The sequence below is a fragment of the Nelumbo nucifera genome, chromosome 2 (genome assembly GCF_055504915.1).
Source record: "Nelumbo nucifera cultivar China Antique chromosome 2, China Antique-T2T, whole genome shotgun sequence".
Taxonomy (NCBI): domain Eukaryota; kingdom Viridiplantae; phylum Streptophyta; class Magnoliopsida; order Proteales; family Nelumbonaceae; genus Nelumbo; species Nelumbo nucifera.
In genome coordinates, this window is record NC_142650.1 from 24301865 (window position 1) to 24405266 (window position 103402).

General features: G+C 40.9%; 2 protein-coding genes across 6 annotated transcripts; both read right to left on the bottom strand.

Annotated features, from left to right (window-relative positions):
* Positions 1 to 32779: 32779 nt before the first annotated feature.
* On the bottom strand, positions 32780 to 36378 carry LOC104595275 (putative indole-3-pyruvate monooxygenase YUCCA4). 2 transcript variants are annotated; one of them, XM_010255945.3, is made up of 4 exons: positions 34873 to 36366; positions 34484 to 34732; positions 34240 to 34362; positions 32780 to 33480 (listed from the first exon to the last, which is right to left on the bottom strand). In XM_010255945.3, the coding sequence occupies exons 1-4, from the start codon at positions 35503 to 35505 to the stop codon at positions 33169 to 33171; spliced, it is 1317 nt and encodes a 438-aa protein (XP_010254247.1). In that variant the 5' UTR covers positions 35506 to 36366; the 3' UTR covers positions 32780 to 33168. The 2 variants fall into 2 exon arrangements, with proteins under 2 accessions (XP_010254247.1, XP_088754692.1); XM_088898566.1 differs by lacking the exon at positions 32780 to 33480 and adding an exon at positions 33510 to 34154 and having other exon boundaries at positions 34873 to 36378.
* A 14431-nt stretch (positions 36379 to 50809) lies between these two features.
* Positions 50810 to 102532, bottom strand: LOC104595276 (sodium/pyruvate cotransporter BASS2, chloroplastic-like). Of its 4 annotated transcripts, none has more exons than XM_010255947.3 (13): positions 102030 to 102532; positions 101729 to 101837; positions 101415 to 101538; positions 101230 to 101271; positions 100984 to 101097; positions 100797 to 100859; positions 77526 to 77653; positions 76995 to 77076; positions 76471 to 76522; positions 76247 to 76344; positions 75963 to 76121; positions 51279 to 51368; positions 50810 to 51161 (listed from the first exon to the last, which is right to left on the bottom strand). In XM_010255947.3, the coding sequence occupies exons 1-13, from the start codon at positions 102148 to 102150 to the stop codon at positions 51084 to 51086; spliced, it is 1260 nt and encodes a 419-aa protein (XP_010254249.1). In that variant the 5' UTR covers positions 102151 to 102532; the 3' UTR covers positions 50810 to 51083. The 4 variants fall into 4 exon arrangements, with proteins under 4 accessions (XP_010254249.1, XP_010254248.1, XP_088753458.1 ...); XM_010255946.3 differs by having other exon boundaries at positions 101729 to 101840; XM_088897332.1 differs by having other exon boundaries at positions 101415 to 101535; positions 102030 to 102526.
* Between the last annotated feature and the right edge of the window lie 870 nt (positions 102533 to 103402).

Here is a 103402-nt window from a genome sequence, read left to right on the forward strand (position 1 = left end):
TATAAGATAAATAGGAATTATAGATAATTTAGAAGATAAACAGGAATTATAGAAAATTTAGGAGAAAGTGGGGGAGGTAGTTTAGGATAAGAGATTATTTAGGTTATTGGGAACATGTGGGGGAGTATGTGAGTGTGTGTGTGTGAGAGAGAGAGAGAGAGAGAGTAGTGAGTGAGGAGTCTGGATCTCCTGCCCACGAGAGCTCTGCTCATGTTAATCACAGCCACACAAGAAGAACATCTCATCCTCTACATATTATTAAGCAGGGGGAGATGTTCCCAGATCACGTGGGGTCGTGTATTGTGGGTAGGTGTGGGTAGAGTTCCCGTGGGCAGGAGATCCGGAGTCGTGAGTGAGTGAGAGAATTTATGTCATTTTTTATAGGGAATGAGAGCATCTCATTGGTTGTTTAAAAAATGACATGGAATTAAAAAAAATAAAAAGAGAAAATTCCTAGACTTCCTTATTATATATATATATATACTAGCAAGGATCAGTGCAATGCACGGGATTTATTAAGTGAAAGCTAAACAATAGAAACACACTAGTGGGGACCCGTGCATGCACAGGCTTTATTAAGCGAAAGCTAAATAATAAAAGCACATAAGAGTATTGTTTTATATTTGAACCTTTTAAATAATTAATAATTAGTTATATTTTATATACTACTTTTAATAATTTTTTACAATACAAAAATAACAATAATTAATTTCAGCCAAGTTGTTCATCAAACCGATAAAATTGACCAATACAATCCAACTCGACTCGAGTTGATTGGTTTTATAGTATTTATGGTGGATTTCGCTTCAGCAATTTCCCAACCTAACCAGGTCGGGTTAATTTTTGTTTGGCCATTTGTAAATCGACCTGACCATATATATTTTAAATATATATTGTTCAATATGGAAAAAGTGGGAAAATTTCCATATTTCTTAGTCTAAAATATTTCATATTATAAATTTAAGTTTTTAATTTATTTTTAATAATACCACCATAATTTTTAAGTTTTAAATATTTTGAACCAACCAACCAAATAGAAAATTGACCCCGAGCAATATAACCCGAGTTGGTTGGTTTCACTAATAGTTGGTTGGTTTTGGGTGACCAACTCCCCAACCTAGCCAAGTCGATTTGGTTGGCCAAACAAACTACAACTGAAGTGAACCAACCCATGAACACTCCTAATTTTAGCTAAACCAATAGTTTAATCTCAAATAAATAAAAATAGTTTAATTTCCAATAATTATTGAAAATATATTTATAACACAAATACAAAATATATTACTAAAAATACAATAAACATAATTTTTAGTATATACAGAATATAATAAATATAGATTGAGATTTTAAATTTATAATTAATAGATATCATTTTTTCTGAAAGTCATTTTCTTAATTGATATAAGTGAAATAATGTTTTTATTATTAGTACATTAATAAATGCATTTTTTATTCTAATTTTTAATACATATTAAAAACTTTTTTTTTGAAAGTTATTATCTATTTTTGTTATTTGAAAGCTTCAATGCCTCTAAATTATTTAATCTAGTTTTCATTATTTCAATAATATTTAAAAATTTAAATTATTTATATATTATATTAAAATTATCAAATAATATTAAATCTATTATAATTGTTTTTATGTTTTTGATAAATTTTTTATGGCTATTCCATAATCTATTTATTTATTTTATTTTGTAATAATATTTAAAATATGATTTAGTTATTAATTTTTAATATCTAAAATATTTAAAATTGGTTATTTACAGTATTATTCATCTATTTAAATAATATCACTATTTAGTTATTTCAATATTACTTATTTATTGACTTTCATTATCCATAAAATTATAAGTTATACTATTATTACATAATTTTGTAAAATATAAAGTTATTATTAATTCAAATATTATGAAATCTATTATAACGATTTTATACTTTTAATAAAATTCTAAAGTTTATTACATAATTGTGTTATTTTAACTATTTAAGATTGATTTATGTTAAATATTTTGTTATTTAAATATCTAAATAAAATGTAAAATATTTAAAACTTTTCATTGTTTAATTTTTTTTTATTTTAAAGTTATTACATAATATTAAAGATGTTGTTATATAACATTTTTAATATTTGGTTATTTATAATATTTAGTTATTGAAATTTGTTAATAATAAATTTTAAATTTTAATTTTTATTATTCAAATAATATTTAAATTGAATATTTCATAAAATTATAATTTATATTGTTAGTACACAATTCCGTTATGAATTTCATAAAAGTATAAAATTAGTAATAATACGAATATTTTTATATCTATGATTTTTTTGTGTGTTTTTAATAAATATTTTAAAATTATTACATAATTTTATTGTAATATTTAAATAATTCTTAAATATTTTTAATTCAAACTTTCTTTTGATAGACTATAGATGAAAAGTGCGGGAGAGGATAAATAGGAATTAGAGATAATTTAGGATATAAAAACTCTATTAAATTATAGATAACTTAGGAGATAAATAGGAATTATAGATAATTTAGGAGAAAGTGGGGGATAGTGGTGCCACTTGGCTAGATTATATTAGATTTTGGTAGAGAGAGATTTTAAGATTAGTTTTAGGAAAGGATATCCAAATGGATAAACATAGAGGAAAGAGGGATGGGCTAAGTATGATGAGGTGCACAAGAGAGAAAAGGGAGTGATGAGGTGGCTTCATGAGAGAGCAAGGCTAAAATGAAGAGGGTTTAAGAGTTATGGGTTGGGGTAAGCCAGAAAGCTCTATTCATGTGATGTGGCATGTTTCTACTTTAGTATATATAGATAAGAGTATACATTTGTTTTATATTTTTAATTTGTTTAAATAATTAATAATTATTTATATTTTATATAATACTTTTATAATTTTTTACAATATAAAAATAACAATAATTAATTTCAGTTAGGTTGTTCGTCAAACTGTTAAAACTGACCAGCCCGATCAACCTGACCCAAGTTAGTCGGTTTTCTATTATTTTCAACTGGCTTTGGTTCAATAACTTTCCAACCTGACCAGGTTGGATTAGTTTCACTTTGGTCATTTGTAAACTGACCAAAATTGAATAACTTAACCATAGATATATATTAATATTTTTATATTTTAAATATAATCTTTTAAAACAAAAAGGTGGGAAATTTCACATATTTCATAGTCTAAAATATTTTATATCATAAATTTAAATTTTTAAGTTTAAATCTTTTGAACTGACTAACCAAACAAAAAATCTACCCAAATTGATACATCTCAAGTGGGCCGGTTTTCACAAATGGTTGGTCGATTTCGGATGACCTACTCCCCAACTTGATTAGGTCAATTTGGTTGGATAAATAACCTACAGTCGAATTGAACCAACCCGTGAACTCCTAATTTCAGCTAAATTAATAGTTTAATCTCTATTCTCTAATAAATAACAATAGTTTAAAATCTCCAATCATTATTAAAAATTTGTAGAAAAATACACAATTATTGAAAATATATTGATAATGAAAATACAATAAATAACTAATACAAATATAATGAATAGAATAATTACAAAAATACAATAAATACTAAAAAAATATATTAAATTAGTTGATAAATAGTATAATCTCAAATAATAATCTAATCTCTAATAAGTATTAATCAATAAAGTATAACAAAAATACAATAAATTAAATTTAAAAAGTTCAACAATAATAGTTTAATCTCCAATAATTATTGATTTTTTTGTTAAATAACAAAACAAAAAAAATTATACATAATTATTGAAAACTTATTTATCACAAAAAACAATAAATAATTAATAAAATGAAATAAATATTATTTTTAGTATAGATAATTAAATAATAAATACATATATTAAGAGCTAAAATTTACTATTTATAAATATTAATTTTTATAAAAGTTATTTTCTCAAATTATTAATTGATATAAGTGAAGTCAATTATTTACAATATGATTTATTTATTTTTAATAATATCATTATATTAATTACTTATTGAATTTATTAATCCATACAATTATTATTTATACTATTATTAAATAATTTTATTATTAATTTTGTAAAATATTAAATTATTCATAATTTCAATTTTATGTTATTATTATTTTTCTACTTTTAAGTTTTTTTTTTTAAATTTATTACATAATTTCATTATTTTAAATATTAATTTTGTTATATAATTATTTATCTATTTTTAATATTTTGTTTCATAAGATATTTAGTTATTGAAATATTTTATTTTTAATGTTAATATTTTATTATTTTAATAACATTTGAATTGAATAATCTAGTTAGTACATAATTTCATGTGATTTTTTTTAAATGTAAAATTATTAATAATATGAAAATTATTAAATCTATTATAATGATTTTTTTATGTTTTTAATAAGTATTTTAAAGTTATTATATAATTTTGTTGAAATATTTAAATAATTCTTAAAATTTTAATTCAAACTTTCTTTATATAGATATAGATAAAAAGTGAGGAAGAGTATAAATAGGAATTAGAGATAATTTAGGAGAAAGTGGGGGAGATAGTTTATGAGAGATGTATGTATGCCAGTGTTTCATACATTGACATGTGGGTTTCCTGTGTACAAAACACTAGCGTGTTCATTCATGATGGGTTATATAGCTCGTGAAACATAAAAATGTGAGAAGCAAGATTTGGATTACTTGTATGTGCCTTGCTCTATTCCTCTTTGGGGTCCCTACTAATATCTCATTTTTTCGTCTTTTCCCGTTTGGTTGGGAAAAGATCTAATCACTAAAAGACACAACCCCAAAACTATGTGGGAAGCCCATTTCAAGAAGCTCTAAATGGAGCTTTTCTGACTTATTTCATCTCATCTTCGCATGGAAAGATGTGCCTCAAACAAAACGAGTCATGGGCTGTCAAGATCTTTATGTAAAAGCCCATTACGTCTCTTGGGTGTCAAATTCCAAAAGATCTTTCAAAAAAGACTTGCCAAACAACACCAAAATAAAAGAAAAAGACCATGGTGACATGACAAAAAAATTGCCCCTTTTTGGTTTCTCTAAGGTATGTTAGGTTTATACAAAACAAGAGATAAACAAGAGTTAAGGAAAACTCTTAAGAAATTCCACAACATTCCTTAATGCTATGTTTGGTTTGAAAAAAAAAACATAAAAAATAAAAGGTAGATAAAGGAAGGGAAAGGTAGAGAAACCTATAGTTGTAAAGGTTTCCCTACCTTTTCCCCTTTCTTTTCCTACTTTTCCTTCAAACCAAACACAACCTAAGAGTTAAGAACTTTCACTCAAATTATCTTAGTTTCTACTAAACCAAACACATTGTCTCTATACCAAACAAGCCTCATTGGTGATGATCAAATGAGAATGCTCACTGATGGAGGGTGATTTGGCCCGACCTCGTAGCCCGAGTACACGTGTGCGTGACGTTGCTCAAACGATGACTCAGCGCGACAGCACAACAGGCGCAACTACAACTCGGAGGGAAGGTCCCACCGAGTTCATCCCGACAACTCGACGAATAGACTACTCGTCGGGAGCTGCCTGGCCTGCACCGCCACCCCGGGGGCTAAGGCACCCCGAGCTGCCTCCGAGCTCGGGGCCCCCTGACCTCTCCTAATATCCGAGCTCCTCCTAGTGGACCTCAGTCCATTCCCAAACAGGAACACACCGATTCGCCTATAGATACCCCGAGGTGAAGACACCTTGGGCCAGACAGCTCAGCTTAGCTTGCCACAGGTAGCTCGCCACTTGCGAGACAGCCCGGCACAGGGTAACTCGTGAAAGAGTAGTTCGGCATATCGCAGGAAGATCTCCTGCCCGACCACCGTACCCGACAAATCTGGGGACAGCAGTTGTGTCCCTCGTCAGGCAGCGTTGTGCCTGCCACCTTTAGAGGGTGCCTTACACCTGAAAGGCACGTACCCTGCAATGACGGCCCCGCACGTGCCACCTCAGCCCTGCCTGTAACGGCTGCGGCAGGCTGATAGTGGCGGTTATACCTGCCCTATCATAGGCCAATGGGCCTGATGCAACGGAATTCTGTTTTAAGGAGCTTATTCTCAATAAATGAGGATCATCTTCTATCACTCGCTCTATTTGCACTCTTAGCCTTCATCTTCTCCTTGCTTCTCCTACAGAATACTAACTTAAGCATCGGAGTGTTCCCGCCGGGCAAACTCCCGAGGATTCTTCTTCTTCTCCATCTCAGGTACCTTCCAGGAGCCACGTAAGTGCCAGCTAGGAGTGACCGGATTGCGCACCATCATTTGGCGCCGTCTGTGGGAATCGCTTCTAAAAGCCTTCCTCTAAACCCTCACAGTTCTTCCTTCTTTGAAAACTCGACACTCATGGCTTCCTCAAGCAACGTTGGACGAAGCATGGAGATGGGTAACTCCGGGGAACAACCCCAGGTTCCCACGGTCTGCATTGGGCAATTCACCTTTCCCCTCTTGGTGGACGGAGTCCCCAGCCTGAACATGCCGCGAGCAATGGCGCCTGTGGGTGTTCTCTTGCCTTCCTCGGTCGAAACGACCTTTGTTGAACCAACTGTCATCGCTCTGGCGACCAGCTAGAGCCAGCTCGACGATCTGATGCAATGCATGCGGGCCATGCAAGCCCAAGTGCAGCAGCTCCAGCAACATCAGATTTACCAGCAACAAGTGCTGCACCACGTCTCCCAGTACCACTACCAGCAGCAATTCCCTCAGTTGCCTCAACCTCAGCTTCAGCAGCCGCAACTCCCTCCTCGGCACCCGGCCTCACAAAGGGCTACATCTCACCGCTAGGACGAACGCCTTCTCACTAAGGAGAAGCCTCTCAAAACCCTCCTAAGAGCCAGACCTCCTCCCGCGACAGACAAGAAAGACCAGCCACCTCGGTCTCGCTGCGGGCGGTCAAGTCGGGAGGACCCCAGCTCGCCAGGTCTACATCACCCCGGCAGTCGAAGTTTGAAACCCCGCTCCTGGAGAACCGGTTCGAGATTCTGGCTGCAAACTCCAAGCAGGATCGCTCTGTCCGCAGCCATCACTAGCAGCCCGAGCTACTTCCTGCACAAACCATTCCTGACAGCACGGAAGTGAGCAGCACAAATGCGGAGCCCGCCAAGAAGCAGAGCCACCGCCGCCGAGCTCACCGATCTGCCACCCACAACCTTCCCGAGCTCGGAGGCAGAGAAGAGGTAAGCTCGGGCGAAGCTAAGGCTCCCCTCCTTATAGTTCCATCCCCCCTGTCTCTCGAGCTCCTGGCAGTTCCAATGCCTAAGGACTTCAAGTTCCCCCCTCTTGATAAGTATGACAGGTTGTTTGACCCAAATGACCACGTAGATGCCTTCCAGTCGCAGATGCACATGGCGAGAGCCAGTGAGTCATGCATGTGCGTGGCCTTCTCCACAACTTTCAGAGGAGTAGCCCGTACATGGTACCGGAACCTGGCACCTGGATCGATAAGAAGTTGGGTGCAGTTCGCGCAAGCCTTCATGTCCCACTTTGTCACCAGCAAGCGGTGCCCGCGAACTGAAGAAAGCCTCCTCAATATAGTGCAGAGAAAGGGAGAGTCCATCCGGGGCTATATCAAGCGGTTCAATGATGTGTGCATGCAGATGCCGCGCCTGGACCCCGCCGTGCGCCTCACAGCAGCCAAGAAAGGCGTGACGCATAAAGAGTTCAAATGGCACATGGTCGTCAACCAACCGACGACCATAACCGAATTTCTTAAGCTCACAGATAGGTTTATAGCCACGGAGGAAGAGATCAACCAGAAGGGCGAGGGTGCGCCCGATAAGAGGAAAAGGGAAGGAGAGCCTTCCAGCCAAGGGGATAGCCGAAAGAAAAAAGATGCAGTTCGGGGGGCAAAGCCGGGTCAGTCGTTCCGAGCTCCTGTAGCGGACGGAACTGATTACACCCCACAGTACGCGAAGCAGGCCGAAATCCTAATGGTGATCAAGGACGCCCCGTATGTGAAGTGGCCACCCCGTCTGAGGGGAAATCCCAACGAGAGAAATAAGAACTTGTACTGTAGTTTTCACAGAGACCATGGTCACAGTACCGAAAGTTGCAAGAACCTCCGCGACGAGATAGAGGAGCTCATCCATCGTGGATATTTAATGAACTTTGTACAAAATAATAATAATAAAACAGGTCGGCGAGGGGAGCACGGTAAGGACGCTCTCGAGTCCAGCAACAGGATGGCCGAACAGTCGCAGAAGCAGCCTTCGGAAGAGAGGCCAATTCGGGGCACCATCCACGTGATAGTGGGAGGCTCGATTGTTGCGGGTTGTACTTCAGCGGCAGCTCGGATGTAAGTTCATGAAGCTGCTCGAGAAGAACAGAACCCTTCGAAGCGGTCGAAGACAGAAGAGCCAATTTTCTTCAAAGAAGACGATGCGCGAGGGGTCCACTACCCTCACGACAGTGCGCTTGTGATAAAGTTGAGGATCAACGACTTCGAGGTCAGGCGCGTACTCGTTGACCCAGGCAACTCGACAAATAATCTCTTCAAAGCTGCATTCGACCAGCTTCAGTTGTAGGGAGTGACTTGAAGCCCGCGAACACTCCTTTAGTGGGCTTCAGTGGAGAAGAAGTCTGGCCCATTGGGAAAGTAACAGTACCTGTGGAAGTCGGCACATGGCCCTGCGTAGTCAGACTCAACCACGACTTCCTGATGGTCGCGACCCCCTCCCCATACAATGCCATAATAGGTCGGCCGATCACCCATGTCCTACGGGCGGTGGTCTCCACTTATCATTTGGCAATGAATTTCCCTACAGACTTCGATGTGGGGGTAGCGCAGGGCGACCAGCTCGAGTCCCACAAGTGCTATGTCGTCGCCCTAAAGGGAAAGACCAAGGTGGCCGACGACCTCGAACTGGAGTGGCCTACAGAGCATGGCGAAGAACGAGCTGCACCCACAAAAGAAACAGTCGCTGTTCCGACCTCAACCGTAGACCCAACTCAGACGCTTCATATCGGTGCTTCCGTCCAAGAACCTCTACGATCCGAACTGGTAAGTTTCTTACTCCAAAATTTAGATATTTTTGCATGGTCTGCGGCAGAGATGCCCAATATAGACCCTGACCATATAACTCACAAGCTCAATATTGATCCTGTAGTTAGGCCCGTTAGACAGAAGAAACACAACCTAGCTCTAGAGCAGTGGAAAGCAGTTGACGAGAGCTGGGTAGCCAACCCCGTTCTGGTAAGAAGGCTAATGGCAAGTGGCGCATGTGCGTCGACTACACCGACCTAAACCAAGCCTGCCTGAAAGACTGCTTCCTGCTCCCCATAATTGACCGCCTGGTGGACGCAACCTCAGGGCACGAGTTGTTGAGTTTCTTAGACGCCTATTAGGGCTATAACCAGATCAAGATAGACCCAACAGACGAAGAAAAGACTGCCTTCATCACGGAGTTCGGTCTATACTGTTACATGGTTATGCCCTTTCGGGTTGAAAAACGCAGGGGCAACTTTTCAAAGGCTTGTAAATAAATTGTTTGAGCCATTAATTGGCAGAAAAGTAGAATTCCATGTAGACGACATGGTCGTCAAAACCCAATTTTTGCATGAATTAATATAAGACTTGCATTCAGTTTTTGAAATTTTGCGTAAGTTTAATATGAAGTTGAATCCAAACAAGTGTGTCTTCGGTGTTACCTCGGGTAAATTCCTAGGGTACATCGCCAACCGGCGTGGCATTGAGGCCAACCCGGATAAGATTAAGGCCATCTTAGATATGAGACCACCCCGGAAGTTGAAGGAGGTTCAGAGGTTGAATGGCCGCTTCATGTCCAAGTCGGCGGACCGCTGTCTGCCATTCTTTAAGGCAATAAAGGGCAAAGGGTTCGAATGGACCCAAGACTGCCAGCTCGCGTTTGACGAGCACAAGAATTACCTCGCTAGCACACCGATCTTAACCCTGCCCGAGGAGGGTGATGTTTTAGAACTATACCTCTCGGCGAGCGATGAAGTGGTCAGTTCGGTACTAATAAAGGAAGTAGATCGGATCCAGCGACCCATCTATTATGTTAGTAAAGTATTGCAGGGAGCATAGACTTGATATCCGAAGATAGAGAAGCTAGCATACGCACTGGTAATTGCAGCTCGGAAGCTCTGCCCGTACTTCTAGGCTCACACTGTTATCGTCCTCACCGACAAACCTCTAAGGCAAGTCTTACTTAAGCCCGATGTCTCTAGTCGATTGACGAAGTGGGCCATTGAGTTCAGCGAGTACGACCTCCAGTACAAGCCATGAACTTCCATTAAGGCTCAAGCCTTAGCAGATTTCATTGCTGAATGCACATTCAATTCCGAAATTCCCAGGTCGGTTGAGCACGAGGTCCCCAATTTGGGTGAGCCCGAAGCTCCCAGGCCAGTTGAGTCTGAGCCCCGTGAGGTAGCACCAGTGTGACATCACTCCTAGTTCGACCAAGCGCGAGCTGGGATGAGGAACCCTGGATCCTTCACGTAGATGACTCCTCGAACCAACAGGGCAGCAGAGTCGGAATAGTCCTGCATGGCCCAAGTGGCGCAAAACTGGAGTATGCGCTACGCTTCGAGTTCGCGGCATCTAACAATGAAGCGGAGTACGAGGCATTGATAACTGGACTAGCCTTAGCCAGAAGAGTAAAAGCCAAGCACATCGTTATCTGCAGTGACTCCCATCTCGTGGTCAACTAGGTCACTGGCGAGTACGAAGCGCGTGAGCCGACCATGGTTGCCTACTTAGCCAAAGTCTGAGAGGCCCTGCTCAACTTCCCGTCACACTTCATCAGACAAATCCCTTGGTCGGAGAACGTTGAGGCCGACGCCCTGTCCAGGTTAGCCAGCACCAGCGACATCACCATGAGAACTGTGTACATAGACGACCTGCCTCGGCCTAACATTCTCGGGGGGGCAGAGGAGGTCGCTCCCGTCGTTCAAGTAGAGCCAAACTGGATTGACCCGCTTGCGAGCTTCTTACTACACGGGACCCTCCCTGTAGATCTCAATGTAGCCAGAAGGGTGCAGCGCCAGGCAGCCAAATACGTCATGATAGACGAACGACTATACCAGAGATCCTACGCGCTCCCCTACCTGCGTTGTTTGCAACCTACCAAAGCCGAGCTCGTACTCCGCAACACTCATGAGGGTCTGTGCGATGGACACTTGGGGGGCAGGGCCCTCGCCCAAGAGGCATTTTGGCAGGGGTATTATTGGCCAACAATAAAGGCAGATGCCATTGAACTCGTTAAAAAATGTGATAAATGCCAAAAGCACACCAATATCCACCACCAACCTGTTGTCGACCTCAAGTATCTCACCAGCCCGTGGCCCTTCGCACAATGAGGCATCGATCTACTCGAGCCATTCCCGCCAGCAACGGGTGGGAGGAAGTTCTTAGTAGTAACAGTGGATTATTTCACCAAGCGGGTAGAGGCTGAACCCTTTGTAATGATCACAACCTAGAACGTCCAAAACTTCTTTTGAAAGAACATCGTGTGCCGCTTCGGGTTACCTCGGGTACTGATTTCTAACAACGACAAGCAGTTTGAGGACATCGAATTCCAAGACTGGTGCCAAGACATGGGGATCTAACAGAACTTTACTTCAGTCGCACACCCTCAAGCAAATGGTCAGGCAGAAGTCATAAACAGAGCCATCCTTCGCGGACTGAAGGCACAGTTAGACCGAGCTAAAGGGTTGTGGGCAGATGAGCTACCCAGTGTTCTATGGGCCTACCGGAGCACGGAGAAGACTACCACGGGAGAAACCCCCTTCAACCTCACCTACGACACCGAAGCAGATATCCCCGCAGAGATCGAAGTACCTACGCTGCGACTAGAAGCATACAATGATCAGATGAATGAAGATGAGTTGCGTACCAACCTCGATCTACTCAACGAAGTAAGGGACCTCGTGTACATCAGGACCGCAACCTACCAGCAGAGAGTAGCTTGGTAGTATAATGCTAGGGTCAAGAAGTGAAACCTCCGCATTGGCGACTTGGTCCTTCATAAAGTTATGGTACCTGAGCCCGGCGCTGGCAAGCTCGGGTCCAACTGGGAAGGACCTTACCGAGTGAAACGAATGCTCGGGGAAGGAACGTACGAGCTCGAGACCCTCGAAGGAAAACAAGTACATCGGGCATGGAATATTGTCAACATAAGACAATACTATTTGTAACAACTGAGTAGGCCACGAGCCACTCCCTGAGCCTAAGGGCCAAAATACCGAGCTAACATGACCTCGGCGCAATAAGACCCAGTCACCTCTATGGCATGGGCAAATTCTAGGAGAACGGATTATAAGCCGCTCCTCCAGACTAAGGGCTAAGACGTCGAGCTAACGAAAGACCTCGACACCATACAGGACCTAGTTGCCTCGTCAGCATAGGCTAAGTACTGGCAATGCCTAAGGCACAGGCAGTTCGGGCGAGAACCTTGTGTCAAATAGCCCGCCCTGGCATGCAACAAGTTAAACCCGTAATGGACAACTGATGTCAACTTAACCCGGGTGTAGACAGGTCGGGCATGTACCCTACTATGTCACTCACCTCAGTGTACACAAGGCTACCCCTACTAAGTATTGGAATATAGTTCGGGACCACGACAGTTGAGGAATTCTCACTTCGGGTAATTAGCCTAGTAGCCTAACAGTTCAGAATAAGACAACCACTTCGGCAAGTAAAAGAAAATTGCAGAAGTGTTTGGCAAAGTGAAATTTTCATTATGAAGATTTTATTACAAGAAAAAAGAAAAAGAGAAGATTAATACAAGGACCGAACTATTTTGGAGGTTCGTTGTCTTTGCCAGGGACCTCCTCGGGGGCAGTAACTGGGCCAGCAGCCTCCGCTTGATTATCGGCACCTTCATCTTCAGAGTCTGGATCATCCGCCGACTGACGCACTATGTCATCAGTGATCCGGAGGAACTCCACCTTGATATCAGCTCAGAGGAACTCCACCTTTTGCTCTAACTTTCCCTTGGCCTCTTTAAGGCCCTGCACCTCAAGCTTCAGGGCGTCCCAGACTGCCCTAAGCTTATCCCGGTCTGCCCTAAGCTTATCCCGATCTGCCCTAAGTCTGTCCCGGTCTGCCTTGAGACTGTCTACCTCCAGCCTCAGTTCTTCTTGACCGACCTTGAAACCGTTTACTTCGGCCCTCAGCCTGTCCTTATCTCGGGCCAGCTTGTTCTTCTCCGCCAACAACACCTCAATGAATCTCTTCTGAGCTGAGGCATCATTCTGAAGGTGGTGGATTTGACCCCGAACTGCCCTCAGCTCGGTATGGGCTTCACGGGACGACCTCTCAGCATCCAGAGCCCGTCTCAAGTTCCAATCGGACTGAAAGGTCAAGGCACGCACGGCGGAGTTCACCTGCACAAAGGCAAGACCGGCCAATCAAAAAAAAAGGGAAAAGAAGAAAAGAAAGAAGTGAGGGAGAGGGGAAGAACCCTTTGCGATGAACTCACCACCATGGCATGCGCGGCAGCTTGGCCACCGAGCTGACCGGGAGTAAGATCATCCCATTCGATGACCTCCTCTGGATAAGCAGCCTCCTTGCTCTTCTGCAGGCTGCATCGAAGGTTCAGAATACTTTCACCCCCCGAGCTATCTGAGCTTGAGACTGTCACCTCCGCCGCATGAGCGGACTCCTCGAATGCTTCGACAGCAGTATTAGTAGGACAGGCCCTGGCAGTAGTCTCCGTAGGGCGTGCCCAGGGGAAGCTCCTGTGTCACTCCTGGAGATGGTCTCAGCAAGCTCCGTGGTGGGCTCTGCCGCCATCTTGGGGCCCTGGGGCACCATGCCCTCCTCCAAGTTGATGACGGGGTGAGGACGGGGGAGCTGAGGCTCCGGAGCTGGGGCTTGTGAAGGTTGAGCCTCGACGGAGGCCTGTGGAGATTCAACGCGAGCCTTCTTGGCCACGCGCTTCTTCCTCTTCATTTGACGGAAGAGTCTTTGACCGTCAATCTTCTCTGCCTCCATAGGACCTGCAGTGAAGCTCGGCGTTAGTAACTCCGGAGTAAATATATGAACAGAAAAGTCGAAGTGAAGAAAAAACTACCCGGGCTCAAGCTGGCCTGGATGAGCTTCTCCTCGGATGTGAAGTCTTTGTAATTCAACCTGAGCTAAGCTAGCGACTGGAGTGCCTTTTTGATCTTTCCGTCTAGGATGACACCGGGGTCTTGAACGGCCACTCTCCAGTCAGTGGGGAAGGGCCAACCCGTGCTGCTCCGAAATACGAAGTAGTCCCACTTCCAGGTCGGGACTTTACTCGGGAGCTGTGCATGAGTTTGAAACCCGGGCGGGGAGACAGGTAGTAAGACCGTCTGTGCCCGGGGAGAGTGCCCGAAGCACTCTTCTTTATGGCCAAGATTGTGCTATGGATGTCTAGGTCAATGTAGAGAGAACGGTCAAAACAAAGGGAGATGGACCCCTCCACATTCCGTATGGAGTTCGGGTGAAGCTGATCCAAGGTGATGTTAAAGTGCACCAGCACCTCAACAATCAAGGGGTGAAGAGGAAGTCGGAGTTCGACTACCAATTGCTCCCTAAAGACCACGATCTCATCAGGACCGTGCTCCCATGGGAAGTTGCCGGTAAGAAGGTTATATGAGTATTCCTTAGGGAGGTTGAACCTCTGTATGAGGTCCTGGAGCCTCTCCGAAGTCATTGTGGAAGGGCCGAACTGATCTGGCACCCGACCTCGGTTGGAGGTGGATGCCAAATGACCCGAAGCCGCACGTACATTTGACGGCTGGGCGGCAGGGGACCTCTGTATGAGGTCCTGGAGCCGCACGTACATTTCCCGGGATTCTTCTTTTTCTCTATCTCAGGTACCTTACAGGAGTCACGTAAGTGCCAACTAGGACTGACCGGATTGCGCACCATCACTCACAAATAAGAAAGAAACAAAAGTTGTGAGAAAAGTGTTTTTTTTTTTTTTAGAAAAAAAAGTTGAGGGAAAGTTCTTGTGAAATTATGAGGTTCCTTGAGAAATACTTTCCCAAAACTTCTCTTATCTTTTTACCTAACCAAACATATTGTCTCCACACCATACAATCCTGATCAAACGAGAATATGAACATCTCTTTATTTTCCAACTGACCAAACACATTGTCTCCATACCATACATGCCTCATTGGCAATCAAATAAGAATGTGAACTCTTATTTTCTACCTAACAACCAAACGCTCGTCCCCATGGCAGACAGACCTCATCGGTGATCAAAGGACAATGTGAACTCTTATTTTCTACATAACCAAATAAATTGTCTCCGTGCCAGACAAGTCTCATTGGCGATCAAATGAGAATGCTCACAAATAAGAGTGAAGTTCTTCTCATATTCTCTTATTTTTTACCTGTTGATGCTTAGGATGGGTCGAGGACAACACTATAATTTTACTACTAAGTCAAGGTGTCTGAGATCCAAGGTGATTGAGGTGTCCGAGGTCTGGGGTGACTGAGGGCTAGTGAACCGGTCCTGCGAAGAGGAGAATGTCGGAGCCCCCCGGGTGAGAACCCGAGGCGGAGACTCCAACGGTTAAGTTAGTATTCAGATGAGTAAAAGGTGGACGAGGTCTGGGAGGTGATCACCCAGACGAGGCCGCAAGAATTCTCAAGTATTAGCTATAGAGTCTTAGTTTCGATCCTTTACCTTGGGGGGTTCACCTCCTATTTATACTTGAAGCCGCCTGGAGGTAGGTGAGCTCAGACGGTTTGGATGTGGTCCGTACGCGGGGAGCACGACCATCCAAGACCGCCAAGTGACTCCGCAAAGCTCGCCGAGCTCTGTTGTGCACGTTTCCTAATATTCAAATAAGCACTTATTTGCATTTGGAACCCAACTTTTTCAGGTGCTTATTTTTTAAAATAAACACTTATTTTATATTGGGTGTTTGGTAGTCTTTTCCTCTAATAAGCATTGACTATTTTGTCCTTCATTTTCTTTCAAATTTTCAAAATATATCCTTTGAAAGCACTTTTAAGAAAGTACTTTTGAAAGCTTTTTTTACAAAACATCATTATATAAGTGCTTTCCTAAAAGTACTTTCATAAAAATGCTTTCATAAATGTACTTTTATAAAATTCAACTAGGGATAATTTTATAAGTGGTATTTTAAAATTCAACTAGGGATAATTTTGGAAGAAAAAAATTTAATAAGTGCTTAAAAATAAGCCCTTATTTTTAAAATAAGCATTTATTTCGGACTTATTTCCCAAATACTAATAAGTGCTTAATGACCCAAATAAGCACTTATTTTTAAGTACTCCCAAACATGGTCTAATTAAGGTTGTGTTTAGTATTATTGACATTTCTACTTGATATGCCTTGGATTGATCAATATAATTAATGGGCCTACAAGCTGTTATAATGGTGTTTGTAGTCGAAATGGGAATACCTTAAAAATGCGTGTAAAAGTCTATTTGTAAAAATATCAAATTGACATTTAAGGTGGAAACAACAATGATACTAATCATTTTATGGCAACACTTATCTCTCACCAATTTGTATTCATCAACCCAAAACGTTTCAGGTAGAAACAACGATGTTATCAAATACAACATAAATTTTTAGGTCAACACTTTCCAAATACAATAAGGTAAGCGCAGATCATCGAGTGAAATTTCCCTCACTAAATCATCATTATAATTATTTTTTCCCTGACATGAAATTATTTGTCTTTGTTTTGAAGAAAAAATCATGTATATTGGAGAGCATCCCTTTAGAAAAGATCAATTACATTACCAATGAAGGACAAACCTTTGGCTTTTCTTTTCTTTTTTTTTTCTTCACAAAATAGTCTCTATTTTCTCACGATTAAAAAGAAGTCACAAATTATTGGATATATACCATGTCAATACAAATAACCCTTTTCAGTACAAGCCTTTTTAATGCCCAAATATAAGAAAATAAAATGCTTTTTATTGAAAATTAAAAAAGCAGAAAGAAAATCATCATCAACATAACAACATTAAAATTAAATAAAATGCTTTTTAATGCCCAAACTTTTTGTAGGTGTAATGGGAAATAAGATTTACACCTACAAAAAGTACTATATTTGCATTTATTTCACTGTATTTCTGGACCCTTATAAGTAGGCCTTTTGTACAACATCACGAGCTCTTGTTCTCTCTTATCTCACAAGCAAAGCCAGACATTGCAAACTATATAGATAAGCCTTTATTAAAACTCTTTGAAATTTGAATCATCCAACAGAAATTAAAGTAAGACACATGGACCCCTCTAACATGTTGCAAAGTTTCTTCAATTCCTCTCTGTGATTAGACACATGGCTAAATGTTGTCTACAGTCTCTCTCTCTCTCCATGTGACATGTTAGTTAATACAGTCATGAATTCAGCACTGTTATTATTGGATTGAGTTAACACAGGCAATCGAACATGGATAGCCAGATAATACCTTTTCTTCTTCTTTTTCTTTTGGAGTACTTCATTTGGGATTCTCAGGCAATTTTAATGAACGCCTATATCATTATTAAGAAATGATATTGTGGCTTTTGAAGTTTGTCTACATAACTTAGCTTCTAATACACAAAATGATTTAATTAATGGAGGGTGTTTTGATAACTTCAGTAGAAAAGAGGAAATATTTTTCAACGTGCGATTGGATGTTATGTTGTCAAATATTCCCATTCTTGTATGCTTTTATGCTGTATACACGATTTTTGCTTTTAAGAGATCCCTTTTTCTTCCTTAGGATTAGGTTGGTGAATTTTGGACTTTGGGGATGGCTTACTTCTCTCTCTCTCTATATGGTATAGCCCATTACAAAAAACAAAAATCATGCAATTGTAAAAAAGAAAGAACTATAAATTTGTTCTTAAAATCATAATAATATAATGTTATGATGGATTTACCAGTCCGGTGAAGATGAAATTCAATTTTGTACTGTCAGTTTTGGTACATGGTTGTGTTTGGTTTGAAAGGAAAGGTAATGAAATATATACAATGTTTGTACAAGTTTATCCAAGTTTTGTACAGGTTTTACTACTTTTCCTTACTTTTCTTTCAAACCAAACATAGTAATGTAAGGGAGTGTTTGCTAATATGTATGATTTTGTTTTAAAAAGCAAAACCAACCACCATCACAACCAAAACAATATGATTTTATTGTATAATAATTATTTTTGCTTTGAAAAAATAAAAGAAAACATAGTGGAGAAGAACACCCCCCAAAAATGACAAAAGATTAATTTCTAGTTCAATAACATCTGATGCATTTATTTGCACATGGTTAACACATGAAATCAACGTTTTAAAAAATGATCTTGAAATGGAACTGTTCTAGCCACCGGTTTTCGGGTCGACGGTATGACTATCCAGTTCGAATGAACGGCCTGTTTTGATAGCAAAATTAAAAAAAAATAAAAAAAAACAGTTAAAAATCATTGAACGGATTAACGGGTCGACGTTTTGATCATCCGAATCAATGATTTATTGACTTTTTCAACGGCTTTTGACCAGATTCTGGGTTTGGAATAAAATGGAACCGATTGCCTGAACGATTCCCAAACCAAGCAGTCCAACCGTCCAAATCAACGGTGGTTCGAAAACGTTGCATGAAACAACATAGAAGGCATCCCAAAAAGGGTTCATGTCACCTCCAATCAAATGGCAAGAAATGAGAATCTTTTAAGGTAGAAAATTAATCTATACTTGATGGGAGAAGTGTAACTTTTAAATCATAGTGAAGCAAACAAATAAGGACAATAATTAGGGGGTTGATTAAATAGTCCCATATCAAATGGATAGTTTGGATATGCCAGTCTTCAAATTAGTAGAATGCAGATAATAAAAACATATGGTAAATTGATTCAGCCATATAGACCAAATAGTTAAATCTGGTTATGGGTTGGGTACCTCTGAAAGCCCTTGTTTTCTATTACAGTATCATTAATTATGCATTGAGTTAAAGACTCATGAAGCTATTTACATTAATAAATTGGTTTAGTGTGTTAAAACCATTATAGATTTTGAAGCACTGTATGGCCTTTTTTTACTAGTTTGGAGACAAGGCTAAATAATTACATTAAGTTATAAGGGTAGTTAAGACCAGAGATGGTTACTCAGCCATAGACTGTTGCTGGTGTAAGGCTCTCCAAATAAAGCCTTAGTACAATAGAAGGAAAAAAGATGGGAGAGGGAAATAACATGAGAGGAAGCTGTTTAGGTTCAATTATAATACCAGAAAGACATTATAACGGAAAAACTCATGGTTTTCAAAACTGGATCAGACCGAATGGTTGGACTGGAAAAATCGAAAACGGGTTAGGTGAGTGCCTGAGTGGTTCCATTTTATTCTAGAACTGTTATTTCGCTAAAAGCGGTTGATTTGATTAGTAAATCGCTGATTCGGGTGTTTGAATCATTCGAACACTCCAACAGTTTTGGTCGTTTATTATTATTATTATTATTATTATTATTATTATTTTTGTCAAAATGGATCATCCATTCAATTCGAATGATCAGACCATTCAACACGGGAACCAAACCCCTGACTGGTTCGTTATCCGTTCGATTTTAAAGACTTGAAAAAACTTGCAGCCAATCAATCGATATCATAAAATAGGTGACCAATCAGGTGGTATTCATCAAATTCACGACGATGCTTTGATTGGTCAAGTCTCTTCCGGTATCATATCTTTCTGATACATAGATTTTCTCATAACTTGTTAGTGCTAAATTTGTACCTCTTGGCAAGGTAAAGTTTTACCTCCAGCCCACAATTTGAACTGAAACAAAGAGAGGGTAATTAATGAAGAAGGAAAGAAAAAGAGGAAAAGAAAAAAAAAAGGAAGGAGATGACAAAGACATGTACCGGCTCTTTACAACCACTTTGAATAAGAATATTCTATTTCAAGGATTGATAATCAGAAAGATTCATGCTCAACTACTGTAGTTTGTATCCAAACAATGTTAGATTGGAATCTTTTATCTCATTGTGGATCTAAATGCAGTTTGCAATGAAAACTACTTACCATGACTTTTGAACAAACAAAATAGGAAATTAACCCTAAATACAATCTTAAATCTTAATCACACTAGTGATGGACTCTGATTGGTCCCCGGTTTTATGGTCTGACCGTCTGCTCCGGTCCACTTTTGAAGACCTGGCCTAGGCTATCCAATTAGCAATAATAGTTAGGGATGCAAACGGATCGGTTTGAATTCAAAACAAGGTATATTCGAATCTGATTTAACATTGTTTATGAAGGATCTGATCCGATCTATAGATATGATCGGATCTAATAGGACTCGGTTTGAATTCGAATCCTATCGGTAAATCAGATCTTTGGATCTAATCCGATTCGACTTGTTTTTTTTTTTTTAAATTAATAATTTTTTAAATAAAAAATAAAATATACTAATTTATTTGTTATCATCATCATATATATATATACACACATGTTTTTTATAAAAAATAAATAATATAACAAATTTATAAAAATATATTTATAAATAATAAATAACACATATATGTATTATATATAGTTATATTTATAAATATATAATATATCGGATCGAATCTTCTCAAATCAGATAGGGAATGATCCGAATTTGATCCAATTTTTGTTTGGAATCTTGGATCTGACCAGATCATGATCGATTGTATCGAGTGCTTAGATCCTTATTGTATCTAGTAGCAAGTACACACTTGGGTTTATTCCTTATTCTTTCCTGCTCCGAATGGATTAATGGATTACCATGAATCTGTACTTGTTACCATGATATCCCTAAATTCATGATTCAACTGATGTTAAGACAAAGGGGCCTCTTCTAGGATTTTGTAATTATTATTAATACTGTAATTGATAAAAATGTTGTTAATTAATAAAGGGGTCTCTTCCAGCATTTCGTAATTAACACAGGAGTATGTTAATTAATACAAATGTTGTTAATTATTAAAAATATTGTAATTATTATTAATATTGTAAATTTTAAAATATCATAATTATTATTACCATGGTTTTTGAATCATTGCTAATCAGACGGTCAGACCGTCCGGCCTAGGAATCGTTTAGGCAATCGGTTCCATTTTACCTCAAACTCGGTCCCTGGCCAAAATTGTTGAATCAGTTAATGATCCATGGGCAGTTGAACCATTGACCTGTTGACCTGTTCAATGGTTTTGACCTTTTTTATTTTTAATTATTTTTTTCTTTATTTGTTTTGTGAGCAAACCGTCCGTTCAAACTAGATAGTCAAAGTATCAACCTGGAAACCGGTGGCTAGAACAGTTCCATTTTTGGATCATTTTTTAAAATCAAGATTATTACTACTCCCTCCCTCCCTCCATTTTTATCTCTCTTAAATGTTTTTTTAAATGTAATAATAACATGTATTAAAATAAGAGGCCTTGCAAAACCCAAAAATCTCTTTCATTATAATAGTGTACAACTTTATTGATCTAATCAATATAGGCAATGATTATTTTTTTATATTTTAAAATAAAATAAAATAAAAACAATGTAAAAAATAAAAAATAAAAAACTTCTTTCATAAGATAAACATTATATATTATCCTTCCACATCTACAGGATAATGACGTAGAAGAATTGTTGATAGAATCCACCTTCCTACGTGGCTACAACTTGTATTCCGCAAGGTCATAAGGTGCAAAAGCAAGAGTTTGGATAGAAAGTCTAGATTGCCAAGTGGGCTATCTCAAAAGGTTAGGACCCACCCACCATTGAATGATTCCAAGTGGATTCTCCTAACACGTATTTATACTGCAGCAGTCTTGAGCACTTGTATTACACGTGTAATGGGCCATAGTTAGACACGTGGAAGTAGCGTGGAGAGTGATAGAGATGGAAAAATTGTTGGGCTGTTTTAGAATCCCACTGGGTTTATCAGAAAATAAGACATATAAGAGTGTGGTCTAAGAACTCCAACTTTGTAATTAATCGTTAAGGTGCAAAAGCAAGAGTTTGGATGTGAAGTGTAGATTTCCAAATGGACTATCTCAAAAGGTCAGGACCCAACACTGAATGATTCCAAGTGGACTATCCTACCATGTAATTATAAAATACAAATTTGCTCCTGAGATAGCACACCTCACACTAACCTCACAACATTTTCAGCCGTGCATTAAAAGCATCTCTCGTAATTGATTTTGTCATTCATGTGGGAAGATGTTTCCAATGCATTGTTGCATTATATTGTGAGATTGGTGTGAGGTGCAGTCTGTGAGAAATAAATTCGATTTCAAATTTAATTATACTATAGCAATCTTGGGCACTTGTATTACACATGTAATGGGCCTTGGTTAGCCACTGGAAATAGCATGGAGAGTGATAAAGATGGAAAAGTTGTTGGGCTGCACATGTCAGATTTTAGAAATCCACTGTGTTTATCATAAAATAAGACCATGATTGTTGTTTAGGTTGCATTTGGAAATGATGTAAGTAGAGTGTAAATCCCGGTTTAGGGTAAATTTGTACTGTTCACTTTTGTCTATATTTGGCAATATTATATTTATGCATTGACAAATGACAAATCAATGCATATTTACATTGATAATAAGATGTAAAACTACATCAGTAAAAAAAAGTAAATTTGCATTCAAGTGGTTTTTTAATAAAAAAAGCATATGTTTTAAATTTGCAAAACTAACCCAATTTTGCAATTTATATGAACCATTTTACACTTTACGTATTTGCATTTACACTTATTTGCATTGTTTCCAAACACAACATTAAAAACTTTCTCAGTTTTTCTCAACTTTTTATTTATCTCCAATTTTCTGATAAATTCACATGAAAATGTGTAAAAGAGAAAGTTGTTAATAAATTTCATAAAATGCCTTAACAGATTTTTTCCACAACTTTTGCTTAGCATTTTGTTGATGAAAACCAAACATGGCTGATTGGCCGTGGTGAAACGTATCCCATGGGGTATGGAGTGTTTGATCCTTTGGCGAGTTATAACTTATAAAAGTCTTCTTATTGGTTGTATAATACGGATCGTTCACTATTGACTATTGATTGGGTTATGTAGCATATTGTATGAGCAAATCTCAATTCGAGCCCTCTTGCCTCATACGCGACTTAATTATGTATGTGTTTGATTTCGCTTACATTTTTTCATTCAACGTTTGTGCTTTATTTGTTTGCAAAACCGAGAAAAGTAGTACTTATAACTGTTTATGACAATTAGGCATTACCAAGGTTCAAAATATTGATACGCCCGCATATCGGGCCATATTGGTACTTTTATTTTTTATTTTTTATTTTTTTCAAAACTGGTTCAGGGGGCTGGTTCAAGGCTCCTCCATCCCCTGAACCGGTCAGAACCTGAAACGATACATATCGATCGACCTTGGGCTCCACTACATTAGTGTAACAGTGAAAAAATACCTAACCGTTTGTGGAAGTTTAAAAAAAAATTTCCCAAATAATAGGCATGCACAAAAACTAAAGTCCACTTTTGCCATTCTTGATGCGTACAGAAGAGCATTAGAGGGGTACTGCTGAAGTGGTGCCTATATGGCAGCGTTTATTGAATAAATGCCCACGAAACCAAACACAGTCTATGTGTCTTGTACCAAATGGTAACATCTCCCTTGCATAATACCATGCAGAGGATGAGATGTTCTCCATATGTGGTTGCGATAAACATGGGCAGGAGATCCGGACTCGTCTTGTACAGCCTACCCGTGATATCCCTCATTAGTGTCCATTGCAAAATTTGCTACAGCCACGAACAATGCAAGTAAGATGTGAGTTAGCTTGAATGTGTTTGGGAAAAAAAGATGAATCACTGTTGTTGGACTTAGGGCCCGTTTGTTTTCTGGTAAATTGGGGGTGGGGGGAGTTGGTCGATATGGGTGTCGACTTTCTTTTCAAAGATAAGAAGGGCCCATGAAAAGTGAAACTTCTTTAATTTTTGGACAACTTTCTCAAATAAGTTTTAGACTTTTAGCCTTTACATATGGAGGATTTTTTTTCCCACAAAAATTATGATTCATTTGAAAAATTGTCTCATTTACCCAACTAACATTTTCCGGTAAAAAAACACAGATGGGTGCATTTTACATGGGTAAACAACTTCCGAACAAATGAATAAGGCCTTAGATGATCTGTTCCTTCGGCTAGTTTGGAAGTACAAATACAAATATATAGGTGCAAAACCTTATATTTTGTATGTATTTATACTTAGACATGTTCATGGGCCGGGCCTACCCAACTAACATTTTCCGGTAAAAAAACACAGATGGGTGCATTTTATATGGGTAAACAACTTCCGAAGAAATGAATAAGGCCTTAGATGATCTGTTCCTTCGGCTAGTTTGGAAGTACAAATACAAATATATAGGTGCAAAACCTTATATTTTGTATGTATTTATACTTAGACATGTTCATGGGCCGGGCCGGGTCGGGCTCGGGCCGGGCTTTTACTCTTCATTAATGGAAATTTGTTAGGCCCGAGCCTGAGCCTGGCCCGACCAACGGGCCTACAACTTGGGCCCAAGCCCGGTCCTGATAAAAAGCCCAAAGCCCGAGGATTCATCGTCGGTGATTGTGTTCGTCGGAGTTGAGTTCGCGATGACTGTGAACTGTGACCTGTGATTTTAACAGTGATAAATTCATGTCTGAGCAAGAGAGAGAGAGAACTCACCGCCGTCGCCGGTGTCTGAGATTTGAAAGAGAAGTGAGATTTGAGAAGAGGAACGAGAGAGAAAAAGAAAGAGAGAGGACTCACTGCTAGAGTTGTTGCGCCGGTGAACATTCATCACTTCGCTGGTTGTGTGGCTGCCTGAGAGTGTGAGGACTGAAAACTGTGGAGGATGTGGAGAAGAAATGTTCAACTGGAAATGGCAACCGTACCGTAGTAAACTGCGATAAATATGTTCCACTTAAACATGCAAAACTGCAAGTGCAACTCTAGCTAATGGGCAGTGTGTGGCTGGGCCTACTTTAAACAAAAAGAAAGCTTGGGCCCAATGTGGAATTTGATATTTGGGTTAATATGGTTCTGGTAGTCAGAATTTCGGATCATCTTGGCTCGTTTCTGGACACGGTTACAAGAATGTGTCTATACTTAGACATGTTCATGGGCCGGGCTGGGTCGGGCTCGGGCCGGGCTTTTACTCTTCATTAATGGAAATTTGTTAGGCCCGAGCCCGAGCTTGGCCCGACCAACGGGCCTACAACTTGGGCCCAAGCCCGGTCCTGATAAAAAGCCCAAAGCCCGAGGATTCATCGCCGGTGATTGTGTTCGTCGGAGTTGAGTTTGCGATGACTGTGAACTGTGACCTGTGATTTTAACAGTGATAAATTCACGTCTGAGCAAGAGAGAGAGAGAGAGAGAGAACTCACCGCCGTCGCCGGTGTCTGAGATTTGAAAGAGAAGTGAGATTTGAGAAGAGGAACGAGAGAGAAAAAGAAAGAGAGAGGACTCACTGCCAGAGTTGTTGCGCTGGTGAACATTCACCACTTCGCTGGTTGTGTGGCTGCCTGAGAGTGTGAGGACTGAAAACTGTGGAGGATGTGGAGAAGAAATGTTCAACTGGAAATGGCAACCGTACCGTAGTAAACTGCGATAAATATGTTCCACTTAAACATGCAAAACTGCAAGTGCAACTCTAGCTAATGGGCAGTGTGTGGCTGGGCCTACTTTAAACAAAAAGAAAGCTTGGGCCCAATGTGGAATTTGATGTTTGGGTTAATCTGGTTCTGGTAGTCAGAATTTCGGATCATCTTGGCTCGTTTCTGGACACGGTTACAAGAATGTGTCTGGTACCAAATCCTCCCTTGCAGTGGGTCACTCACTGGCCAGAGGTGCACTCAAACGCCGGCTCACTTTGGGTTGGGCCTCAATCGACTGTGGCAGACCACGGGCCTGATAGATGGATGATCCTAGTCGTGGGTTCTCTAGAAATAGCTCAGAACCGGACTGCATCACATGACCTAGGTAACTTAGTTGGTCCTGGGGATTAGGGAATTCTTAGCCACTTTAATCGGCCAGGTTAATATTGGGCTCAGCTCATCAAATCCGAGGATGCTTTGGGCTAAGTCTAGATCTCAGTCATAGATAGAATCAAGATTCCTTATATTTATAAATTTAGGAAGGGTTTTGTAAATTTTAGATTCTTTTCACCTTTTCAAACCTCCCAATTCATACCTTCTTCAAACTCTCAGTGAGTTGGATTTTCAGAATCCAAACTTTCTACTCTCCTTGCATTGCATTTGAGGCAGGGGTGAGTCCGGTCCAAAACCCACATCTTATTCCATGTTATATATAAACAAATAAATAAGCAAATTAATATGAACAAATATTAAAATTTTTAATTAGTTAATTAAAATATGTAAAAAAAATACATAAATAATTAATTATTCTTCACATAAGATTTAAAACATTATTAAATTCAATATATAATACATAATACATAGATCATATGCCTTACAACATTGATTTAATTATAAGAATCATGAGTGTTTTAGTAAATTCAACATATGGGTCGGATTTAACCTTATACCATATTTATATGGATTGTAAAATCCCAAAACTCATCCTCGCCCCAAAAATCCAAAAATTGGGAATGGATAGGGTGTAAATTGTCATCCCTAATTTGTTTCAGATTATGCGCTGAATACTTAACAAGAGATCCTTTTTTGGTAGGTGTAGGTCATGTCTGAAATTATCCTGTTCATATTTTGGATCCCATCTCCATGCATATAATGGGGTTTGGGTCAATGCTTTGAAACCGGATAGGCTGATTATTGAACTATGAAAACTGGAAAGTAGACCCAAACCGGTTGGATGCTAGTTGAGAAATGGAGGTTTTGGATGCCAGGGACCATCCAAAATGGTGGTCCGTCCTCAAGATAACCAGCCTAGCTTGACTCACCGTATATATAATTGTAATGGTAAAGAGGGAAAGAGGGAGAGCAATATTATTGATTTATTTCCTTGTTTTTATGACATTTACCCTCTGACATCTGTTCTCATTCTCAGTCAGCAGTTCAGCATTCATGCTTTGGATTATATAAAAAAAGAAAACAGAAAACATTCATGCTTAGGTTTTGGATTATATAGGATAAGGATGGGGAAAGAGAGAAAAGGAGTTTATTTTTCTTCCTTCGATCAGTTGAACATTCAGGGATTTAGGTGGCAGATAAAGATGAAGAAGTGTCAAGTGGGGCTTAGCTAGCTTAGTTAGTTGGCCCCCCAGCAGTACTGGTGACTGGTGTGACTCTAATTAAATTAAGATGGGAATCTGTTTGGGTGTCAGTTTCGATTCTCGAAGCATGTTTTAGTTGCTGTAGATGGTAGCAGGGGGCTGGCCAAATTAGTAAGATGCTCTGTCCTTGGAAGTACTTTACCGTTTCGAATGGAAGGAGGAAGGAGAAAAACTTGGAAGTGGAGCCTGCGGCAGAGAAGGAGCAGAAGAAGAAGAACCGAAACCAAAACAGAATTCCGGGACCCCGGACTGATCTTATCGTAAGTTCCAAAAGACAAAACAGTAGAAAATCCATAAGCCACACAGAGCTCACAGTAAATGACAAAGAATTAATGGGAGAAGGTAGCTAGATGAGTGTTCATGGTGGGCCTTATTACTTACTACCAGGCAAAAAGGATATACCTCTCTCTCTCTCTCTCTCTCTAGATCTCTGTGTGTGTATATATCTCTTATCTTTCTGTGGCTGATGGGCTGATGAAGCATGCATGCAATAGCAGCAATACGAGCAGCAGAAGGATCAAGGATGTATCAGAGAAACTGATCAGAAGATGCCACTGAAACAGGGTGGCTGGTCATCATCAGCGAAGGTACTAGCTAGTTTGCGCCATGAACCCATGACATTAACTTATCATGCCAATTCCGATACCACAGGCGCAGGGCGCAGGGCTGAGGGCTCAGTCTCAGGCCGCTCAGCTGGGCGGCAGCACTGGGCTATTATTGGGGAGGGGGTTGGGGGTTTGCAATAGTGAATGCATGGCGAAGTGGGGATGACATGAGTCTATCAAACACGCTTTCCCTCCTCATAAAACATGCAATCTGATACTCTACTGTCACTCAGCTCTCTCTCTCTCTCTCCCTCCAGTTTCCTGTATTCCTTTACGTCATCTTACCGTAACGCGTGCTTTGGAAGCGTGTGATGAGGATTTCGCATTAAATGCTCATTTAACTCATCTATCGGACTTTCAGGCAGAAAGAGAGAGAGAGAGAGGGAGAGAGGGCTGATTGCATCATCTCTGAGGACTGGAGGCTTGGAGCCTCCAAAGTCCAAATTCCCAGTGGTTGTCAATTCCTTCTCAGAAAAGCGTACGAATCCTCTATGGAAATCCGCCAGAGCCCCATCATTGTCTCAATAATCAGTGATGTAGAGAGAGAGAGAGAGGCAATGCAGAGTGGAATGGTGGCCTAGGCTATATGGAGTGAGGAGTGACCAGTGAAGTGGTTAACTTAGAATTTGGTACGCCCCAGTCCACAAGGGAAAGTTCTAGGGCGATGGCAAGGACAATCGATTTAGGCCGGTCCCTGGCGTAGTAGACAGCCCATAAGGCCATATCAAGAACATGCCTTGGAATTGGGATATGGAGCTGGCTAGCTCACATGTCCAACAGTCCAAGGCACCCTTAGCTTTTGTGACTTATGAATCAGGCCAATGTAGTTCTCTCTTGTCTCTGCAGAGTGTAGGACTGTAGGGGACCTTCTTCCCATTATAGCTATTTCCTCCACATGAAGGAATCATGTGCACCCATTTGTATGGTCCAACAGATAGGACCGGGGGACCCTCTACATGGCTAATATGTGTCACTTTACCATGTCCACATCAGGCTGAAATTTACCTTCAAAGAAAGGCTTCTTTTGGACATGTATCAAAGGTTTTAAAACCGATCCAGACCACGAATCAGACAGCCCATTTTAACAAAAAAAAAAAGGTTAAAACCATCAAACGGTTCAACCGCCCGGGTCAGCAGTTTGCTGACCAAATCAACATTTTTTTTTGACAAAAATCCGGTTTTGGGGAAACCAGAATCAGTCACCTGACCGGTTCCCAGTTTTTCCGGTCCGACCATCCGATCTAATCCAATTTTTAAAACCACATTTTTTGGGCAACGGCTGGGAATTTACCCTACTGTAATTTATGAAGAAGGTGATGGAATTCTTATTAGCTTCTTGAATGATCTTGATAGTGCAAAGCAGTTTTATATGGGAACTTCTGATGTTAACATGGTAGCCATTCCCTGAATGCCAAGCAGAAGCCATGGTGAATTGGTCATTGTTAGTGGGGGTGACCCTTTTTCTAATGCAATAGCTTCCCAAATCTCATTCAATAAGCTGAGCCACAAGGACCTTGGGGCTGAGGTTATTTCTGTATTGGAAGACCCATATGTAATGCTTCATTACATTCATGTTAGAAGCTGAATCCATCATATTACATTCATGTTAGAACCTGAATCCACCAGCACATATCAATTGGTCATTTTCTTTTGTTTGTTTGTCAAATACTATTTACTTTTGTTTGTCTGCTTGCACTCCATGATAACACCATTGATTGCAGTTATATTTATGTTGTATAACAATACAAGTGTTGAATATGCCTAATAGTTCTCTTCTATTTGCATATGATACGACTAGTACTTGTTAGAACACTTTCTTTATTGTTCCGGCCTTTGCATTGGTTTGGACCTATCATCTACAATGTTGGCCTTATGGAATCTAGCTAGAAACCCTCTAAACTTAATTTGGTAAATGACCAAGCCCTTATCTAGGGTTTGTTTTCTGATTGGCTATCAAAGAAACACAAGGAATTAATATATTAGACATACCAAGGAATAACAGAGAGAAAGAAACAAGGAAACAAAATGGTGAAATTTCTTCCTTCATCAGCACAAGGTTTAGGGTTGGAATGGTGACAATGTGTGGCACCACTCACATCAACATCATCGATTACGAGGATAGTGAGGTACAAAGCACATGGGTGCAGCTAATACAGCTGCAGATGTCCATGAAGTATGAATGTGTGAATCAATGGCCTAATATCTTTATTTGAGTATGTGGTAGAAAGGTGGCCAACCATCCAAAACATCGTTAGTGTCAAATTCCTTGAAATTTAAAATCAATCAATTTCTCAGTCATTGATAAACAATTTATATCCAAAACATATACAATCAACCTTTTTTGTGATCTTGTTTTGAACGGCAAAAATAGATTGGTTTTGTTTTAAAAAATAATACATGTTTTTGAAACCATCAAAATAATAATTTTTAAAATGAAACAAATTTTTAGTGTAGAAATTATATAATTATATGATTTATAAAAATATGATATTAACCAGATGAAAATATGTTCTTTTAAAATCGGAGATTCAAGAACATGATTTTGGTTTCAGTTTTGGAAACACACACACACACAACCAAGAACATTTTGATTTGTTTATAAAACTGACAATAAGAAAATTATTCATATTGCAGAATATCCTCTTAGTGATTATTACTCGTTCATTCTATATGAGAATTTAATAACATTCATTTTTTTTAATATAAAATAAAAAATGTTATTAGAAGAATAATTCGTCCCATACTACTAGTAATTGATTACGGTGGTTACCAAAAAGAATAAAAAGCATAAATAATTTAGTTAAAATATTTGTGTACATATGGCTCTTTACATTCATGGGTTCAAAATCTTTCTTTTGTCCATTTTTTCCGCTTTTAAATTCAAATATATGAACATTGATAACTCCCTCTCTCAGTCTGAATCGTCTTTAACTAACCCCAGATGGTGGGGCTCTGTCCTCCTGCGGGCAACAAATATCAGCTAGGTTTTAAAAAACTGAAACTTTTGGTGATCTTGGTTCCTTGGGCTGCAATACCATTAAGAAATATTTTTGATGCTATTAAACTATTAAAAAGTGAATTTTGACTCTGAAATTTAAGTTAAAACATAATGAAATATTTCAAAATTTCTGATATTTTGACGACGAAACCTTGAGCTTAGCGTAAAACCATTGCATAGCGTAAAATGTTATCCTAATGATAAATCATTAACAGAACCGAAGACATTAATAGATTGGTTTTTGACAATCCCTATCTCATTTTATTTATAGTGATGAGCTAAGGGGGTTTTTGACAATATGATTGGTTTTGTTCTTGAAAACAAAAAACAACTATTACATTAGTAACTCTCCTAATGTATTGTTTTTGTCAACATAGCAGTTGTTTTTGCTTCCAAAAACAAAATCATGTTATCGAACACCCCCTAAGTAACTCTCCTACTCAGTCATATCTCGATCAAGGAGCAACATCAAAAAATTGTTTTGGCTGGTAAAATTCTTCTAGCTTGCCATTTTTGAGGATGTTTTGGCACTGTAGTATTTCACAAGTGTTCCTTATTTACAAGCAATTAGATACGCATGTTTGCTGCATGCTTAAAGTGTTTTAATTTATTATTATAATATATTTATAATGACAACTATATGACATCTCAAAAAAGGTGATGTCTTCGTTTTTAAATTTTATTGTACCACATCACCTTGGTGATTCAAGAAACATCAATTTCGATGATTTAAGAAATGATTCCTTTCCCTGAATCTTCAATTTAATCATTTTAGCAATTTTTTTTTCTTTGAAAAATAAGGCACCAAACCTGTATTTTTTAGCATTTCTATTTGTTTTTAATTTCCTGATGCGGCAAGGTTGTGAAATGTAACTAATGAAACGCTACAGTGCCAAATATCCAGTTTGATGGTGTTTGATATCATTGTCCACTTCTTGCTAATGTGTCACCTAGTGTATGTCAAAAGAGTGCACATAATCTAGAGTAATTTAATGTTTTTCAAGAAGCTTTCATTGAATGAGAAAATGGCAATGGGTATTAAACAAGCTCTTCATGGGTTGAATAAGCCCGAAAATCAAGAATTAATGTAAATCTTTGAACTGTACGTTTGGGTCCGGATCCCTTATGCTATTTCCTTCCTTTTTTTTTTTTTTTATCATATCCACCTAGTCTTAGTTTCAGTCTGTGACAGGTGAAATTGCACCCAGGCTGGAGATAAATTGGATTCAACATCTTTTAATTTTTGTTGTTTTTTTATGCATGTATATATCTACATGCATGCATTTATAGTGATGGATCTATTAATGGATGATTCATTAATAGATATAGAGTTAAAAGATATAGAAAACAAAAATGATATTGAATACACATGCATAAAAAATGCACCCAGGCTGCATTTCTTAGGTTTTTTTATAATAAAAATAAGGGTTCGACTATGATACCGGAGATATATTAGATGGAAAAACCTACAGCAAATCAACCAGTATCATAAAAGAGGTGACCAATCAAGTACGATTCATAAAAAATCATGGGGGTGTTGATTGGTAATATATTAAGCTTTTAATATGTAATATTAGTTACGAAAAAATTTATATCTGAACCATATGTGCTCTATATTTGTATAACTTCTCTAAGTTCTAATATCTAATAGCATAGCTAAGATTTCGTAAACATCAACCACTAATATTAAATCCACATATTAATCGATAATTTTTATTGATCTATATTTTACAAAGTATTCGTTCACATTTTACAATGTTTGTTTACTATTTGTTGCAAGGTGCATCGGATGCACGATAGATTTTGCCAAGCTATGAACATAATGAGACTCCAACCCTGGAATCCCAATTAGAGAAATCATTTTACTTTCATTATATCATAAAATTCATATCCATCATTAATGAGACTGACTGAATGGCTACTGATAGTGATAGACACTGGAAAGTCCGGGCCTTGACCATCTATCTTACTATGAATGGGCCTTTATGGGCTCAGAATTAAGAATTTCATCATGAGATTTGTTCATTTGCTGCACTTGCAGAGCTGAGATACACATGCATCCATGAAACAGCCCAATTTACAGTTGCGTGAGCCTTCATAACTGTTTTAACTGATTCCCATATTAACAAAACCAACCCTCTTAGGGCGATTACCCATTTTAGCCAACTTCCCTCCCTCCTCTGTTGTAGCAAAATCGAGGACACTATTGTCATTTTCGTTCCTCCTCCTCCTCCTCCTCCTCTGTCCCATACGTCCCAAGTCCCAACAAAAAGCATAACGTTGACCAGATAAACAACATTCCACGTCACATCAAATATACACCACTACACTTTTCCTCGCGAAGAATTGGAAATAGGAAGACCGATCCCTCTTACCCACGGGACACTACAGCCGTGCATCGGGAACATCTCCCAATGCATGAAGACACACAATTACAGGAGGAGATGCTCCCGATGTGCGGCTGCGATGTCTTGTGGGTAGGAGTGGGTATGGTTCTCGTGGGCAGGAGATCCTTAATGTGTATCCACTGCGCAGCTATGTCTCTAGCGATATTAACAGCGTCTGAGGACATTCCCAAGATGCCTCTCCTCGTAAATCCCACGCTATACATCCCGTTCTCTCCTCTCCAACCGTTGGGGAATGGCGTTTTCGGCATCCCTTCTTCCGTGAAGAAATCGCAACTCTGTCAAACAACAAATCAACAGAAAACCGATCAGACCCAACTCAGTCTTGCTTTCATTCTGATTTGCAGATACACTCACGTAACCGTCTTCTAAGTTCTAAACTAACCTTGTATATTCAAATTTCTAAAGAGATCCTCCTCAAAAAACCCAAAAGTTTCAAAAGAACAAAAAAAAAACTTTTCCAGGTGAAAACTACAAACCCAACCCGTATTATTTGTTTCATCTTTTGTAACAACATAGAAGGGAAAGGAAAAAGAAGCCTTTTGATATTCAAATAAATCTCCATGGAAGAATCTCACAGTAACCAAAACTCCATGATAGCAACACATCAAAGACCAAAGATTACTGGTTCTGGGTACAAACTGCAAACCCATTTTGCCATTTTTTTATTCCTGTGAAAGAGAAAAGAGACACTTTGTAGCTAGCACTTCCAGTGAAATACCGAGAAAATCCCAATACAAATGTTTTTAGATATGATGATACAAACGAGGTTTTGCAAAGAAAGTTGCCTCAACGTCCAAAATCTTTCATGAAAGTAACTCAACAGAACAGCCTAAGAAATTTCTGTTTGTAGGACAAACGTCACGAAACCCAGTAAAAGGATCCGGAGAATCCATTTGATTTTTTCTGGAAGATAGGAAAGAGACGCTTTGCTAGTCTTGGCCGTGTGTGTCTGTAGGTGTGAAAGCGATAGAAGAGTGATAATAGGATTTGCAGAAAGAAAAAATAACAGAAATGGTGAAGCCAGCCATTCTAACCTTGAGCCAACAAGGGACATTGCTCTTGTAACCAGTTGCTAGGATTATAGCATCGAACTCCTTCTCTTGTCCATCAACGAACCTGGCTCCTGTTCTCGTTATCTCTCTCACACCCTCCATCACCTGCAGTACAAAAAAAAAAAAAAAAAATCAGACACACCGAGCACATACTCGTTTAGATAAAGCTAGACGAATATAAACATGAAACTTGACGTCACCCCATTTAAGATTTCAGTCGGTTTACCTTGATTTTGCCTGCTTTAATCTGTGATAAAGCTCCGACGTCAAGTACTGGAGTTTTCCCGGTCGCGTTCTTCAGCTCTATTGGACCGGTTTTGGGTCGGCGTAGGCCTAACCGGTCAGTATTGCCTATGATGACGTTTGCTGCTAGTAGTAGAATCTTGTCTACTAGTCTTAAAGGAAGCCATTTCAGAAGACCCATGGCGACTCCAAACGTTGACAGTCCAAGCATCTCTCTGGGTAAGACATGTACCTGAACCGACAAGGTTTGAAATAAGAACAGATAGACCCAGATGAAGACCAAGTTTTAAACAAGAACAGTTCCGGTTTTGTTAATACTATTAAGCTAACAGGTTTGAAATATGAGAGATTGATAGGATTGAGTAAACTTACTGTGCTTCTGACTACCATATGAGGGATTGCATTGTGACTAACGAGATCTAGGCTAACTTCCATGCCGGAATTGCCACACCCAACAACCAGAACTTTCTGGTTTTGAAAGTCTGCACCGGATTTGTAAACGCTTGAATGCATAACGGGGCCGTGAAACTTGTCAATCCCTGAAATTTCAGGAATTACAGGCTCAGCGTTTTCTCCGGTGGCGACAATGAGCCACCGGGAGAAGTACTCGGTGTCCTGGGTTCGGACCCTCCAGAGGCCACATGCCCTGTCGAACTCAGCCGTCTTAACTGTCTGCTGGAACCTGGGTTTGATGGAAAACTTGGTAGCATAAGACTGAATGTAAGAGATGAACTGTTGCCTAGATGGGTACTCGGGGAACTCCTCGGGGAAACCCAATAAAGGGAGCTCACAAAACTGTTTGGGGAGATGAAGCATCATTCGGTCGTAGGTCCTATACTGCCAAAGAGAAGCTATGCAGTCGGTTTTCTCCAGCAGGATACAAGGGACGCCGTGCTGAGATAAGCAAGCAGCGACAGCCAGACCGGAAGGGCCTGCACCGACGATGATGGGTCCGAGTACGCAAACACATTTGAGCTGTCCGTCGTCTTCCTTGCAAGAACCCATCAAGATTCAAGAACCACTCTGGCAAGCTCTGTTTTCCCCTGTTTTCGTGCAACTTTTTACGTTTTGGCCAACTTTGTATTGGGTATGCAAGGGAGGGAGTTGTGGATTTAAAACGGGAGGATGTGTTGAAGATAGAGAAGGGTGCCAGTGGTCGACGGGAGATGGATCAATGGAGTAACGGAACTTGGTCCATTTCTGAGAAAACAGAGAGGGAGAGCATTTATAAAGAAAGATGGCCGGAGTGAGAGAGAGGTTAGGGAATAGGGAGGCGTGAAGGTTTAAGAAAGGGATTTAGTAGGCTTCTCCTTAGCTTGTTCAGAATTCAGACAGAGTGAATGGGTGGACATGGGCAAAGAGCGACTCCTGGTATTTATGTAGAAAGGCTGCGGCCTGTGGGATTTATTTATCAGAATATAAGAGAAGATGAATAAAAAAAGGGAAAGGGAAAGGGGCTAGAGTTAAGCGAGTTAAGAGTTAAGACTCTTTTCTCGGCAATATCTCGTTGTGGATGTTGTACTGTTACGGTGACAAGTGAAGGCAGGAGGCACTAGAAATCATGGGTTGGGGAGTGCAAAATCACAGCCGGGGGCGTATGACACGTAAAGTATTGCATTTGCATGACAGGACATAGGAGACAGACGGACCATTGTCGATACTGGATAGACTCATAACCCACCCCCAAACAAATACAAACACAAACAAGCTTGATGATGATGATAATACACGATGAGACTTCTTCCCCCTCCCCCCACAAAGGAATTCTGGGGTCTTATACAAATCCTCCCGTTGGAGACCAAATATCATCAATCATTATTCATTCCCTTCCCTCCGTTTTTTGTTGCCTGTAACCGACATCGGCATTTGTTTCATTGTTTGCAACTCAAACAAAGGACAGAACAGAAGTTGCATCCAACTAACACTTTTGACACCATTTGCCAGCAGCCCCTCAGTAATCAAATCAAGCTTGTTTCTTCTACTCTCTCTCTCTCATACAAACCGATACGTGGCAATAACTTGGCGGTCCACAGTCCACAGATACCTGGAACCAACGGAGAGCTTGATGGTGAAGTACCCATTGATCATCGATGGTTAAAAAAAAAAGCAAGATTGGGTGATTTAGAGAGAGACCCAGGTGACAAAATCTAACTTTTGGGAATAATTTGTCAGCTTCATGTTTGATAATAAAGTAATAAACCACCTTAAGCTTTACTTCATGAATTAACAGTCACCAGAGTAATTCAATTGAATTGGCAATTGATAATTGATATCGAAACTCGGGAAAGTGACACGAGATGGGTTAGTAATAATGTTGAACAGTTAGACTTAGGAGATAACCATAAATAGGAAGTCTCAGGGTTGCATATGGAAGACGAAATGGGTCCCTCTCTCGCGTCACCCGTCGAACAGTGCGCACGCGTTGTCACGCATAGCCAACACTCTATAGCCCACATGCGGGCACTACGCAGCACCCCCCCCCCCCCCGCACTACGTCGTCTCGTCCCGTCTCGTCTAGTCTCTGGTGCGGTCCGGTCGGTCCTGGGAGGACTTCTCAGGGTCTGGTTCTTATTTTGTTCCTCGTTGGGTTGCTGGGTTTGGACCCCGGGACTCTGGGCTTTTTTGGACTGGGGTTTTGAGTTGGAACTCGGAAGGAGTAGTAAATGCCGATTTGCCGTGAGATCTTTGCTGCCCAAGTAAAAGATCTTTTCGTCGCCCGAGGCCCAGAATACGTGACAACAATCACTCACGAGATTTTTGTATTTTACGATTCTACCCCCGTATCAGCTCTGCGTGTCTGATATATACACGTATATCCAATCCATCACTGTGGATGAGAGAGAAAGGGGTGTACGGATAGCTTCCGCACTGTCAACGTAAGGGAGAGGAGAGAGAGAGAGAGAGAGAGAGGGAGAGGGAGGGAGGAGGACAGAAAAGAGTCAGGGTTGACGTCACGGTGCACCGACCGGACGGGAGGATGAGGTCACGTGACCTCAGCCACCGTCACCCCTGCCAGTCACGTGTCACTGACACGATTTAGTAGCCAATCGAATCTCGATATGCATACCATTCGCCCTATTGGGTGAGGTTGGGGAGGGGAGTACGTACGGGGTGGAAGGGTTAGCATTTAGCCATTCTGCAACCCGATGTAGGGCCCACGCTTCGGAGAATGACCAAAACGACCTCGACGACCACCGACGTTGTAAACGGTGTATCGTATTGATCGCCTGGTTTGATGGTGGGGGTATTTTGGTCATAGATCCCTGTGAATAGGTTGCCAGGTGTCCTTCGGCGGTGAGTCAGGACTTTTGGTCTACCTTGCAGCCCTAGTCCTGGGTCTATAATCCTAATTCCTAACTCCGTCAGAGCGTGGGTGCGAGTTTTAGCCAATTATGGAAATGGGCGGGAGTTTTAGCCTTTTAGGGCACGTAATGGGATTTTTTTGGAGCCCTAAATTCCCAAGTGAATCTCAGTCAGTTGACTTGCGTGGGTGGTTGTTTGACTTAACATGTTTTCGTTCATTCCGTCGAATTTATTAAAGAGAAGATGTAGTAGGGAGCTCTAGCCTCTAGGCTCTATGGCCCGGACGGAATCCCCAATTCCAATTCTTCATTTCTCCATTTAAGTTTCCATCAAATCGATGGATTTGGTTAATTAAATACTACGAATGCCGTCATTTCAAAATCTTGCTTTTTTGTTTATTTTTTGAAAACAATGACATCATGCGGTGGATTGATGTGATGGCGGATTTAATTGTGACATGCATTCAGCATTGAGGTCCTGACCCACGATCTTTTGACACGTGGTAGCTGAGGTGGCATTGCTAATAAATGGTTTAGGTTTTTATTGTGGGAGTTGACCCAATGGTCTATATCAAGTTTCACTTTAATTAGATAACAGAATAATTTGAGTCTATTTCAAGAAAATTCAATGATTGTGGGTAGTAGTTTTTTTTTTTTTTTTTTTCCAATATTAGAGGAGTGGGATGAATGGCAAAAAAGAGAATTTGAATGTTTTGTGTGAAATTGGCCAATCAGGACTTGCCATGTCATCTCTCTAGGTTATGAAAAATGAAGGGTTGAACTCCAATTTTCACATAATCACATGTAAAGAAATTTAAGTGAGTGTTTAGTATCAGAATCATTTCTCCAAGTTGCTTCCGCCATGGTAGTCTCTCTCACTTTTTTTTTTTTTTATTGTTTGGTTGAGTGTTTCCAAGCAATTAAAAAATATCGAATGTCTCCAATTATGTGAGAACAACTTTTGGAAAAAGAAAAAAAAACTTCATTTTGAAATAATTATCACATCTACTTCTAATGTGATTATCTTTAACTCATTCTTAGATAAAAATGCTGAATTACATAACATAGAATTAATGTAATTACCCGGCCGGTCTAGTCGTCCAGACCCTGAGAACCATTTCACTGAGTAAGCCACCCTGGTCTAGTCGTCTAAAGAGGGCTGTATATATCCAAGAAAATGGTGCAGTTACATTACATAGAATTGCCCAATTACTAGTTAGTACATGTTTGTTTAATTTCGCTTGTCTTATGAGGGAAGTACTACATATGTGCTTTGTATTGCGTACTTAGAATAGTCATTTCTAGTCAAATGGTTCAGAGGATCCAGGCTCTCAAAGAGTATCCTTTCACATGCAAATATACAAGCCCAATTTGGATTTTTCCAAGAGAGGTTGGTATCTTTGCTTGACATCTATTGGGTATCTCAGGCTAAGATTGACTCATTCTAGAAGAAAAATACAAAGAGAAGACAACAAAGAAACATAAGAAATACCCAAATCAATCTTTTATCTCATAGTTCTTATCCAACCTTTTTTTTTGTTTCTTATATATAGTTCCTTGGTTTTCGTTTTAGTTGGTCAAGATGGTTTTCATTTTTCAATGCTAGCTATCTCATCTATCAGAACTAGATTTTACAAAGGCATTTTTTGGAGTAACTTCTTCAAAGAATTTCTTTCAAATACCTCTACAAGCAAGCTGCATGCATTAAACAATATTGATCTTCTTCTTCTTCTTCTTTTTCTTTACGGGACTATGCATGATCCCGCGGGGTAGCCCGTCCCCTATATCCATGACCCCCCAACCCTAATGCCAATGGGATTGATTTTAAGTCTTCACTATAACTAATTAAAGAACTTAATTGCCAACAAACCAGCATCTGTTGGTTGTTGTTGTTGTTATTGAGAGGGAGGCCCACCATGTCATTGAAAAAGATCTTGGGGGTATCAATGATCATTGTTTTTGTCAGGATGAAAAATATGCTTTTTTTTGTTTGAAGTATTCTATGATTCATCATGAAGAAAATATTCTTCTACCTCCCCTATCTTAAGATTCTGGTGACAACCACAAGTGGGTGGTGGGATCTTGATATTCCTTGTTAGTTGGCAATCGAGCTCAACACCTGTAATTGCAATCCCCGGCCAATTCCCCATGTCTCCTCCGTCCAATCTTGTCATGTCTGTTTTCAGCTCATCTTCTCCATGGACCCATTCTTTCTCTCTCTCTTTTTGCGACAATATAATCCCTTATTTCACTTCACTTCACCATGGTGTTCATTAGCCAAAGAAAGAAGAAGAGAAATAAGTGTAGGATTTCAAATCTTTCTAATGGAAAGTGATGGAGAAATAAGCTTTTCTTTGCTCAGCAAGTTTAGGACTGTGAGTGGTGGGTGGAATGGAGAGGCAGCAGATCACAGATGGCTGTTCACCAAGCACTTTCTCATATTTGTCAGCTGGCACGTGAAATATTATTGTACGTGCCTCTCAGCCTAGCCAGTACTTTGTAATATTAATAGTTTGTACTTTAATTAGTCTTATTCATTTTGCCCTTTCCTTTAATAAAGGGATGACAGGAGAGTGTGTGAAGAGAAACAACAAATCATGAAATTATTGTGAAGAGATGATATTAAAATAGTCAAAAGATAATGATAAGAGCTACCATGGTTTGATGTATATATATATAAATGGCTGGCACCCAAATGCAATGTGACCCCCAGCATTCATGCAAGCAAACAGCCTTAATTACTTGGCTTCTTCCTCTAATGTTTTCATGATCCCTTTCACCCAGTTTCTTTGGAAGTGAGATATGTTTCATGAACATTGTCACCATTCTTCACTCACCCACTAGCGCATCTCTCTCTCTGTTGAGATACAAATAAAGGAAATATATGGGTACAAAAAAAGGCCACGCCAGTCTTTAAAGAATGTAACTAACAACCAACCACTAGAATAAGCTAATTAATAAATTGGACAAGTTGAAAGGCGGGTATAACAAAATTATAACAGCAGTATATAAATAAGGAAAAGAAGCTAGGAGGGGATTATCGATATGGGAATACAATCTCTTTCTTTCTCTCTCTCTCTCTCTCATTTAGGAGGTAGGCTCCCTCGAAAGAGTCCCTGAGTTAGGCAATCCCTAACAAGTTGGTATCAGAGCCAAGATGCCAAGCACAAGGTCATCCGCAATGGAGAACAGAGTCGACAACATGGAAGGACAAATGCAAAAAATATCGGTTGACGTCAAAGAAATCAAAGAAAGCTTCGCATCCTTGCTTGAACGACTGGCACAGGCACCACCTGCGCCGAATCAGGAAGAACGCAGTGACACCAGTCATCGAAGCGGATCAAGAACAACAAGAATTGAGTTTCCCATCTTCGCAGGGGGAGATCCCACATCCTGGCTTCAGCGAACAGAAAGATACTTCGATTACCACGGCACACAGGGACCTGATTGTGTCCCATTAGCTTCTACACACCTGGGAGGAGAGGCGATCGTCTAGTACCAGTGGTACCGGCGACGACACCCAAGAGCCACATGGGCAGACTTCACCGACGCCTTAACCATGCAATTTGGAGTCTCAGCCTTTGAGAACTATGATGAAAGCCTCGCTAAGCTACGACAGACTGACTCCGTCCAAGATTAGCTATGTGCGTGCAAGGCTAGCCAGAAAACACGCTTGTCGGCGGTTTTGTTGGTGGACTCAGGGAAGAATTGCGGCTGGAGGTAAAAGCCATGCAACCCACCATCGTTCTTGAAGCAACAGCATTAGCTCGACTACATGAAGACAAACTGAATCGGGCAAGAAGGATTAATCAACCTCTGGGAGCTGCGATCATACCAGGTATACCGAACCCAGAACCAGGTATCTTGGGTAAACCAGAGCCCATATCAGGAGTAGGAATCACAGGCAAGGATGCCAACTCTGGTTCAGGCCCTGACTCAGCCAAGAGGTTAACCTGGGCTAAGATGCAAGCCTGATGGGAAAAGGGCCTTTGTTATGCATGTGGAGACAAATTCGGGCTAGGCCATCGCTGTAAGATCCCTCAAGTTTTCTTCTTTCAACCTGAAACCGAATATGTCGAGCAATCAACAGACATTGAAAAGCCAATGGACAACCAAGAATGGGGGCAATGGACAAAGGAATACCCGGAAGTATCCCTGTAAGCCTTGACAGGTCTTGCTTCTTCTCAAACTATGAGAGTAACCGGACTGGTACAAGGGCGCCATGTGTCAGTTCTGATAGATAGTGGCAGCACTCTCTATTTCATTACCTAAACATTGGTCAGACAACTAGAGATTCCGGTCCAACCATGTACAACCTTCCGGGTGCACGTAGCTAATGGGAGCAACCTGGTGTGCGACAGTATGTGCACAGAATTAAAGTTGAAGATATAAGGACATGAGTTCGAGGTAGATCTGCACCCCCTGGAAATGAGTGGAGCAGATGTAGTTTTCGGAGTCCAATGGTTAAGGCAACTAGGGCCCGTGATATGTGATTGGGCACGTCTCACCATGGATTTTCAAGTGGGCAACTCACAAGTGCATATTCAAGGGCAGCTGTCCAAGGGTCTAGGACCTATTAGCCTCGCCTCCTTAAGGAAATAGGCAGTAGACCCAACCCACATCGTTTTAATGTAGATAGACTCCCACGGGAATGACCCCATTCTAGCCCAAGGAAGAAGATCCGAAGAAGGCCGCACACAACTACAACAACTACTTCAGAAGTTCTCAGTGATCTTCCAAGAACCTAAGGAACAGATTTCTAGTGGATACGCAAAGGGAATCACATCGAACCAGAGGCATTGGTGGTATGGTTAGGTCTCCCAATTGAGGATGCAACTTGGGAATCTTACTTGGATTTACAAAATAGATTTCCACATCTTAACCTTGAGGGCAAGGTCGCTTTCAAGGGAGGAAGGACTGTTGAGACACAAATAAAGGGAATACAAGTGTACAAGTAAAGGCCACGCCAACCTTTAAAGAATGTAATTAACAGCCAACCAATAGAACAAACGAACTAACAAACTAGACAAGTGGAGAGGTGAGTATAACAGAATTGTAACAACAGTATATAAATAAGGAAAGGAAGTTAGGAAGGAATTATCGATTTGGGAATACAATCTCTCTTTCTCTCTCTCATTTAGGAGGCAAGCTCCCTCGAAAGAATCCCTGAGTTAGACAGTCCGTAACACACTCCCTCTCTCTGCAGGGCAACTAATTAATGTGAGAAACCCATTAAACTACTCTTGCCATCAAAATTAAAGCAAGCTATCACATGGAGGACTCCTGCAGGATTATTTTCTCTCTTTTGGTAAGAGTAATTTGGTTAAGCAAATATGTCCCCATTTATTATACAAGATTGTTGGATAGTGATATTTGGGCACACCATTATGAAGGGTTATCTTTTTTCTTTTTCTTCAAAAGACAAAAGTATCATTTTCTATTAAATTTTGTTATTATATGTAGGCTTTTGTTACAGCATTTCATATGATATCTCAAAATGCCCCTAAAGTCAATTAATTATATTTGAAATAATTATCACATCCACTTCTAATGTGATTATCTTTAACTCATTCTTAGATAAAGATTACAAGTTTAATTATACAATTTGATAGCTAGCTAGCTGGGATATATCTAATTTCGACTCAAACTAGGCCCTCCACAGTTTCACACACCATCCCTTTCGTGCTCCTTCTTGGTTAATTATGTAGCTATCTTATATAAAGCTTTTTCTTCACAAGCTCTTGCTACTATGTGTCATATGGACAACACACACTCTTGAAGAACAAGGTAATCCATTGGATGGCATATTTCAATCCCTTCCCTATGAGAAACCCAATACTAAAGACAATTAATTAAGGGATTTTTGGGTTCTCAATCATTGTTGAATCTATATTTCCATCTTAGTAAAGTCATATTGTGTATATTCTTTCTTAGCTGAACCTGTTGGTATGTCAATGGCTAATGGCTAAGGATGTCAGTGGGTCAGGTTGAGTGGCAAAAACTACTTCGGTTGGGTCGAGTTTGGGTCAGTCTTAATTGTGTTATGGATTTGACAAATCATATTTTAAAAATTAAGTTTGTGTATTGGTGCATCTAAGGACATCTAGGTACACTAATATGATATGGGGCACATCATATTGATATTTTAATCCTTGGGGGTAGTATTTACAGAATAGAGTGGGGCTTTGGTTTGAGTTTAACTAGATCCATGCCAAGTTCGAATTCAGATTTACTTCTCACAGAGCAGGCCTCACACCAACCTCACAGCATTTTCAGCTGTGCATTGAGAACATCTCTCATATTTAATTTTCTAATTCTTGAAAATATGTTTCCAATGCAGGACTGCAATGTGCTGTGAGATTGGTGTGAGGTGCACTCTATGAGGAGCAAATCTGATTTTGTCAAATTCGACCAGTTTAGTGTTTACATCCTTAGCATGGCACTCATTTATCTCATCATCATTTCTGAAGTGAGATTGGATCTACTAGGTGCACCCTTACTAGCACACCGGGTAAGCACTCAATAATTATTCTCATAGCTCTCTCAGAAATTTGCTTTGAATCATTTCAAGGGTAGCCCAGGGGAATTATTCGAAGATATTCCTTCAAGGTTCTCCTTTGTTCTACTACTACTCATTTCATAACGATTCAAGTATCTTTTTATAATTTTCTTGATTACCAAATCAGCCCCCCACAACTTCCCACAGCACATCCCTACCGTGTATTGGGAACATCTCCCGATGATAATCCCAGGAATGATGATGCCATCATCAGGAGATGTTCTCAATACACGGCAGGGATGTGCTACGGGACGTTATGAGGGGCAATCTTGTGGGGGCTGATTTGAACTCGAACGAATGGGGATCATTATTTGATGCAATGGTAAAATCTCGAGCAAACAAGAGTGAAAACCAAGGGTTTGAGTCTGAAAGTGATTGACTTTGTCCGAATAAAAAGAAGCAAAAGATTTAATCTGTATCCAAACAACCCTTATAAGATCTTGTATAGCCAGAACCAGCATTGGATAATTTTGGAATAAGGAATATCCTGAGGTTTATCTACTTTCCATGTTCATTTCTTTTTGATCAACACATAGAATTATAAATAGACATTCCTAATCCCAACTTATCCTCTCTAAAAAAATCAAGTTGGGTTAATTTAGGGGTGTCAATGGAGCAGTTTTGGGTTGGACTCCGTCCAAATCAAAATCCATTTGGATGGATTGGACGAACCAATAAGACATATTGAATTTGGACGGATTGGACAAACCAATATGACATATTGGATTGGACCTGGTCTGTCTATAATGAATTTATATTAGGTTGAGTCAATATCTGATCCATTGATAGACGATAAAAACATAGGTGTCAATGGACCAGGTTTGAGTTGAAACAAATCTAAATTAACAGGAATTTGAACAGATTGGACAGTCTTTGGACCGGTTCAAAATATTCATTGGACTAGATTGAACCAGGTCCATTTTGTAATGGACTCGCATTGGACTGGACCGGATTAGACCAAATCCGTCCAATTGACACCCCTAGGTTAATTGGGTTTCGATTTGGCCCATGCCTAGTTGTATATTTAAGGCTCATACACATTTACCTTCATATACTAATAAATATATAAGAGCATAAACTAATATAAGATATTTGGGTTTAACTATTTTGACCTGTACAGAATCCACGGCAAGCATCTGCTCCATATAATATAGATTTTGTTTACATTTCATAAATCTGTTTGCATGGCAATACAATTTTGTTTTTCTTGCCTTCTATAAGCTCAGTTTGGAAAGAGTACAAATACAAATATGTACAATACAAAATGAAAAGTTTTGCGCTCTACATATTTGTATTTGTACTCCTTCCAAACTAAGCCATAAGAAAAATTTGATAGTGAAATACACTCAAAAATTGGACGGACTAAAGTGTAATATAAAATATGCTGATGGTAGCTTCAAAGAGAGTGAGTGCTATGTAGCTTTTCCAAGTTAGGCAGGCTTGGATTTGAGCATTTCTTATATTGTGAAGGGGCCCATCCTGAGGCCCCGGATCCAATGCAGTAGAAATTGGTCAAATTAGCTATCAGATACATGGAGGCCTTAAATCACAAAAGGACAAGACATGACAACTCCAAAACCCCATATATTCTCACAAAAATAAATTCACATTTGTTATTTGTTTACAGTGCAAAACTGAATTGGGGAAAAATTTTGCGTCCAGTTTAACTTTACATATGGTTAAGGTTTGCACTTTTATTTGATATGAGACAAAGTCAAATTTGAAGCAAAAACAATCAGTTGCGTTTAGCAGATTTGCACTCTCATACATTTGCATCAGTGCAAATTTCATTCAGCATATTTGTACTCTCATTTATTTGCACTGCACTTTTTGAATCAAGACTCCTTACCCACATAATATGCCATCAAGTCAAGTCACTAACTATTCTTTAAGCCTTTAAACTTACCCCAAGTTGAAGGCAGCCCTTGTTTATATATGTGCCAAGTTGTTGATTTTTCATCATCATCATCATCATCACGTAAGAAATGAACTCTTAAATAATTTCTTGTTACTTCAAACCATGTCCTCTTTGATTTGTCATTGGCCCTTCTAACCCCTTCAGCTTTAACAGATTGTTTCTTTTTATGGATGCTGTAGATGGTTTTTATATGAACGTGATCAAATTATCTTAATCGACTTCAAATTGTTTGTTTAATTAAAAATTAAATTACCTACTGGCTATTATTGAAAAGCCTACCATATCTTTGGCCTTTTCCTAAAAATTGAATTGCATTCTACAATCAAACCGCAAGTATTCGACAAAATAGAACAAGATTGAAGTTTGTGAGCTTGCTATATCCATAAGGAGGGATATTATAAAATAAGAGGAACCAAGTGATGGTGGCTCAGTTGGTAGATTCTTTAGCTAGTTGTAGGAAAGACCTGGAATCAAAGCCAATTGTCATTAGGGTTTAGGGTTTTATGGGTATTGGAGGATGGACTACCCTTTTGTGTGGCCCATGAAAAGAGAGAGAGAAAGACAGAAAGAAATAAGAGGTCTTTTACATTAGGAAAATTTCTCCATACTATTTTCTTTTCTATATGGGACATATCACCATCAAGACTTCAAGTTGCACTATGGGTGCTAATTGTCAGCTATATTAAATCTGGTTTCACTAAAGTTTCCCCCTCATGTGCAGGCCCCATTAAATCGTCATCCTATTTGAGATGCTATTCATCATCATCATCATCATCATCATATAAGCCTTGTCCCAACCACATGGGGTCAGTTACACGAATCCTTTTTCGCCATTCAATTTTTTAGTGCCACATTTAATCATTCCTATTACTTCCACCCAAGTTCTTTTCAGTCTGTCCCTCTTCTAGTCTCTTCAACTTGTAACAAATCATTTTTTCTAGCAGGTGCATATGAGATGTTATTGTCACCGGGAATTTAACTTGGTTTTTGGCCAACAGAAAAAACAAAAGGGAAATTGAGAGACACCTGAAAGCCTCAAAGATAAACCCAACACAATCTCTCTATCCTCTTAGTTCCTTTTTCCCTCAAAGATAAACCCATTGGTCGTTTTCTCCTTCATGAGAATAATAATAGTGAGAATCTGATCATGCTTCCCTTTGTAGCTACATAAGTGCCAAAGAAGAAAGAAGAAACCAACTTTGGTTACCATGGATTTGACATGCATTGCAGTAATGAACACTTCACTAATCCAGATAGAACCTTCCTTATAGATTGCTGTCTTGGTTGCGCAGACCATTCCTTCACATAAGCAAAATATATAGTGGATATATATGTCCACCTTAGCCCCATACCTCTCTGTCTTTCTTCACTTTTGGCCTTTGAATGATAGTTTCATCTTTCCTTTCTCAAGATCTCAACCGGTGGGCTTATTTGTCTAAGCTTATTTTCACTCAGCTGAAGGTTGGGCTTAATATTTTCCAACCCGATCCAACTCACCCTTCTACTAAAAAACCAAGTTCTGTTGCCTGGACCTGTTCAGTTTTTTCTGATCCTAGATAGACTGATCCCAACTTGGAATAATGGTAAAACCTTGGACTGGCAAGCATGAGAACACAGGTTTGAGTTTATGGGCGACCACTTTGTGCCAAAAAAAAAAGAAAAATGTCAAAGGCTAAGACTGTGCTCAGTCTACCCTCCGAAGGCCCAAATAGCTGGGTCCAACATTGGGCAATGACCTTTTTTCATAGACCGATCCTGTTCCAATTTTAATTTGGGTCAGCTGAGATGTACCAAACTGATCCAAACCAATGCATCTGTCCTAACAAACAATGCAATCTCCCCACCCCAAAAGACACACCAATGTGGGGGTGGTATGCAAATCAGGGGGTGGTGGAGTCCAGTGGAGGGGAGCCACCCACACCCCACACCATATCCATGCTTCAAAAATCCACAAAATCTCCATATATATTCCACTTATATTTTGGCCCCATCCATGTTTGTTTGACCCCCCCCTCCCCCCGCCCAATCCATGTTTATTAGCTTTTGGCTCCCCAAGAAAAAAATCAGGGCATCCGCCCCTGATGCAAACATATCACCAAATGGATTGACAATGTACACAATCAAGTTCTTAAATTTTGGAAAATTCAACCATTTTGGACCCTAAATCTGAAATGATTTTGTTTTGAAACTTTGGACGATATTTTTATGAAAATTTGTTATTTTTAAAAATATTTATTAATTTTAATACAGAAGTCTGAAACCCCAAAGTTTCATTTTGAAATGCACCCAAAGCTTTTCATATCTATTCGACTATTTTGAAATATTTCATGAGATTTTGCAAGAATTTAGTAAAAGCATGATCATAATTTATGGATTTAAAGTGGTTTTATTGTTAGAGGTGTAATATATGGGCAATGATCATGTAGGAATGATCATTGTGACTCCATAAGTAAACTCTGTGAGCCCACCAAAATTGAGACACGCTTGGAAGTGTTAGTTTTAAATGCCTTTGGTGCAATTAGTGATGAAGATGGTAGAGATTACACCATTCACTGACTGAATCACACTTAGTTGAAGGATTTCTTCTACAAGATGCTCGGTTTTGTCATATCTAGTTCTCTCTCATTATCACCAAGGAGAGGGAGATGGGGGCTTTTTTTTGCCTTTTAAGAGTTAGGTGGGCCATGGGCCACAAACTTTAATAAAATCTAGGCCCATCATTGACTAATGCTGCATTTGTGGTGTCATGATGCGGTATTCTTCAACATTATTGTTAAAGATTTAACAATCCACTTATCCACTCCACATTCAGTTCTCTGCTTTAATAAAAATGGGTTTATTCCAAATTAGTGATGGTTTCTTTCGTTCTTTCTTTCTAAGATTAAAAGTTGTTGGGGGAATATATATAGCCACGTGGAAAATGGCGCTTTCCACATGGCAGAGACTCTCACATGAGACAGTGCCCTTTCATAAATTTGTACATCAGACTGGAATCCCTATACCCAACTTGCATTCTCATGAACGTCAGTCGATCCAATGGTCAAAAAGTGCTGTTTTAAGTAAGGGGACCCTCATTGGTTCCTGACCCTTTTGGACCGTCAATAAGCTTTCCATTTGTAAGGTTCCAAGGTCCTTGTAGCTCACCCTATCTAAACAGGGACCGTAGGCCCAGCAAAAAAAAAAATCAACATATGGCCTGGTCCCCTATATACTGTTAATGAGGGGCCTCTCACATGAGGGGGAAGTTTTTACCGGTTGATTGGTATCCAATGGAAACATATTCCAATAAAATGTGGGGTATCCGCGTTGAATGGATTCCAATCTGGTGCTTTAAAAGTTTTCCCCTGATGTGAGTTGAGGGCCCCTTATTAAATTGCCACGCATTAACAATAGCACAAACAGCCTTGTACATGTCCTTCTTACTTTATAGGGCCAATGACAATCACATGTCAATAGAGCTGTTGAGAATCAAGGTAACTCAACTTCCTCTTAGCCAAGCCTAAGCTCACTTTTACAGATCAACTGATCAAGCTAGAAGTTGAGCTCCTCATTTTCTTCTTAATTCCTCTGAAGGGTTTATTGACTTGGGCTTTGTAGGATCTGTATTGCATGCAGGCTTGTTTGCTGTTGCTGTTTCCATGATCGAATGGTGGAAGAACTTTGATGAACAGATTGTATAGAGCTATAGCTTATACATTCTCTCAGGCTGTAAAGGCTTAGGTCAAATAAAGTTTAGAAACCCACCAAAAAGAAAAGAGTTCTAGAAGATGCATGCACGTTCATGGCATCAACCTTAGCTGCAGCCTGCAGGGTAGATTTCAACTTAGTAGTCTTATGGCCCAAAGGAGAAAAGGAAGGCATTTTCTTACTTTTATTCGAAGAAGAAACAGATGAATTCAAATCAGTTGATCTTCAGAGGACAGAATCCATGCTGAAATCAATAGCCAATCTGAGCTGATATTTTGGCCCTATTCCCAATATGAAAATCCATTGCACCAGTCAGGTCTAATTGCAACCTTCATATCATCTGTTAGATGTTCCAAAAGGCCCACAACTCCATAGTGATCCTTAAATGAGTCAATGTCTTCAACTTGTAGTTTCCTTTATTAGAAGAATGCTTCAGGAAGGTCATGGGCGGTCTGAATTGATGGGCATATTTGCTTAAATAGAGGGCACCAACAATGGTGGCAGTGGGCCACTAAACTGTATTTTGGGGTTTACAAAGTGAAAGAAGGTATTTGCTTTTGGAGGTCATAGTTAAATGTAGAACTAAAATTAAAGATGGAACTTTGACAAGAGAAGATTGGGGTTGAGACCACACCTCAACGAGAAATCAATTTTACCAGTATCAGGGATAAAAATGCTTATTCGTTTCAGCAGAAATGTGGCTCTTCATTGCTTCTCATTTGCACTGGTTTCCTTTCTTTTAAACTTTTTAATACAAACATCCTTTTCTGTATAACTTTTTTCTCTTCTTGCACTTGAATAGATTAAATAAAATATTTTAACAAAAAGAAGATGCAAAGACACTTAAACAAGAATAAGAGAATTATTCTTCACTGGTGATTACATACTCAAACCATCTTATCTTCCCACAATTATAGAAACAAATATCTCAAATTCTAATTTTCTGCATCCTATGATAATAATCTTCTTTGTAACATACACCCAAAATTATTCCCCCATTGGAGTCAGGGGGTTAGTGTCAATATTTCCTAAAAGGTGTGCTCTAAGTGAAAAAGAAAGACCTAAACTGATAAATATTTTAGAACAAAATATACCAACAGGAAAGGTCAAAGAAATCTCATTCCTTGAAATCATCTTTGTCATCATCAGGAATTGGTCTGTTTCTCCAGAAGACAGCGAGAGCACTCCCGCCAAGCTGTAAAGAAGATGATGACCACAGACACGATGTCAGAAAGGAATTCCTAAACAGATGCCACTGATGAAAAATAAGGAGAAAAAAATCACAAATTAGTTCATTGAGTGTGAGTCCTACCGCCATGCAAACAACACTGACAGCTGAAGGAACAGCAACAAGGGGATTTGTGAAGTGTTTTTGAGCAAGTAAGAATCCCAGGGCAGAACTCTGCATAAATGGACCAATATACAAGTTGAGCATTTTTTATGCATTAACCAAGGTTCAAAATATTGCAACATATAATACCATATCATCTGATACATATCGGTATTTTAATTTTGAACCCACTGAAACGCTACGTAAAGGGGTTTCCTTATGTGCAAACATTAGAGCCCCTCCGAAGATGTTTATCCTTGAAATACTAGACTGAAAAAAATAATGATTATTGCCCCTTTGAATTGTGTGATACACAATTTTTGCATATTGTGTGTTGAGGTGTTAACTAAGCATAGTCTGCATAAGTTGATATATATTCACCTTCTTTTGATAAATGTTCATTTATTGTGATTTATGTTTTCTCCTACCTTCGATGGATGCAGCTCCAAGGTACAGTGAATTCAGACATGCAATTCCAGTTGCCACAAGAATATGCAATCAACAAACAACATCAATGCTAGCCAATATTCAGTTAAATTGGACAATTACTGATGGAGGCCCATCACAAGGCCCATCTCACCCCTAGGGGCGGCAGCTCCTAGGATAAGGATAAGTCTAACTAAGATCCAAGAATTCAAGATAAGCAATGGATCCAAGAATCCAAGATTAGCAAGACTCTTCCAAGATTAACAAGATAAAGCAAGACTCTTCCAAGACTCTTCCAAGATTATCAAGAAAGACTCCAAGAAGCATCAAGATTAGCAAGATAATCCAAGATTCATGCATCTAGGGAGATCGGACGGTGGAGATCAAACCAAGAAGAATTCGATCCTATTAGATTAGATATTTGGATCTATCCTAGTTATTATTTCCTAGTTCTTTTACAATTTCCAAATGTATTACAAATACTGCTATTTTCCCAAAATTATTCATCAATTCATACTTCATATTTTCAGAATTTCTTTAAATTCTCTTCTTCCAATTTTCGCCACCTTTTCTCTCTCCTAGAGAATTCGGTGCTCTTCGCTAGAAGCTAGCGATCGCCCGGTGCTTGCATAGCCAGCCCGGTTTCTCATTGCTTCCACGCTACGTCAGGTGGTATCAGAGCAGGGAATTCGCCCAGTCATGTCCAACCCAGACGGTAGCAGTCGCAACCCACCTTGTGACGGAGATCAGGGGTTTCCAGCTGTTTGGAGAGCAATCGAAGAACAGCGTACAACCACACGTAACATCGAGCAACAGTTGGCAGAGATGGCTGAACAACTGCGAACCTTGTTACGGGAGGTTGCTCCACGGAACTGGGAACATCCACAGCAAATCGAGGGAGACGACCACGACAGACCACCCGTCCATACTGCGCTACGATGACTAGTCCTGGACGATGACAGTGATGATGATCTGGAATTTGGTGGTGCTCCAGTTCTTCCCGGCAACGACAGAAACGGTAGAAATTGGCACAATCAAGGTAATTTCAATCCCCGTAGGAGCAATGATGAATTTAAACTCAAGGTAGATATTCCTACTTGTTAGAGTTAGCCGAATAAGGGTAGATTAGTCAACTCACCTTGGTTAAGTTATGAGCTTATGTGGCAGTCTTATTAGAGGTTCTCTGTCCCATACTTAAGTAGGGGCAGTTTAGTCCTTGTACATTTAATTAGAAGCCTAATCACTATTAAGAGGTCGACTGATAGGGTTTAGCTATCAGGTTCGACAGTTCTTTCATCTTCTTCTTCTTCTTCTCCTTCTCTTTCTTCTTCTCCTTACTGGTTCGGACTACTGTAGCAACAGTAGAAACATGGTATCAGAGCGTGACAACTTCAGTTCGTGCTTCAGTTCTCTCCTTTTGCTTCTCTGGGCTGTCAATGGAGAAAAGTGGTTCGTCCCAGGCCTGAAACATCACAACTCTTCTTTTTTCTGATGCACAGAACCTCCTTTCCTAAGAAAACAACTTCAATAGTGAATGGTTGGCTGAAGCTCTCAAACGAAGGTTGGTTATCTCTCCTCTGTGTGCTGTTGGTATTTCTGGGTTGAAAATCTTCAAGAACTTGAGAGGACTAATCAGAACCTAGAGAACTAGGTTGGTTGTTGCCCTGGTTCTTGGAAAAATTCCAAGAGCAAGCTGTGTTTACAGTGACCAAATGGTGTAAGGGTTGCTATTGTAGGTGGCCGAATGGTGCAAGGTGTAATGCAATGGTACTAGTTGAGTTTCTGTTGGTCTTGTGGTGCCCTCTTAAAAGTGTTAAAGCAGGTCTGTATTGTGTGTGACAGCTATGGCTGTGTGGTGGTGCTTGTGATGCACAAACTCTGTTGAGTAGTTGTAAGAGAGCTTGCATGTGGTTAGTAAGTGCTGAATTAATGTCGGTGTAGTCTGTGTTTTTTTTTTTTTGTGAAATCAGTAGTGGTGTGGATAAGAACAAAGGCGTGTGTATTTATCATTGTGTTTAGGGACTGCTGTAGGTTCTGGAACATCAAACTCTTGACAGCAGCACTTAGTTGGTGATTGGGAATTCAGATTAGAGGCAGCAATGGGAGATGGCTGTAGTGATCAGAAACCTAGTGTGGTGGTTTCCTCTGACTATCTAGGTGTACAGATGGCCTCAATTAAACTGAATGGTGAGAACTATGTTCCATGGGCCAAGTCGGTGGAAGTTTTTCTCAAGGCAAAGAGAAAAGTGAAGCATGTGAAAGAAGATAAACCACCGGCTGACTCTCCAGGGTTTGATGATTGGGAACAGGAGGATGCTCAAATCATGACATGGCTATGGAACAGTATGAAACCCAAAATAAGTGCCAACTTCATGTTCTTAGATACAGCTAAGGACATATGGGAACATGCCAAGAAGCTGTATTCTGGGCAAGATAATACTACAAGGGTATATCAACTCTATCAGGAGTACTTTGGTTTGCAACAAGGAAATAAAACCCTAGAAGAGTACTATGCCAGTATGAAGAACCTCAGAAATGAGCTCAATGTCTATCATCCTCTCACTTCAGATGTTAAGGTTCAGCAACAACAGAGGGAACAACTAGATGTCACAAGGTTCTTAGTGGGGTTGAAATCAAAGTATGAACCAGTTAGGGCCCAAATATTGGGGGGCTCTACCCTTCCTACACTTGAGGAAGTGTTTGCTCGGCTTCGCAGGATTTCTTTGGGACAGACAGAGAATCCCACACAGTCTGATAGATCAGCTTTTGTGACAGCCAGAGGAGGTGGACGTGGTACGAAAGGGGGAGGACATGTCTCCCGAGGAGGTCGTGGTGGTTCCATATTTGGCCGTGGTGGTGGTCGTGACTCAGGGGGAGGCCGTGGCAAAGAAAAAGGCAGCTCTACAAGGAAGTGTACCCACTGTGGCAGGGAAGGACATTCCGTAAATTTCTGTTATGATCTTCATGGCCGCCCTCTCTCTAAATGGGCCAATCATGCTGTTGCTGGTGGGGTTGATGTCAGTGATAATCAACAGGCAGACCTAACTCCTTCCACATCTACATCTGTTTCCGGAAGGGAGATGGTGAGTGTACCGCGTGATGAGTATGAGCGGTTCCTTCAGTCCATTTCACAACACACTACTGCTACTCTTGCCCACTCAGGTATAGCTTGCCTGTCATCTAAAACCTCTCATTGGATTATTGACTCTGGAGCCTTTGATCACATGACCGGGACTCCAGGTGTGTTCTCTTCTCTCTCTGAAACTTCCACATCTCAAACTGTTACCCTTGCCAATGATTCCTCCTCTCCCATCTGTGGTGTTGGCAATGTTGACATGGCTTCCTTTTCTTTATCATCTGTTCTATATGTCCCTAAGTTTCCATTCAATCTTATGTCTGTTAGTAAATTAACCAAGACTCTTAACTGTTCTGTTACTTTTTTCCCTTCCTCTTGTGTTTTTCAGGATCTCAGGACGGGGAAGAAGATTGGTGGGGGGCATGAAGCTGGTGGATTGTATTATCTTGACAGTGGTGGATCGTCAGTTGCACTTCAGACTTCACTCACTCCTCTACAGTGGCATTGTCGACTGGGACATCCTTCTCTCAAGGCACTCAAGATACTAGTTCCGTCTTTGAGTCATTTGTCAGTGTTACAGTGTGAGTCGTGTCATTTTGGGAAACATTGTCATGTTTCCTTCAGTCCTAGAGTTGAAAGTCGTATGTTGAGTCCTTTTGCTTTGGTTCATTCAGATGTTTGGGGCCCGACCAAAATAGAGTCTTATAATGGTTACAAGTATTTTGTCACTTTTATTGATGATTGTTCAAGAATGACATGGATTTATTTAATGAAAGAAATGAGTGAATTATTTTCCATTTTTCAAAAATTCCATGCTGAAATACGTACACAATTTGGTGTTCCAATCAAAGTTCTTCGTTCAGATAATGGTCGTGAATATTTTTTAACTTCCTTTCAACAGTATTTAGAAAAGCATGGCATCATTCATCAAACTTCTTGTGCATCCACTCCTCAACAAAATGGGGTGGCTGAACGGAAGAACCGTCATCTCCTTGAAACAGCTAGGTCTATTCTTCATCATATGAGTGTTCCTAAACGGTTTTGGAGTGATGCTGTACTTACTGCGTGTTTCCTCATTAATCGGATGCCCTCCTTTATTCTTCATGGTCGGTCTCCCTTCTCTATCTTGTTTTCCACCTTGTCTCCCTTTCCATTAACACCTCGTATCTTTGGCTGTGTGTGCTTTGTTCACAATCTGAGCCTTGGAATAGACAAGTTGGATGCACGCTCCATTAAGTGTGTCTTTCTTGGCTACTCTCGGACTAAAAAAGGGTACAAGTGTTACAATCCCATTACTCGGAAGTGCTATGTCTGTCCTGATGTCACCTTTTTTGAGTCTGTTCCCTTCTTCTCAGGAACTGAAGCATCTTTGTCTCCACCTTTACTTCATCTTCCTCTTTTGGTCAGTGATCCCGTTCCGGGTGTTCCTGTTGGAGTTGACTCGTCACCTCATCCAGTGCAGATCCCTACTGAACGACCACCAATTCGGCATGTGTATACACATTGAATGACACCGGCTCCTCCTCCATCTTCTACCTTGTCCGCGGATCCTGTCATTGCTCCTGTTGCTGAACCCTCAGGACTTGACCTACCCATTGCCTTAAGGAAAGGTAAGCGTAGTTCTACTCTCCATCTCATTTCCAATTTTGTTTTAGTATCTCGCCTTTCCGCCTCACATCGCCAGTTTGTTTCACTATTGTCATCTATTTCCATACCTAACAATGTCCAAGAGGCTCTTAGTTCACCTGGGTGGAGGCAGGCAATGGAGGAGGAACTCTCTGCTCTTCAGCATACTCACACGTGGGAGCTCACTACTCTTCCTCCTGGTAAGCATGTTGTGGGTTGTAAATGGGTGTATACTGTTAAATACTTGCCAGATGGTAGTGTGGAGCGTCTGAAAGCCAGACTTGTTGTTAAAGGGTATTCACAGTTGTATGGAGTGGACTATATGGAGACCTTCTCTCTAGTGGCTAAGATTAGCTCTGTCCGTGTGTTAATTTCCCTGGCAGTTATGTATGATTGGCCCTTATTTCAACTTGACATAAAAAATGCCTTCCTTCATGGTGACCTTATAGAGGAGGTATATATGGAGCAACCACCTGGGTTTGTTGCTCAGGGGGAGGCTGGTAAGGTGTGCAGACTGAAAAAGGCAATTTATGGGTTGAAACAATCGCCTCATGCTTGGTTCGGGAAGTTTAGTGAAGTGGTGAAGAATTTTGGAATGAAACAATGCCAGGTTGATCACTCAGTGTTCAGCTATGACTCAGAAGCTGGAAAGATTTTATTAGTGGTCTATGTGGATGATATTGTCATAACTGGCAGTGACAAATTGGGGATCGACAAACTCAAGGTCTTTCTGCAAAATCATTTTCAAACAAAAGACCTTGGGACATTGAAGTATTTATTGGGTATAAAAGTTGCTAGATCAAGACAAGGTGTAAACCTGTGCCAAAGAAAATATGTTCTCGATCTATTGGACGAAACAGGACTATTAGGTGCAAAACCAACTGAGACTCCTATGGAACCAAATGTTAAGTTGAGCAATGATACAGGGGAAATATTTGATGATCCTGGAAGGTATAGACGACTAGTGGGGAAGCTGAACTATTTGACTATCACGAGACCAGAATTGTATAAACCAGGAGGAAATTTATGCAGAACCCTCGTATATCTCACTGGGATGCAGTTCTTAGAATTGTAAGATATTTGAAGGGAGCTCCGGGCCGTGGGCTATTGTATAAACCAGGAGGAAAACTTGAAGTAGTTGGGTACACGGATGCAGATTGGGCGGGTTCTGTGTTTGATTGAAGATCTACTACAGGTTACTGCACATTTCTTGGAGGAAATCTTGTGACGTGGAAGAGTAAAAAGCAGACGGTTGTGGCTAGAAGCAGTGCTGAAGCCGAGTACAGAGCCATGGCACACACTACATGTGAATTAGTGTGGTTGAGGAATCTCCTACAAGAAATCGGGTTCCACATGGATAAACCTATGAAGTTCTACTGTGACAATCAAGCTGCGCTCCATATCTCATCCAACCCTGTTTTTCATGAGAGAACAAAGCACATAGAGATTGATTGCCACTTTGTGAGGGAGAAGGTTCTTACTGGAGAGATAAGCACAGAACATGTAAGCTCAGGTGATCAGTGGGCAGATTTGTTTACAAAAGCCTTAAGCTCAGGGAGAGTGAACTATATATGTAACAAGTTGGGATTATATGGCATATATTCTCTAGCTTGAGGGGGAGTGTTAGAGTTAGCCGAATAAGGGTAGATTAGTCAACTCACCTTGGTTAAGTTATGAGCTTATGTGGCAGTCTTATTAGAGGTTCTCTGTCCCATACTTAAATAGAGGCAGTTTAGTCCTTGTACATTTAATTAGAAGCCTAATCACTATTAAGAGGTCGACTGATAGGGTTTAGCTATCAGGTTTGACAGTTCTTTCATCTTCTTCTTCTTCTTCTCCTTCTCTTTCTTCTTCTCCTTACTGGTTCGGACTACTGTAGCAACAGTAGAAACACTACTTTTAGTGGAGATCTTGGCATAGAGGGACTTCTGGATTGGATCATAGAAGTCGATAGGTTCTTTGATTACATGGAGATATCAGAGGAACGAAGGGTAAAACTGGTAGCTTTCCGATTAAAGGGAGGCGCATCTGTTTGGTGGGAACGGATGAGAGAAGGAAGGGGTCCTGTTCGAACCTGGAGGCGCATGAAACAATTAATCAGAGGTAGATTTTTACTACCTGATTATGAACAATATATGTTTGAATCTTATCAGAGGTGTGCACAGGGTTCACGTAGTGTTAATGAGTACACATCAGAATTTTTAAGATTAGCAGAAAGAAACCAGTTGTCTGAAAGTGATAACCAGCAGACAGCCCGTTATTTGAGCGGGTTGAGACCGTCCATCAGGGACAAAATTGGTGTACAGATGTTCTCAGTGTGCAGGAAGCAAGGAACCTAGCCTTGAAAGCAGAATTAATGTTCCAAGACAAGGCACGCAGTGATAATTACCGCCGATACAGCGGGAGCGACAATAGACTGGCAACTGTCGATAGGAACAAATCAGTCCCGGCAGTACAACCTTCTCACCCGGCAAGCACAAGTAACACCGGTAAGGCTACTACAGGAGGACATACTCGAGGTAATCCTTCAAACCCTCCTAAACCCAGTAACACTTATGCAAGGCCTGCTCCAATTAAATGTTTTAAATGTAATGAGGTGGGACATAGATCCAGTGACTGTCCCAGGAGGAAGGCAGTTAAAATGGTAGAAAGGGAGGAGGAAGAAGATATTGAGGAGGAAGTATACTGTGGACCTGATGGGGAGGATGAAGAGGGTCCATATGAACATGAGGAGTATACTTGTGTGGTAAGAAAATTAATGTTGTCCCAGAAAAATAAGGATACTTATCAATGGCACAGATTATTTCGTACCAGATGTACTATCAAGGGAAAATTATTTAATTTAATTATTGATAGTGGCAGTCAAGAAAATATTATTTGCAGGGATGTCATCCAACAATTACAGCTGATTCCTGAAAAAATCCCAACCCATACACAATTGGGTGGATCAAGGAAGGAGGCGGCGTACGAGTGGAAGAACGCTGCAAGGTACCTTTTTCGATTGGTAAGTACCATGATGAAGTATATTGTGATATTGTTGATATGGATGCTTGCCATATTTTGTTAGGAAGGCCTTGGCAGTTTGATACAGATGCAAGGCACATGAGTAGGAAGAATACCTATCAACTTGAAAAAGAAGGTACACGTTATACTTTGTTACCCATAGCTGAGAAGAATATTACAAATGTTCCAAAAACACATGAGAAGAATTTCCTTACCATCACCCATCATCATGCTGAATTTGTTAAAGAATGTAAGGATACTCATGAAATACATTTGTTAGTAGTAAAAGGAGAAAATGTTAATGATGAAAATAAAATTCCAGCTGAAGTACAGGGACTACTGGATGAATTCAATGTAGTTCCAGAGGAGTTACCAAATGAACTCCCTCCCATGCGAGACATACAACACCATATTGATTTTGTTCCCGGTGCCAGTCTACCTAACCTCCCACATTACAGGATGAGTCCTAAGGAGAATGAAATCTTACGGGAAAAGGTAGAAGAATTATTGAAGAAGGGACACATTCAAATTAGCACGAGTCTTTGTGCAGTACCTGCCTTACTTACACCTAAGAAGGATGGCAGTTGGAGAATGTGTGTCGACAGTAGGGCCATTAACAAGATTAGTATTGGGTACAAATTTCCCATTCCTAGGCTGGATGACATGCTGGACCAACTGAGCGAAGCTGTAGTTTTCTCAAAAATAGATCTCACGAGTGGGTATCATCAAATCAGAATCCGTCCCGGAGATGAATGGAAGACAACCTTCAAGACTAGAGATGGTTTGTTCGAGTGGTTAGTCATGCCCTTTGGACTAACCAACGTACCCAGCACTTTCATGAGGCTGATGAACCAGGTATTGCGCCTTCATTGGTAAATTTGTGGTAGTCTATTTTGATGATATTTTGATATACAACAAATCTATCACTGAGCATGTGGGACATATTAGGGAGGTCCTGAAAACATTAAGGGAAAGTAAATTATATGCTAATTTGAATAAATGCATCTTTATGAGTGATAATTTATTATTCCTGGGATTTATTATAAGCAAGGATGGTGTAAAAGTAGAAGAAAAAGTGAAAGCCATTAGGGAGTGGCCGACCCCATCCACTGTCACAGATGTCAGGCGTTTTCATGGGTTGGCAACCTTCTATAGGCGCTTTATTAAGAATTTTAGTAGTACCATGGCTCCCATTGCTGAATGCTTGAAAAAGGGTAAATTTCAATGGGGAGATAACCAGAGCAAAGTTTTGCTCTCATAAAAGAAAAATTATGTACTGCTCTTGTTCTTGCCTTGCCAGACTTTAATAAATTATTTGAAGTTGAATGTGATGCCAGTGGAGTTGGCATAGGGGCTGTATTGTCCCAAGAGAAGAGACCCATTGCTTTCTTCAGTGAAAAATCATGTGAAGCTAGGAGAAAGTGGTATACTTATGACAAGGAGTTCTATGTTGTGGTTAGAGCCCTGAAGACTTGGGAGCACTATTTAAGTGCAAAAGAATTTGTTATCTACACTGGCCATCAGGCCCTAAAATATCTTAGTGGGCAAAAGCAATTAAGAAGTGATTTGCATGCTAGATGGTCTGCCTTCCTAGACAAGTTCCCATATAAAATTGTGTATAAGACTGGACAACAAAATAAAGTGGCTGATGCACTTAACCGACGTGTAGTTCTCATCAAGACCCTCAGTGTTGAGATTGTGGGTTTTGAGTGCTTAAAAGACTTATATGCCCAGGATGAAGACTTCCAACAGGTATGGGAGAAATGTGTGAATAAGCAGCCAGCAGGGGACTTCTTTATTTATGATGGGTTCCTTATGAAAGGGGAACAACTGTGTATCCCTTGCACTTCCCTCTGCGAAAAGATCATCAGGGATTTGCATGGGGGTGGATTAGCAGGACACTTGGGAAGGGATAAAACAGTAGAAGCAGTTAAGGGGCGATATTACTGGCCGAAATTGAGTAGGGACGTGTCTACCATTGTAAGCAGGTACTATGTTTGTCAGACAGCTAAGGGACAAACCCAGAACATAGGTCTCTACGTGCCCCTACCCGTTCCTACTGCTATATGGGAAGACTTGTCCATGGACTTTGTGCTAGGCTTGCCAAAGACCCAGAGGAACATGGACTCCGTCTTCGTGGTGGTTGATAGATTCTCAAAAATGGCTCACTTCCTCCCATGCAAGAAAACAACAGATGCATCCGCAACAGCCAAATTGTTTTTCAAGGAGATTGTCCGTTTGCATGGGGTACCCAAGACCATCACATCAGATCGTGACACACGATTCCTCAGTCACTTTTGGATGACCCTGTGGAGGTTGTTTGATTCCTCACTTAGTTTCAGCAGTACAGCCCATCCGCAGACAGATGGACAGACAGAAGTGGTAAACCGGACCTTAGGGAATTTAATTCGCAACATATGTCGGGAGAGGCCAAAACAGTGGAACTTTGCCATAGCCCAAGCCGAGTTCTCCTATAACAATGCAGTGCACAGTTCTACAGGCAGATCCCCATTCTCCATCGTGTACATGAAGGTCCCTAACCATGCATTGGATTTAGTGAAGCTACCCCGAGTACCCGGCGCCAGTATCTCAGCAGAACAAATGGCAGAACAAATCCAGTCCGTCCAAGAGGTCGTGAAGCAGAAGCTAGAGCAATCCAACGCCAAGTACAAGATGGCCGCAGACAAGCACCGCCGACCTCAAGTGTTTGATGTAGGTAATGAGGTTATGGTCTTCTTAAGGAAGGAAAGAATTCCCGTAGGTACTTACAACAAGTTGAAGCCTCAGAAGTATGGTCCATACAAGATCATGAAGAAGATTAATGACAATGCCTATGTAGTGGACCTACCAAATCATGTGGGTATATCCAAGACCTTCAACGGTACCTGCCAGAAATAACACTCGCCTATCCTAGTCACGACTCGGGGTCGAGTTCTCTCCAAGTGGGGGAGAATGATGGCGGCCCATCACAAGGCCCATCTCACCCCTAGGGGCGGCAGCTCCTAGGATAAGGATAAGTCTAACTAAGATCCAAGAATTCAAGATAAGCAAGGGATCCAAGAATCCAAGATTAGCAAGACTCTTCCAAGATTAGCAAGATAAAGCAAGACTCTTCCAAGACTCTTCCAAGATTATCAAGAAAGACTCCAAGAAGCATCAAGATTAGCAAGATAATCCAAGATTCATGCATCTAGGGAGATCGGACGGTGGAGATCAAACCAAGAAGAATTTGATTCTATCAAATTAGATATTTGGATCTATCCTAGTTATTATTTCCTAGTTCTTTTACAATTTCCAAATATATTATAAATACTGCTATTTTTCCAGAATTATTCATCAATTCATACTTCATATTTTCAGAATTTCTTCAAATTCTCTTCTTCCAATTTTCGCCACCTTTTCTCTCTCCTAGAGAATTCGGTGCTCTTCGCTAGAAGCTAGCGATCGCCCGGTGCTTGCATAGCCAGCCCGGTTTCTCATTGCTTCCACGCTGCGTCAATTACACACATAACATTGATCAAAGAGTACAACCTAAGATCTGGTAGGGGTTCTAGATGAGGGGACCACAATGATTACTAATACGGCCAAAACCGATCAGTTAGAAGTCGCCAAGTGGGAACAAGCTGGGGGTGAAGTGGTTAACTGACCAAACTCACCTTAGAAGGCCGAGACAACCTAAAAGCAGCTAACTTTGCCAAGCCGAATTGACCAGGCTCACCTATGCCCGACTGACCTGGCCGAATTGATCTAGCTGAGCTCACCTAAGCCCAGTTGACTTAGCCAAGCTGACCTGACCTGACCAGGCCAACTTGATACCAACTCATGACATGTACATCTGGTTAACCAAGAAAGTAGCACATGGACATCCATCAGAGCATCAATGCCACCACATTCAAAGTGGGCCCATTCCTACCACATGCACATAACATGTCAACCCAGGGTGTGACAAGTGGGCAGAGCTCCAACCACATGAGTGATGTGCCCATTCTTGGATGAAGCTCCTCTCCTATAAATAGGTGAGCCCCTCATTTGTTTCAACACCATACATAACACTAGATTCTATGCATGATACACACTAGACACCTCAGCACACCTCACTTCATCTCAGCTTACCTAATATCATGTCTCACCAAACTCTTCAGTTCATCTTTTTTACTTTTGGTATTACTAACTTAACCGTTGGAGTCCATGCCCCCCGGATATCACCCTGGGGCCTTTGACGTTCTCCTCTGGTTGTAGGTGCTCCATAGCAACTGAGGTACCGAGCCAAGGTGACACCCTCTTAGCTGAGATCAGAAAATTTCCGATTCTATCCTTGTTGCGAATTTTGGCAGTAACAATTACCACTTCTAGATCAAGAAAAAAACAAATAAGGAAGAAGTTGTAATAGTATAAGCAGTTAGCCCAAGTTCTTAGCTCCTCAATACTACTGATCTCTCCCTACCTCCTCTCTTTCCAAGTCATCAGTCATGGTGTTTGTTGCCCTGGAATCCATCTGATTGAGCTGTCCAAGTAGATGTCAAAGATCTTTCTTCTCCAATTTAATGATTGAGTGTCCATTGGCCATCTGATTGTGCTATCACCTAACCTAGTACAACATGCAAGTCACCTCCCTCCCCCACCAAGACCCCCCAGGCAAAGGGATAAACCAAACTCTGACCCAATGGGATTAGCTCAAACTTTAATCAGTCCCACTCACCTATCACGCCTAAGTAGACAAAAAAAATTCTTCCCATTAGCTTCTCTATACACCCCACCTATTCCTGATCTCTCAGGTTGCCAATAGAGAAACCAGAAAATTTAAGTCTTCCATTTGATGGGGGTTTCAGTCCTTGATGCACAAAGCATATTGCTAAAAGTTTCCGTCCTCATAAGATAGAGACTATTGAGTTTCCTCTGAACACTACATCAGAATTAATATGTCTATCACATCGGTACCAAAAGTCTTAAGAATATGAAATTATAGTTATTCGAACAAGCACAACAAGTTTGTTTCTACCAAAGAGCCATGTTTTGATGCTTCTGGTAGTCGTGTAAATGTTATGTCCTTGTTATCATTCCCAATTCCTTGAACATTGACTCTCATAGGAGTCATTGCCATGCCATAGCACTTAAAACAACATTGGTTTCACTTTGACAATTTAAATCTTCTTTGTTTTGATTGGTCACAATTTGTATCAGTTATTACAAGTTGCCACCAAACAAGGAAATCTCTTAGTCATGCTGGACTTGCATTGGTGTAAGTTAATCGGCTTCAAGTGCAATGGAGTCCAATATCAGGATTTTAATCTTAATTCATCTGTGGTTAATTGTAAGTTTAATAGTTTCCTACTATTCAGAATTTGAGTTTAAAGTCAACTATTCCTCGAGAGGCACAACATAAAAACCATGAAAAACAGAGTTGTATGGTCTGATCTGATGTCTCAGGCTCATCTGCAGACAAGATATGGTGCTCAAGAACCTTGTTGAACAACACACAAATTGTTACTCAAATTTATATCAATCACGTGTTCCTAGAAATCATAAATAAAGAAAAATCTCTATTTAGGTAATAGGTAGGTCTTGTCATACTAATTTGAAAAACAATTTTGTCCTATGAAGTTGAAGTGGAAAGTCCCTATACCTCTTTTCCTTCCAATGGTGTCTCTTGGCAGTGTAGCCGGCCAGAGATAAGTGGAAGAGGAGAGAAGAGAAGAGAAGAAGAAGAGAAGAGAAGAGAGGAGAGAAGAGAGAAGGTTTGCAATGTAACAGTACTAGCGGCGCCAGTGTTTATTTTACTATATATAGGGCGACAGAAATAACAAGGGAAAAGACCCTTGTGCCCCTGAGTACAATAACAGACATAACAGAAATAAAAAACACTTTAATTAGCCAAACAGGCCCTAACATCTGCAACTAAGTTATTTTAACATTATTCCAACACTCCCCCTCAAGTTGGAGCATAGATGTCAATCATGCCCAACTTGTCACACAAATCTTTGTGCTGCACATGATGAAGACCTTTGGTGAAGATATCTGCAAGTTGCTCTTCCGAGCTGACATATGGTGTGCACACTTCTCCACTTTCAAGTTTCTCTCTGATAAAATGCTTGTCCACTTCAATGTGTTTCGTCCTATCATGCAGAACTGGATTAGCAGCAATATTGATGGCAGCTTTATTATCACAGTAGAGTGACGTAGGATTGCTTACTGCGAAACCCAATTCACCTAACAGATTTCTTATCCACATGATTTCCGCAACCCCATGAGCCATTGCTCTATACTCTGTGTCAGCACTGGATCTAGCCACCACACTTTGTTTTTTGCTTCTCCATGTGACAAGGTTTCCTCCTACAAAGGCACAATAACCACTGGTAGACTTTCGGTCATTGACTGCTCCTGCCCAATCTGCATCAGTATATACTTCCACTTTTAAGTGACTGTGTTTCTGGAACAACAAACCAGCTCCAGGAAACTTCTTGAGATATCTCAAGATCCTCTCTGCAGCCTCAAAGTGAGTTGCCCTCGGTCTGTGCATGAATTGACTAAGGACACCCACTGCATAGGCAATATCAGGCCTAGTCATAGACAAATACAGAAGTCTCCCCACGAGTCTCTGGAACATCTTTACATCTTTCAAAAACTCTCCCTGATTGTCTCCCAGATGGTGATTAGGTTCAATAGGTGAATCAGATGGTTTTACCCCCAACTTGCCTGTATCTTCTAGTAGATCTAGTACATACTTCCGTTGGGAAATAAAGATGCCCTTGTGAGAGTAGGCAACTTCAATTCCAAGAAAGTATCGTAAGGGGCCTAGATCCTTCACCTCAAATTTAGTGGCTAAGAATTTTTTTAGTCTCTGGATTTTAGCCTCCCAATCTCCTGTGATCACTATGTCATCCACATACACAATAAGAGCTGTAGTTTTACCTTCACCTCTTTTTACAAACAGGGTATGATCTGACTGGCATTGTTTGAATCCCATTTGTTGGACTGCTAAATGGAACTTACTAAACCAAGCCCGAGGTGATTGTTTCAACCCATATAGGGACTTTTTTAACTTGCACACCTTTTGTTCACTGCCTTTGGCACAGAACCGTAGGGGTTGGGTCATGTACACCTCCTCTTCCAAGTCACCATTCAAGAAGGCATTCTTGATGTCCAATTGGTGAAGATCCCAGTCAAGATTTGCTGCCAAGGAAAGGAGCAAAAGTCTTTGCATAGTCCACTCCATATACCTGTGTGAAGCCTCTTGCTACCAGTCTAGCCTTGTACCTTTCAACAGTTCCATCAGCTTTGTGTTTCACTGTGAACACCCACTTGCACCCCACTGGTTCCTTCCCCTCAGGAAGATCTACCAACTCCCACGTACCATTTTTGTGTAAGGCATCAATTTCTTCCTGCATTGCATCTGTCCATTCAGGTTTTGACAAAGCTTCTGCCACGGTCTTAGGGATGGGGACACTATCCACAGAAGAGAGAAAGGCACGGTACGAAGGTGAAACATGCTCATAGGACACAAAGTTAGAGATAGGATGATTAGTGGTACAATATCTAACACCCTTTCTCTTAGCAATAGGAATATTAAGATCATTGGGGACAGGTGAATCAACATTTAAAGGAGCAATGGGAGCAAGTGTATCTGGTTGATGAGATGGATCTGCCTCGGGTGAATCCGATGATGTTGGTTGCATAGTGTCCGGCTCCACGGCTCTTGAACTCTACTGGCTCTTATGGCGACGATGAAAAACCCGGAACGGAGGAGGATCGGGTAAAAGAGGTAGTTGAATCTGAGTCGTCGCCTGTTTCTCCTCAACCCTACTCTCCCCCTGAGGAGAAACCAAGAAGAACGGTTGACTCTCAAAGAATGAGACATCAATGGAAACATAGTACTTGCGGGCAATGGGATCATAGCAACGATACCCCTTTTGAGATGAAGGGTAACCAAGAAAAACACAAGGAATAGCCTGAGGGTCAAGTTTACCACGAGTAGGTGACAGGTTGTGGACAAAACGACACCCAAAAACACGCATCGGAATGGTGGACAGCGGGGCTGTAGGGAACAAGAGCTGATGTGGGGCCTTATACTCTAGTAGCCGAGAGGGCATGCGATTGATGATATATGTCACATGAAAGCTAAATTACTGTAGCCGAAGTAGCAGAAAAGAGAAGAAGAAGAAGAAGAGATGCTGGAATGTCGAACTGCACTGCTCAGTCGACAGTACTATTATTTATATTATGGTGTAGTACAATGATACAGGAAGTTACTAGAATGCCCCTGATTAGTGATGGGACACCCAGACAACTTAAAACATTAAACAGGATTAGGCCCATTAACAAAGGCCCAGTACAGGACAACTTAAACTTAAGTATAGGCTAATAAGAACTCTTATCAGCCGAATACTCATACATACAAAGACTTCAATCCAACACTCCCCCTCAAGCTAAGCATGGATATCAATCATGTTTAGCTTGCCAAGCATGTCCCTAAACTTTGCTGCTGCCAACCCTTTAGTCAGTACATCCGCAATTTGCATCTCAGATGGAGTATAAGGCACACAGAGTTCACCCGAGACAATTCTTTCTCTAACAAAGTGCCGATCAATCTCAATATGTTTTGTCCTATCATGCTGCACGGGATTGTTGGCAATGTTGATGGCAGCTTTATTGTCACAATACAGCCTGAGAGGACCTTTAGCCTTAATGCCAAGTTCATTAAGAAGTGTTCTGAGCCATAAGAGTTCAGCAACCCCGTGGGCCATAGCTCGATACTCTGCTTCTGCACTTGATCTAGCCACTACATTCTGCTTCTTACTGCGCCATGTGACCAGGTTTCCTCCCACAAATGTACAGTAACCCGAGGTTGACTTCCTGTCTCCAACAGACCCAGCCCAATCTACATCAGTGTAGGCTTCAATTTCAATTCTATTGTTTTTCCTGAAGAGAATTCCCTTCCCTGGGCAAGTCTTCAAGTACCTGAGAATCCTTTCAACTGCTTTCATATGAGGAATCTTTGGAGAGTGCATAAATTGACTGACAACATGCACAGCATAAGCAATATCTGGCCGAGTGAGGGATAAGTATATCAGCTTCCCTACCAATTTTCGGTATCTCTCTTTATCACAGTAGTCCTCCCCTACTGATTCCTGCAGGTCATGGTTCTGTTCCATTGGAGTATCTGCTGGCCTGCACCCCATCATGCCTGTTTCCTCTAGGATGTCAAGAACATACTTCTGCTGACATATGTAGATTCCCTCTCTTGACCTGGCAACTTCAATCCCAAGAAAATATCTCAAATGACCCAAGTCTTTGATCTCAAATTCAGAAGCTAGAAACTCCTTCAGTCTTTTTATCTCTTCCAAGTCATTCCCGGTAATTACCATATCATCCACATAAACAATGAGTGCAGTAAGTTTGCTATCCTGTCTCCTTATGAACAAGGTATGGTCTGCACCACTCTGAGTGTACCCCACTTTCTTCATGGCCCCACAGAGCCTCTCAAACCATGCACGGGGAGATTGCTTCAACCCATATAATGCTTTCCTCAGTTTGCACACCTTTCTACTAAAGTCATAGCCTGGTGGAGGTTCCATAAATACCTCTTCATGAAGGTCACCATTTAAGAAGGCATTCTTCACATCCAGCCGATGAAGTTCCCATGAAAAATTTGCTGCTAGTGACAATAGAACCCGAATTGTGTTGAGCTTTGCTACCGGGGCAAAGGTTTCTTTGTAGTCAATCCCTTCTTTCTGAGTAAACCCCTTTGCCACAAGTCTGGCCTTGTACCTTTCAATGGACCCGTCCTCCCTGTGCTTTACAGTAAACACCCACTTGCACCCAACAGTGGTCTTCCCCTCTGGCAGATCCACTAATTCCCAAGTTCTTGCTTTCATTAGGGCTTTCATCTCTTCATTCATAGCTTCTTTCCACCTTGGATCAGACACAACCTCTGAGTACCTAGAAGGAACACGCACAGAGGAAAGAGCAGACACAAAGGAGTGATAGGCAGGAGATAAATGTGAGTAAGAAACAAAATCAGCAATGGGGTGTCGGGTGGTGCAAGAGTGGATAGGCTTACGAAGAGCAATAGGAAGATCCAAATCAGAAGTATGAGAGTTGAAATTACCTTGGATTTTAGAGACAGATTGATCCGAGTCCAACTGGTTGCTGTCATGAGGTTGAGGACCCCTTTTTCTTCTGTTGTATGTAAGTATCTCTTTTTGTTGCCTACTGGAGCCTTCAAGAACATCTGCAGCATCAGGAGAGGTAACCGGCACAGTGGGAGCCTCACTGGGTTGACCCGGAATGTCACAACAAGGAGTAGGAGGAGAGGATGGAAGACCCGAGGCAGATAGGGGAACAAAAAAGGAGGGAGAATGAGAATCCTCTTCCATCCCACTAGTCTCCCCCTGAAGAGGAGAAGACTGAAAATAGCGTTGAGACTCAAAGAACACCACATCTCTGGTGACATACTTTCTCTTGGAGACAGGGTCATAACACTTGTAACCCTTTTGTGTAGAAGAGTACCCCAAGAATATTCCCTTTGTAGCCTTAGGATCCAGCTTAGTCTTCTTTGGATCCTTCACATGTATGAAACATATACAGCCAAAGACCCGAGGAGGAAGGGGAAAGTCTGGAAGAGTGGGGCACAAAACAGAGAAAGGGGTTTTCATACCCAACACCTTAGATGGCATCCGGTTTATCAGATATGATGCAGAAAGTACAGCTTGAGACCAGTATTGCTTGGGGACTTTGTGTTGGAATAGTAAGGCTCGAGCTGTCTCCAATAGATGTCTATTCTTGCGCTCAGCAACCCCATTCTGCTGAGGAGGATAAGCACAGGATGACTGATGTAGTATGCCAGCATCTTCCAGGAATAAGTTCAAGGATTTTTCAAAGTATTCAACAGCATTGTCTGACCTGAATTGCTTAATCTTCTTATTAAACTGTGTTTCAATCATCTTGCAAAATGCCATGGTTATTCGTGGTACTTCATCCTGTCCTTTTAACAGGTAGATCCATGTACAACGAGAGTAGTGGTCAATAAAACTGATAAAGTACCGAAAGCCATCAAAGGAAACAATGGGTGAAGGGCCCCAGACATCAGAATGAACCAAATCAAAAGGAGCACAAATTTCATTGCTGGAAAATTGGATACACAGTTCTACATTGTTTTGACATTTGACATACTTCACAGGTTAGACTCTGACTTGGAATGCCCTTAAACAATTCGGGAAACAACATTTCTAATGAGGAGAAAGACACATGACCTAGCCTAGCATGCCAAAGATGCAGCTTAGCTATTGACTCCACACTTTCCGGATTACTAGCAACAGATGCTTGTAAGGCTGAGCCGATGTCTGCATCAAGGTAGTAGAGACCTCCATACTCATAACCGCACCCAATCGTTCTCCTTGTCAATCTGTCCTGGAAGACACAATGAGTAGGAAAAAAGGTTATACTACAGTTCAAATTTTTGGTAAGTTTTGAAACAGACAAGAGATTTGAGGTAAGACTGGGAACATGTAAAACTGATTTAAGAGAGAGGTCCTTGCTTAGGTCAACAATTCCCTTTCCAGAGATAGTGGAGAAAGACCCGTCAGCAACTCTCATCTTATCCTGACCAGACAACAAATGATATGAAGAGAATAGGGAAGACATATGTGTCATATGGTCAGTAGCACCGGAATCAATAACCCAAGAAGTAGAGTCAATAGAGCCAGTGGCACTGAAGGCAGAGGCTGTACCTGATCTAGCAAGAGATGTAGAAGCAAAAGAATTATTTCTTAGACGGGCTAATGCCCTACTAAGGATCTCAACCTCACTAGCAGTGAAGCCCAATGTACCAGTTCCAGTGGAATCAGCAACCTGTCCCATAGGAGAAGAAGACACTGTTGGTGTATTTTGTGAGTTGTCATCATTGTTGCTGGCGACAAAATTCCCACTTGCCGCAGGCCTGTTATCTCTAGAAGAAACATCTCTGGGTATTGAAGACATCTTGACTGCAGCCACTGTGTAGGTGACACTGATTGAGACTAGCCGAAGCAGTTCTGAAGGTTCTGAGCCAGTTCTGGAGCAGATCTGATTAGCTGAAATGATCACAGCAGGTTCTGACAGCACTCGACACAGTTTCAGACTTGCCGAGACTGTCACAGTTCTGAAACAGTTCAGTTACAACAGCAAGCAAGGAGTTCTGGGCTGGTAACCGACCTGAAGCTAAGGGTTCTCAACTATTGTGCTATGCAGACACTACTTGAACTTTGAGTACTGCAACTGTAAAGAGAGTGCCCTTCCTTGCGGCCAATACTAGGACTGCTGACATCAGTCCTCAACTAGGGTTCACAGTGCTGAACAATCTGGAGCTGGCAGCTCCCTAGGTAATCTCACAGCAGTGGTGAGGGGTTTCGGACTGATAACCACCCTGAACTTGGAGCTGTTTGCCACATTGCTATGATAGTAGAAGTGTTCACAGTGCTGGTAGAACACTAGATAGACTTCACTTGGGCTGAACCAAAAACTGCAACAGTTCGGGTACAATAGTGAGTGAACAGTTCGAGGCTGCAACAGTAGCAAGTGAACAGTGGCTCTGTAGAAGAAGCTAAGTCTGTGCGAGTCTTGCTGGAGCACCGAAGCTGCAACTGTAGAAGTAGTTAAGCCCCTTTCGGCTAGTGCTAGGACTGCTGAAATCAGTCCTCAACTAGGTCTGTCCTACACAGACCTCTCTTAGTAGCCAAATAGCTACTATTTGCTGGAAATAACCTAGTAGGACATCTACTTCTGGGTCTTACTTCCCTTGAGTCCTACAACCAAGAGAAACCCTAGGTTCGAACTTGCTTTACTCTCTTACACCCCTAGGTCTTCACTACAGCAACCCAGAAAAGGAAGAGAGAAGATGAAAAGACAGCAAGAGAAGAGAGTGTGTGCCGGCTGAAACCAGGAAGAAGCTAATGCTCTGATACCATGAAAGCTAAATTACTGTAGCCGAAGTAGCAGAAAAGAGAAGAAGAAGAAGAAGAGATGCTGGAATGTCGAACTGCACTGCTCAGTCGACAGTACTATTATTTATATTATGGTGTAGTACAATGATACAGGAAGTTACTAGAATGCCCCTGATTAGTGATGGGACACCCAGACAACTTAAAACATTAAACAGGATTAGGCCCATTAACAAAGGCCCAGTACAGGACAACTTAAACTTAAGTATAGGCTAATAAGAACTCTTATCAGCCGAATACTCATACATACAAAGACTTCAATCCAACATCACACACAATACTGCATCCATCCAGAACTGTTTTGGCACATTCATATGAATCAGCAAGCCACGAGCAACTTCGAGAAGGTGACGGTTTTTTCGTTCAGCCACACCATTTTTTTGGGGTGTCCTGGCTCAAGAGCTTCGCTGAAGTGACCCACTCGAAGCAAAGAACTTCGTGAGATCACTATGGAAATATTCCTTTGCATTGTCCGACTGGAAAATATGAATTTCCGTTTGGAATTGAGTGAACACCATGCGTTGAAAATCTTTCACAACTTGTGGCACTTCATCTCGAGATCGCATAGGGTAAACCCAAGTGTATTGAGAATAATCATCAATCAAAGTAACAAAATACTTATAGCCAGCCGCAGTAGGTAGAGTAACAGGGCCCCAAACATCAGAATAAACAATATGAAATGGAAATTCAGGTCTTTTATTTCTTAAAGGTAAAGAACTTCTACAATGCTTACTCAACTGACAAGTTTGACACTGTAACTGACTCACTGACAAGGACTCAAACAACTTCGGGAACATAACTTTTAACGACTCAAAAGAAAGATGACCTAAACGACTATGCCATAAATAGGCCTGACTCTCACTCGACGAACTTGTGGACTCAGTCGCCACTAGACCAGCATTATTCTCCAACACGTAGAGACCATCCACCATGCTTCCTCTACCAATCGTCTTCCCCGAGGTCAAATCCTGAAACACACATGAAGACGGAAAAAAAGGTGACTGAGCAATTCAAAGAGTGAGTAATACTACTAATGGACAGCAAATTAATAGGTAATTTCGGAACATGCAGGACATTAGGAAGAGTAAGGCCAAGTGGGAGAGATATGGTGCCTCGGCCAGCTATGGTAGAAAAAGAACCATCAGCCAGTCTTACCTTATCTCTCCCAGAGAGAAGGTTATATGTCTGGAACAAATTTGACTTACCAGTCATGTGATTTGAGACTCCGGAGTCAATAATCCAAGGTGAATCAGTAGTATGAGATGACACATGGAAGGCTGTGGCATTACCTGATGTAGACGCAAATGAGGTAGAAGGAGTAGGCCCAGAATCCACCTGGCGAAGAGTCCCACCATACAATTCCAAATGTTCACGGAAGGAGTTGATAATATCTTCCTTAGGGTCAGAACCGGGATGTCTCTCCTGAGTTACGGAAGGACTAGTCTCTGTCGATGCCATATTAGCTGAGTTATACCTTTTTTGATTCTGCTGGCCTGGTTTCTTGCCCTAATCCGGTGCTGAGTTCTTACCCAAATCCTGTGCCCATTTAGGTTTTCCATGGAGATCCCAACATGTATCTTTAGTGTGTCGTGTCTTCTGACAGTGAGTGCACCAAAGCTTGCTTTTATCTTCTGATTTTTTCTGAGTGTCACCCCTTTTAAAGCCACCTCCGACATTTGTATCTGAATTTCCCCGGACCGCTAGGGCAACTGACTCCCCTTCTACACCATTCATCACACTTCTTCTGCTTTCTTCTGACTGCACCAAGGCATACACCTCCTGGACTGATGGCAAGTCTTTACTACCCAAGATCTGTACCCTGATGGACTCATATGACGAATTCAGCCCTATGAGGAAGGCAAACACGCGTTACTGTGATACAAGTGACTTATAGGCCTTTGCATCTTCATCACACTTCCAATTCACATTCTGATAGTGATCAAGTTCTTTCCATATTGATGTCAAATCTGAATAGTACATCAAGAGATTCCTCTCCCCCTGCTTGCAAGTAGAAGATTCAGCTTGTAGTTGATATATCTTGGCATAGTGTCTCTGTTCTGAATAAGTGGACTTCGCTTGTTCCCATATCTCACAAGCAGTTTCAGCCCACATAAAAGTCTTCCTTACTTGTGGCAGCATTGAAACCAAGAGCCAAGACATCACCATACTGTTCTCTTGGTTCCACCTATCATGCTCAGCACTTCCATACTTCGGTTCCTTTACTCTCCCATTGATGTATCCTATTCGCCCCCTAGCAGTGATGTAGAGTTTTATCCCCCTAGACCACTCAAGGTAATTCAGACCATCAAAGGGAATGACAGCCATGGGAAAGCTCATATCCATTCCCCCACTCACTCCATTGTGGCTCCCTGAGATCTCTGAAGTAGCAGAATTCTCAGTCGACATGGTCAAGCAGTTAATCAGTCCCACACACCGGACTTAGGACCCCTCATTACTCCACAAAACAATGCTCCACTCAGTTCACACCCACACACTCGGGTTTACCAACCAGATTGAGCACAAACAGTACTAAATTCCGAACAAAAACTGAGGTAATATTCGGCAGATTTCAGACCTGTATAGTTTTATCAGTCCCCACCTACCAGAATTCCAGAATGTCTAACAGCCACTAATCAGCAGGAGAGATCCTTCTTACTTATAGTCAACTCAAACCATTGAGAAGACAGGTCAGCATTGACCTACAGTTGTCTTAACACATGAACAGGATCACACGATCCAAGAAAACTAGGGTTACACAGGTTCGACAGCATTCAGCCGCCCCAGATTCATAGGGTTTTCACTCGGCACATGACCAAGGAGAGTAAAGAAGAGAAAAAATAGGGAGAACTGTACCAGTTGTAGCTATTCTGTAGTCCAGAATCAGATTTCTTTTCTACTAGTCTGTTCGATCTGTTCTTTGGGTTGATCGATCTTCTCTTGACAGTAGGGTTGATCGATCTGCTCTCTTTTAATCAGCATTCCCGCTCTGATACCATCTTGGCAGTGTAGCCGGCCAGAGATAAGTGGAAGAGGAGAGAAGAGAAGAGAAGAAGAAGAGAAGAGAAGAGAAGAGAGAAGAGAGAAGAGAGAAGGTTTGCAATGTAACAGTACTGGCGGCGCCAGTGTTTATTTTACTATATATAGGGCGACAGAAATAACAAGGGAAAAGACCCTTGTGCCCCTGAGTACAATAACAGACATAACAGAAATAAAAAAACGAAATAAAAAAACACTTTAATTAGCCAAACAGGCCCTAACATCTGCAACTAAGTTATTTTAACATTATTCCAACAGTGTCCACATAGCATCCAAATAGTGAATATTCTAACTTTTCCAGGTTACCAGCAAATGGTATGTAAAGTATAGTGGACTGCAAATAGATATGAATATCAATGATTGATGTAAGACATATAATGTTCTATCAGATCAAGATGCCATACATTGTGAAGGGAACATGACACAAAACACCACTATTTCATATGATATTATAAATTACTAGGTTCAGTGAATATGATAGATGAGGAAAATATCGATATATCTGTCAAGAAAAAAGACAAATACCTGCATCCCACATTCTATAGAAATGGTACGAGAAGTGGATTCCCCAAATGACATTTTCGAAACCCAATAACCAAGAGCAAATGCAACAGCATGTAGGATGGCCACAGGAACTATAAGTTGTGCTCCTTGAGACTTCAAGACATTTGAAACTTGCCCAATCTTGCATATATACAAGTTGACGTTAGTATTTTTCAAATATAGTTAGAATGACCAAGTCTAAGGCTATCATAACCGCTTCACAACTGAATTGAACACTTCATTTACCAATAGATTTGTTAACTTACAGGGCTTGCACAAAGTAATGTGGTAAGGATAACCCCTATTAATGGTGTGACTGTGATTATTCGCGCAGTGAATTTGGGGAAAAACTCATTTGACAATACTGAAACATAGACCAAATGTAGGATTGCATCACTTTTCAGATAAGCTATGAACTGCATTAAAGTGATAGTGATAACTGTTGAACCACTGGCATAATTTTACTGAGAGAAGAAAACCTTTTGATTACCTCCAACAACAGTTGGCACCAACACTACTTGGAAAGTGCTGAGGGCAAGGCCCTACAAAAATAAAACGACTAGTTTTAGTCATTAGTAGTAGGCAGAAGGCAATTCTCCGTAATAAGCCTGTTTGCAAAGAGATCGTTGGTTGAAGTCTGTATTCCATCAGAAAGATTAAGAGAACAGTCTACAAACTATTTGACAGGAACTTGGTAGGAAACTCTTATATAGTAATACATAAATGAATAGGAAGAAGTAATAGCTTTCCCTTTTCTTTCTTTCTTCTTCTTCTTCTTCTTTTTTAATTTCCTGGACCTTTTTCAGAGTTGCTTCTTTTACTCCAATCCTAAAATAATATGATCTATCAGATGCCAATATCATCCAACCAAGTTGGTTTTGGAATTCAAGATTTCCTGTGTGGATTCCATCCTACTTGACACATATCTTAGTTATCTCAAAGTTATCAGCTTCTTTGTGAGCATACTTAAGGACAATTTACTGAAAAACTATATCAAGTGAGGTATGTTCTTACTGCTGCATCAACTGGAACAAGCTGACCTGCCAGAAGCTTTGTGAGGAGTGGTGTCATAACAATAGCACCGATTGTTGAACACCTACAGGATCCCAACCGGTGAAATGATTAGTGATGAATATCTTATCAAGAATTTGAATCCTAAGCCAATTGTCCAACATGAAATCACTCAGACAAAAGAGAAACTTCCAAACATCAGCATGCAGTAAAATATCATGACTCGTTGCCACTTACAAAATATCATGCTTTAAACACTGTTATAAGTATTCGTCGTCCAATATGAATATCGTATTATAGGTTAGATTGACAGTTTAAACAGCATATTTGACACAAATTTGATCCCTTATGACATGTAAAAGACCTTTCACATGTAAAGTTTAAAAAAATCATAATCTTGACTGCTATCATCTGATAAATACATAAAAGTATGTATACAAAACAGAGAAATTACCTTGAATATATCAAATTACAATTAGAGATTACCTAGCATCCAATTTACCCAACCAAAGCTAGTATAGAAAGTAGACCTACGTTGTCATAAGAACTGAGAGTGCAACGTTTCCCTTGGATATGTAGGTTGCAACATTTGATGCCTGCCCTCCAGGGCAGCATGAGACCAAAATTAGACCAGTTGCAAGAGGAGCTGAGAGTTTTAGACTCTGCAAATCAGAGAGCAGATTTAGGATTCAGACTTCACAATAATGTTGGACACAAAATCAAGAATGTCTAAGTTAATCCAGATGATTTTCGGCACCAAAAGCTAACAAGGCAATGATGATTCATACAGAAACCCAACATTTTAGGATTTTACAAATGCAGAAATAATATGTGGAAAATCACCTAAAACAGAGGATTTTACAAATTTGTTCAAGCTTTGCTATCATGGTGCACATCACAGGCATGAACAGGAAAGGCAAGTTCCTATGGTCAGTTATTCCTCTGGCAATCCTTTGGGCCATTTGGTTGGAAAGAAACTCCAGAGGAGGTGGTGATCAATTATGCTGTTAAAGAGATTAGAAGTTTTTTTGAGAAGCAGCGAATATTTCATTATAGTAAAAAGATAAAATGAGACTGCTGAGGGAGAGATTTTCTCAACAGCCCGCTACAAGGGGAAAAGAGCCAACAAGATGCTTAAACTGAAAGCCCCTGAAGAGACCACCAGTGAACATCCATTTAATCAGAATTTTTTCCACACTCCCGCACATTTTTTCTGATGGAGCAACTCGATCTTCAAACAAGTGATTGTTCTGCTCCTTCCAAATGCACCAGCAAACTACCAAAGGAGAGATTCCACAGGACCTTACCACTCTTGGAGAATGCCTGCCCCCACCAAGAGGACAGAAAAGATGCAAGGTCGGGAGATGTCACCCAGTTCATGCCAAAAAGATTTAAAACACGGGACCACACCTTGTGAGAGAAACTACATAGAAGTAGGAGATGCTGAGCGTCCTCCCTGCACAAACAACAATGATTGACTAGGGCCACTCCTTTTTTTCTCAAACACATCAATAGTAGGGATTTTACCCTTTGTAGCAGCCCAAATAAAGAATTGAACCTTTAGAGGAATCCTGAGCTTCCACAACCAGACCTAAGGGGGCGAGGTCCCATCTGAATTTAGCAAAAATTGCAACATAGAATTCACTGTAAGGAGGTCAGAATTCTCTTTGTTCCACCAAATCCTGTCCCTTTCTGTCGGATGAAGCTAGATTTATTCCAAACTTTGTGTTAGTGGTGTTAGTGAAGGGGTATTTCAGTCTTTGTACTTGTTGAGAATGCTGATGTGTACTGTTATGTTAGTTCGAGTGCCTCTTACTTAAAGAAGGGCACTCAAGTCTTTTTCAATAAGTCAATAATATAATAATAGGTCTGGCCGAATCAAGGGATTAACTTTTTTCCCTAATTCGAACCAGCCTTTCTCTCTTTGCTCTCTTCTCTCTTTTCTTCTTTCCTCTCCTACTTCTTGCTGTCTACTTTACTCTACAGTCAACGAACAAGACAGAATTCTATGGCAGGTCAAACTTCAACATGGTATCAGAGCTAGGTTCACCAAATCAGACTTGCTAGAATTCTGCCTTCTGCGCATTCGAATTAGGGTTTCACTTGGGGTTCTCAGTTGTGAGTTGGAGACTGGGAAAAGGGCTGAAAAGGAGTGATCGCCCTCTTCCCTAGGAGGTCTCTATGCCTCCGATTGTGTCGTTGGTGATTGGTTGCTGTGGTTTCTAAGCCCTAGTTAGGGCTGGTACGTGTGGTGCAGTGGTGTCTCAGCCCTTCGTATGGTTGGCCTTCAGGCGATGAGGTAAAGTTTTTTTTATATATTTTTTTTTGTTATGGAATACATGAGAGGTGTAGTACAGTTCGCATGATGGGTTCTCAGATTGCAGTATGCTAGGGTTTATGCTAGGGTTTATTCTGGTTTGTGTGTGATTCGAATGGCAATAGTGTCTACTTAATGGTGAAGCTTCCTATAGTTGTGGATTAATGTTGGTGGTGTTACAAGTGTGGTTTTCAGCTTTTGATATCGCTGAAATCAGTGTGTAGACCTCGGTGAGTAGGGGTTGTGGTGTTGTAGTTTTCAACATTTAATACTGCTGAAATCAGTGTACAGACTTCGGTGAGTAGGGTTTGTGGTGTTGCAGTTCTCAGCTGTTGAAATCAGTGTGCAGATTTCGATGAAGTGTCTGTGTGTAGTGTGCAGTGTGTAGTGCTCCTAATTCAGTGCTCAGAATTAAGGGAGTTCGGCAATGGCAGATAACAGTGATAGTAAACCTAGTGTCATGATATCTACTGACTACCTGAATGTCCAAATGACCTCCATTAAACTGAATGGAGAGAATTATGTCCCTTGGGCCAAGTCTGTAGAGGTTTTTCTGAAGGCGAAGAAGAAAGTGAAGCATATAAGAGAGGAGAAACCCCCCGCTAATTCTCAGGAGTATGAAGACTGGGAACAGGAAGATGCACAGATCATTACATGGTTGTGGAACAGTATGGAACCCAAAATCAGTGTGAACTTCATGTTTCTTGACACAGCCAAAGAGGTGTGGGATCATGCCAAGAAACTGTATTCAGGTCAGGATAATACCACTAGGGTATATCAACTGTATCAGGAATACTTCAATCTGCAACAGGGAAATCAGAGCCTTGAGGAGTACTATGCCAATGTGAGGAATATCCGTAATGAGTTAAATGTCTATCATCCTCTCACTTCAGATGTCAAAGTTCAACAGCAACAGCGAGAGCAGCTTGATGTAACACGGTTTCTGGTGGGGCTGAAGTCTGAGTATGAACCAGTACGAGCCCAGATACTAGGGGGATCTGCTCTTCCATCTTTAGAGGAGGTGTTTGCTCGTCTTCGGAGGGCTTCCATTGGATCTATGGACTCTAATGTCTCCGATAAATCAGCATTTGCAGTGTCAAGAGGCCGAGGTGGCAGAAGTGGGACTCGAGGAACCCAGCCTGGCAGGAGTGGTAGTGGTGGATCTACACACATCCGTGGTGGTGGTCGTACTGGAGGCAGAGATTCAGGGGGAGCTCGTGGTAGAGGACGTGGCTCGGGTCCACGGAAGTGTACTCACTGTGGTTTGGATGGACATACCATTAACTACTGCTATGACTTACATGGTCCTCCCTCGACGTGGGCCAACCATGCCATGACTAGTGACACCAGTTTCAGCCCTACACAGGAGAAACGGTCAGCTGACCCGATGCCTTCTACTCCCTCAGATGGTCCAGGCAAGGAGATGGTGAGTGTTCCTCGTGATGAGTATGAGAGGTTTGTTCAATCCAAGTCGCAGCAGAACACAGCTTCCTTTGCACACTCAGGTATGGCTTGTTTGGCATCCACACCCAACCCCTGGATTATTGACTCTGGAGCCTCCGATCACATGACGGGAACTCCAGGTGTGTTTTCATCTCTCACTCATTGCTCAACATCACAATCTGTTACCCTTGCTAATGGCTCCACGTCATCTATCTGTGGTGTTGGTAATGTTGACCTAGACCCTGTATCCCTATCCTCTGTTTTATATGTACCTAAGCTTCCATTTAATCTTATGTCTGTTAGTAAGCTGACCAAGTCACTTAAGTGCTCCATCACTTTTTACCCTTCTATGTGTGTTTTTCAGGATCTCAAGACGGGGATGAAGATTGGTGGAGGGCATGAAGCCGGTGGACTGTATTATCTTGATGGTGGTGGACGAACGTCAACGGCTCTTCAGTCATCCATTTCTCCTCTCCAGTGGCACTGTAGATTTGGTCATCCTTCGCTGAAAGTGTTGCAGTCCTTAGTCCCTTCATTGAGTCAACTTTCTGTTTTAGATTGTGAGTCTTGTCAATTTGGGAAACACCATCGTGTTCCCTTTCGTTCTAGGGTCGATAACCGTGTGTCGAGTCTTTTTTCTTTAATTCATTCAGATGTTTGGGGTCCTTATAAAGTGATGTCATATAATGGATACCGATATTTTGTTATTTTTGTTGATGACTGTTCAAGAATGACGTGGCTCTATTTAATGAAAGAAAGAAGTGAATTATTTTCCATCTTCCAGAAATTTTATGCTGAGATCCGCAATCAATTTGGTGTTCACATCAAAATTTTCCGTTCTGATAATGGTCGTGAATACTTGTCCTCATCTTTTCGAGAATACTTGGACCACCATGGGATTATACACCAAACTTCATGTACCTATACTCCGCAACAAAATGGGGTTGCTGAGAGAAAGAACCGCCATCTTGTAGAAACGGCACGCTCCCTCATGCACCACATGAATGTTCCCAAAACTTTTTGGAGCGATGCAATGCTCACCTCTTGTTTCTTAATTAATCGGATGCCCACGTCTATCCTTGATGGTCGTTCTCCTTTTAGTGTCTTATTCCCCAACATGTCTCCGTTTCCGCTTTCTCCTCGGGTATTTGGGTGTGTCTGCTTCGTTCATAATCTGAGTCCCGGGACTGACAAGTTAGATGCACGTTCCCTGAAGTGTATCTTCCTTGGTTATTCCCGAACTCAGAAAGGGTACAAGTGTTATCATCCTAGTTCTCGTCGTTCCTTGGTATGTGCTGATGTTACATTCTTTGAGTCTACTCCGTTCTTCGTGGGGTCCGGTGCTGCTGCTTCCCCCACATCACCACCTCCTCTTCCTCTTCCTGTGGCTGATCCACCTCCTTTGGTTCCAGTCATGCCTACGTCCTTGCCTCCGGTGCCACCATTGGTTGACCGTCCACCCATCCGTCACGTGTATACACATCGCCCACGTGTACCGGCTGCAGCTCCTCCAGCTTCATCACCGTCGACAGATCCAGCTCCAGCTTCGACACCAGCCTCCGACCTAGATCTTCCTATTGCCTTACGGAAAGGTAAGCGTACTTGCACCCTTCACCCTATTTCCAATTTTGTTTCACTTACCCACCTCTCCGTTCCCCATCGCCAGTTCATATCTTTGTTATCCTCCGTGGTTGTTCCTAAGGATGTCCAGGAAGCCCTTACCTCTCCAGAGTGGTGCCGTGCTATGGAAGAAGAGCTCTCTGCTTTGCATCATAATCACACTTGGGATCTCACCGCTCTTCCTCCTGGGAAGCAGGCTGTCGGTTGTAAGTGGGTGTATAGTGTTAAGTACTTGCCAGATGGTCGTGTTGAGCGCCTGAAGGCGCGGCTGGTTGCCAAAGGGTACTCCCAAACCTATGGCATTGACTACACGGAGACGTTCTCCCCGGTTGCTAAGATAGGATCAGTTCGTGTCGTCATCTCCCTTGCAGCTATGTCTGGTTGGCCTCTCCATCAGCTCGATATCAAAAAATGCCTTTTTGCATGGGGATTTGCTCGAGGAGGTCTACATGGAGCAACCACCTGGGTTTGTTGCTCAGGGGGAGGATGGTAAGGTATGTAGACTTAAGAAGGCTATTTATGGACTTAAACAGTCCCCTCGAGCATGGTTTGGTAGGTTCAGTGAGGTGGTCAAGAAGTTTGGTCTGAAACAGTGCCAAGTTGATCACTCTGTCTTCAGTCTTGACTCTTCGGCAGGTAAAATAATATTGGTGGTGTATGTGGATGATATCGTTGTGACTGGGAATGATAAAATGGGCATTGACAGATTGAAGGCATTCCTACAGGAACACTTTCAGACAAAGGACCTTGGCAAGTTGAAATACTTTTTGGGCATAGAGGTAGCAAGATCTAAGCATGGCATTAATTTGTGCCAGAGGAAATATGTGCTTGATTTACTGGAAGAAACAGGATTGTTGGGTACTAAACCGGCTGAGACACCTATGGAAACAAATACGAGGCTGAGCAGTGATATAGGTGAAGTGTTTGAAGAGCCTGGCAGATACCGACGACTTGTAGGCAAACTAAACTATCTAACCATTACTCGGCCAGATATTTCATTTGCGGTTAGTGTGGTGAGTCAGTTCATGCAGAAACCTTTGGTCCCACATTGGAATGCAGTGCTAAGGATTGTGAGGTATCTGAAAGGAGCTCCTGGTCGTGGTTTGCTGTACAGAAGTGGTGGAAAACTGGTAGTAGAAGGATACACCGATGCTGATTGGGCAGGTTCTATGTCTGATAGACGATCTACCACAGGCTATTGCACCTTTCTGGGGGGTAACCTGGTAACATGGAAAAGTAAGAAGCAAACAGTTGTGGCAAGAAGCAGTGCAGAAGCGGAATATAGGGCCATGGCACATACTGCTTGTGAACTAGTGTGGCTGAGGAACCTTCTACAGGAGATAGGATATGACATCAGTACTCCAATGAAGCTCTACTGTGACAATCAGGCAGCGGTTCATATCTCTTCCAATCCAGTGTTTCATGAAAGAACCAAGCACATCGAAGTTGACTGTCATTTTGTGAGAGAGAAGGTGCTGAATGGGGTGATAGAAACTGCATATGTTAGTACGGGAAACCAGTGGGCAGACTTGTTTACAAAAGGCTTGAGTCGGGGGAGAGTGGACTACATATGTAACAAGCTGGGATTATATGATATATACTCACCAGCTTGAGGGGGAGTGTTAGTGGTGTTAGTGAAGGGGTATTTCAGTCTTTGTACTTGTTGAGAATGCTGATGTGTACTGTTATGTTAGTTCGAGTGCCTCTTACTTAAAGAAGGGCACTCAAGTCTTTTTCAATAAGTCAATAATATAATAATAGGTCTGGCCGAATCAAGGGATTAACTTTTTTCCCTAATTCGAACCAGCCTTTCTCTCTTTGCTCTCTTCTCTCTTTTCTTCTTTCCTCTCCTACTTCTTGCTGTCTACTTTACTCTACAGTCAACGAACAAGACAGAATTCTATGGCAGGTCAAACTTCAACACTTTGAAACAAGACAGCCAATGAATCCAGATCCCAGTCATTTACCTCTCTTCTTAGTCTCAGGACCCACACTACTCTTGGTTGTAGATAACCTCAAAGTAATCACATGCCCGGGGCCTCCTTATCCTGAGCCAAAGCAAAAATTGATGGGAAGCCCAAGCAAAGGGGTTTGGTACCACATCACCTGTCTTTCCAAAACAAAATTCTTTCTCTGAACCAGGTTTGAAAGAGATACAACTGAAAAACACCTCCCTGATTTGTAAGATGCCCTTCCATGAGCTAGCTCCATATGGTTCTGAAGCTGGGCCAGATTCCCATCCGCAACTAGCTTCCCCATACTTGTTTTTAATTACATTTTTCCAGAGCACATCACCCTCTGTAGCAAATCTTCAGCCACTTGGCAAGTAAAGCACTATTACTTATTTGAGAGGCTTTATGCCTAAACCCCCTTGCTGTTTTGGTTTACAAACCTCTGATCAAGCCACAAAATGTAGCTTTTTATGATCTTCTGTGCCATCCCAAAGGAAGTCCCTCCTTTGTTTCTCAATGCAGCTTAACATAGTACTCGGTGCCCTAAGCAAAGACATGAAATAAATGGGCAGATTTGAAAGGACACTATTGATTAGAGTGATCCTTCCCCCTTTGAAAGGTAAATCTTCTTCCAACCAGGCAGCTTGAATTTTGTTCTATCAATAACTAGGTAGCAAATTTCTTTTGCTTTACAATGCGTTCCCAAGGGAAGGTCCACAACTTTTGAAGGAAGGGAACTCACTCCACCACCCAAAAGAGCTGCCAACTCATTCAATTGGGGGACCTCCTCAACAGGGATAAGAGCAGATTTCTGGAGATTTATTTTCAAACTAGATGCAGCTTCAAAACAGATGAGGAGACACCTTAAGAACAACAGATCACAACAACTTGGCCTTGAAAAGATTAAAGAATCATCAGAAAACTGGAGTGTGATTGGATCACTATCATCCGTCACTTTAAAGCCTTCTAGATAACCTCCTGAAACTACACGACTAATGAGTCTGCTCAGAGCCTCCAGTACTATATAAAGAAAAAGGGAGATAAGGGGTCTCCTTGGCAAAGACCTCTCTTTGCCACTGCCAAGCCCTCCACTTTAGAAGTTGAATGCCAATTCTTAGCTTATTTAGAGTGTTATAATTCAGGTCTGCCTTAGAGTTCGGCCTGACTGAGTTCAGTTATGTAGAAGAAGAAAAAGTGATAAAGAAAGAGAGAAAGAGAGAAGAGAGAATTCTGATTCGAACTGAAAGAGTCAACTTGGCTTCTCCCAGTCGGCCAGTAAGTATTTATATTATTATTAAAACATGACTGAAAAGACTTATGTGCCCTTACTTAAGTTAAGAGCACATGTTTCAACACAACATTACAGATCAGCAACATCAATCAAGGTATAAAGACAGAAATACCCCTACGCTAACACTCCCCCTCAAGCTGGTGAGTATATATCATATACTCCCAGCTTGTTACATATGTAGTCCACTCTTCCCCGACTCAAGCCTTTTGTAAATAAGTCAGCCCACTGATTTCCTGTATTAACATGTGTAGTGTCTAGTGTAATCTGAAGAGCTATACTCGAAGTAGCAAGGAAGAGAAGAGAACCACAGAACTGAAGAGAATGTCGAACTGTACTAGCCAGTCGACCAGTCCTTTATTTATAGATGAATATAGTACAAGGTACAAGAAATTACTGGGATGCCCCTGATTAGTGATGGGACACCCAGATGACTTAAATCATTAAATAGGATTAGGCCCATTAACACAAGCCCAGTTACAAGATAAGTTAAACATAAGAATGGGCTAATAAGAACTCTTATCAGCCGAACATCACTCTAACATTCTAACACTCCCCCTCAAGCTAAGCATGGATATCAATCATGTTTAGCTTGCCAAGTATGTCCCTGAACTTCGTTGATGCCAGCCCTTTAGTTAATACATCTGCAATCTGCATCTCTGATGGAGTATAAGGCACACAGAGTTCTCTTGAAATAATTCTCTCTCTGACAAAGTGTCGATCAATTTCAATATGTTTTGTCCTGTCATGCTGCACAGGATTGTTGGCAATGTTGATAGTAGCTTTATTATCACAATACAGCTTGAGAGGACCCTCAGTCTTGATACCAAGCTCATTAAGGAGAGTCTTGAGCCATAAGAGTTCAGCAACCCCGTGTGCCATAGCCCGGTATTCTGCTTCTGCACTTGATCTAGCCACAACATTATGCTTCTTACTGTGCCATGTGACTAGGTTTCCTCCCAAGAATGTACAGTAACCTGAGGTTGATTTTCTGTCTCCAACAAATCCAGCCCAATCAGCATCAGTGTAGGCTTCAATTTCAAGTCTGCTGTTTTTTCTGAATAGAATTCCTTTCCCTAGGCAAGTCTTCAAGTATCTGAGGATTCTTTCCACTGCTCTCATATGAGGGGTCTTTAGTGAGTGCATGAATTGACTGACAACATGCACTGCATAGGCAATGTCTGGCCGAGTAAGGGATAAGTATATCAGTTTTCCGACCAACTTTTGGTACCTTTCCTTATCACAGTATTCCTCACCCATTGATTCTTGTAATCCATGGCTTGGTTCTATTGGAGTGTCTGCTGGCCTGCACCCCATCATGCCTGTTTCCTCTAGGAGATCTAGCACATACTTTCTTTGACATATGTAGATTCCTTCTCTTGATCTAGCAACTTCAATTCCAAGAAAGTATCTCAGATTTCCCAGGTCTTTGATCTCAAATTCTGAAGCTAAGAACTCCTTCAGCCTCTTCATCTCTTTCACATCATTTCCAGTAATCACCATATCATCCACATACACAATGAGTGTTGTAAGTTTGTCATCCTGTCTCCTTGTAAACAATGTATGATCTGCATTGCTCTGATTGTACCCTACTTTCTTCATGGCCAAACAAAGTCTCTCAAACCATGCCCGGGGAGATTGCTTCAAACCATATAATGCTTTCCTTAGTTTACATACCTTCTTTCCAACATCATATCCAGGTGGGGGTTCCATGAATACCTACCTCTTCATGAAGATCACCATTTAGGAAGGCATTCTTCACATCCAGCTGATGAAGTTCCCAAGAGAATTTTGCTGCTAGTGACAGTAGAACCCTGATTGTGTTGAGCTTTGCTACTGGGGCAAAGGTTTCCTTGTAGTCAATTCCTTCCTTTTGTGTAAATCCCTTTGCCACAAGTCTGGCCTTGTACCTCTCAATTGACCCATCTTCCCTGTGCTTTACTGTGAACACCCACTTGCACCCAACAGTGCCTTTCCCCTCTGGCAGGTCCACCAATTCCCATGTCCTTGCGTTCATTAGGGCTTTCATCTCCTCATTCATGGCTTCTTTCCACCTTGGATCAGATGCTACCTCTGAATACCTGGAAGGGACACATACAGAGGAAAGAGTAGACACAAAGGAATGATAGGCAGGGGATAAGTGTGAGTAAGAAACATAATCGGCTATGGGATGCCGAGTGGTACAAGAACGAATAGGCTTACGGAGAGCAATAGGAAGATCCAAATCTGAATTGAGTGAGTCAGAATTACCTTGGATTGCAGAGACAGATTGATCTGAGTTCAACTGGTTGCAATCATGAGGTTGAGGGGCCTTCTTCCTTCTACTGTATGTAAGTATCTCTTTCTCTTGTTTACTGGAACCTTCAGAAGCACCAGCCGAATCTGGAGAAGCAACTGGCACAGTGAAAGTCTCACTAGGTTGACCCGGAATGTTACAGCTAGTAGTAGTGGAAGGTGATGAAATGGGAACAAAAAAGAAGGGAGAATGAGAATCCTCTTCCAACCCACTACTCTCCCCCTGAAGAGGATTTTGAGAAGACTAGAAATAGGGTTGAGACTCAAAAAAGACTACATCCCTGGTGACATTTTTTCTTGGAGACAGGATCATAACACTTATACCCCTTCTGCGTAGGTGAGTACCCCAAAAATATTCCCTTTGTGATCCAGTTTGGTCTTCTTTGGATCCTTCACATGTATGAAGCATGTACAACCAAAAACCCGCGGGGGAAGAGGAAATTCTGGAAGAGTGGGACACAAAACAGAGAAAGGGGTCTTCATACCCAGTACCTTAGATGGCATCCGATTTATCAGGTATGATGCAGTGAGAACAGCTTGAGACCAATATTGCTTGGGCACATTGTGCTGGAAAAGAAGGGCTCGAGCTGTCTCCAATAGATGCCTGTTCTTGCGCTCAGCGACCCCATTTTGCTGAGGGGTGTAAGCACATGATGATTGGTGTAACATGCCTGCATCTTCCATGAATGAGTTCAGGGATCTTTCAAAGTATTCAGCTGCATTGTCTGAATGGAATTGCTTGATCTTTTTATCAAATTGTGTTTCAACAATCTTGCAAAACATCATAGTTATCCGGGGAACTTCTTCACGTCCTTTCAACAGATAAATCCAAGTGCACTGAGAATAATGGTCAATAAAACTGATAAAGTAACGAAAGCCATCAATGGAAACAATGGGTGAAGGACCCCAAACATCGGAATGAACAAAATCAAAAGGGGCTTGAATTTCATTACTAGAAATTGGATACATTGATCTACATTGTTTTGACATTTGACACACATCACAAATTAAACTCTGACTCGGAATGCCCTTACATAATTCGGGAAACAACATTGCTAAGGAAGAAAAGGACAAATGACCTAGCCTAGCATGCCACAAGTGCAGCCTAGCTATTGACTCCACACTTTCCGGACTAGTAGTAGAAGCTTGCAAGGCTGAGCTGACACCTTCATCAAAATAGTAGAGGCCCCCATACTCATGACCACTCCCAATCGTTCTCCTCGTCAATCTGTCCTGGAAGACACAATGAGAAGGAAAGAAAGTTATACTGCAGTTTAAGTTTTTCATAAGCTTTGAAACAGACAACAGATTTGAGGTAAGACTAGGAACATGTAGGACTGATTTAAGAGAGAGATCCTTGCTTAGGTCAACCACCCCCTTTCCAGAGATGGTGGAGAGGGGCCCATCAGCTACTCTCATCTTATCCTGGCCAGACAACAAATGATATGTAGAGAATAAGGAGGACATATGTGTCATATGGTCAGTGGCTCCGGAATCAATCACCCAAGAGGTAGAATTAATGGAACTAGATGCACTAAATGAAGAGGTTGTACCTGATTTGGCAAGAGAGGTGAAAGCTAAAGAATTGTTCTTCAGACGGGCTAATGCCTGGCTGAGAACCTCTACCTCACTAGCTGTGAAGCCCGAAGTACTTGGTCTAGAGGAGTCGGCAGCCTGCCTTGCGGTGGAAGATGACACTGTCTGAATACTCTGTGAGTTGTCACTACTGTTGTTGGTGGCAAGATTCCCACTTGCTGTGTGGCCCTTATGTTGACTTTTGTCCTTTCTCAGAGCAGCTGGCTTCAGATGAGGGTACAAGACCCAACATTTCTCCTTTGTGTGTTTCTCACCACCACAATGTGTACACTTGAGGGACTTCTTGTCTGAAAATCTATTCCCCTTAGTGGAGACTAAGGCTGAATGTTCTCCAGGTAGTTCTGTTGACTGTGTCTGGGAGTCAACTTGCATCTCCTTTCTCCTTACTTCTTCATTCCTCACCAGGTAGTAGACATGGTGAAGCTCAGATAATTCATCTCTCCCTAGAATCTGTGACCTTATACCTTCATATACAGGGTCAAGACCCGCCAGAAACTTGAAGGCTCTGCCCTCATCAATCTGCTTATCATGCCTCCCCTTATCATTAGCATTTTCCCAATCCAAAATCAAATGGTGGTCAAGCTCTTCCCAGAGGCCTTCCAGTGTTGCAAAGTAGGTTGCCACGGACATGTCTCCTTGCCTTAGGGCTGCAATGTCTTGGTTCAGCCTGTAGATTCTAGCATTGTTCTTTTTTTGGCCATATGTCTTAGATAATTTCTCCCAAATTTTAGCAGCTGTGGGGAAGTGATGAACAGTTCTAGCCACCCTAGGAGTCATAGAGGCCAGCAACCAAGACATGACTGTGGCATTTTCCTTGCGCCACACGGGGTATTCAGGACTGCCAATTTCTAGTTGTTTCTTGTCTCCATTCAAATAGCCTGTGAGCTCACGAGAGGTAATGAACAGCATTGCTGAGACAGACCACTCTCTGAAGTTATACTCATCTAGCAGCACACTTGTAATCTGCAAGCTGTGTAGATTAGGGTTTTCCAGGTTTGAGGACCTTGTAACAGGTCTGTTATCTCTAGAGGAAACTTCACCGGATAGTGAGGACATCCTGACTTCAGTCCAAGAGTTGTTCACAGTGTTGTAGGTGGTCACAGTGTTCACAGTGCTGGTAGAAGTGTTCACAGTTCGGGTACTGTGCAGTGCTGTTTAGGACTGGCCGAAGTAGCAAGTAAGGGGCTGTAACTGAACCAGTTCACAGTGCTAGTAACTGAAGTTACTTCAGTTAGGGCTTGTTCTGCGACCTGAAGTAACTGTGCAGTGCAGTAACTGAAGTTCACAAAGTAGGACTGATAACCGACCTGAAGAAAATTTGTAACTGAAGTTACCACAGTTCTACCCAAGTCTTGCTGGGGCACGAAGCTGCAACTGTAGAGAAGGCTAAGTCTTTACCACTTGTTCTGCGCAAGTCTTGCTGGAGCACAAAGCTGCAACTGTAGAGGAAGCTCTCTCCCTTTCGGCTAGTGCTAGGACTGTTGAAATCAGTCCTCAACTAGGTCTGTCCTATACAGACCTCTCTTAGTAGCCCAATAGCTACTATTTGCTGGAGATAATCTAGTAGGACATCTACTTCTGGGTCTTACTTCCCTTGAGTCCTACAACCAAGAGAAACCCTAGGTTCAAACTTGTTTTACTCTCTTACACTCCTAGGTCTTCACTACAGCAACCTAGAAAAAGGAAGAGAGAAGATGAAAAGACAGCAAGAGAAGAGAGTGCGCCTGCTGAAACCAGGAAGGAGCTAATGCTCTGATACCATGTAATCTGAAGAGCTATACTCGAAGTAGCAAGGAAGAGAAGAGAACCACAGAACTGAAGAGAATGTCGAACTGTACTAGCCAGTCGACCAGTCCTTTATTTATAGATGAATATAGTACAAGGTACAAGAAATTACTGGGATGCCCCTGATTAGTGATGGGACACCCAGATGACTTAAATCATTAAACAGGATTAGGCCCATTAACACAAGCCCAGTTACAAGATAAGTTAAACATAAGAATGGGCTAATAAGAACTCTTATCAGCCGAACATCACTCTAACATTCTAACATCTAGCTCTCCATTCAGCACCTTCTCCCTCACAAAGTGACAGTCAACCTCAATGTGCTTGGAGTGTTAATGTTGTACCCTACTTCCTGTAGAAGGTTCCTTAGCCACACTAATTCACAAGCGGTGTGCGCCATAGCCCTATATTCTGCTTCTGCACTGCTTCTTGCCACAACCGTCTGCTTCTTACTTTTCCATGTCACCAGGTTACGTCCTAGAAACGTGCAATAGCCTGTAGTAGACCGCCTATCAGACATAGAACTGGCATCAGCATCAGAATACCCTTCTATTTCAAGTTTTCCCCCACTCTTGTATATCAGACCGCGACCCGGGGCCCCTTTTAGATACTTCACAATTCTCAGAACCGCATTCCAATGAGGAATCAGAGGTTTTTGCATGAACTGGCTTACCACACTAACTGCAAATGAGATGTCTGGTCTAGCAATGGTTAGGTAGTTCAGTTTGCCCACAAGTCGTCGGTATCTGCCAGGGTCTTCAAACACTTCACCCATATCACTGCTTAGCTTGGTATTTGTGTCCGTGGGTGTTTCAGCTGGTTTGGCACCCAACAAGCCTGTTTCTTCCAGCAAATCAAGCACATACTTCCTCTGGCACAGGTTAATCCCATACTTGGATCTCGCTACCTCTATCCCCAAGAAGTATTTCAGTTTACCTAGATCCTTTGTCTGAAAGTGATCCTGCAGATAAGTCTTCAGCCTGTCAATACCAATGTTATCATTCCCAGTAATAACAATATCATCTACATGCACCACCAACAGTATTTTTCCTCCCGGAGAGTCATGACTAAATACAGAATGGTCAACTTTGCACTGTTTCATGCCAAACTTCTTTACCACCTCACTGAACCTACCAAACCATGCTCGAGGAGACTGTTTAAGCCCATATATAGCCTTCCTTAGTCTGCACACCTTACCATCCTCCCCCTGAGCAACAAACCCTGGAGGTTGCTCCATGTAGACCTCCTCGAGTAAGTCACCATGCAAAAAGGCATTCTTGATATCAAGCTGATATAGTGGCCACTCATACATGGCTGCAAGAGAGATCACAACACGAACTGACCCTATCTTAGCAACCGGTGAGAAGGTCTCTGTGTAGTCAATGCCATAGGTTTGTGAGTACCCTTTTGCAACTAATCACGCTTTCAGGCGTTCAACACTACCATCAGGCAGATACTTAACCGTATAAACCCACTTACAACCAACAGCTTGCTTCCCAGGAGGAAGAGCAGTGAGGTCCCAAGTATGATTATGATGAAGGGCTGAGAGTTCTTCTTCCATGGAACAGCACCACCCTGGAGAGGCAAGGGCTTCCTGGACATCTTTAGGAACAATAACTGATGATAACAAGGTAACAAACTGGCGATGGGAAGCGGAAAGGTGAGTAAGAGAAACATAATTAGAAATGGGATGAAGGGTGCAAGTATGTTTACCTTTCCGCAAAGCAATGGGTAGATCAATCTCAGATGCTAAGTGGGGGTATGGTGCCGGATCCGTCGATGGAGATGTAGCCGGAGAAGTAGTAGCTGGTGCACGTGGGCGATGTGTATACACATGACGGATAGGTAGGCGTTCAACAGGTGGTGGCACCGGAGGCAAGGATGTGGTCACGACTGGAACAAAGGGAGGAGGATCGACAACGGGAAGTGGAAGAGGAGGAGGTGATGAGGAGGAAGAAGCATTACCAGACCCCAAAAAGAACGGAGTAGACTCAAAGAAACTGACATCAGCACACACAAAGGACCGTCGAGAACCAGGATGGTAACACCTATACCCTTTCTGGGTCCGAGAATAGCCAAGGAAGATGCACTTGAGAGAACGGGCATCAAACTTGTCGTTCCCGGGACCCAGATTATGGACAAAACAGACACACCCAAAAACTCTCGGCGTAAGAGGGAACGGAGACAAAGTGGGAAACAAGACCTGAAACGGAGACTGTCCATCAGGGATGAACGTGGGCATCCAATTAATCAGAAAACAAGAGGTAAGCACTGCATCACTCCAAAAAGGTTTGGGAACATGCATGTGATGCATTAGGGATCTTGCTGTTTTAAGGAGATGGCGATTCTTTCTCTCAGCCACCCCGTTTTGTTGTGGAGTGTAGGTACACGAGGTCTGATGTATAATGCCGTGTTGGTTCAGGTATTCCTGAAATGATGAGGATAAATATTCGCGGCCATTATCAGAACGAAAAACTTTGATGTGGGTACCAAATTGGTTACGAATTTCAGCATAAAATTTTTGAAAAATGGTAAACAATTCACTTCTTTCTTTCATTAAATAGAGCCACGTCATCCTTGAAAAATCATCCACAAAAATGACAAAATATTTGTATCCATTATATGACATTACTTTATAAGGACCCCAAACATCTGAATGAACTAAAGAAAAAGGACTTGACACACGGTTATCAACCCTAGAACTAAAGGGAACACGATGGTGTTTCCCAAACTGACACGACTCACAATCCAAAACAGAAAGCTGACTCAAGGACGGAACCAAGGACTTCAAGACTTTGAGCGACGGATGACCAAATCGGCAGTGCCACTGGAGAGGAGAAAGAGATGACTGAAGAGCTGTTGAAGTTCTACCACCACTACCGTCAAGATAATACAGTCCACCTGCTTCATGCCCTCCACCAATCTTCATCCCCGTCTTGAGATCCTGAAAGACACACATAGAAGGATAAAAGGTAATGGAGCAGTTAAGTGATTTGGTCAGCTTACTAACGGACATAAGGTTAAAAGGCAATTTAGGAACATACAGAACTGATGAGAGGGATACAGGATCTAGGTCAACATTACCAACACCACAAATTGAGGATGTGGAACCATTAGCAAGGGTGACAGATTGTGATGTTGAGCAATGAGATAAGGAGGAAAACACACTTGGAGTTCCAGTCATGTGATCGGAGTCTCCAGAGTCAATGATCCAGGGATTGGGTGTAGATGCCAGACAAGCCATACCTGAGTGAGCAAAAGTCGTCGTGTTCTGCTGTGATTGGATAAACCTCTCATATTCATCACGGGGAACACTCACCATCTCCTTCATGGGACCATCTGTGGATGTAGGAGGCAACTGGTCAGATGAATGATTCTCCTGTCTAAAGCTGGAACTTGAGTCACCGGTCGCGGCATGATTGGCCCAGGTTGAGGGAGGACCATGTAGATCATAACAATAGTTGATGGTATGTCCATCCATACCACAATGAGTGCACTTCCTCGGGCCTGAGCTATGTCCTCTACCACGGGCTCCCCCTGAATCTCTGCTCCCAGTACGACCACCACCACGTTATGAGTAGACCCACCATTGCCACTTTGGCCAGTAAGTGCTAGGGTTTATGCTGGTTTGAAACACACCTCCTATTTAATCCATAACAGATATCATGCACTGAAATCTCTTACCTTATCGCTGAAGTAACACCCATGCGAGCAGGAGAGAAGTCCACACACAACAGCCACACACAACAGCCACTGCCCACACAGTTCGGCCCTCTATTCTTCCTCTACTAGGGAGGGCGATCTCAGAAATCACAGCAACCGACCACATACGACCTGACTGGAGGCATAGAGACCCCCAAGGGAAGAGGGCAATCACTCCTTTCAGCCCTTTCCCTTATCTCCAATCGAACGCAGAAAAAAAGAGGAAAACCCTAGATAGGGTGCGCAGAGAATGAACCCTAGGCAAGCAGAAATCTAGGCAGATTTAACCTGGTTCTGATACCATGTTATAATTCAGGTCTGCCTTAGAGTTCGGCCTGACTGAGTTCAGTTATGTAGAAGAAGAAAAAGTGATAAAGAAAGAGAGAAAGAGAGAAAGAGAGAAAGAGAGAAAGAGAGAAAGAGAGAAGAGAGAATTCTGGTTCGAACTGAAAGAGTCAACTTGGCTTCTCCCAGTCGGCCAGTAAGTATTTATATTATTATTAAAACATGACTGAAAAGACCTATGTGCCCTTACTTAAGTTAAGAGCACATGTTTCAACACAACATTACAGATCAGCAACATCAATCAAGGTATAAAGACAGAAATACCCCTACGCTAACATAGAGGATATTGTGCATCCTCTTCTTTTTGGGCTGTCAATTTTTGTGGGGGGTCCTTAGTTGGGTTGTTTATATGTACAGAGATTCTCTGTAAAGAGGACCTTGTACATTTTCATTATTAATACAATCATATATTAGCTTTTTTTTCAAAAGGAAAAAAAAAGCAGATGGCCTAATGCACTTCCCACCACCAAAAGAAAAGGAAAGAAATAAAAAGAGTACCATATCATGAACACAAGAAAAGATAAAATTTGAGTTACCAAAAAATGCCACTTTCAGAGGGAAACTAACACACAATTGATTTTTTTTCTTTTTTTTTAAGATTACATGGGGAGAATAAAAAAAATTAATGCATACTACAGGTTAATTTAACCCTTACATCATCCTCAGTCCATTATCAATTGAACAATTAGTTTGATAGTAAGCAAAACTAAGCTATTCTGTTTAGTGCTCTGTTTTCCACTTAAAAGAAGGAAAGGAAAAGGGGTAAAAAACAGAATGACCATCTCAATAAAATAAGATGATAAAATAAATTGAGTTACCAGGATAGTGCAACGTGTTAAGGAATATAACCAGATAATTGGTTTGATAATTGATACTAGGAAAAACTATGCTATCTAACATGAAGTATGAGATAAAAATCCCCCCATCCCTTATGGACCACAAATTGATAGCATCCACAGTAGAGTCTATATCTTAAGTCAGACCAAGATGCCCTGAGATAGTGAGCCTATCAAACTTTGATTTGCTCATCTGTAAATGTGATCAACATGGTAATGTGACATGCCAGAGATTAATAGAATATCTTATCAGACATGGAAATCACATCAATCTGGTTTCCTCAACCTTTTGGCTCTTATTCTAGTATTTATTTCTTTGAGTCCATTGTTCCCTATCCCTCGACAAAGGGAGAGTGATTTCTTCTGTGCATGCTAATAAAAACTCCTGGGATCTGGGATTAAGGAGAGGGTTAAGGGAACCTGAAATGGGCCTAGTAGATGATCTCATTTCCCTTCTTAGTAGTGCTTTCTTGGACCCTTCTTGTCAGGACACAAGGTTTTGGTCAGTGTCCCCTTCTGGCTCTTTTACCTGTGATTCCTTTTACTCTGCCCTCCTTCAATCCTCACACTCGGTAGTTTCCTTCCCTACAAGCGATGTTTGGTGTAATCCTGTACCCCCCAAAATAAGAGCCTTTGCTGGACGGTGGTGCTCCAGAATATCAATACTATGGATAAATTACAAAAAAAGGAGGCCAAATCACTGCCTCTCTCCTCATGCTTGGGAAATGGTGACACAATTACACATTTTACTATCTTGTCCGTTTGCTTCTTTTGTGTGGACTTGGTTTTCTTTCCTATTTGGTTGTAGGTGGACCCCTCCCCCGGATGTGGTAAGCCTTTTTGACCCAAGTTTCTTCACACTATCAAAGAAAAGGGGTAAAGTGATGTGAAGGGAAACAAGAGCAGCCATCCTTTGGAGGAAAGGAACAACGGAATCTTCCAAGGGGTAGAAAATTAAACTTTGACAGAAGTTCCTTTGGTAATCCAGGACCCTCTGGAGCTGGGGGAGTCTTCAGGCATGGGGAGGGTAGACTGATGGCACTATATTCTGGTCTCATAGGTGTGGAAGACTGACTCTCTGAGAGCTGAAATTATGGTTCTACTACAAGGCTTGGGATTGGCCAAGCAATGGGGATTTCAAAACATTGAGGTAGAGGGAGATTCTAAACTGTTATAGGATGGGTGCAAACAAAAATTCTGGGTGTATGGACTTTTAGACAACAAATAAGGGAAATACTTTGCTTAGCAAGGGAGGCTGGGGTAATTTTCAAATGGGTAAGGAGGTCAGCCAACTCTGTGGCTGATAGTTTGGCAAAGCAGGGGGGCCTTCAGGGAGAACTTTTTGGGCTGTATTGTAACTTTCGAACTTGATTGCAGTCAACACTCATTTTCTGAGTGGTTGACAGTGTAATATGATGGTTAATTACTATTTTTAATGAAAGCCACTGTTTCCAATAAAAAAATGGCAAAGAAGCAGGCACTTGTAGATTTCTATTTATTGCTGCATCATGTGGCTGAGAATTGAGGGGGGGGGGGGGGGGCAGAAAAAGATCTCCTATTTGAAACAAGGAAGCTATAGAACTTCTTGGGAGTTTGAGCTCTTTATAATAGTTTTAAAAGATCTAAACAGAGAACAGGTAGAGAAGGTTTGAAGAGTTGGTTGGGTCTTCTCTCACTGATGTGACAACATCAGTTTTCCAATAAGAAAACCATGGCATCAGTGTGTTACAGCCAGTGCTGCATGGACTCTTCTAAATGGGTGATGTGTTTGTGTTGGACACGTCAGCTTCTGACACTGTGGATTCTTGAGGAATGCTTCTACATAACATTTCCTTTTTATTCCCTAGCTTATTTGAAAAAAAAAAAAATGAACAGCTAATGTACAAGATGATTGCTATTTTTCATATTTAATGTTACTTACTAACAAAGGCAACATTTAGACCCCTTTTATTTTAAGTATATAATTTTAGAATTTGGAAAAAGCTATTTAATAGCATGCAATTTTCCATTGTTCACAAATCCATATTTTCTTGTTGAGTCAACTCTTGGACACACATCAGATTCTGACTCTCATGTTTGTGTTCATGCAACATTGGTCATAGCTTTAGTAAAGATATATGCAAGTTGGAAGCCTATAGCTATTTGAGGAAAGTAATAACCCCAACAAGGACTTAATTACATATAAAGTGGCAGTTCACTTCAATGTGTTTGGTGTACTCATAGAAAACCCAGTTTGAAGTGATCTTGATGGAACACATATTATCAGGATACAAAGCAATCAAAAAGGTAAATGAAATGTTGAGGTCAGTAAACAGTAGCCTGAGCTAAATAATTTCACCGCAAGTTGATGACATGACACTGTATTCAGCTTTTGATTAGAATTTAGAAACAGTATGCAGCTTCTTACGCTTCCAAGAAATTAGAGAGCAACCAAGGACAATACATCAGCTTGTAGCATGGCAATAAGTATCAAGGCATCTTGTCCAATTGGCATTAGCATAGACTTGAAAGCTAAAGGGGTGTTGAACAGGGGAAAAATAATCACCTGGGTCATAGGTGATGAATGATCTTGTAAACTGTAGAGAGGTGAGATCAACATAGAGTTGATACAAATTGACTCACAACTTGGACAACATAAGAGATGTTTGGGTGAGTTATAGTGAGAGTGCGAGATAGATAAGGCTCCCAACAAGCTGACAATAAAGAGTAGCACTCATCAACAAATTACCACCATCCTTAGAATATTTCACATTAAGCTCCATGGTTGTATCAACATATTTCTCATTAGTTAGGTCTGCTGGTCTGATTAAATCCATGGCACACTCCCTCTGGTATGAAAGGTCAGAAGTTCCGGTTGTTTCTGTGATAAAACAACATTAAAAACACCAGAAGCACAGAATGAGAGGTATGAAAGAAAATAAAATCTATAAAATTCCTAGAGAAAAGATTCTGTGTCTCAACTGTTCCACCTAGAGTTTCCTTTTTAATGTGGGAACCTATTCATGGAAAGATTAACACCAGGGACCTGCAACAAGGGAAAAGTATTGGATACTACACATTCCCCATGCATGCATGATGTGCCTTTGGGATGGGAAACCAACCACATGTTTACTTCTTGATTGCATAGTAAGTAGACTTCTTTTTGGACTTGGTGAAAGTGTGGGATATTACAAATAGGTGGCCCAAGCAGCATCACAGATATGTGAAGCTATTTTATAGGGTATAGACTTATTTAAAGGGAAAATATAATGGAAACACATAATATAGTCTGGGGGAAGAAAGAAATAGGCACACTTTTGATAATGTAGAGGCATTTTATATTGCTTTAAGAGGCTGAGTTCTTTTTTTCTTCTTAGATCATGGATGCTGGCAACAAGGCAATTTTGAAGGCATTTCATATGCTGATTTGAGAAGGAATCTAACTGAAATCCTTCAATTATCTCCTGGTGGCCTGCCTAGGAAATCTAACATAGCTACCACATCCAGCACCCCTGAACAGAGAGTAAATTTCAATTCTATAGAAGCTTTAAAGGGAACTATGACCAACTGGGATTTGAATGATCTTTCTTAAGGGCTGATGGAGCACTTTTTTTTTGGCAACTAGTCATCCCATAGGAGATCCAGACTCCATAAAAGCAGAACTCACAACCCTTCTAATAGAAATTTGAATTGCCATGTGGTATCATATTTCTTCATTTTGAATTGAAGGGAATTTGGCAGAGCTGCCAAAATGTGGGAAGTGGGCCTTGAAGTCTAGTTCACCTAATTAATGAAATTCAGTATATCTTGGCTATCATGAAAGTTCAGATAAGATCAATTTGTAGAGAACTGAATTAGGCAGTGGATGGTATTGATAATGCAGAGATGTGCACTAAAGAGTAGAGAGGGTTTTCCCTTGCAATGACAGCTCCATTCTGTATTATAATTTTTCGGTAGTGGGTGAAGCTTGTTTCCCATATATTGTGTGTAATGTACATATTCTCATGTTCTCTTGCTTTTCATGATTCCCAACTTATATCCAAAATAAAACCTGAAATTAAATGATTTGTGCACAGTGCTAGACTGCTAGGTAGTAAATGGAGGAGGAAATCCTTTGGATTAACATGGTAGGGTGACAAAATTTTGATAAGAAAGCATCCTCCAGTAGAATAAACTTATACAAACTTAATAGGTCTCTTTAAATGAAAATGGTACTAAAGAAAGGAAGCCTGAATTCAAACATAAGAATAATAAAGAAATGATCTACTGAGATGTGTAAAGCTCTGAAGAAGCATTTTCTACTACAAAAATACCAAAGTTGGTAATGAAAAGCCTACTTCTATCATTTTCAACATTTAATATCTTTTGGATAAGTTCTCAATTGATTGGGACCTCATAAAAGTCCAGGTATTGCAAAGGTATGGAAGAGCAAATTATAATTCCCTTGGATTACATTCCAACCAAGAATGATAGAAAACAGACATAATCGAACATTAACACCTGGAAGGTACATACTAGAATTTGGGCATCAAATTGAATGCCTTCTGTCTAAATGAAAAGCCCAAAAAAAAATCAATTTGTGACAGGATTCAATATCAGTAAGTGGGGTAAAAGTATGAGATACTAACATCACTGGTAAAGACATACCATTGCAATGATGAAACCTAACATGGGTTTAATAAAGTACTGAGCCAAAAATCCTACACCCACCTGCAAACAGAAGAGTTAACTAGTTTTGAATGGGTTAAATGAAAAGGAATTAGCAATATAGCAACAGGCATTAGCTTAGTGCTGGGGATACTTCAAAGGATCCACAAAGAGGTTAGATTCTTACAGTCCATGGATTGCGCAGACACCGTCTGAAATCCTCAAATGTCAAGGTCAATCCCATCGAAAGCATGAGGAAACCCAAACCTACAGTGAAAAGGTCTGTTTCCAACCAAGTGACCTGCAGGAGGACCCAGGAGATTAAGTATTTAAGCAATTTGAGTTTTGGACTCACAAAATTCATTCAATGTTTCAATTAGATGAAAATCTAGATTCATTGATGTAGTTGGAAAAGTCAGATTGATGACATTACCGCAGCTGGCTTATATATACCAATAATTGTGCCCAATATGACCTGTCAAAAAGAAATGAATAATGAGAAAACTTGTCTTCACCAAACAATTTTTTAAATGAAAACTGAAAATTTAACTGGTAAATGAGAAGGGAGGAGTTGAATTCCATCCAAGAATTTATAAGAAATGCTAGTACGAAACATACCCACACAGGAAAAAGAGTTGTTAATGTTTCAATTATTCTCTCATATTTGCTCATTCCACTGGGAGTGCTACTAGGAACCTCTCCAGATACATTTTCTGCTGCTCTGCATAGTACTTGATTGCTTCTGCCGGATAACACAAAGCAAATTATTAGTGGAATGCGATGGTCATTAAACATTATGCCAAAGCACAAAAACATAATTTCCAGTTTCAGTGAACAAAGATCTAATAATGTGGTCACACACAAGTACCGAGTTTTGGTATAAGAACAGAAAACAATCGAAAGCATGTCAATCAATCCATATTGAAGCATACCGTGAAGCATGAGCAATTAAGGAAGGGGACGAGGAAGCAACAATAGGACTCCCAACAATGTTTAGAACAATCTGAGTTCCGTTATTGGATACTGAGCCGCTTCTCAAGTCTACTAAAAAATTGAAGACGGGAAGAGCATGAAAAAGAGAAGAACAGCAGATCGTATAAGAATCTATCATAGTACTCTCAAACAATCTAGATCACAGTATATACTCAAATAAGTAAAACCCAACATCGCAGGCGTAATTGCAAAGTCAACTAAACAGACATTACATATAAAAGTAAGAATAAATGCACATACTCAAATGGGTTTGAAGTCCGTTGACAGAAGAACAAGAGGTTCGTCTGTGAAGACCACTTGGTATCTTTAGTTTAGTATCTTTCAGAACAAATCTAGACATGGAACCCATTGAAGAAGCCATGATAAAAGAGAGCAACCTTAACCAGAACAAATAATGATGGTGAAGATGATCAAATAGATGATGGGTTCTTCTTGTTCATTGGGAATAAGAAATCATGGCTTTGCTGTGACTAAGCGAAGAGGGCAGGAGACGGAGAGAGACAATGATTGGCTCCAAAATTGTTGTTGTGGATGGTTCATCAGCCGTGGAGACCGATGAACCACACAGATTAGCTCATGCCAGGTCACGATCACACACTTGACTGTGAAAACTGAAAAGTCTCTTTGTTGTGTCGTTACTGAGCTCCAGGAATCCCGATTAAGTGCCATTGATCTTGACTCAGGTTGGAATCTTCAGAGCCGTAAATTGTTATTTGCAATTGCAAATGGTACAATGAATCATTGAATACGTTAATGGCACGAGTCCTCTCCTTATGTTGGATTTTTTATTTATTTTCTGAAAGGCTTAATCTTTTATCAGCTGTTCTAAAATCTTCACTCACTTGTCACTTCACTGAAATTTTTTAGGCGTAAAAATAAATTTAAATTTCCCCTAATTAAATTTATGTTTTACCCCTAATTAATCTTTTATTAGATTCTTTCACCTACTGTACAAACTTTCCTCACATTTATTATGTACTTCCAAAAATCCTGCTACCTTTATCACATAACTACCTTCTGTCCGATAGAAATCATTACAGAAATGGCTCACATGCATTATTATACATTTTCTCAAAACGTTTTCTTGACTCAATATGGTTGCTTTCCTTTCAAAAAAATGTAATTTGAACCACTAATTTTTAATTAATATGATTTTTTTTATAAACCATTTTTTGTTCTCTCTATATGGTGGATCAATGGTTCAATCACCTAAATTATTATGTTATATAATTAAACAATAAAATATAAAATATAAAATATTTTAGAGCATACCTTTAATATTATATGTTTATCATATTAAACAAAAATTAATTTATTAATGATAAAGATAAAATACAAAATTTAAAACCAACTCAGAAATAAGTCAAATGAGTCAACACATGATGCATTTATTAATGATGAATAATTAAACAAAAATAAGTGGTGTAACAAATGAAAAAATATCAATTGAGGGAAGAGAAGAGAGGTTTTAGATAATTTCCCTATTCTTTAGTATGGTTTTATAAGTTATAACAGGATAGGAAAAGAATATGTCTTAGTAGAAAGTTGGAGACGCTCAATTTGAGTTAGGTATTCAAAGGCCTCAGCCCAAAAGCAAACAGGAACTGGATCAA

Bases quoted from the DNA above. Each gene is read 5' to 3' on its own strand.
- LOC104595275 (XM_010255945.3), bottom strand. From the start codon at position 35,505: ATGGGTTCTTGCAAGGAAGACGACGGACAGCTCAAATGTGTTTGCGTA. The intron at 34,733-34,872 runs GTAAGTTTACTC...TTGTCGGTTCAG, and splicing joins ATATGGTAGTCAGAAGCACA to GTACATGTCTTACCCAGAGA. The intron at 34,363-34,483 runs GTAAACCGACTG...TTTGTACTGCAG, and splicing joins TTAAAGCAGGCAAAATCAAG to GTGATGGAGGGTGTGAGAGA.
- LOC104595276 (XM_010255946.3), bottom strand. From the start codon at position 102,150: ATGGCTTCTTCAATGGGTTCCATGTCTAGATTTGTTCTGAAAGATACT. The intron at 101,539-101,728 runs GTATGCTTCAAT...GTTATCCGGCAG, and splicing joins TTAATTGCTCATGCTTCACG to AAGCAATCAAGTACTATGCA. The intron at 76,345-76,470 runs GTAATCAAAAGG...TCTATGTTTCAG, and splicing joins GGTGCCAACTGTTGTTGGAG to TATTGTCAAATGAGTTTTTC.